General features: G+C 41.7%; 5 protein-coding genes, 1 non-coding gene and 2 pseudogenes across 10 annotated transcripts in view; 4 read left to right on the top strand and 4 right to left on the bottom strand.

Annotated features, from left to right (window-relative positions):
* The window catches only part of ZCCHC10 (zinc finger CCHC-type containing 10), a 20,075-nt gene extending 3,041 nt beyond the window's left edge, over window positions 1-17,034 (top strand). Inside the window, exons 2-4 of the mRNA XM_053567195.1 lie at window positions 12,890-13,051; window positions 15,354-15,395; window positions 16,298-17,034. Coding sequence (XP_053423170.1) covers window positions 12,890-13,051; window positions 15,354-15,395; window positions 16,298-16,565 — 472 coding nt within the window. The 3' untranslated portion in view covers window positions 16,566-17,034. The remainder of the gene's footprint in view (window positions 1-12,889; window positions 13,052-15,353; window positions 15,396-16,297) is intronic.
* Window positions 17,035-32,788: 15,754 nt separating this feature from the next.
* AFF4 (ALF transcription elongation factor 4) lies at window positions 32,789-120,907 on the top strand. Of its 4 annotated transcripts, XM_053567190.1 has the most exons (22): window positions 32,822-33,176; window positions 54,991-55,082; window positions 55,514-55,640; window positions 58,095-58,892; window positions 61,785-61,829; window positions 67,355-67,441; window positions 81,456-81,492; window positions 82,932-82,977; window positions 87,807-87,861; window positions 88,308-88,345; window positions 89,045-89,207; window positions 89,878-90,795; window positions 95,630-95,718; window positions 96,767-97,007; window positions 100,787-100,881; window positions 101,457-101,538; window positions 101,651-101,787; window positions 102,315-102,386; window positions 103,672-103,765; window positions 104,832-104,875; window positions 108,969-109,189; window positions 114,918-120,907. In XM_053567190.1, the coding sequence occupies exons 3-22, from the start codon at window positions 55,518-55,520 to the stop codon at window positions 115,043-115,045; spliced, it is 3,513 nt and encodes a 1,170-aa protein (XP_053423165.1). In that variant the 5' UTR covers window positions 32,822-33,176; window positions 54,991-55,082; window positions 55,514-55,517; the 3' UTR covers window positions 115,046-120,907. The 4 variants fall into 4 exon arrangements, with proteins under 4 accessions (XP_053423166.1, XP_053423164.1, XP_053423168.1 ...); XM_053567191.1 differs by lacking the exon at window positions 54,991-55,082 and having other exon boundaries at window positions 32,789-33,176; window positions 101,475-101,538; XM_053567189.1 differs by lacking the exon at window positions 54,991-55,082 and having other exon boundaries at window positions 32,789-33,176.
* Window positions 40,832-46,313, bottom strand: LOC128568508 (V-type proton ATPase subunit e 1-like; annotated as a pseudogene).
* On the top strand, window positions 101,828-101,931 carry LOC128569442 (small nucleolar RNA U13). The gene has a single exon (XR_008375387.1). It is a non-coding gene; the product is annotated as a small nucleolar RNA U13 (small nucleolar RNA).
* LOC128569202 (acyl-CoA-binding domain-containing protein 7-like) lies at window positions 105,726-108,439 on the bottom strand (annotated as a pseudogene).
* Window positions 120,908-121,110: 203 nt separating the features above from the next.
* LEAP2 (liver enriched antimicrobial peptide 2) lies at window positions 121,111-122,750 on the bottom strand. The gene is made up of 3 exons (XM_053567196.1): window positions 122,616-122,750; window positions 122,275-122,414; window positions 121,111-121,690 (listed from the first exon to the last, which is right to left on the bottom strand). The coding sequence occupies exons 1-3, from the start codon at window positions 122,670-122,672 to the stop codon at window positions 121,654-121,656; spliced, it is 234 nt and encodes a 77-aa protein (XP_053423171.1). The 5' UTR covers window positions 122,673-122,750; the 3' UTR covers window positions 121,111-121,653.
* Window positions 122,751-123,048: 298 nt separating this feature from the next.
* GDF9 (growth differentiation factor 9) lies at window positions 123,049-134,831 on the top strand. 2 transcript variants are annotated; one of them, XR_008375274.1, is made up of 2 exons: window positions 123,049-124,151; window positions 133,544-133,677. XR_008375274.1 is itself a non-coding variant. In XM_053567188.1 (2 exons), the coding sequence occupies exons 1-2, from the start codon at window positions 131,786-131,788 to the stop codon at window positions 134,503-134,505; spliced, it is 1,359 nt and encodes a 452-aa protein (XP_053423163.1). In that variant the 3' UTR covers window positions 134,506-134,831. The 2 variants fall into 2 exon arrangements, 1 of the variants encoding a protein (XP_053423163.1); XM_053567188.1 differs by lacking the exon at window positions 123,049-124,151 and adding an exon at window positions 131,786-132,182 and having other exon boundaries at window positions 133,544-134,831.
* On the bottom strand, window positions 128,214-129,377 carry LOC128569095 (cytochrome b-c1 complex subunit 8). Its single transcript, XM_053567186.1, has 3 exons — window positions 129,353-129,377; window positions 129,056-129,222; window positions 128,214-128,413 (listed from the first exon to the last, which is right to left on the bottom strand). The coding sequence occupies exons 2-3, from the start codon at window positions 129,207-129,209 to the stop codon at window positions 128,319-128,321; spliced, it is 249 nt and encodes an 82-aa protein (XP_053423161.1). The 5' UTR covers window positions 129,210-129,222; window positions 129,353-129,377; the 3' UTR covers window positions 128,214-128,318.
* Window positions 134,832-142,326: the final 7,495 nt, after the last annotated feature.

Raw genomic sequence — 142,326 nt, 5'->3', positions numbered from 1 at the left:
TCTTATTTTAGAAGTTTCAGAAAGCTAAATGTTTTGTCTCTAGTGTGTCTGTATTTTGGCATTCAAAGTATGCAGAAGTAAAAGACAAATCTTAAGGAGTTTCTGGTCTTACTAGGAAGAAAACATGTGGCATATAATTAAAAATGTTGTGTATACAGGGCGGCGCCTGTGGCTCAGTCGGTGGGGCGCCAGCCCCATATGCCGAGGGTGGAGGGTTCAAGCCCGGCCCCGGCCAAACTGCAACCGAAAAAATAGCTGGGCGTTGTGGCGGGTGCCTGTAGTCCCAGCTACTCAGGAGGCTGAGGCAAGAGAATCGCTTAAGCCCAGGAGTTGGAGGTTGCTGTGAGCTGTGTGACACCTCGGCACTCTACCGAGGGCCATAAAGTGAGACTCTGTCTCTACAAAAAAAAATAAATAAATATTGTGTATACAGACTAAAGTCCCCAAGAGATTCAAAGAAGCAAGAGCCTTTAGAAACTTGGGGATTCTAGGAGAGTTTTGAGGATGTATTTGGAAGGAAAGCAAGAGAAGAATGTTTACTTTTCATTTTATCTTCATCAAAAATGTTTAATTTTATTTATTAGGATCATATATATATATATATATTTTTTTGGCCGGGGCTAGGTTTGAACCCGCCACCTCTGGCATATGGGACCAGCGCCCTACTCCTTGAGCCACAGGCGCCGCCCAGGATCATATATTTTTTAAAAAAAAAATTTTGAGACAGAGTCTTACTTTGTCATCTTCCATAGAGTTATGTGGTATCATAGCTCACAGCAACCTCCAACTCTTGGGCTCAAGCGATTCTCTTGCCTCAGCCTCCCAAGTAGCTGGGCCTATACCTGCCACAACACCTGGCTTTTTTTTTTTTAGGTGCCGCCCTCTTTGTCACCCTTGGTAGAGTGCCGTAGCACTACAGCTCACAGCAACCTCCAGCTCTTGGGCTTAGGCGATTCTCTTGCCTCAGCCTCCTGAGTAGCTGGGACTACAGGTGACTGCCACAACACCCAGCTATTTTTGTTGCAGTTTGGCCGGGGCCAGGCTTGAACCCACCACCCTCAGTATATGGGGCCAGCGCCTCACCCACTGAGCACAGGAGCCGCTCAACACCTGCCTATTTTTAAAGATGAGGTCTCGCTCTTGCTCAGGCTGGTCTTGAACCTGTGAGCTCAGGGCAATCTACCTGGCTTGGCCTCCCAGAGTGATAGGATTACAAGCCTGAGCCACCATACCTGGCATCATATATTACTTTTTGAGAGGTGAGAAAATACTGTTGTCATTCTTTAAAAACAAAAAACTGGCCAGGCACAGTGGCAGTGGCTTACCACCTGTAGACTAGCACTCTGGGAGACTGAGACATGTGGATTGCTTGAGCTCAGGGTTTGAGACCAGCCTGAGCAAGAGTGAGACCCTGTCTCTCAAAAGTAGCCAGGTTTGTTTTTTTTTAGAGACAGAGTCAGAGTTTATCGCCCTCAGTAGAGTGCCGTGGCATCACACAGCTCACAGCATCCTCCAGCTCTTGGGCTTAGGCAATTTTCTTGCCTCAGTCTCCTGAGTAGCTGGGACTACAGGCACCCACCAAGTAGCCAGGTTTTGTGGAGGGCACCTGTCATCCCCGCTACTCGGGAGGCTGAGGCAAGAGGGTCACTTGAGCCCACGAGTTTGAGGTTGCTGCGAGCTTTGGCTGGCTTTCTTTCTCTTTCTTTTTTTTCACAGAGTCTCACTTTGTTGCCCTCAGTAGAGTGCTGTAGCATTATAGCTCACAGCAACCTCAAACTCTTGGGCTCAAGTGATTCTCTTGCCTCAGCCTCCTGAGTGACTGGGACTATAGGCCCCCAACACAACACCCAGCTAGTTTTTAGTGACAGGGTCTCTCTCTTGCTCCGTCTCAAACCCGTGAGCTCAGGGAAATCCACCCTGCCTAGCTGCCTGCCTGCTTTCCCTCCTGCCTTCCCTTTCTTTCTTTCCTTCCTTCCTTTCTGCCAGGAGTTTAAGACCCGCCTGAGGAACACAGAAAGACAACAGCAACAACAAAAAAAATTAGTTGAGCATGGTGATGCATACCTATAGTCCCAGCTACTTGGGAAGCAGAGACAGGAGGGTCACTTGAGCCTGGGAGTTACAGGTTGCAGTGAGTGCTGATGACACTTGCTGCTATACTCTAGCCATTAGCAATAGCGAGAGACCCCATCTCCATAAATAAATAAATAAAGTCTTTGAACTACTAGAGAAATGGGAGAAATAAAAAGAGAAAAGAAGAAGACCCTAAATATGAACTCCCCATTCAGTAGATCTTTGAAGAACTTAATTAATCATCTCCTTTAAATCAATTAGAATGAAATTATTTGTATCTTGTAAAAATAATTTTATCTACCCATATATAATTAGATTGGTACTATTCAGGGTGATTTTTTTTTTTTTTTTGAGACAAAGTCTCAAGCTGTTGCCCTGGGTAGAGTGCTGTGGCATCACTGCTTACAGCAACCTCAATGCCCAGCTACTTATTGGTTGTAATTGTCATTGTTTGGCAGGCTGGGGCTGGATTCGAACCCGCAATCTCCAGTATATGTGGCTGCTGAGCTACAGGTGCCGAGCCCAGGGTCATTTTTTCTACTAAATCCTATCCTGGAATCCAGTGATTCCCCAGCATCCAAGGTAATCATCTAACTGGGGTTGAATACCTCCAGTAATACTATGAATGGTATAAATATGATATATTCACCTGTTACATTTTTTCAAATTGATCAAAAAGTTCATTTTGGGGCTTGGCACCTGTAGCTCAGCAGCTAGGGTTGCAGCCACATACACCAGAGCTGGCGGGTTCGAACTCAGTCCGCCCTACAACCAAAAAATAGTGGGGCATTGTAGTGGGCACCTGTAGTCCCAGCTACTTGGGAAGCTGAGGCAAGAGAATCGCTTAAGCTCAAGAGTTTGAGGTTGCTGTGAGCTGTGACGCCACGGCACTCTACCAGGATGACATAGTGATACTCTGTCTCAAAAAAAAAGTTCATGGGCGGCGCCTGTGGCTCAGTGAGCAGGGCGCCGGCCCCATATGCCGAGGGTGGCGGGTTCAAACCCAGCCCCAGCCAAACTGCAACAAAAAAATGGCCGGGCGTTGTGGCGGGCGCCTGTAGTCCCAGCTGCTCGGGAGGCTGAGGCAAGAGAATCGCGTAAGCCCAGGAGTTAGAGGTTGCTGTGAGCCGTGTGACGCCAGGGCACTCTACCCGAGGGCGGTACAGTGAGACTCTGTCTCTACAAAAAAAAAAAAAAAGTTCATTTTGGGGCCAGGCAGCTCAGTGGCTCATGCCTGGAAACCTGGCATAGCTTTCTGGGAGGATTGCTTAAGGTCAGGAGTACAAGACCAGCCTGAGCAAGTGTGAGACTCCATTTCAACTAAAACTAGGAAAAATTAACCAAATGTGGTAGCATTTGCCTGTAGCTGCTCAGGAGGCTGAGGCAAGAGGATCACTGGAGCCCAGGAGTTGGAGGTTAGAGCTAGATTGCATCACTGCCCTCTAGCAGAGGCAACAGACCAATACTCTGTCTTTAAAAAAAAAAAAAGAAATTGGTTGGTGCCTATAGCACAATGGTTAGGAGGTTGGCCCAGGCCTGCTAAACAACAATGACAACCGCAACAAAAAAATATTCAGGCATTGTGGCAGGCACCAGTAGTCCCAGCTACTTGGGAGGCTGAGGCAGGAGAATCGCTTAAGCCCAAGAGTTTAAGGTTGCTGTGAGCTGTGATGCCACGGCACTCTACCAAGGGTGACATAGTGAAACTCTGTCTCAAAAAAGAAGAAACTGGGTGAGGTGGCTCAAGCCTATAATCCCAGCACTTGGGAGGCAGAGGCAGATGGATTGCCTGAGCTCACAAGTTCAAGACCAACCTAAGCAAGAACAAGACCCCATCTCTAAAAAAGAATAGCCAGGCACTGTAGCAAGCGCTTGTAGTCCCAGTTACCTGGGAGGCTGAGGCAAGAGAATCACTTGAACCCAAGAGTTTGAGGTTGCTGTGAGCTAAGATGCAACAGCACTCTACGGAGGGTGACAAAGGTGAGACTCTGTCTCCAAAAAAAAAAACCAAAAAAAAAAAGTTTATTTTGAGCTGAAAGGAAAATCATACCTATGCTATTAAACATTGCTTCCTTCCTGACTTCTCTGCTTTTGACCCAAGCTGTGATTTCAGCCAATTAAAAGCCCTGTTTTTTACTCAAATTACCATCAAGTCAGGCCTCCCCTGTCTTTTATTCATTTCTGAACGTAAGTGTCAGACTTACCATTATACTTGTTAAATTTCATCTTGTTAGATTCGGCACAGAATTCCAGCCTGTTGAGACCTTTTGGATCCTGATTCGGTCATCCATCGTATTAGCTATCCCTATCATCTTCGTATCAACTGCAGGTTTGATAAATACCTCATCCAAGTCATTTATAAAAATGTTGAACAAGACCAATCAAGGACTGAACCATGCAGGCCATCACTGAATCTCTCTTTGTATATACAGTAATGCACTAATGACTTTTTAGTAAATGACGGACTGTGTATTAATTAATACTGTTGTAGTCCGGTAAGATTATAGTGGGACTAAAAATTTCTATTGCCTAGTGATGTCTTGATCCTGACTGTGTGTAGGCCTTGGCTGATGTGTGTGTATCTTTCTTTTTAACAAAAAAATTTTAAAAGTTGAAAAAAATTTTTTTTTGGTCTAAAATAAATTATTTTAATTGCACATTTGTGTCTCTGGCTGTCTGTGGGATGAGAAACCCCCTCCTAACTCCCAATCCCAGCTACCCAGGTACAGTCTGGCATTGTGGTCCTGTTGTTGGTGAGGGGGTGAGGGAAGGGCGCAGGGCTGTCCCCTGAGTCTGCACAGCCTTCTGCAGGGCAGAGAGCTCAGACCATGGTTGTTACTTGCACTGCTTCAGGGCCTCACTGAAGCCCTCACTCAGGGACAGGTCACTCCGAGTGATTGAGCAGTCCAGGAACTGCCTGATCTCATAGGCACGAGGCCCCATCTGCAGGGGCCTGGGTGCAGGGGCCTACTGGACAGCATCCTGGGCAGGGGCGGGCTCCAAGCTTCCAGCGCTGAAGGCTTCAGTCAGGGTACTGCCCACGACGTGTCTCACAGCCGAGCCTACGGCTACCCCTGTGGCTGTGGAGGCCGTCTGAGCGGGCTGGTGAGTGGGCAGAGTGCACGGGGGAGGGGTGGTGGTGGGGTGGCTGGCTGGCGGGGGGCTGTGCTGCGGCTCCCCCAAGGCATGGTGGCAGTGGTAGGACATGGCTGAGTGTCATCAGAGACGCTTGGGTCGCGAAGACAAAAGCAGTTGCGGGCGCAGAAAAAGCTCGAAAAAAACTTTTTAAAAATAGAAAAAAGATTGGTCCAGTCTATAAAACCAGTGTATAGTGCTCCATGATCGCATTAATGTACACAGCTATGATTTAATAATAAAAAAAAAAGAAAGGAAAAAAAAAGATTGGTCCAAAGGTAGTGAGTTATTCCTATTGACTGTTCATAGTCACAGATCAAATTTCTTGTTCTATTCTTTTTCCCTTCTCTCTCTGTTTTTTTTTTTTGTTTGTTTGTTTGTTTGTTTTTGAGACAGTCTCACTCTATCGCTTTGGGTAGAGTGTTCTGACATTATAACTCACAGCAACCTCCAACTCCTGGGTTTGAGCAATCCTCTTGCCTCAGCCTCCCGAATAGCTGGGACCACAGGCATCCACCACAATGCTGGCTAGTTTTTCCATTTTTAATAGAGATGGGATTTCACTTTGCTCAGGCTGGTCTCAGCACTCCTGAGTTTAGGCAATCCACCCGCCTTGGCCTCCCAGAGTGCTAGGATTATAGGCGGGAGCCATTGCGCCTGGCTGACACTTGACTACTCTTAAAAAAGGTTATAGAAAAAGGATACAAAAAATTTTTTTGTCTAGCTGTATAATGTTTATGTTTTAAGCTATTGTAATAACAACTTCTTACAAGAGCAAAAAGTCAAAAAAAATTTTTAAACTTAGCTGGGACCACAGGTGCTGGCCACAATGCCTGACTATTTTCAGAGACAGGGTCTCGCTCTGGCTCAGGCTGGTCTCGAATTTGTGAGCTCAGGCAGTCCATCCGCCTCAGCCTCCCAAAGTGCTAGGATTACAGGCATGAGCCACTACTCCTGGGCATTTAGTTAAGTCTTACTAAATTTCTCTTAGCAATGCTTTCTAATTTTAGGGTTTTAGTCTTTTTTTTTTTTGAGACAGAGTCTTATTCATTCACCCTGTGGTTGAGTTGTGTGCTGTCCTAGCTCACAGCAACCTCAAACTCTTGGGCTTAAGCAATTCTCTTGCCTCAGCCTCCCAAGTAGCTAAAACTACAGGAGCCCAGCTATTTTTTTGTTACTGTTGTTATTGTTGTTTAGCAGGCTCTGGCTGGGTTTGAACCCATCAGCCCCAGTGCATGTGGCTGGTGCCCTAACCACTTAGCTACAGGCGGCAAGCCCAAAGATAGTTATTGTACATTTTAATTTTTGTATGATTTTTCAGGCAAATTTATAACATTTTATTTTTTTATTTTTATTTATTTATTTATTTATTTATTTTGAGACAGTCTCCAGCTGTGGCCCTGGGTAGAGTGCTGTGTCATCACAGCTCACAGCAACCTCAAACTCATGGGCTTAAGCAATTGTCTTGCCTTGCCTTACAGGCGCCTGCCACAATGCCCAGCTTTTTCTTTTTTTGGTGCAGTTGTCATTGTTGATTTAGCTAGCCCAGCCAGGGTTGAACCCGCCAGCCTCCGTGTATGTGGCCGGTGCCCTACCCACTGAGCTATGGGTGCTGCCCTGCATGTATCTATTATTATTTCTGGATCAAATTATATGAGCATTTTTTAAATGTTGTGTTATTGAGGTATAATTTACATATTACAAAATGCATCCTTTTTAATGTAAAGTTCTGACAAATTCTTTTTTTTTTTTTTTCGAGACAAGAGTTTCACTATGTCACTGTTGGTAGAGTGCTGTAACATCACAGCTCACAGCAACCTCCAACTCCTCACAGCCCCTCCTGGGCTTAAGCAATTCTCTTGCCTCAGCCTCCCAAGCAGCTGGGACTACAGGCACCTACTACAACGCCCGGCTATTTTTTGTTGCAGTTGTCATTGTTGTTTTAGCTGCCTCAGGCTGGGTTCGAACCTGCCAACTTCGGTATATGTGGCTGGCGTTGTAACCACTGTGCTACAGGAGGTGAGCTGACAGATTCATTTGGTCATGTGACTACTATTAAAATCAAGATAGTGGGACACTTCTGTCACCCTGAAAATTTACTGTGCCCCTCTATGGGTAAACTCTTACTCATCATTAGCCTCTGAAAACCACCATTTTTCTGTCCCTGAAATTTTAACTTTTCCAGAATGTCCTATAAATAGAATAAATTTGAAGCCAACTTCTTTCATTTAGATAATCCCTTTGAGGTTCGTTCAAGTTGTTTCATGTATCAATGGTGCATTTTTTAAAATTTGCTTATAGTATTCTCTTGTGTAGGTATACCAGTTTATCCATTCACCATTTGAAATACATTTGGATTATTTCCAGTTTGGGGTTGTTATGAATAAAACTGCTATAAGCATTCATGTATAGGCTCTTATGTGAACATAAATTTTCCTTTCTTTTGGTAAATACCTAAGAGCAGGATTGCCATATGGTAAGTGTATATTTAACTTTGTAAAAAAAAGCCAAACTGTTTTCCAAAGTTTATCTTTTTGCATATGGCTGTATAATTATTCCAGTATCAGTAGTTGAAAAGATTTTTTTCTTTGAATTTCTATTGTTCCCTTATCAAAAAACAGAATATATGTATGTGTTTAGGGGTTTGTTTCTATGTTCTCTTCTGTTTCATTGAACTTTTTGTCTTTCTGCTAATACCATACTATTGTGATAACTGTAGCTTTTTTAATGAATCTTGAAATTTTTCTTTTTTTTTGTTTTTGAGACAGAGTCTCAAGCTGTTGCCCTGGGTTGAGTGCTGTGGCGTCATAGCTTACAGCAACCTCCAACTCGTAGGCTTAAGCAATTCTCTTGCCTCAGCTTCCCAAGTAGCTGGGACCATAGGCGCCCACCACAACGCCCAGCTATTTGTTGTTGTTGTTGATTGGTGGGCCTGGGCTGAATTCCAACTTGCCAGCTCTGGTGTATGTGGCTGGCGCCCTAGCTGCTTGAGCTATAGGTGCTGAGCCAATGAGTCTTAAAATTAAGTAGTGTTAGCCCTCTAATTTTGTTTTTTGTTTTTTTTCAGAATTTTTTTATTATTTTTTCAGAATTATTTTGACTACTTTAGATTCTATTTCCAGATAAACTTTAGAATCAGCTTATCAGTTTCTACCAAAAAAGCCCTCTGAAATATCAACTGGGATTGTATTGAATCTACAAATCAACTTGTGGAGAATTAACATCTTAACAATATTGAGTTTTGGGTGGCGCCTGTGGCTCAAGGAGTAGGGCACCAGTCCCATATGCCGGAGGTGGCAGGTTCAAACCCAGCCCCGGCCAAAAACCACAAAAAAAAAAAAAAAAACAATATTGAGTTTTCTGACCTATCGATACGTGTATTTCTCCATTTATTTAGGTTTTTTCTTTTCTTTTCTTTTTTTTTTTTTTTTTTTTTTTTTGAGACAGTCTCACTTTGTTGCCCATGGTAGAGTCCTGTAACATCACAGTTCATAGCCACCTCAAACTCTTGGACTAAAGTGATTGTCTTGCCTCAGCCTCCCAAGTAGCTGGGACTACAGGTGCCCACCACAGCGCCCAGCTATTTTTTTATTATTTATTTATTTATTTATTTTTTTGAGACAGAGTTTCACTATGTCGCCTTCAGTAGAGTGCCGTGACATCACAGCTCACAGCAACCTCAAACTCTTGGGCTCAAGCGACTCTCTTGCCTCAGCCTCCCAAGTAGCTGGGACTACAGGCGCCCACCACAACACCAGCTATTTTTTGTTGTAGTTGTCATTATTGCTTAGTTTTCCCGGGCTGGGCTCAAACCGACCAGCCTTGGTGTATGTGGCTGGCACCGTAACCACTGTGCTACAGGTGCCGAGCCCCAGTTATTTTTTAGAGACAGGGTCTTGCTCTGGCTTAGGCTGGTCTCAAACCTGTGAGCTCAGGCATTTCACCCACCTTGACCTCCCAAGTGCTGGGATTACAGCCGTGAGCCAACACACCCTGCTCCCTACACGTTTTGAAATGAGCTTGTTAAGCTCCACACTAAAAAGAAATCTGCCGGACTTTTTTTTTGAGACAAGAGACTCACTTTGTCGCCCTCAGTAGAGTGCTATGGCATCACAGCTCACAGCAACCCCCAGCTCTTGGGCTTAGGCGATTCTCTTGCCTCAGCCTCCCAAGTAGCTGGGACTACAGGTGCCCACTACAACATCTGGCTATTTTTTGGTTGCAGTTTGGCTGAGGCCGGGTTTGAACCCGCCACCCTCAGTATATGGGGCTGGCGCCCTATTCACTCAGCCACCAGCGGTGCCTGAAATCTGTTGGGCTTTTAATTGGCATTACTATGAATCTGTACATCAATTTGGAGAGAAATGACAGTTTTACAACATTGAGTCTTCCCATCTATAAATATGGTATATTCCTGTATTCAGCTACTTATTTAGGTGTTTGATATCTTTCTAGGTATTTGGTATATTTTAGGATATTATAAATATCACCTTTTTTTTTTTTAAGGTTAGTTGTTGTTGTTTTTTAATTAAGTTTATTTCTTTTTTTATTTTTTTTGTTGTTGCAGTTTGGCCGGGGCTGGGTTTGTACTCGCCACCCTCGGTATATGGGGCCGGCACCCTACTCTCTGAGCCACAGGCACCACCCAAATATCACCTTTTTAAATGTTCTTTTTTGTGTGTGGAGACAGTCTTACTCTGTCACCCTGGGTAAAGTGCTGTGCCATCATCGTAGCTCACAGCAACCTTAAACTCTGGGGCTTGAACCTTGCCTCAGCCGTCTGAGTGGCTGAGATGACAGGCGCCTGCCATGACACCTGGCTGGTTTTTCTATATTTTTTAGTAGAGCTCTTATTTAGGCTGGTCTCAAACTCCTGAGCTCAAGCAATCCACCCACCTCGACTTCTCAGAGTGGTAGGATTACAAGCGTGAGCTACTGTGCCCAGCCTAAATGTTCATTTTTAATTGTTTTTGTTATAGAGAAACTCAGTTGATTTTTATATATTGATCTTATGTCTAATATAAGGTTCCACAAAGCAACGTTACTGAATCCTGCCTGCTACTATTTTTCAGAGGTTTGTAAGCTAAGAATGTTTATTTACAAATGTGATCTTTTTTTTTTTTTTTTTTAGTAGTTTTTGGCCAGGCTGGGTTTGAACCTGCTACCTCTGACATAACAACAATGACAACTACAACAGAAAATAGCAGAGTGTTGTGGTGAGCGCCTTTAGTCCCAGCTACTTGGGAGGTTGAGGCAAGAGAATCGCTTACAGCCCAAGAGTTTGAGGTTGCTGTGAGCTGTGATGCCATAGCTCTCGACCAAGGGTGACATAGTGAGACTCTGTCTCAAAAAAAGAAAGAAAGAAAGAAAAGAAACATTAGCCTTCAGAAAAGAATTTCATGACTCAGTGCCTGTGGCTCAAGTGGCTAAGGCGCCAGCCACATATACCTGTGCTGGCAGGTTCTAATCCAGCCCTGGCCCACCAAACAACAATGATGGCTGCAACCAAAAAATAGCTGGGCCTTGTGGTGGACTCCTGTAGTCCCAGCTGCTTGGGAGGCAGAGGCAAGAGAATCGCTTAAGCCCGAGAGTTTGAGGTTGCTGTGAGCTGTGACACCACAGCACTCTACCCAGGGTGACAGTTTGAGGCTCTGTCTCAAAAAAAAAAAAAAGAAAGAAAGAAAAGAATTTCATTATCTCATTAATATACCTATTGTAGTAAAATATTATATTTTAGACCGGGCGCAGCGGCTCATGCCTGTAATTCTAGCACTCTGGGAGGTTGAGGCGGGTGGATAGCTTGAGCTCATGGGTTTGAGACCAACCTGAGCAAAAAGCGAGACCCCATCTCTACTAAAAATAGAACGGAAGCAAGAGGATCACTTGAGCCCAAGAGTTGGAAGTTGCTGTGAGCTGTGACACCATGGCACTCTACCCAGGGTGACAGCTTGAGGCTCTATCAAAAAAATAAAATAAGGCTCAGCACCTGTAACTCAGGTGGCTAAGGCGCTCACCACATAACGCCAGAGCTGTCAGGTTCAAATCCAGCCTGGGCCTGCCAAACAACGACAACTACAACCGAAAAATAGCCGGGCATTGTGGCAGGTGCCTGTAGTCCCAGCTACTTGGGAGGCTGAGGCAAGAGAATCACTTAAGCCCAGGAGTTGGAGGTTACTGTGAGCTGTGATGCCACAGCACTCTACCCAGGGCGACAGCTTGAGGCTCTGTCTCAAAAAAAATAATAATAAACTAAATAAATAAAATAAAATATTACATTTTAATTTTCATCAATAATTTATGAAAATTTATTTTCTCTTATGCTATGTAAGTACTTATATGATATCTACAATTTTGCCTCTTATTGGGGTTGCTATGAGCTAGGCTGACACCATAGCACTCAAGCTTTTTTTTTTCCTCTGTCTCAAAAAAAAAAAAAAAATTAAGGCCAGGCTCCGTGGCTTATGGCTGTAATTCTAGCAGTCTGGCAGGACGAGGCAGGTAGATTGCTTGAGCTCAGAAGTTCAAGACCAGCCTGAGCAAGAGCGAGACCCCATCTCTACTAGAAATAGAAAAACTATCTAGGTGTTGTGATGAGCTCCTATAGTCCCAGCTATTCAGGAAGCTGAGGAAAGAGGATTGCTCAAGCCCAAGAGTTGAAGGTTGTTGTGAGCTATGACACTACAGCACTCCACTCAAGGTGATGAGACTCTGTCTTAAAAAATAAATAAATAGCAAGAGGGACTTTACCTAACAATTGCAATCAGTGTAACCTGGCTTATTGTACCCTCAATGAATCCCCAACAATAAAAAATAAATAAATAAATAAATAAAAATAAAATTAAAAATATTTTGACTGTCTTTTTTGTTTTTGAGACAGAGTCTCAAGCTGTTGCTTTGGATAGAGTGCCATGGCGTCATAGCTCACAGCAACCTCCAACTCTTAGGTTTAAGCAATCCTCTTTGCTTACTTTTTTTCTATTTTTTATGTAGATGCGGGTCTCGTTATTTTTGCTCAGGCTGGTCTTGAACTCGTGAGCTTAAGCAATCCACCTGCCTCAGCCTCCCAGAGTACTAGGATTATAGTCGTGAGCCACCATGCCCGGCCTGTCTCTTCTATTTCTGAGCTAGAGATTTATCTGAGTCAGTCTGTCATTACTGGCATGGAATTGAGGAGCCAAGATTTGAATGCAATTCTATCTTAACTCCAAGATCCATGATTTTAACCACTTATAATACTTCATTTTATTAAATCTTTTTTTTTTTTTTTTTTGTAGAGACAGAGTCTCACTTTATGGCCCTTGGTAGAGTGCCGTGGCATCACACAGCTCACAGCAACCTCCAACTCCTGGGCTTAAGCGATTCTCTTGCCTCAGCCTCCCGAGTAGCTGGGACTACGGTGCCCACCACAACGCCCGGTTATTTTTTTTTTTTGGTTGCAGTTCAGCCGGGGCCGGGTTTGAACCCACAACCCTCGGTATATGGGGCCGGCACCTTACCGACTGAGCCACAGGCGCTGCCCCATTTTATTAAATCTTAACATAAGTATTGTGAAGTATAAAATGATATTTATTTTTATGAATTGGACCATAACATTATTTTACACTTTATATTGTTTATGCTTTTCAGGACAAAAAATATAAAGCAGAATTTTAAGGCTTGTATTCTATTTTTTACTCTTTAGTGAAGCAAATAAGCAACATGTAAGATGTCAAAAATGCTTGGAATTTGGACATTGGACTTATGAATGCACAGGAAAAAGAAAATATCTACATAGGCCTTCAAGAACAGCAGAACTAAAGAAAGCTTTGAAAGAGAAAGAAAACAGGTTGCTGTTACAGCAAAGGTAGGTTTACATGTGGTCCCAAATGATATTTTTAACAATATGTTTATAGAATTTATTAAAGAACTGAATGTTTCATGGTGGTTCTCCAGATCTTCCTTGTAATATTGCCTAATGTTTAAAGAATGCCAACTACGAGCCAGGCACTACAATAAGCTCTTTTTAAGTATTTAAGCCTTACTTAAGGATTATTTAATCCTCACATCTCCACTACGCGGTGTCCCAAAAGTCACTCTGAAAGTCGCCATACATAGGGAAAATGGTAAATTGTAGCTAAACGTACCTTTATGTACAAAATACTTACTACAAAATTTTACAAAGAGGTAGCCAACAGTAGAGAATATTCTGTAAAATTTTGAAAAGGGGTGGCCAATTTTGCACAGGGCTGGGCACTGTGGCTCAAACTCTTGGGCCCAAATGATTCTCTTGTTTTATCCTTCCAAGTAGGGACTACAGGCACTTGCCACAACGCCCAGCTATTTTTAGAGACGAGTTCTCCCTCTGGCTCAGGCTGGTCTCGAACCTGTGAGCTTAGGCGGTCCACCTACCTTGGCCTCCCAGAATGCTAGGATTACAGGTGTGAGCCACGTTGCCAAACCTACTTTTGTTTTTGTAGTTGTATCACACAAGTATCTTCTTCTTAAAAATACATAGGTCGACATGAATATTAGATCTGGCTCTATTATGTCAAGACTACTGATTTTTGATTCAATTAAAAATAAGCAGAAGTGTATGAATTTCAGTGATCATGAATTCTTACAGTGTGATTTAATAGATGTACTTCCCTCATTTATTTTATTCCCCAAAGGACAGATCAGTAAGTAATTCCATTGTGGGGCGGCGCCTGTGGCTCAAAGGGGTAGGGCGCCGGTCCCATATACCAGAGGTGGTGGGTTCAAACCCAGCCCTGGCCAAAAAAAAAAAAAAAAACACACACACAAAAAAAAGTAATTCCATTGTATAAGAAATGTGACATAAAAACATTTTTTGTTTGAAGACTCAGGAATAAAGATAGAGACATTAGATAGGAAATATAGAGAAGTCCAGAACATAGAAGTGTTAAATTTACAGGACAGCATTATAGTGATAGAAGTAATCCTATATCCTGTAATTTGAAAACCTGACTTAATTTACATGTTTTTCAGCAGAAATCAGCAGCAAAGCCATTCGTGCATTTCCGTCAAATTCAACAGACTTTGTTCTTTATAAATAATATGCAGGAACAGTTTTGAGGTTTGAAGTTGCTGGTCTATTTATTTATTTATTCTTAGGAACATGTGGAAAAATTGTTATTTTACTCACGCCTGTAATTCTAGTACTCTGGGAGGCCAAGGCAGGTAGATTGCTTAAGCTCACAGGTTCTAGACCAATCTGAGCAAGAGCAAGACCCCCGCCTCTACAAATAGCCAGGTGTTGTGGTGGGCACCTATAATCCCAGCTACTTATATGACGCTGAGGCAAGAGAATAACCTGAGCCCAAGAGTTTGAGGTTGCTGTGAGCTATGACACCATGGTACTCTACTGAGGGTGACAAAGTAAGACTCCGTCTCAAAAAGAAAGTTATTTTAAATTAAAAGATTGCTTTTTTAAACAATATGGAGTGACAATAATATTCTAGGAACTCAAATTAAAAATAACAGCTAGTGGCTTGGTGCCTGTGGCTCAAGCGGCTAAGGTGCCAGCCACATACACCTGAGCTGGTTGGTGGGTTCAAATCCAGCCCGGGCCTGCCAAACAACAATGACGGCTGCAACTAAAAAATAGCTGGGTGTTGTGGCAGGCGCCTGTAGTCCCAGCTACTTGGGAGGCTGAGGCAAGAGAATCGCTTAAGCCCAGGAGTTGCATGTTGCTGTGAGTGTTGATGTCACGGCACCCTACCCAGGGTGACAGCTTAAGGCTCTGTCTCAAAAAAAAAAAAATAGTAACAGCTAGTATGCAATCATTTGCTTTGTTTTTTTGTTCAGTAGGCAGTTAACATAGCTATGTCAACCTAATTTCCAAACTTAAAAAAGGTCAAATTTGTTTCTTTAATCTTCTGTACTAATTTACCTGGCTTTTAAGGTCCGGGTGATAAAACATGTCTTGTTTAAGTGCTAATTAAGTTGACTTCATATATCATTCTCCCTATACAGCCTACAATAGGAGACTTTCCACTAGTTATAAGAAGAAATACTGTACTCTGACGACATTATAAAAAAGGCAAAGTGTTTCTCCATTGTAAAACAGTTTGGGGGCAGCAGAAGGGTTTGAGCTGTGTATAATCACTCTATTAACAGGAGCTTTTTTTCCCCCTCGTGTTTATCAGCATTGGAGAAACTAATGTAGAAAGAAAGACCAAAAAAAAAAGGTATGTATGGCTTTAGGAGTATTATATAGATAATATGTAATGGTAGTTGGAGGGATCAGAAGGGTGATTTTAAAATAAAAGCAATAAGATTTAGCTCTGAAGTTTCTTGTTTGTAATTCAAAATTAAATATCATCCTATTTACTAATAAGTTCCTCTTCTTACCTGTTTGGAATTTATTGTCTCCGTTTCTTCTTTTTCTTCAACTTTCTAGAGTCCTTAAACTTTTAAATAGTTAACAATTGTCTTATCTTGGCTTAAAATAGAAAATGTTATTAAACTGGTAAGAAATTGTTGGGCAGCCATATCTGGTCTGAAGTAGTTAAATAAAGATTATGAAACATTTACCAGTCTGTGGAGGTTTAGATAGACCCAATTATTGCACTGCAACTTATTCTAACATTATTTACTCTGAAGTATAATATAGTAGAAATCTTGAAGTCCATCCAAGATAGTTAAATTGCTGAAATAACAAGAATAACTTGGGCAGCGCCTGTGGCTTAGTGAGTAGGGCACTGGCCCCATATACTGAGGGTGGCAGGTTCGAACCCGGCCCCAGTCAAACTGCAAAAAAATAGCCGGGCGTTGTGGCAGGCACCTGTAGTCCCAGCTACTCATGGGGCTGAGGCAAAAGAATCAGCTAAGCCCCAGAGCTGGAGGTTTCTGTGAGTTGTGACACCACGGCACTCTACCAAGGGCGATAAAGTGAGACTCTGTCTCTAAAAAAAAAGAAAAGAATAACTTGTAAAGGGAGGGTGCCTCAAACCTAGGGATAGCATGCTGGCACAGTTTCAGTATGTACATAGGTGTATATATATATATAGTACTGTATCATATGAAGTTGCCTTTGAGTATTCTATTAAATGTCAGCTTCTCATGTATATAACTGCTTATTGTCTAATAGGTCTAAAAGCATAACCAGTTCCAGTAGCAGTAGCAGTGGCAGTTCAGCCAGTGATTCTTCATCGGACAGTGAAGAAACGTCTACCTCATCCTCCTCAGAAGACAGTGACACAGAAGAAAGCTCCTCTAGTTCATCATCTTCAGCCTCCTCCACAAGCTATTCCTCCTCCTCTGATTCAGACTCAGATTCCAGCTCTTCTAGTAGCAGCAGCACCAGCACAGATAGCAGCTCTGATGATGAACCACCAAAGAAGAAGAAAAAGAAATAGAATTGCTCCATCCATATTGGACTGACGGACTGAAAACATTAATGTGATTCTCAAAAGGGAATTTAGAATATGTTAAGGCCAAATAGGTTAACTGGTCAAAATTTCTAGAATTCAAGAGTTTCTAAATGTTTTTCATTGTAAGAGCATAAAAAGTATTAATAATAATGAATATATATACTTTTATTTTAAGGGTGAATTTTGTTCTTTGTTTATCTTTAAAATGTATCTCTAGAATTTAATCAAAGTGAAATCTGTAAATCTGTTTTTGTGATGAAACTTTTCTCCCTGTGAAATAAATGCCATACTTTGTTATAGGCTAATAGTATGTATCAGATATGTTTTCAGGATAGTGCATCAGAATGTATGGCAGTGAATTTCTAATGCTTTTGGCTGTGTGTGATTATGTAAGATTAAATATGTTTACTATAAGCTTGAGAGTATTCTTACTGTTAGTTAATGTGCTCTAATTGTATGTTTATGTTCAGAAAATTATTCTGATTTTTTGTCCTAAATGATAAGTTCAAGGAACCTATTACATTTTGAATGCTACAAGTTTCAAATTGCTGTGTTGTATCATTCATTTTCTTCTGGTTCCTTATGGTCTTAAGAGTTATCCTTTTCTCAGGAAAATCATTCTAGAGGAATCTGAAAAAGGACAAAAAATATGAAACTACTTAGGAGTCTAATCTCAGTGCCTTCTGATAAATTCAGTATATCAGAAAATAAAGCAGCCAGGTAAAAGGCTAACTCTAAGTAAAAATGCTATATAAATATGCTATAAAAGGTACCCATTCAAGGCAGCGGAGAGGAGGAAGAGAGGTAATTTTTACAGAAATTGAGGGCAATGTTCAGTCATCTTTTATTTATTTATTTATTTTGAGACAGAGCCTCAAGCTGTTGACCCTAGGTAGAGTGCTATGGCATCACAGCTCACAGCAACCTCCAACTCCTGGGCTCAAGTGATTCTCCTGCCTCCACCTCCCAAGTAGCTGGGACTACAGGCACCCACCACAATGCCTGGCTATTTTTTGGTTGCAGCCATCATTGTTGTTTGGCGGACCTGGGCTGGATTCAAACCCGCCAGCTCAGGTGTATGTGGCTGGCGCCTTAGCACCTTGAGCCACAGGCACCGAGCCTGGTCACCTTTTATTAAAAGCTTGTTTTTTGTTTTTTGTTTTTTTTTTGTAGAGACAGAGTCTCACTTTACTGCCCTTGGTAGTGGCGTCACACGGCTCACAGCAACCTCCAGCTCTTGGGCTTACGCGATTCTCTTGCCTCAGCCTCCCAAGCAGCTGGGAGTACAGGCACCCGCCACAAAGCCTGGCTATTTTTTTTGTTGCAGTTTGGCTGGGGCTGGGTTTGAACCTGCCACCCTCAGTATATGGGGCCGGCGCCCTACTCACTGAGCCACAGGAGCCGCCCAAAAAAGCTTGTTTTAAGCTTTCATAGAGATTGCCTTTTGCCATTTTTGCAATTATGATATCATGATACCATAGTTTATATAGTAACTGGTCATATTTGATAATCTATATAAATATGAATGGATTAATCTGATGTGTTTACGTAGCATGCACAGTTGATATGTAGAATGAAAAGTTAAAATACTGTACATTTTTTTTTTTTTTTTTTTTGAGACAGAGCCTCAAGCTGTCAACCTGGGTAGAGTGCTGTGGCATCACAGCTCACAGCAACCTCCAACTCCTGGGCTTAAGCGATTCTCTTGCCTCTGCCTCTCAAGTAGTTGGGACTACAGGCGCCCGCCACAACACCTGGCTATTTTTTGGTTGTAGTTGTCATTCTTGTTTGGCAGGCCCAAGCTAGATTGGAACCCGCCAGCTCTGGTGTATGTGGCCTTAGCCGCTTGAGCTACAGGTACTAAGCCTGCACAATATTTCTTAAAAGTTACATACTCTTATTGTGGTGAGATTGTTTGGTTTAACATCACATTATCCGATAATGTCTTAAACTTTTTGGAAAGAAGTATCATTTGTAGAAAATTTTTGATTTGGGTTAAATATAAGTTTTTAAAACTATAAATGTTGTCTTTTTATATTTTTATGAGAAAGCTGTAGAAAATTATTTTTTTGAAGAAAATAAGCTTCTATTTAAGTGTTAAGATATATGTATATTGTGAGTTTAAGGAGCCTGTAATTACTTGCAGGTTTTATAGAACCATCTGCTTTCAATGATTAGAAATAAACTGAAAACATCATTTCAAGGCTCCATACAAAATGGATCACTTGACAGGTAGATTTAATAAATTACTAATTAAACACATTTTACAATGTTTGTCATCTCTGTAAGGGTAATTTAAGCAACTAAAGAACTTGGAAGAGAAAAAAAGTGTTACATAAGTTGCAATTAAATAAAACTCACAATTTGTGTTCACTACACAAAAACTTCTGTTATCTTTTTGCTATTTTATTTAATACCAATTCTTTTTTTTAAAGACAGAGCCTCAAGCTGTCACCCTGGGTAGAGTTTTGTGGCATCACAGCTCATAGCAACCTCCAACTCCCGGGCTCAAGCGATTCTCCTGCCTCTGCCTCCCAAGTAGCTGGGCCTATACCTGCCACAACACCTGGCTTTTTTTTTGGTTGCAGCCATCTTTGTTTGGCGGGCCCAGGCTGGATTCAAACCTGCCAGCTCAGGTGTATGTAGCTGGCGCCAAGCCCCAATTCTTATTTATTTGAGGGAAAAGCCATTTGAACAAATTGTAATTTAAAATTTTTACTGTTAACAATTGTTAAAAGTGGGTGTGGTGCAGTACAGAGCAGGGTAGGAGTTCAATTCTTTCTTTCTTTTTTTTTTTTTTAGAGACAGTCTCACTTTATTGCCCTCAGTAGAGTGCCGTGGCCTCACACAGCTCACAGCAACCTCCAACTCCTGGGCTTAGGCGATTCTCTTGCCTCAGCCTCCCGAGTAGCTGGGATCACAGGCGCCCGCCACAATGCCCAGCTATTTTTTTGGTTGCAGTTTGGCCGGGGCCAGGCTGAAACCCGCCACCCTCGGTATATGGGGCTGGCGCCTTACCGACTGAGCCACAGGCGCCACCCTCAATTCTTTTCTAGTCACATATTTCCCTCAAAACAGAATCAGGCAGGCGGCACCTGTGGCTCAAAGGGGTAGGGTGCCAGCCCCATATGCTGGAGGTGGTGGGTTCAAACCCAGCCCCAGCCAAAAACTGCAAAATAAAAAAAAAAAAACAGAATCAGGCTGGGTATAGTGGCTCATACCTGTAATCCTGGAGCTCTGGGAGCCCGAGGCAGAAGGATCCCTTGAGCTCAGGAGTTCAAGACCAGCCTGAGCAAGAGTGAGACACCCCCATCTATACTAAAAATAGAAAAATTAGCTGTGGCGGTGCCTGTAGTCCCAACTACTACTACTACTGGGGAGATTGAGGAAGGAGGATCACTTTGAACCCAGGAGTTTGAGTTTGTTACAAGCTGGGCTGATGCCACAGCACTCCAAACTGGGCAATGGAGTGAGACTCTCCCTCAAAGAAAAAGAATCAATGGTGGGTGGCGCCTGTAGCTCAAAGGAGTAGGGCGCTGGCCCCATATGCCGGAGGTGGCGGGCTTCAAACCTAGCCCTGGCCAAAAACTGCAAAAAAAATTAATGGCAGAGACTAACTTCCGAAGAGTTTCTCTCCATCCTGCCTAACAGCAGGATTCTGAAAGTTGAGTCTCTGGCAAATATAGTGAATCTATTATTTCCCAACCACAACTATATCCAAAAGATTCATTAAATCATAGGTTTCCATTCCACAAACATTTTGCTAGTATAACTATAATACCATTGTTTTGTCCTAGAATCAAAATATAGCATTAGCTATAAATTAGCACTGGAGGTGGGAAAAAGTAGAGCATATGCTTTTCTTTTCCTTTTTTTTTTTTTAGACAGTCTCAAGCTGTCACCCTGGGTAGAGAGCTGTGGCATCATAGCTCACAGCAACCTCCAATTCTTGGGCTCAAGCAATCCTCTTGCCTCAGTTTTTCTATTTTTAGTAGAGACAGGAGTCTCACTTTTGCTTAGGCTGGTCTCGAACTCATAAGCTCAAGCAATCCACCCACCTCAGTCTCCCAGAGTGCTAGTATCATAGGCCTCAGCCAAGGTGCCCAGCCTAGAGAGTGTATGCTTCATATTCATGGTAGTATTCATTCTTTTTTATTATTTTATTTTATTTATTATTTTATTTTATTTTATTTTATTTTTTGAGACAGAGTCTCACTATGTCACCCTCAGCAGAGTGTCATGGTGTCACAGCTCATAGCAACCTCAAACTCTTGGGCTTCCGTGATTCTCTTGCCTCAGCTTCCCGAGTAGCTGGGACTACAGGTGCCTGTCACCTCTTTTTTTTCTTTTGAACTTATTGTAGGTTTACAGAAAAGTTGCAGAAGTAGCACAATTTCCTTATATACCTCATCTAGCATCCCCTAATGTTAACATCTTATATAACCTTGGGCCAGGCACAGTGGCACATGCCTGTAATCTTAGCACTCTGGGAGGCTGAAGCAGGTGGGTTGCTTAAGCTTGGAGTTGGAGACCAGCCTAAGCAACGGCCAGACCTTGTCTCTACTAAAAATAGAAAAACTAGCTGGCACCTGTAGTCCCAGCTACTCAGGAGGCAAAGACAAGAGGATCACTCCAGTCCAGGAGTTTGACGTTGCTGTGAGCTATGACACTATATCACTCTACCCAGGTTGACAGAATGAGACTGTCTCAAAACAAACAAAAAACAGGCTCAGCGCCCATAGTACAGTGGTTAGGGCACCAGTCACATGCACTGTCAGGTTCAAGCCTGGCCCAGGCCAACTAAACAACAATGACAGCTGCAACAAAAAAATAGCCAAGCATTGAGGTTGGGGGCCTGTGGTCCCAGCTACTTGGGAGGTTGAGGCAAGAGAATTGCTTAAGCCCAAGAATTTGAGGTTGAAGTGAGCTGTGACACCACATTGCTCTACCGAGGGTGTTATAGTAAGACTCTGTCTCAAAAAGACAAAAAAAGCAAACAAAAGGCTCGGCACCTGTAGCTCAGCAGGTAGGGCACCAGCCACATACACTGGAGCTGGCGGATTCAAACCCAGCCCAGGCCTGCCAAAAACACAAAAAAATCTTACATAAATCTTAGTACAATGATCAGAACCAAGAAATTGACACTTAGTGAAATACTATTAAACTAAAAACTGTATTCATACTTTACCAGTTTTTCCACTGTCCTTTTGTTTTTTTGTTTTTTGGCTGGGGCTGGGTGTGAACCCACCACCCTCGGCATATGGGGCTGGCGCCCTACTCCTTGAGCCACAAGCGTGGCCCCTCCACTGTCCTTTTGTGTTCTAGAATATTATCCAGGAAATGCACTTACTTATCTTACATCTCCTACAGTCTTAATAGGTTTCAGTCTTACCTTGTTTTTCATGCCCTTGTCACTTTTGAAAGTAGTGACCAGTTATTTTGTTTAATGTCCCTCAATTTGTGTTTATCTGGTGTTTTGTAGTTGAACTGATGTCATGCCTTTTTTTTTTTTTTTTTTCTGGAGACAGAGTTTTACTTGCTCTTAGTAGAGTCCTGTGGCATCACAGCTCACAGAAACCTCAAACTCTCGGGCTCAAGCAATTCTCTCATCTCAGCCTCCGGAGTAGCTGGTACTACAGGCGCCCACCACAGTGCCAGGTTATTTTTAGAGACAGGGTCTCGCTCTTGGTCAGGCTGGTCTTGAACCTGCCTCCCAGAGAGCTAGGATTACAGGTGAAGCCACCATGCCCAACCCTGGTGTTATGACTTTTGGAAGATTATCACAGAAATTTATTGTCCTCAGTCCATCATATCCCAGACGCATAACATTGATTTATTGTTGGTGATGTTGACCTTGATCACTTGTTTAAGGCAGTTTCTGTCATATTTTTCCATTGTAAATTATTGTCTTTTCCCTTTTTGGTTAATAAAAATCTTGGGGAGATTTATATATATATATATATATAGATATATATATATATTTTTTTTTTTTTAGATAGATAGATATCTCCCCACCCCACCCCCTATAGAGACAGTCTCACTATGTTACCCAGGCTGGTCTTGAAACTCCTGGCCTCTTCTACATTTTTTTTTTTTTTTAAACAGAGACTTACTCTGTTGTCCAGGTTAGAGCACCATGGCGTCAGTCTAGCTCACGGCAACATCAAACTCCTAAACTCAAGCAATCCTCAGCTAATTTTTCTATTTTTAGCAGAGACTTGGCCTTGCTCTTGCTCAGGCTGGTTTCCTATTGCTCAGGCTGGTTTCCAATTCCTGAACTCCAGGGGTCCTCCTGTCTTGGCCTCCCAGGGTACTAGGATCACAAACAAGAACCACTACACCTGGTTTCTTCTACATTTATTAACTGGAACTCTACTGTTAGAAAGAGCTATCTCTTCTCTATTTCTTAAATTATTTATTGTATGGATTCATGTTTCTTTTGTTATGACATAAAATCCAATACTATTATTTCTGTTGTTCTAATCATTTCACCCTTGGCTCCAATGCTCTTTTGACAGGTCTCATCTCTCTTTTTTTTTTTGAGCATTTCCCTACTTCCTGGGACCACAAAATGTTCCAGGCTGATATTGTGGTCTCCCCATCCCAACTTGGCAGTCAATCAATCACTTCTCCAAGAGGCCTGCTCTAGTTTCTTTTACTGGAAAATGGTGTTTAGAATCCAAGATCTGGGTGTTTAGTTATATTTTTTACACATTCTAATTTTTTTTTTAATTTTATAGAAGTGCTCCAGGTAACACAAAAAACTTTATTAATAGTGTTCTTAGGTAGGTTGATCAGGTATGGAGCCTGGCTGCCTCAGTACGTGTTGTGCTGGTATCACAGAATACCTGAGACTGGGTAGTTCATAATAAAGAGAAATTTATTGAGTTACAGTTTTGCAGGCTGGAAAGTCTAAGATTGAGAAACCAACATCTGGTGAGAGCCTTTTTGCTTCCTCTCATGGCAGGAAGTGGAAGAGCCAAGAGAGGCAAAAGGGACCAAACTTACCCTTTTATGGCTAACATCCTCACACGCATGGGGATGGAGCCTGTAACACCTAATGATCTCTCAAAATTCCCACTTTTTTTTGGTTTTGTTTTGTTTTGTTTTAGCAAATATGCCACATTTGAAAAAGCCCCACCTCTTTTTTTTTTTTTTTGAGACAGAGTCTCACCATGTTGTCCTCAGTAGAGTACCGTGGTGTCACAGCTCACAGCAACCTCCAACTCTTGGGCTTAAGTGATTCTCTTGCCTCAGCTTCCCAAGTAGCTTGGACTACAGGCACCTGCCACACGCCTGGCTATTTTTTGGTTGTGGTTGTGGTTGTTTAGCAGGCCCAGGCCGGGCTCAAACCCAACAGCCCTGGTGTATGTGGCTAGCGCCTTACTCACTGAGCTGCAGGTGCCAAGCCTAAGCCCTGCTTCTTTATACTGAGTTCCTAACCCACAGAAATCGAGAGATAATAAATGGTTATTGTTTTCAGTCACTGAGTTTTGAGTAATTTCTTATGCAATATGAAAGAACTAACACTTGTATGTGTTTTTGTTTATGTTTTTTGAGATAGTGTCTCACTATGTTGCCCTTGGTAGAGTGCTATGGCATCACAGCTCACAGCAACCTCAAACTCTTGGGCTTAAGCTATTCTTTTGCTTCAGCCTCCCAAGTAGCTGGGACTACAGGAACCCACCACAACGCATAGCTATTTTTTGTTGCAGTTGTTATTCTTGTTTAGCTGGCCCGGGCCGGGTTCAAATCCGCCACTCTCAGCATATGTGGCTGGTGCTGTAAACCACTGTGCTACAGGTACCAAGCCTAACACTTGTATGTTTTTTTTTTTATTTTTGGCCGGGGCTGGGCTTGAACCCGCCACCTCCGGCATATGGGACTGGCGCCCTACCCGTTGAGCCACAGGCGCCGCCCAACACTTGTATGTTTTAAAGTTAACATTTATTAAAAGATTACACAGGTTTCTGCTCAAAATTTGTTGCATTTTGCATTCAACAGGAATAAGATAAAAGAAATTCAGCTGGTATGGTGGCTCACATCTATAATCCTAGCACCTTGGGAGGCTGAGGTGGGTGGATTGCCCTGAGCTCAGGAGATTAAGACCACTCTGAGCCAGAGCAAGACCCCATCTCTAAAAGTAGCCAGGCATTGTGGTGGGCGCCTGTAGTCCCAGCTACTCTGGAGTCTGAGGCAAGAGGATTTCTTAAGCCCAAGAGTTTGAGGAGGTTGTGAGCTATGACACCATCGTACTCTACCAACGGTGACAAAGTGAGAATATCTCAAAAATAAAAAAAAAAGAAAGAAAGAAATTCCCTCTGAGAGGGTTTTCCTGTGCACCTATCTAACATAGCACCTGAAAACTCATTCTATCCTTCTGCTCTGATTTTTCTGCTTTGCATTTATACCTGGAAGTGTATTATATAGTGTGCAGTGTTTTTTCACTAAAATGAAAGTCTCATTTCATGAACACAAGGGCTTAATTATATTCACTCCTGCCTCTAACGCCTACAAGTGCTTGAAACACTGCCTTTTAATAGGAACTCAATAGGTAATTGTTGAAAGAATGAATAAATGAATATAACAAGTAAAATCATTAATATTTGGAGCATTTGACTTAATGGTATATATATATTCTTTTACTTTTTCTGTTTTTATTTTTCACATGGACCAGAATTTCCAGTCCAGGATATGTGTGTGTGTGTGTATGGGTGTGTGTGTGTATTTTTTTTTTTTTTTTTTTTTTTGTAGAGACAGAGTCCCACTTTATGGCCCTCGGTAGAGTGCCGTGGCCTCACACAGCTCACAGCAACCTCCAACTCCTGGGCTTAAGCGATTCTCTTGCCTCAGCCTCCCGAGTAGCTGGGACTACAGGCGCCCGCCACAACGCCCGGCTATTTTTGGTTGCAGTTTGGCCGGGGCCGGGTTTGAACCCGCCACCCTCGGTATATGGGGCCGGCGCCTTACCGACTGAGCCACAGGCGCCGCCCTTTTTTTTTTTTTTTTGAGAGAGAGTCTCACTCTGTCACACTGTGTAGAGTGCCTTAGCATCTTCACTCACACCAACTTCAAACTCCTGGGCTCAAATGATCCTCTAGTCTCACCCTTCCCAGTAGCGGGGTCTACAGGTGCCTGCTGCAATGCTTGGCTAGCTTTTCTATTTTTAGTAGAAACAGGGTCTCACCCTTGCTCAGGCTGGTCTTGAACTCCTAAGCTCAGGCAATCCCCCTGCTTTAGCCTCCCAGAGTGCTACGATTATAGGTGTAAGCCACCATACCTGGCCTTTAAAAATATATATATATATTTTTAAAACCCAACATAATGGGTCTCACTATGTTGCGCAGGCTGGAGTGCAGTGTCTATTCATAGGTGTGATCCCACTACTGATCAGTGTGGGAATTTGACCTATTCTGACCTGGGCAGGTTCACCCGTCCGTAGACAACCTGGTACTCCCCAGTTCCTGAGAAGTCACTATATTGATGCCAAACAGTGCAAATACCACATAGCACACTACACTCTCAAACTCCTAAACCCAAGGGATTTTCTTACCTCAGCCTCCCAAATAACTGAGGCTACATACATGAGACACCCCGCCCAGCCTTAACAGTGTATTTGGATTTTTATTTATTTATTTATTTTTTTGTAGAGAGAGAGTCTCACTGTACTGCCCTCGGGTAGAGTGCCGTGGCGTCACACGGCTCACAGCAACCTCTAACTCTCGGGCTTACGCGATTCTCTTGCCTCAGCCTCCCGAGTAGCTGGGACTACAGGCGCTTACGCGATTCTCTTGCCTCAGCCTCCCGAGCAGCTGGGACTACAGGCGCCCGCCACAACGCCCGGCTATTTTTCTGTTGCAGTTTGACCGGGGCTGGGTTCAAACCCGCCACCCTCGGCATATGGGGCCGGCGCCCTACTCACTGAGCTACAGGTGCCGCCCTGTATTTGGATTTTTAGTATATGTGTGGGAGGGATAATCTATAGAGACTATGAGGTATGTGTCAATTTGTACTACTCTAATTATTGTTTGCATTAGGATTATTGCGACAAAAAGTTGTTTCTAAGTAAAGTCTCATTCTTGCCCAGGCTAGTGCACTGGCATCAGCCTACCCCACAGCAACCTCAAACTCCTAGGTTCAAGTGATCCTCTTGCCTCAGTCTTCCAAGTAGCTGGGACTACAGGTCTCCCCCTCCATATCAGCTAATTTTTTCATTTTTACTAGAGATAGCTCTAGCTCTTTCCCAGGCTGGTCTTGAACTCCTAAGCTCAAGGTATCCTCCCTTCTTACCCTCCCAGAGTGCTAGGATTATAGACATGTGCCACCAGGCCATGCCAATGAATTTTTTTTAGTAAGAAATGAAAAATAAACTGGGTGCAATGGCTCATGCCTAAGCAAGAGTGAAACCCTGTCTCTACTAAAAATAAAAAACTATCCCAGCATTTTGGGAGGCTGAGGTGAGCAGATCGCCTAAGCTCACAAGTTTGAGACCAGCCTGAGCTAGAGCGAGACCCCACCTCTAAAAATAGCTGAGTGTTGTGGCTGGCGCCTGTAGTCCCAGCTACTTGGGAGTCTGAGGCAAGAGGATGGCTTGTGCCCAAGACTTTGAGGTTGCTGTGACCTATTATACCATGGCACTCTACCCAGGGTGATAGAGTCTCAAAAAAAAAAAAAAAAATGTTGGGCACAGTGGCTCACACCAAAATCCTAGTGCTCTGGGAGGCCGAGGTTGGAAGATCTCCTAAGTTCAGGAGTTCTGAGACCTGCCTGAGTAAGACCAAGACCCTAAAAAATAAAAAAATAGAAAAACTAGCAGAGTGTTGTGGTAGGTGCCTGCAATTCCAGCTACTGGTGAGTCTGAGGCAAGAGGAGCCCCTGAGCCTCAGAGTTTGAGTTTGCTATGAGCTAGGACCCTATGGCAACCTAGGTGGGAGCTGTCTCAAAATAATAAAAAACGAAGAAAGTCTTTTGAAAAAGAAAATAGTCAATAGTGCATAATACCACTAACATCAAGATAAAGATTCAGCTTTTGGATTTGCCAGTGTGGGGCGGCGCCTGTGGCTCAGTTGGTAAGGCGCCGGCCCCATATAGCAAGGGTGGCGGGTTCAAACCCGGCCCTGGCTGAACTGCAACCAAAAAATAGCCGGGCGTTGTGGCGGGCGCCTGTAGTCCCAGCTACTCGGGAGGCTGAGGCAAGAGAATCGCTTAAGCCCAGGAGTTGGAGGTTGCTGTGAGCTGGGTGAGGCTACAGCACTCTACCGAGGGCCATAAAGTGAGACTCTGTCTCTACAAAAAAAAAAAAATATATATATGGATTTGCCAGTGTGGAGATTGTTGGTGATATTGGTGAGTGGTTTCAGTGGAAAAGACAGAGTGGAAAGAGTTAAGAAGATTAAATAATGGTTGTAAAGCGTCTGGCTCTGACTGGCACGTAGTATATATATTAATTATCATGGAAGCAGAAATTGTGCTCCACTCACATCTTTCTCCTACTATTTCAGGAATATCAGTCTCCCTTTTAGCTGTGTAGGTGTTCCTGCTTTTATTTGAGAACTTTCTTTGGTTAGGGGAGTCTGCTCTGTTCACATGCAACAAACTGGTGTGCAGGGGAATTAAAGCCTCCAGGAGTAGTCTTCAATCATGACCAACAGAATTTGTATAAATAGGCTCAGTGCCTGTGGCTCAAGCAGCTAAGGTGCCAGCCACATACACCTGAGCTGGTGGGTTCGAATCCAGCCTGGGCCCGCCACACAACAATGATGGCTGCAACCAAAAAATAGCTGGGCGTCGTGGCAGGCGCCTGTAATCCCAGTTACTTGGGAGGCGGAGGCAGGAGAATCGCTTGAGTCCAGGAGTTGGAGGTTGCTGTGAACTATGATGCCATGGCACTCTACCCAGGGTGACAGCTTGAGGCTCTGTCTCAAAAAAAAAAAAAAGAATTTGTATAAATACTCCAGCTCACTTGCCCCTCAGATGGGATAACTCTGAGGTATGTGTGCTCCACTTTTCTTCCAGTATTCCTCAGCAGGATTATGAACAAGAAAACCTCTCACCTATGTAACTTGAAATAACTATCTACAGAAAAACTTAATTTGTAATTATGATACCTGAAGTAAGAGTAAAGATTCAGATGGCTTGTGATCACAGATGTTAATGGTCCTGAGCTCAAGCTGAAGAAAGACTAGAAGATGGGACATTGAGAATTGAAACCATCTACACAGTGGTTCTCAACTTTCCTAATGCCCCAATGTATTTTCAATGTTAAAAAGAGGTAGTGACCCACAGGTTGAGAACCGCTGATCTACAGTTATACAACCTACTATTGTCATTCACATAGTTTATTAAATCTATCATCACCCTCAATATAATTTTACTATTCTGCTAACCTTTTGACCAGGGAGAGAAAAAATGCAAATAGACGTATTTTTCATCCCAGAAACTTACCAAAATCTCACTTAAAAGAACATTAAACTAGTCAGCTTTTCAAAAGGTGGCTTCAAGTGACTATTTACTCTTTTGGTGGGCAGAATAATGCTTCCCTAAAGATGTTCACACACTAATTGCTGGTGTGTGATAATGAGCTGGTGAATATGATAAAAGGGAATTAAGGTGGCAGATGAAATTAAGGTTGTTGTTGGCAGTGCCTGTAGCTCAGTGAGTGGGGCAGGGGCCACATACACCTAGGCTAGTGAGTTTGAACCCAGCCCTGGCCTGCTAAACAACGACAACAACAACAAAAAGTAGCTAGGCATCCTGGTAGGTGCCTGTAGTCCTGGCTATTTGGGAGGCTGAGGCAAGAGAATCGCTTAAGCCCAAGAGTTTGAGGTTGCTGTGAGCTGTGACATCACAGCACTCCACTGAGGGCAACATAATGAGTCTCTATCTCAAAAAAATAAAAAAAAAAAGGACCCAACTAGCCATTGGTGGCTTTGAAAATGGAGGAAGGAGGTCACAAGTTATGAAAGCAGCTTCTATAATGGCAAGGAAACAAGATTTTCCCATAGAGGCTTTAGAAAGCCTTGCCAATACCTTGATTTTAGTATCAGTGAGATCCCTGTAAGACGTCTGACTTATGGAACTTTAAGATATTAAATTTGTGTTGATTTAAGCCCCTAAGATTGTGGTATTTTGTTATATCAGCAATGGAAAACTAATATACTCTCCCAGACTTTTTTTTTTTTGAGACAGAGTCTCACTATGTCACCCTTGGTAGAGTACCATGGCATTACAGCTTAAGACACTTGGCTCTAAAAATAGCTGGGCTTTGTAGCCAGTGCCTGTAGTCTCAGCTACACCAGAGGTTGAGGCAAAGGGATCTCTTGAAGTCAGGAGTTTGAAGTTGCTGTGAGTTATGATGCCACGGCACTCAACCCCACCACGACTGAGACTCTGTCTCAAAAATAAATATCCCTAAATTTTATTATTTATATTTAGAGAAGAACACATTAGAAAATGGTGATTCCATTCATGACTGAGTAGTTTAAGGGCAGAAACAAGAGTTTTATTTTTATTGTTTTTGAGAGAGACCCTCAAGCTGTCGCTGTGGGTACAGTGCCATGGCATCTTGGCTCACAGCAACCTCAAACTCCCGGACTCAAGCTATTCTCCTGCCTCTGCCTCCCAAGTGGTTGGGACTACAGGTGCCACAATGCCCGGCTATTTTTTTGTTTGCAGCCCTCATTGTTGTTTGGCTGGCCTGGGCTAGATTCGAACCCGCCAACTCAGGTGTATGTAGCTGGCATCTTAGCCACTTGAGCCACAAGCGCCGGGCCAGTAAGAGTTCTTTTTCACTCCATTCTGTCTCATTTTGAGTTTTGCATTAGTACATTCCCTAATTTCTATAGCTATATAGAGAATATTTATTTATTTTTTGAGACAAAGTCTCCAGCTGTTACCGTGGGTAGAGTGCCATGGTGTTATAGCTCACAGCAACCTCCAATTCCTGGGCTCAAGCAATTCTATTGCCTCAGTTTTTCTATTTTTTAGTAGAGACGGGGTATTGCTTTTGCTCAGTCTGGTCTTGAACTTGTGAGCTCAAGCAATCACTCACCTCAGGCCCCCTGATTGCTAGGATTACAGGGGTGAGCCCTGTGCCTGGGGTTTATAGATGAAAAGAGTAATATAGACTTAAAAAGAGAAAATTTATAGATGAAAAGAGTAATATAGACTTAAAAAGCATAAAAGAAATAGTAGGTAATCGGTGGTGCCTGTGGCTCAAAGGAGTAGGGTGCTAGCCCCATATCCCGGAGGTGGTAGGTTCAAAGCCAGCCCCCGCCAAAAACTGCAAAAAAAAAAAAAAAAGTAGGTAGTCAGGTATTTTATTTATTTTGCAGTTTTTTATCAGGGCTGGGTTTGAACCCACCACATCTGGGATATGGGGCCAGCGCTCTACTCCTTTGAGCCACAGGAGCTGCCCTTGTTTTTTATTTTTTAAGACAGAATCTCACTCTGTCCCCAGGGGTAGAGTGCTGTAGTGTCATAGCTCACAACAACCTCAAACTCTTGGGCTTAATTGATCCCCTTGCCTCAGCCTCTCGAGCAGCTGGGAATACAGGCCCCTGCCACTATGCCCGTCTATTTTTAGAGACGGGGGTCTAGCTCTTGCTCAGGCTGGTCTCCAACTCCTGATCTCAATCAATCCGCCTGCCTCGGCCTCCCAGAGTGTTAGGATTTTTTTTTTTTTTTTTTTTTGGTTTTTGGCCGGGGCTGGGTTTGAACCCACCACCTCCGGCATATGGGACGGGCGCCCTACCCCTTGAGCCACAGGCACCGCCCAGAGTGTTAGGATTATAGGCGGGAGCCACCGTGGCTGGCTATATAATTTCTTTTAACAGTTTATTACAAAGTTCCTCAAAACATCTGTATCTTATTTAGAAGTCTTTAAAACAATAGCTTCAGGGCTTGGCGCCTATAGCTCAAGCGGCGAAGGCGCCAGCCACATACACCAGAGCAGGCAGGTTCGAATCCAGCCCGGGCCTACCAAACAACAAGTCCCAGATACTCGGGAGGCGGAGACAGAAGAACAGCTTGAGGCCCAAGAGTTGTAGGTTGCTGTGAGCTATGACGCCAAGCACTCGACCCAGGGCGACAGGTTGAGGCTCTGTCTCAAAATAAATAAATAAAATAAGGGCGGCGCCTGTGGCTCAGTGAGTAGGGCGCCGGCCCCATATGCCGAGGGTGGCGGGTTCAAACCCAGCCCCGGCCAAACTGCAACCAAAAAATAGCCGGGCGTTGTGGCGGGCGCCTGTAGTCCCAGCTGCTCGGGAGGCTGAGGCAAGAGAATCGCGTAAGCCCAAGAGTTAGAGGTTGCTGTGAGCCATGTGACGCCACCGCACTCTACCAGAGGGCGGTACAGTGAGACTGTCTCTACAAAAAAAAAATAATAATAAATAAATAAATAAAATAAAACAATAGCTTCAAAATTATAAAGTAAAAAACAAAAACAAACACCACCACTACCTTTGTGAGATTCCTTCACTCAAAGAAAGGTAAGGGACATGAGATTACAGGTAGTCTCTGGACAATCAACCGTACTGGGTTCTCTGAGACCCTCTGAAAATTCTGCATAATCTACAACTATTATTTCACACCCAGTTAAATTATGGCTTGTCTTGACTGGCAAGATGTTAAGAGGTGAATGAAATGTTCAGAATGATATGCTGAGGAAAAGTATTAGCGACAGAATATGTTTAGATGACAAAGAAAGGACAGCTTGGCTCTTTAGGATAAATTCATGCGCAATACTAAGTAGCCGCCTGCAGAAACTCCTCCTTTCCGTTGGACCTGTTGAGAACAGCGGACTGGAAGCTTCGACAACCGGAGTAAGTCTAAGGGGATCGGGGTTGGGCCGGGTCCTTAAGAGGGCAGAGGGCCTGCGCCCTCCACCTGAGCCCCAAAACCAGTAGACCCGGCTGGGCCCGGCGCCGCCCTCCGGAACTCACTAGCGGGTTAGGCGCAGAGTGTGCGCGTCGGCGAGCGCAGGCCGGGTCCTGTCTGAGAAGTCCTGCCGGAGGTGGCCGCTGCGCCCGGGGACTCGGGACTAGACCACTCGGGTCGGTCCCGGTCCAGCCCCCAGCCGTCAGACCCAACAGCCCAGCACCTCACCGCCCCCCGGGAGCCGCCTCCCGGCCTCGCAGACCCACTGCCCACCACTTTCCTGGCGGGGAGGGGCGCGGCGGCGTCACGTGACCCCCTGCACCGCCCAGCCCTGGTCACATGGGCTGTCGGGCCGCTGCGTCAGTCACAGTCCTGGCTGCGGGAGTCGAGTCGCAGTCGCCGCCAGCGGACGGGGCGGGGATCTTGGTGCCAGGTCCTCGTCAACCCGCCCCCGCAGCCTCAGACAGCCTTCCCAGGCTGGGCCCGACCGTCATGGAGCGGGGCGGGACCTCCGCCTGTTCCGTGTGAGGCGCTTCGCTGCCACCGGCGCCTTCGCCTCTCCAGGCCTCCGAAACCCCCGCCGCGGCCCGGAGCCCCTTGCCTTGGCCGCTCTCGCCGCCCCCAGTCAGGCTCGAATGCGCGTCCTTTGAAGGTGCAGGCCCGGCGCCGCCACTGCCGCAGCCAGGAGATGGTTCGGGCCTAGCGGAGCCGGGACTGGAGGTGAGAAGGGCCGACAGACCAACTGAGGGCTGGGCCGCTGGGACTGCGGGGGGCCGAGGCCTGCCGGAAGGGTGGGGGAGACCCTCGGGGCTGGGACTGCTCATTTCGGCTTCTCTTCTCTCATCTGCGCGTCCGCCTCCCAACCTCCCTCAAATACAAGAAAAGCTAACCCAATCCTAACAAAAATGCTCAGAAATTAATCTTTTTACCATTTTCCTATTCCTCTTTCGTTCCTTAATCCATTTCTTTCCTCAGACGTTCCATCGGCTGATTTGTTACTTGTTAATAATATTTTAAGTTATTTCTAATTAAAGAGAAAATAGGCCCAGATTCTGGCTAACATTACCCAACTAGTTCTCGCTTTCCTTCTCGCGATCCTGCGCACTTCCCCCACCTCCTCTGCAGAAAAAAAAAAGGGAAAAATATCTGCCTTCGATTAGCAAAAAGGGGGTGTGTGACCAAAAAGGAGAACACGGGGGTGTAATAATCGGATGCCCCCCACAACTTCTCGGTGGGCCTGTTAACCTCGTTATCCCAGTGGCTTGTATTTGAGTGTTGATGTCTAGGCCTTTCCTCCAGCTGCCTGTGTTCGAGGTTAATCTCGTAATTGACGTCAGTGGCTTTGTTCCTTCCACTTTGCTGTTCCTTCCACTCTTTGAGGATAGATCTGGGGAGTGGGAGTTAGAGGAGTTTCCTTATAGCCTTTTCCTTCACAAATGACATTTATAGGCAGCTGGAAGTACAAATCAGAAATGCTTGTGTGTGGAGTTCAAGACGAAGAGTTCGATCTAGCGTTGTCGTAGTTTGCCAGTTGCAATTCAGAATTGTGCTGTTTTTTCCTTGCTGACCATATGGAGGTTATAAACTCAGGCTAGTCCCTTTTCCAGTGACCAGTGTGTTTTTCCTGATGAATTCTCAGCTATTGGCGCCTGTGAATAGGCTGTTTGTAATTGTGACATAGAAAATGTATGCTGTCTTTAGGCCTTAGATATGAAAAGCTCAAAGCTTTGTTTCCATATTGATTCTTCAACGCTTTATAAAGTGCTTTTTTTATTTAGCTGTCCTTTAACTTGCCAAAATTCAAATATTTATGAGATCTTTCTTGATTTGGGATTTGATAAAAGAGCCTTTGTAGACTGTGAGTCTGCTTAGAATCATCTTTGGTCATATGTGCATAAAGAAGTATTGGCAAGTGGCCACTTGGTTTTCAACAAAGCTGCCTTCTTTAAATTTCTTAGGTTCATTTTCCTTATTAATTACTACATTCTTCAGCCTCTAAACATAAAAACAAATCCCAAGAAGTTATTTTTAATTATATTTCAGAGTTAACTTACTAAAAACCTGGAAGCAGTTTGTTTTTTTTTAATACCAGCAGTTTTCATTTGGTTTGTAGTGGTTTGCAGGCTGATGACTTTGATTTTTATTAGCTCTGTAGGAACAGTAGGCAAATTTTACTTCAAATAAAATTTTGCTTCAAGTGGGGACCAGATAGGGTATCTGAATGACCAAGCCTTTACTGTTTGGTTGAAAAGCATGAAACAAAAAACTTAGCTGTGTTAATTGAAAGGTGGCCTACAATTTGGGGGTGTAATTAAGAATTCTTAAAGATTATTTTCATTCTGATTCACTTTCTGCTTGTCAAGAGATTCTCACATTCAGGTTCATATATTCTTTCTATACTCTTGAATTATTGTACCCCCTTTGCAACAGTTAATATATTCTGCTTTCTTATAGGTCTGTTAAAGTGTCTTTAAAGCAAGTACCATTTTATTCCTTTTTAAATCATTTCCATGTTTTATTCAGTTATTAGATTGAATTTGAAAATATTTTGAACTTGAAATTATTGTTCTGTCAAATTATCCAATTTAAATTTCACAAAACTGTAATCTAAAGAAAACTGTGGGAAAGTGATCAGTATTTGAAAGGTAAAGCAGTGCGTATCAGATTCAGAAGATGAGACAGAAAATGAAGCCTTCTAAAAGTTACACCTTTTTTGAGGAGTAAGGTATATGTCATGATTTTACGTGTACCTGATAGGAACAAAGAAAACAGGTATTTCTTCTTTTGTGGCCATCTACTGGTTTAGAGTGGAGTCTAAAATCTAGAAGGCTTTCTTTTTTCTTTGTAGTATTTTTCATAAAATCAGAGAGATGTTCTTAAATATTGAGGGCATATCTGGACAATGACCCGGAAATTGATGTTAGATTTTATTTTTTACTTTGGCTTTATTCTACTGATAACTCACTGTAAAAACTTTCCTATATAATATAAAGATCCCCTGGCTTTTCCTCTGTCCTCATTTTATTTTACCCATTCTTTTTTTCATTTCCTCTGTTAAGTTGGAACAATTGTATTTGATGTCTGGGAGGGTGTTTGCTAGTCTGAGTTGTGAAATAGGTGTAGTTAGTGATTAAAGACTGCTTAAAGCTAACCTAACCTGTTACCTTGCTGCCTTTTTCTTTGGTTTAAGAAAAGCAGCCCCACTTGGTATAACTCCCTATCCCCACTCATCTTGGTTATTTGAAGTGATATGCTAATAGATGGAAGAGGACAGTAATATACATTCTACTTATTAAGTTTTGGCTAATCAGCTGCATTCCTATTTGTCTTGATGTTCATTTAACCCTGGCATTATATCCTGAGAATTTTAATGGTATTGCTCTCAGAAAGTATTAGGACCGCTGATTCAGTTCCAAAGTATCTAATAGATTTTAATATTTGGACTACTTATTCTATTTTTTGAAGGAAAAGAATCTTATTTAATATCTACCTGTATCATCAGCTATACTTTATATATTTTTTGCAGTTTTTTGGCCGGGGCCTGGCTTGAACCCTTCACCCCTGGTATATGGGGCTGGCACCCTACTCCTTGAGCCACAGGCACCCCCCCCCCCATCAGCTATACTTTATTTAAAAATCCGTAACCTGAGGAATGTTCTGAGGGTAGGCATTTCATGTAACTTTGTCTCTCTTAGAGAGCCTAATGAACCGTGGTGGTGGCTTTTAGTCACGGAGGTACAGCTTATTAGTGGGTAGTGTTTTAAACTAATTATTTTGATAATCATTTCCTAGGACAGGTAAAAGAACCTCATGTATTCTTTTCCCAAGGTTGTGTGGGGAAAAAAATTAGGGACTGACATTGGTAGATGCCCTGGAAAACCAATATGCTCTGATTATCTAGAAAATGTAATCATCAGTATTGGGACTGGGCTTCCTGAGGTTGCTTTGGGTCTGATACTCTTCCAGGATTATGTCAGTTTGGAGTTGCCAAGAGAGTTTATGACTTTTCCTTTTCATGTTATTATTAGGGAAGGGACAACTTTATGGAGCAGTGAGGACAGGCCAATATTCTGCAGAGGCATGCCTTCTCACCTTTTTGCAGTTGCTTTCCATTTCTTCCATGTGGAATATCGTTTTTCCTTGTTTCCTACCTTTTAAAACTTCATCATTTTTGGCCAAGTGTGATGGCTCACACCTATAATCCTAGCATTCTGGGAGGCTGAGGTGGGAGAATCACTTGAGTTTAGAAGTTCAAGACCAGCCTGAGCAAGAACAAGACCCCTGTCTACTAAAAATAAAAAATTAGGCATTGTGCAGGTGTGTGAGTCCCAGCTACTTAGGGAGGCTAAGGCAGGAGGATCACTTGAACTCAGTAGTTTGAGGTTTTTGTGAGTGAGGCTGATGCCACAGCACTCTAGTTTGGGCAAAGAGTAAGACTGTCTCAAAAAAAAAAAAAAAAAAAAAAACCCCAAAATTTCACCCAGTTTTTGGAGGCCCCATTTAAAAACAAAAATAAAAAGTTTCACCTTTTTTTTTTTTTTTTTTTGTAGAGACAGAGTCTCACTTTATGGCCCTAGGTAGAGTGCCGTGGCATCACAGCAACCTCCAACTCCTGGGCTTAAGCGATTCTCTTGCCTCAGCCTTCGGAGTGGCTGGGACTACAGGCGTCCGCCACAACTCCCGGCTATGTTTTGGTTGCAGTTTGGCCGGGGCCGGGTTTGAACCCGTCACCCTCAATATATGGGGCCGGTGCCTTACTGACTGAGCCACAGGCGCCGCCCGACAGAGTCTCACTTTATGACCCATGGTAGAGTGCCGTGGCATCACACAGCTCACAGCAACCTCCAACTCCTGGGCTTAAGTGATTCTCTTGCCTCAGCCTCCCTAGTAGCTGGGACTACAGGTACCCGCCACAATACCAGGCTATTTTTTTTTGTTGCAGTTTGGCGGGGCAGGGTTTGAACGTACCACCCTTGGTATATGGGGCCGGCGCCTTACCAACCGAGCCACAGGTGCCACCCGGGTGCCCAGCTATTTTTTATTGCAGCTGTCATTGTTGTTTAGCTGGCCTGTGCAGGATTGGAACCCACCACCCTTGGTATATGTGGCTGGCACCGTAACTACTGTGCTATGGGCACCACGCCCCAAAATTTCACTATTTTTTAAGGCCCAGTGCAGGTATCATTGCCTTCCTAAAGTTCTGCTTGATTATTGCCCTGTTCAAATTGAGATCTACTTCCTTTGAATTGCTACATCACTTTGTATCTCTTTTCATTCATTCTTTCTTTTTTTTTTTTAATAAACTTTTTTTTTTTCTTTCTTTCTTTCTTTTTCTTTTTTTTGCAGTTTTTGGCTGGGGCTGGATTTGAACCTGCCACCTCTGGTACATGGGGCAGGTGCCCTACTCCTTTGAGCCACAGGTGCTGCCCTCTTTTCGTTATTTCTTATGCATCCTCTATGAGACTATAGCCAGCTGGGTGATATGGAGACTAATGTATCAGGGAAGACACATTAGTAAAAGAAATTTGTAATACTTCATTATGTATCTCTAAAAGATGAGGATTAAAATAATAATCAAAAATTACTGGGCACAGTGGTTCAGACCTGTAAGCCAGCTACTCAAGAGGCTGACGTGGGAGGATCACTGAAGCTGAGGGGTTTGTGGCTGTAGTGAGCTATGGTTGTGCCATTGTACTCCAGCTTGGGCGACACAGTGACACCCTGCCTCTAAAAATAAACATATATAGGGCGGCGCCTGTGGCTCAGTGAGTAGGGCGCCGGCCCCATATGCCGAGGGTGGCGGGTTCGGACCCAGCCCCGGCCAAACTGCAACAAAAAAAAAATAGCCGGGCGTTGTGGCGGGCGCCTGTAGTCCCAGTTGCTCGGGAGGCTGAGGCAAGAGAATCGTGTAAGCCCAAGAGTTAGAGGTTGCTGTGAGCCGTGTGACGCCACGGCACTCTACCAGAGGGCGGTACAGTGAGACTCTGTCTCTACAAAAAAAAAAAAAAAAAAAAAAAAAAAAAAAAAAAAATAAACATATATAAAATGCACAAAAAAGGTAGTATTAATTTCTTGGTATCATCAGTATCTACTCAGTGTTCACATTTCCTTGATTGTAGTTTTTGTTTTATTTTGTACAGTTTGTTTCAATCAGATCCAGATTAAGTCCATATGTTACATTGAATTTCTGTGTGTCTCAACCTGTTTTTTTTTTTTTTTTTTTTTTGAGACAGAGTCTCACTATGTCTGTCCCCCTTGGTAGAGTGCTATGGCATCACAGCTCACAGCAATCTCAAACTCTTGGGCTCAAGTGATTCTCTTGCCTCAGCCTCCTAAGTAGCTGGGACTACAGGGGCCTGCCAAAATGCCCAGCTATTTTGTTTTGTTTTGTTTTTTGGTGCAGTTGTCATTGTTGTTTTAGCTGGCCTGGGCAGGGTTTGAACCTGCCAGCCTCCGTGTGTGTGGCCAGCACCCTACCCACTGAGCTAAAGGTGCCACGCTTCTTTTTATTTATTTATTTTTTTGAGACAGAGCCTCAAGCTGTCCCCCTGGGTAGAGTGCTATGGCATCACAGCTCACAGCAACCTCCAACTCCTGGGCTCAAGCGATTCTCCTGCCTCCGCCTCCCACGTAGCTGGGACTACAGGCACCTGCCACGATGCCCGGCTGTTTTTTGGTTGCAGCCATCGTTGTTTTGGCGGGCCCGGGCTTGATTCGAACCTGCCAGCTCAGGTGTATGTGGCTGGCGCCTTATCCACTTGAGCCACAGGCGCCAAGCCTCTTTTTGTTTTGAATCTATTGGTTCTCCTTTATCTCCCTTTTTATTGTTACTCTCATACATTTCATTGGTTAAAGAAGCCGGGTCTTTGCCCTGTGAGGTTTCTCAGAGTCTGGTTTGGGATGATTGTATCCCAGTAGTTTCAGGTAATTTTTTTTTTTTTTTTTGTCTCCTGTTCTTTCTATAAATTAGCAGTTACATATAGAAGCTTAATCTAATTCAGCCTTAAAATTTTTTTAATGGCAGGAATATACTCCTATGTAGTGTTACGCACTTCTTATTCACTCTTAGACTTTAGCCAGTGGTGTTATTCCACCTGCCAGAAATATTTCTTTTACTGAAGCCAGCTGTAATCTATGTATTGCAAATGGTATGCTGATTGCTTAGTCTTTCAGGTCTTTCTATATTTAATATTATTTGTTATTATTATTTTTTGAGACAGAGTCCAACTATGTCGCCCTCAGTAGAGTGCTGTAGTGCCACAGCTCACAGCAACCTCAAACTCTTGGGCCCAAGCAATTCTCTTGCCTCAGCCTCCCAAGAAGCTGGAACTGCAGGTGCCCGCCAGAACGCCCGGCTATTTTTTGTTGTTGTTGCAGTGTCATTGTTGCTTATTTGGTCTGGGCCGGGTTTGAACCTGCCACCCTTGGTGTATGATGTTGGCACCGTAACCACTGTGCTATAGGTGTTGAGCCTATATTTGATATTGTTAACTATTTTCTCCTTGTTTTCTTCCTTGACTGTGTATCACTGCTACTTTTCTGACTTTCTTCCTATTGGCTGTTTTTCCTTTGTAGACTCTTAATTCTCTGCTAATCTCTTAATATTAGTAGTCTTGGATTTTTAGCCTTGGCTTTCTCTTTTTATTCTTCTGAGTAATTTCATCTATTTCTTTTCTTTTCTTTTTTTTTTTGGTGGAGACAGAGTCTCACTTTATCGCCCTGGGTAGAGTGCCATGGTGTCACACAGCTCACAGCAACCTCCAGCTGCTGGGCTTAGGCGATTCTCTTGCCTCAGTCTCTCAAGGAGCTGGGACTACATGCACCTGCCACAACACCCAGCTATTTTTTTGTTGCAGTTTGGCTGGGGCCAGGTTTGAACCCGCCACCCTCGGTATATGGGGCCGGCACCCTACTCACTGAGCCACAGGCGCCACCGGATTTCATCCATTTCTATTACTTCAGCTATGGTCGCTTAAGTTTTTGTGAGTGCCAGAACTCTCACTTAATTGCATACCCTCTTTAGATTATCCAGTAGGCACTTTTTTTTAATTAGCAGAGTGATACACTTAAGCCGAAGAGAAGTTTATTGAGAACATACTGGTATCCCATGATGATTGAGCCATAGGAAGACAACTAGAATGCAGAAGAGCTGGATAAGGAGCTCAAAATGTAGTTATGAGTATCTCTTTATCTGTCATCTGAGATGCAGAGTATTTGCTTAGTTCTTTCTTGCTGCAGACCAACTTTAACACTTGATGATGTCTTCTAAGTCTGTGGTCCCCCAACATGCAGGCTGTAGACCTGGTACTGATCTGTAGCCTGTTAGGAAATGGGCTCCACAGCATGAGGTGAGCCCTGGGTAAGCCAGCAAAGCTTCATCTGTATTTATAGCCACTGCCATTGCTGGCATCACTGCTGGTGTTCTGCCTTCTGTCAGATCCCCGCTTTTCCCTCTGTGGAAAAAGGGACATTAGATTATGTGTTCACCTTTGGACTATCAACTTTGGTTAAGGGGCTACATTGTAATAATATACTTCAGCTGCAACATCCTAGGGAAAAGTGGAGTAAAGGGTATTCTAAAATATAGTTGGCCACCTCATTTATCTTTTGGACACACACGTCTCATTTTATCCCAAATATATTTAATATTTTTTGTTTAACATAATTTAACATATACAACAGCAAACATTCTCATTTCTTCTATGGAAGATAACCTAAATTCATATCTAGTCACTGTTCTTTAAGTCCAGTTTCTTTTTTTTTTTTTTTTTTTTGTAGAGACAGAGTCTCACTTTATGGCCCTCGGTAGAGTGCCGTGGCCTCACACAGCTCACAGCAACCTCCAACTCCTGGGCTCTAGCGATTCTCTTGCCTCAGCCTCCAGAGTAGCTGGGACTACAGGCGCCCGCCACAACACCCGGCTATAAGTCCAGTTTCTAATGGTGATTTCCTCTGTTATCAGGGCTAGATAAACTTTGTCACAAGTCTGAAAACTATTTTTTTTTTTTTTTTGAGGAATGGTCTCGGTTGGTCAGGCTAGAGTGGAGTGGTGTCATTATATCTCAGTGTAACCGCAGACTCCTGGGCTCAAATAATCCTCCTGCCTCGGCCTCTTGAGTAGCTGGGATTATAGACATGCACCAACACACATGGCTGATTTTTTTTTAAAAGCATTTTTTGTAGAGATGGGTTCTCACTGTGTTCCTCAGCCTGATCTTAAACTCTGGGCTCAAGTGATCTTCCTTCTTGCGGCTCCCAGAGTAGTGCTAGGATTATAGGCATGAGCTATCACTCCTGGCAAGTTTACTTATCTATATGATTGCCCACTATGTTCTATATGCAATGCTGCATAAAATAAATACATTCTTTGCTTATTATCTAGTGGAAGGGAAAATAGCAATAGATATCAAAATAAGTGTATACTTAATTGTGATGAAATACTCTGAAGGGAAAGGAAATTGTCTACATGAATTTCCTGAAGGTGAAAGGAGCATTACAAGTTCAAGAAATCCCCCCAAAGGCCTGAGTGCAAAATGGCAGGGAATTGTAGAAAGATAGAAAATGAGTCTGTCAGATCAAGTAGAACTTTGCAGGCCATATTAAGGACATTAAAGTTTATCTTAAGGTAAGTGGAAAGCTTATTTAAAAATTTTAAGCATGGGGCGGCGCCTGTGGCTCAGTGAGTAGGGTGCCCAGGGTGGCGGGTTCAAACCCAGCCCCAGCCAAACTGCAACAACAACAACAAAAAATAGCTGGGCGTTGTGGTGGGCGCCTGTAGTCCCAGCTGCTCGGGAGGCTGAGGCAAGAGAATCGCGTAAGCCCAAGAGTTAGAGGTTGCTGTGAGCCGTGTGACGCCACGGCACTCTACCGAGGGTGGTACAGTGAGACTCGGTCTCTACAAAAAAAAAAAAAAATTTTTAAGCATGAGTTTGGCAGCATGATCTTGTTTGTATTTTAAAAAAGATTACTTTGGCTGTTGTGTGGAATATGGATAAAAGAAAGACTAAGGGAAGCAGAATTCCAATTAGAGGGCTATAGTATTCTTTCTTTTTTTCGTTCTTTCTTTCAGCAGAGTCTCATTCTGTCACCCTGGCATCATCATAGCTTATAGCAACCTTAAACTCTTGGGTTCAAATGATCTTCTTGCCTCAGCTTTCCCAATAGCTGGGAACTACAGGCATGCACCACCATGCCCAGCTAGTGTTTTTTTCTATTTTTAGTAGAGGCAGGGTCTTTTCTCTCGCTCAGGCTGGTCTAGAATGCCTGAGCTCAAGCAACACACACCTTCCTTGACCTCTCAAGAGTGCTAGGATTATAAGTGTGAGCCGCTGCACTGCTTGACTAAAACATTTCTTCAAGGTAAAGATAAAATGTGGTTTTAAACAGTGCAGTGGAAAAAAGAAATAAGCAGGATTTGGATTGGGCATGGAGGGAGGTTGAAGGGAAGATTCAGAAAGAGCAGTTAGTTGGGTAAATACACTACTGTTAGGATGAGGATCACCAGAGGAGTAGTTGTGAGAAGTAAGGGAAAGCAGATCAAGAAATAAATTTAGGCTCGGCGCCTATAGCACAGTGGTTACGTGCCGGCCACATACATTAAGGCTGGCGGGTTCGAACCTGGCCCGGGCCAACTAAACCAACAATGACAACTGCAATAAAAAATAGCTAGGCATTGTGGCAGACGCCTGTAGTCCCAGCTACTTGGAGGGTAAGGCAAGAGAATTGATTACGCTCAAGAGTTTGAGGTTGCTGCAACACCAAGGCATTCTACTGAGGGCAACATAGTGAGACTCTTGTCTAAAAAAAAAAATAAAAGAAAAATTAATCAATTAATTTGGGGGGCGGGTGAGACAAGTTCTCACTCAATTGCCCTGAGGTTGAGTGCCATGGCATTATAGTTCACAGCAACCTCAAACTCTTGGGCTCAAGCCATCCTTTTGTCTCCCAAGTAGCTGAGACTACAGGCTCCCACCACAATGCCTTCTAGTTTCTCTATTTTTAGTAGAGATGGGGTCTCACTTTGCTCAAGCTGTTCTCAGCACACCTGAGCTCTGGTAATCTTCCTGCCTCAGCCTTCCAGATTGCTAGGATTATAGGTGTGAACCACTGTGCCCAGCCAATAAATTAATTTTGGATGTATTAAGATTGAGATTCCTGGGGCGGCGCCTGTGGCTCAGTCGGTAAGGCACCGCCCCCATATACCGAGGGTGGCGGGTTCAAACCCGCCCTGGCTGAACTGCAACCAAAAAAAAAAAATAACCGGGCGTTGTGGCGGGCGCCTGTAGTCCCAGCTACTCGGGAGGCTGAGGCAAGAGAATCGCTTAAGCCCAGGAGTTGGAGGTTGCTGTGAGCAGTGTGAGGCCACGGCACTCTACCAAGGGCCATAAAGTGAGACTCTGTTTCTACAAAAAAAAAAAAAAAAAAGATTGAGATTCCTGGGCCCAGTCATGATGGCTCACACCTGTAATCCTACCACTCTGGGTGGCCAAGGTGGGTAGATTGAGCTCTGGGTGCAAGACCAGCTTGAGCAAGTGTGAGACCCCATGTCTAAAAATAGCTGGGCATTGTGGCAGGCTGTAGTCCCAGCTATTTGGGAGGTTAGAGACAAGAGGATTACTTGAGCCCACGTAGTTGAAGTTGCTGTGCTGTGAGGTATGATGCTACAGCACTTCACTGAAGGTGACAAAGTGAGACTCTGTCTCAAAAAAAAAAAAAAAAAGATTGAGATTCCTTAGATAGTCAAAAACCATTATCAAACGGGTTTCTGGATATTTATTTGTGTATTTCAGAAGAGAAAGCGTTATAGTGGATATCGGTGGGCATTTGGGTTGCAAGTATACAGATATTTTAGACCATGGATGAAAATTGCATGAGCACAGAAGAGTACTAACTTTTAAGAAGTCTAGTAGATAGAATGGGAAGAGCCAAAGGAAGTGGGAAAAATGGGAGGTTTGGGTGTCATAGAAGCCAAAGAGTGTGTCAAGGAGCTATAAGTAGCTGAGTGTATTGAATGGCAGGTCAAGTAAAATGATAAAGTGTCTGTTGGATTTAGCAACATGGAAATCACTGGTGATCTTGGCAGAGGAATGGAATGTGGAAAGTTGGAAACGTAATGTTGGGAAGTCAGAAATGACAGAACAGTGATTGGATACAACATTTTGGAAAAACAATATGGCTGTGTCTACTAATGTTGAAGATGCTAATACTGTGCAGCCCAGCAATTCCACTTTTAGGTGTCTAATCTAGAAAAACTCTCACTCATTGACACAAAGTGAAATGCATAAAAATGATCATTACGGTGTTGGTTGTAATGGCAGAAAAGGGAAACTAAGCATTCGTTAACTATGGAATGGATAAATAAACTGGATACAAAGCAGTGAAAATTAATGTACTGTAGCAATATGTATTAACAGGTTAACCTCATAATGCTGAGAATTAAATACGCAAAACAATATAGGGTCTTATTTAAGAATACATACACAAATAGTGAAAGTATAAAGAAATTCCTGGGAACGGTTAACACCACAATCAGAATAGTGTTTACTTACAGGAGGAGGGAGTGCTGGAGATGTGATCCATTTGGAGTAACAGTAGCTTTCAACTGTGTTGGTAGTGCTTTATTTCCTAAGGCGGTTAGGTGGGGGGTTTAACACAAGTGTTCACTATATTGCTCCTTACACATTTTGGGATTATGAAGTGAATGGTTGCTTAGGAAGTGGAGAATCACCGAGTCCTTTTTGAGAAGCTTAGCCATGAAGGAGAATACAGAGAGAGATAAGGTGGTAGCTGGAAAGAGATACAGGGACTTTTTTTTTTTAAGAATATGTTTGGGGTGGCGCCTGTGGCTCAGTCGGTAAGGCGCCGGCCCCATATACCTGAGGGTGGCGGGTTCAAACCCGGCCCCGGCCAAACTGCAACCAAAAAATAGCCGGGCGCTGTGGCGGGCACCTGTAGTCCCAGCTACTCGGGAGGCTGAGGCAGGAGAATCGCTTAAGCCCAGGAGCTGGAGGTTGCTGTGAGCTGTGTGAGGCCACGGCACTCTACTGAGGGCCATAAAGTGAGACTCTGTCTCTACAAAAAAAAAAAAAAAAATATGTTTGAATGCTTATGAAAAGATTCAAAGGATTTGTTAGAGAGAAGTTGGGTAGGGAACCTCTAGCCTCAAGGCCACATGTGGCCCTCTAGATCTTCACGTGGGGCTCCTTAACTGAATCCAAACTTAAAATAATAAATTCCTTTATTAAAGGGAGTTTTGTTTGTCTTGCAGCAGTTTTAAACGCTTTGCTGATTCCCATGTTGTGAGCAGACAGAAACCGTCTTAATATCCACAGATTCCACTGAGAGAGTAACATTTTTCAGAAGAAGAGCATCTTCTATCTCACAAGAGTGCATAAACATCTTGTAGAGTTGGCACAGTTTAGGTTAAGTAGGTGGCACATAATTCATCAAAGTGTAAGAAAGGCAATGGAGAAAATACTGCATTGTAGAATAAGATATTCAAATATGATACGAACATTTAAAGCAGCTAATGCCCAAAATAGACAAGTCAAGGAGGATGGTCTGGGTTTGGAGGTGCAATCTAGAAAGATTCTTTTCTTATAACCTCAGTGACTAACCACTGTTGAGCATATCTTTTTCCTTGAGGCCAGTGATGCTTCAGGTACCAGTGGTTTCATTTTTCAACTCTGGTCCAAAAAGAAAACTAAGTTGAGGTAGAATTACAATTCACCAAAAGAAATAGCACCAAACTGAATAGGTCAACAACATAGTAATGATAGCTCCTCTGTTAGGACCAACGAAATCCCAGAGGATGCTCCTCACGATGAGAGGGACCATGAAGCCATGATGTGACATGGTTGCCACTAGAGCTACTAATCCCTGATTTTTTTTTCTTTCTTTTTTTTTTTTTTTTTAAGACAGGACCTCAAGCTGTCGCCCTGGGTAGAGTGCTGTGACATCACAGCTCACAGCAACCTCAAACTCCTGGGCTCAAGTGATTCTCCTGCCTCTTCCTCCCAAGTAGCTGGGCGCCAGCCACAATGCCTGCCTGGCTATTTTTTTTGGTTGCAGCCGTCATTGTTGTTTGGCGGGCCCGGGCTGGATTCAAACCCACCAGCTCAGGTGTATGTGGCTGGCGCCTTAGCTGCTTGAGCCACAGGCGCCGAGCCCCAATCTGATTTTTAATGTTATATGTCTTAGTCATTGTCCAATAAGATGGGGTAGTTTGTGGATTAGGGGAAAGTCATAGGACTCCATGAAATACTTGTGAAGAATAAGAAAGAGCATTCTCTAGAGAAAGATAGTATAATTTCTGGGAAACTTTGGGAACCTAGTTGAGAGTGATTTATGAAACACAATAATGAGAGATTCAGATAATGTGTAAAGATGTGACGAAGAAAGCAAAAATGGTATGGAATTGTTGTTATCTTTGCTTTCATGTTTTTTACTACATTGTTTTAAACCTGAAGGCTATAGAAGTCTCCTGACTTTGTTCCTTCTGTGCTAAATATTGTCTTGGGACCTGATATTTTGTTAGTATTGGTTTTGATCCCCAAGTGTACATGTTTTGTTTCCCTGCCTTGTAGGAAGTGACCTCTTCAGACTCTCTCATATGTAGAGAAATACTACCAAATGAGGCCGAGAGGGATTTCTGTACTCATGAGGCTTTGTGCTTTATCATAGTGGATTGTGGTGAAATTATAGTTTAGTAGCAGTTGAAGTAGCAGCACTAAAGTATAGTTTAGTAGCAGCACTAAAAACTTAGTGTCTTAGCTCAAGTCTTATTTTAACTCTTGTTTTTTTTTTTTTTTTGTAGAGGCAGTCTCACTTTATGGCCCTTGGTAGAGTGCCGTGGCCTCACACAGCTCACAGCAACCTCCAACTCCTGGGCTTAAGGCGATTCTCTTGCCTCAGCCTCCCGAGTAGCTGGGACTACAGGCGCCCGCCACAACGCCTGGCTATTTTTTGGTTGCAGTTTGGCCAGGGCCGGGTTTGAACCCGCCACCCTCGGTATATGGGGCCGGCGCCTTACCGACTGAGCCATAGGCGCCGCCCTCTTGTTTTTTTTTTTTTTTGGCAGTTTTTGGCTGGGGCTGGTTTTGAACCCACCACCTCCGGTATATGGGGCCAGCGCCCTACTCCTTTGAGCCACAGATGCCACCCAAAAGTTATATTATTATTTCTTTTTTCCTTTCTTCTTATTATTTTTTAACTCTTGGGGTTTATATCACTCAATCTGGTAGTTAAATGGCCCCATTCTTCAGAAGGACAGTTGTTCTAAGATACTAACTAAAAAAAACATTGTAATGGATTTTGAGCTCCACTCCAAAGGGGCAAGTTAAAGTGCATGTTTTACTCTTGAATTTTTTTTTTGAGACAGAGTCTCATTATGTTGCCCTCGGTAGAGTGCATGGCATCACAGCTCACAGCAACCTCAAACTATTAGGCTCAAGCAGTTCTTTTGCCTCAGCCTTCCAAGTAGCTGGGACGACAGGCACCCACCACAACGCCTGGCTATTTTTTGTTGTAGTTGTCATTGTTTAGCTGGCCCGAGCTAGGTTCAACCTGCCAGCCTTGGTGTATGTGGCTGGCGCCATAAGCACTGTGCTAAGGGTGCCATGCCCATGTTTTACTCTTTAAACTGTTTAAAAACAGTTCTTTAAAATTAAAAAATTTAGGCTTGGCGTCCATAGCTCAGTGGTTAGGGTGCCAGCCACATGCACCGGGGCTGGTGGGTTCAAACCTGGCTTGGGCCTGCTAAACAATGACAACTACAACAAAAAATAAATAGTCCATGCACCTGTAGTCCCAGCTACTTGGGAGGCTGAGGCAAGAAAATCACTTGAGCCTAAGAGTTTGAGGTTGCTGTGAGCCGTGATGCAATGGCACTGTACCGAGGACAACAAAGTGAGACTCTGTCTCAAAAAACAAAACAAAACAGTTTTTTTTGTAGAGGTCTTGCTATGTTGTGCAAACTAGTCTGGAACTCTTGGCCTAAAGCAATACTCCCACCTTGGCCTTTCAAAACATGGGGGTTATAGATACGAGCCACTGAACCTGGCTGTCTTATTTCTACTTTCTGTCTCTCTGAATTGGCTTATTCCAGGTGTCCCATGTTAAGTAGAATCATACAGTATTTATCTTTGTGTCTCACTTGTTTCATATATTATAGTGTTTTTGAGGTTCATTCATATTGTAGCATGTATCAGAATTTCATTCCTTCTTAATGGCTAAGTGATCCTTTCATTTGTCAATGGATACTTGCCTTGTTTCCTTTCCATCTTGTGGTTACTGTGAACAGTGATGCTGGCGGCAGGTATACAAAGATATGTTTGAGTCCCTGCTTTCAGTTCTTTTGGGTATATATATACCTTACCAGTTGAACATCCCTAATCTGAAAATCTGAAATTCAAAATATTCCAATGAGGTGTCATGTCAGTGCTCAAAAAGTTATGGATTTTGGAGTATTTCAGATTTCCAGATTAAGGATGCTCAACCTGTTTTGTAAGTGGTATTCTTTCTCTTTCCTTTCCTTTTCCTTTTTCTCTTTCTCACTTTTTCCTTTCCCCTTTCCTTTTTCCTTTCCCCTTCCCTCCCCTCCCTTTTCCCTCCCTCCCCTTCTTTCTTTTCTTTCTTTTTTTTTTTTTTTTTTTGTAGAGACAGAGTCTCACTGTACCACCCTCGGTAGAGTGCAGTGGCGTCACATGGCCCACAGCAACCTCCAACTCCTGGGCTTACGCGATTCTCTTGCCTCAGCCTCCCGAGTAGCTGGGACCACAGGCGCCTGCCACAACGCCCGGCTATTTTTTTGCTGCAGTTTGGCCGGGGCTGAGGTTTGAACCCGCCACCCTCGGCATATGGGGCCGGCGCCCTACTCACTGAGCCACAGGCGCCGCCCTTTCTTTTCTTTCTTTTGAGATAGAGTCTCATTTTTTTTTCTTTCCTCTTTTTTTTTTTTTTTTTTGGTAGAGACAGTCTCACTTCATCTCCCTCTGTAGAGTGCCTGGCATCACACAGCTCATAGCAACCTCCAACTCCTGGGCTTAGGCAATTCTCTTGCCTCAGCCTCCCGAGTAGTTGGGACTACAGGCGCCCACTACAACACCTGGCTATTTTTTTGTTTGCAGTTTGGCTGGGGCCGGGTTTGAACCTGCCACCCTCAGTATATGGGGCCGGTGCCCTATCCACTGAGCCACAGGCGCCTCCCTAGAGTCTCATTCTTGCCCAGGGCTAGAGTGCTGTGTCATCAGCTTAAATTGCAGCAACCTCAAATTCCTGGGTTCAAGCAGGCCTCCCAAGTAGCTGAGACTACAGGAGCCAGCCACAATGCTCAGCTAATTCTTCTACTTTTAGTACAGATGGGGTCTCGATTTTGCTCAGATTGGTCTTGAACTCATGAGCTCATGGAATCCTGCCTGGGGCTTCCCAGTGTGCTAGGATTACAGGCATGTGCCTCCTCACCTGTCTTCTTTTTCTTTTCTTTTCTTTTTTTTTTTTTTTTTTTGTGGCAGAGCCTCAAGCTGTCGCCCTGGGCAGAGTGCTATGGCATCACAAGTCACAGCAACCTCCAACTCCTGGACTTAAATGATTCTCTTGCCTCAGCCTCCCAAGTAGCTGGGACTACAGGCACCTGCCACAATGCCCAACTGTTTTCTGTTGGAGTTGTCATTGTTGTTTAGCAGGCCCGGGCTGGGTTCAAACCCGCCAGCTTCCATGTATGTGGCTGGCAACGTAACCACTGTGCTACGGGCACCAAGCCAAAGCCTTTTATTTCTTATTCATGACTAAATACCCTGGCTAGAATAAACGTCCAGTGTTGAATAGAAGCGGTGAAAGCAGACATCCTTATCCTGGTCTTAGGGCAGTGTTTCTCAACCTTCTTAATGCCATGACCCTTTAATATAGTTCCTCATGTTGTGGTGACCCCGAACCATAAAATTATTTTCGTTGCTACTTCATAACTGTAATTTTGCTACTGTTATGAATCATAATGCAAATATCTGATAAGCAGGATGGTCTTAGGCGACCCCTGTGAAAGGGTCATTTAACCCTCAAAGTGGTTACAACGCACAGGTTGAGAACTGCTGTTAGGGGGAAAGCGTTCAGTCTCTCACCATAAGTATGATGTTAGCTGTGAGTTTTTTATAGATTTCTTTTATTAGGTTGTGGAAGTTCCTTTCTATCCCTAGTTTTTTATGAGACAGTCTCACTATGTTGCCATTGGTAGTGTGCCCTGGCATCACAGCTCACAGCAACCTCAAACTCTTAGGCTTAAGTGATTCTCTTGCCTCAGCCTCCCAAGTAGCTGGGAATACAGGCGCCTGCCACATGCCCAGCTATTTTTAGAGATAAGGTCAACATAACCACTTTAGAAATAAAAGTAAGTCTAGAAGTCAAAAAAAGTTTAAGGAGATGAGTGGAACCTGTTTAAAGGGGTATACTGGTCTGAAAGCCATCAGTAAGGTCAGGATGACAGTGGAAGTGTGGACAAACAGTAATAATCAAGGATTATTTTCAAGCCAATAATATTTCTTTCTTTCTTTTTTTTTTTTTTTTGAGAGAGAGAGAGCCCGGCTTTTCTTTATTCTTTTAAATTTTATTTATATGTTTTTTTTTTTTTTTTGTAGAGACAGAGTGTCACTTTATGCCCCTCGGGTAGAGTGCCATGGCATCACACAGCTCACAGCAACCTCCAACTCCTGGGCTTAAGCGATTCTCTTGCCTCAGCCTCCCGAGTAGCTGGGACTACAGGCGCCCGTCACAACGCCAGGCTATTTTTTGGTTGCAGTTCAGCCCGGGCCGGGTTGAACCCGCCACCCTCGGTATATGGGGCCGGCACCTTACCGAGTGAGCCACAGGTGCCGCCCTATTTTTTTGAGACAGAGTTTTCTTTGTCACCCTCTGTAGAGTGCCATGTTGGGCTCAAGTGATCCTCTTGTCTCAGCCTTTCAAATAGTTGGGACTTACAGGTACCTGCCACAACACTCAGCTGTTTTTTTAGAGATAGATGTTGCTCTTGCTTAGGCTGTTCTCAAACTCCTGAGTGCAGGCAATCTACCCGCCTTGGCCTCTCAGAGTGCTAGGATTACAGGTGTGAGCCACTGCACCTGCTCTCTTTATTCTTTTTTTAAAAAAGCTTTATTGAGGTATAATTTACAGTCCATATATAATTCTCTTGTTTGTAAGTATACAGTTCAGTTTTTTGTTACTTATAATAAACCCCTTTCAACCACACCTGAGCTTATGTTAATGAGGTGATTTTTTTTTTTTTTTTTTAAATTCCTGAGATAATCCCATGGTGGGGCTGGGATTGTTGCTGAGGAAACCAGTATAGTGCTCTGAGGATTGGAATTCGTTGCCCCACCCCCCACCTTTAGCGGGAGGGGCTAAAGGTTGTGTTGGCCACCCACTCCCCTGATGGCCATTGATTTAATCCATCATTTCCTATGTAGTGAGGCCTCCTTAAACTCAGGACTGAGTTTGAGGGGTTCTTGGAAGGTGAGCACCTCTGTGCACTGGGAGGGTGGTGCATTTATAAGTCCATGCAGAAAGAAGCTCCTGCACCCAGGACCCTTCCACACCCTATACTGTGTAATTCTCACTGTTTATTTGTATCCTTTAAAATATTCTTTATAATAACCCAGTATATGTGTTTCCTGTGTTTCCTGTGATTCCTGTGAGCTGCTCTGGCAAACTGATCAGACAGAAACAGGGTGGCATGGGAATCCCAATTTTTAGCCATGCGTCAGAAGCATAGGTAAAAACAACCTGTGGCCTTGGATGTTAGGGGTAGTCTTTGGGACTGAGCCCTCAACCTGTGGGATCTGATTGTAGCCAAGTAAAGTCGGAATTGATTTCAGTTAGAGGACACCCAGGTAGTGTTCATTGAAAAATTAATTGTTCCGGCGGCACCTTTGGCTCAGTGGGTAGGGCACTGGCCCCATATACCGAGGGTGGTACGTTCGAACCCAGCCTTGGCCAGCTAAAACAACAGTGGCAACTGCAACAAAAAATAGCCAGGTCTTGTGGTGGGTGCCTGTCATCCCAGCTACTCAGGAGGCTGAGGCAAGAGAATTGCTTAAGCCCAAGAGTTGGAGGTTGCTGTGAGCTGTAACACCATGGCACTCTACCCAGGGCAATAAAGTGAGACTCTGTCTCAAAAAAAAAAAAAAAAAAAAGACAAACTGAGTTTGTTCATTCTTGTATTTTTCACAGCTATAAAATAGTATTTTGCCTGTTTGACAAAAATACCCTTCAAATTAACTCCTTTAAATTTTATGTTAAGTTTAGGGGATCTCAGATTATTGGAATTAATTGCTTTTGGGAAAAACTTTATTTTAGGCAGAGATAATGATGTCAAACACAGAAGAGGCTGGGTTTGGTGGCTCTTACCTGTAATCCTAGCACTCTGGGAGGCCGACGTGGGAGGACCCCTCAAACTCAGAAGTTGAAGTTTGGCCTGGGCAAGCCAAGTCTCTACTAAAAATAGAAAAAAAATTGAGTCAGGCATTGTGTAGGTGCCTATAGCTATGGGGAGGCTGATGCAGGGGCATTGCTTGAGCCCAGGAGTTTGAAATTTCTGTAAGCTAGGCTGATGCCATGACACTCTAAACCTGGGCAACGGAGTGGCACTCTGTCTCAAAAAAAAAAAAAAGAGTTTGGCATTCATAAAGGAAGCAATAAATGAGATTTTTTAAAAAAGTCAGGTCAGTAAAAAAGAGAATAAGGGCTGAAACTGGGATATTAATTCTTGTAAGCATTGAGTTAATTTGGTACTGAGCTTCCTGGAAGCCAAAAGACATAATCAGTTGGATCACTCTCATTGCTTAAGAAAGTTTCTTTGACATTGAGTTATAGAAAGAATTTTATTGTGGGAATTGTATCTGTTTTTTTTTTTTTTTTTTTTTTTTTGTAGAGACAGAGTCTCACTTTTATGGCCCTCGTAGGGTGCCGTGGCCTCACACAGCTCACAGCAACCTCCAACTCCTGGGCCCAAGCAATTCTCTTGCCTCAGCCTCCCGAGTAGCTGGGACTACAGGCGCCCGCCACAACGCCCGGCTAGTTTTTGGTTGCAGTTTGGCCGGGGCCGGGTTTGATCCCGCCACCCTCAGTATATGGGGCCAGTGCCCTACCGACTGAGCCACAGGCGCCGCCCAGAATTGTATCTGTTTTTATAACAAATGTTTCTTTCTTTCTTTTTTTTTTTTCTATTTTTTTGAGACAGAGTCTCACTTGGTCACCCTTGGTAGAGTACCTTGGCATTAAAACTCAAATAGGAACCTCGAATTCTTGGGTTCAAGTGGCTCTCTTGTCGCAGCCTCCCAGGTAGCACAGATGTTTCTTTTTGTGCTAGTGAGATATAAAATTAAATCATGTTTTAAAGAAGTTTGTGGTGGTTTTCTGATCTTCCAGGATTTGAATTTAGGAAATTTAAGGAAATTAATAGTTAATATGCCCTTAAGACAGATATAAATGGTTTTGTTTGTTGGCAGCATCATTAGGTCAGGAGGCCTATTTGAAACTTGTTAGTGATGTAAATTTATTGCTTCAAATGTACTGGAGGACTATATGTTCTTTGATTTTATTCTCTAAATATTTAAATATAGATGTTTTGTGGTACGAGAGAAAGATTAAAATACTTTTTGTGGTTCTGTAGGGTGCTAAGTGCTAGGAAACCAAAGAAATCACATTATTTCTGTACTTTGCAATAGCTTGTATTATTAAAGCTATTAGGAAATTGTACAAGTAGGTGGCGCCTGTGGCTCAAGGAGTAAGGGCGCCAGCCTCATATACCGGAGGTAGTGGGTTCAAACCTGGACCTGGCCAAAAATAAATTAATTAATTAAAAATATTTAAAAAGAAAATTGTACAAGTAAAAAAGAATTTGAATACACATTTTAAACCCTTAGAACATTCTTTTTCCCCCCTAACATTAAATTGCTTTATTTGTGTAAAACTAGATTGTGGACACAGAAAGCTTTATTTTTGGATGTTTGCTTTCACTCTTCTAACAACTGATGAAAGATCCTCAAGTGGATAGTACTGGGTTTTCTACTCATTGTAATTTTATTAATTATAGTTTCCCCCAATCTTGATTAACTTTAATTTCCTGCCTTGATTGATGACTAATAGGCAAGAAATACTCCACGCACGTAACCTGTTGGGCTCCAACAGAACTCTGTTTGTTTCCTTCTTCAAACATAACCAGGGAAGGTTGTTGCAGAGTCCCTAGTGTAATCCCTCGTCTCAGGGTTTGTCAACCTGTATCATCATTGTTCATTTAACCAAAATTCCTGCTGCTATAAATAAGCTATTTCCTTTTGTTTATTCTAGTGAAAATATGACATACTGTTGTGATCATAGAGATGTTACTTCCATTTTTCCTCCCAAAGGCTTTTTCTTTTTCAATAAAATTTTAATTACCGTTACTAATCCAAGTTAGTTTTAGATTCTAGTACCGAAAGTCTCAGTTTTGCCATTTATTGAGGTTTTTAATTGAAATATTAATATTTAGAGCAGAAATGTCGTTTTTTAGGGAATCTAGAGCAACAGCAAAGCTGAGGTCAAACTGCCATAAGGATGGACCCCAAGGAAGCTGTGTTTGGGACAAAAAGAAATCAAGATAAGGTAGATGCAAAGTAGAGAAGAACTGGATCCTGGGGGGGAATGGGTGGTAGATGGGAGTGGGTTATATGCTTTTGAGGGCAATGGATAGTTAGATTTCTGAGGAGAAAGCCATGGAAGGCTTATAGGAAATGTACAAGTTTTTAGCTTTTAGCTAGCAGAATATTTAAGAAGGTTAAGGTTAAGTGTTTTGATGGGGTGGGTTCTAGTATTTTGGGCTAGTGTTTTCTCTCTGGACAGTTGTGGAAGACAAGGTTGATACAAGTTGATAAAACTATTGCCAAAATCCAACATTAGCTCTAAAGCCTGTTATTATTTGAAAGTCAAAAGGGAATCTCCAGTTGAAGTATTAAACTGACAGAAACAGTACAGAAAACTTTAATTTTTCCTTTTATTTTTGTGATGTAAAAAAAGTTGTTTGTTTGTTTTCGTAGCAACATGAACCGTGAAGACCGGAATGTGCTGCGTATGAAAGAACGGGAAAGGCGGAATCAGGAAATTCAGCAGGGTGAAGACGCCTTCCCACCTAGCTCTCCTCTCTTTGCTGAGCCATACAAAGTTGTAAGTTGTCCTTCTTTGAACTTTTCTCCCCATTAGCATGACATTTTTACTTTTAAAATGTTTTAAACTTGAATTTTTATATTAGAAAAGAATCATAATGAATACCAATTAGTATGGTTTCCTGTCTTCTAAGTAGAACATACTTTTGGGGGGTAAACTTTCTATGGAGTATAATATGTACACAGAAAAGTACATAAAATAAGTGTTAAGGCTTGAAGACGTTTTTCAACATGAACAGCCTCATGTAATCAGTGCTTAGATCAAGAAATAGAGCATTATTAGCACCCTAAAGGTCTTTTCAGCCTCCTTCTCATTGCTGTCCTATACTCTGAAATGGGATCTGAATTAACCCAAACATTCATTACTTTATTCTAGCTATACAGCTGGCCATGGACAGGCATTTCACTTTTCTGAGCCTTGAATTAAGTTAAAACCTGTGACTCAATTTGCATTGTCTGTTTCCTACTTCTTTTAGTGTAATATCAATAAAAGATGAATGTTTTATAGATCTTTTGTTTCTCCTTTTTTCTTGCCATATGCTTAGTTTTAGAGACTATTGAGATTATGTAGTAGTAATATATTTGAATAAATGTGTCTTCAGTATCAGTTTCTTTTTCTTTTATCCTAGTCGGTCAGTTTGGTTATAATTTATTTCACTAAGTGTTTATTGCTACTTCTAACTATAACATTGAATTATAAGGAATATAATGTTTTCATAAACTGGCAGAATATTTGGCTGGCTATTCTGCTGGTCGGAAATTTAATTATATAAAAGCAGATTACCTGGGCGGCGCCTGTGGCTCAGTTGGTAAGGCGCCGGCCCCATATACCGAGGGTGGCGGGTTCGAACCCGGCCCGGCCAGACTGCAACCAAAAAAAAAAAATAGCTGGGCGTTGTGACGGGCGCCTGTAGTCCCAGCTACTCGGGAGGCTGAGGCAAGAGAATTGCTTGGGCCCAGCAGTTGGAGGTTGCTGTGAGCTGTGTGAGGCCACGGCACTCTACCGAGGGCCATAAAGTGAGACTCTGTCTCTACAAAAAAAAAAAAAAAAAGAAAGTGCTCTAACCTGAAAAGAGGCAGCACCTTCCTAAAGAAAAAAAGAAAAAGCAGATTACCTTTTTTAAAATTTTGATTATTTTCTTTTTTTCTGTTCTTCCTTTGGCGAGTCTCTTTCCCTTTGCCTCTCCAATAGCTGGAATTACAGACGCCCGCCACAACATTTGGCTTTTTTTTTTTCAATGTTAGTAGAGATGGGGTTTCACTCTGGCTCACTCCTGCTCATACTGGTCTTGAACCTCCGAGCTCAGGCAATCCACCCTCCTTAACCTCCTATAGTGCTGGGACTACAGGTGTGAGCCACCACGCCCGGCCTTTTTTAAAATTTTAAAACAGTTTCACTCTGTTGCCCTGGGTAGGGTGCTCTGGCGTCATCATAGCTCACAGCAACATCAAACTCCTGGGCTCAAGAATTCTATCTCCTAAAGTGCTAGAGTTACAGGCATGAGCCATTGTGCCTGGCCCAGATTACTTTTTTATTCCTGGAAAGACTTACTACTATGCCAATATGTTTATTGGTACAATTTGGATTTTTTTCCTCCTCCTGGAACCTATTGTATATATTTCTCAATGTCCTATGGAACGTTTATATTTTAGCATGGCTATTTTTAGGTCTTTATTTTTATTTTTCTTTATATATATATATATATATATATATTTTTTTTTTTTTTTTTTAGAGACAGAGTCTACTTTCTCGTCCTCAGTAGACTACCGTGGTGTCACAGCTTACAGCAACCTCCAGCTCTTGGGCCTAGGCAATTCTCTTGTCTCAGCCTCCCAGGCAGCTGGGACCATAGGTGCCTGCCACACTGCCTGGCCATTTTTTTTGTTGTTGTTGCAGTTTGGCCAGGGCCGGGCTTGAACCCGTCACCCTCGGTATATGGGGCCGGCGCCCTACTCCCTGAGCCACAGGTGCCGTACTTTTACCTCTTTTTTTTTTTTTAAGAGATAGAGTCTCACTTTATTGCCCTCAGTAGAGTGCTGTGGTGTCACAGCTCACAGCAACCTCCAACTGCTAGGCTTAAGCGATTCTCTTGCCTCAGCCTCCTGAGTAGCTGGGACTACGGGCATCTGCCACAACGCCCTGCTATTTTTTTTGTTGTTGCAGTTTGGCCGGGGCTGGGTTCGAACCCGCCACCCTTGGTGTATGGGGCTGGTGCCCTGCCCACAGAGCCCTACTCACAGACACTGCCCTTCTTTTATGTCTTTTTAAATGAATTTTTTTTTTCACTATAGAAATTATGTATTTGGAGTTTGCTTCTAAGCGTTAACTTTAAAATATGAGATGAAGTCTCCCTTTGAAAAGTCCCTTTCCATTTAACATTTGAAAAATTCATGTAGAAGCATATTTTACTTCTGATTATGCTAATTATATAATTTTATTTTACTTTTTTTGTAGACTAGCAAAGAAGATAAGTTATCAAGTCGTATTCAGAGTATGCTTGGAAACTACGATGAAATGAAGGATTTCATAGGAGACAGAGCTATACCAAAGCTTGTCGCAATTCCCAAGCCTGCAGTGCCACCACCACCGGCAGATGAAAAATCTAACCCAAATTTCTTTGAACAGAGACATGGAGGCACTCATCAGAGTAGCAAATGGACTCCAGTAGGACCTGCACCCAGTACTTCTCAGTCTCAGAAACGGTCCTCAGGCTTACAGAGTGGACATAGTAGCCAGCGGACCAGTGCAAGTGGAAGTAGCAGCAGTAACAGTAGTAGCCAGAGACATGACCGTGACTCATATAGCAGTAGTGGGAGTAGTAGTCGGAAAAAAGGCCAGCATGGATCAGAATACTCCAAAGCACGTTCTTCTAGCCCTGGAAAGCCCCAGGCTATTTCTTCGTTAAGTTCCAGTCATTCCAGGTCTCATGGGAATGATCACCATAGCAAGGAACATCAGCGTTCCAAATCACCTCGGGACCCTGATGCAAACTGGGATTCTCCTTCCCGTGTACCTTTTTCAAGTGGGCAGCATTCAAATCAGTCTTTCCCACCTTCATTGATGTCAAAGTCTAGTTCAATGTTACAGAAGCCCACTGCCTATGTGCGGCCCATGGACGGACAGGAGTCCATGGAACCAAAGCTATCCTCTGAACACTACAGCAGCCAGTCCCATGGCAACAGCATGACAGAGCTGAAGCCCAGCAGCAAGGCACATCTTACCAAGTTGAAAATACCTTCCCAACCACTGGATGTAAGTCACACATTTAGAGCTTTTAATATTGTGAGTATGTGAAGCAATTGACCACGAAATTATGATTGACCTTGAGCTGCCCTTTTGCCTTACTAGTAAAGAGTGTGAATGTTTAAAGGTGAATTAAAAAGTTTAAACAGGGTGGCGCCTATAGCTCAGTGGGTAGGGCACTGGCCACATACACCCAGGCTGGCAGTTTCAAACCCAGCCTGGGCCAGCCAAACAACAACGACATCTGTAACAACAACAACAACAGAATAGCTGGGCATTGTGGCAGGCAGCTGTAGTCCCAGCTACTTGGGAGGCTGAGGCAAGAGAATCACTTAAGCCCAAGAGTTTAAGGTTGCTGTGAGCTGAGACACTACGGCACTCTACTGAGGGTGACATAGTAAGACTCTGTCTCCCAAAAAAAAAAAAAAGTTTAAACAAAGACTTACGAGTAACTCCCAGATTGATCATTGAGCTGTTACCCTCCCCTCTTGGGAAATAGAGAAAATGGCATTCATGGGGTTTTTTTGTGTTTGTTTGTGTGTTTTAAAAGATAGAGTGTCATTCTGTTGTCCAGGCTAGAGTGCCATGGCATCAGCCTAGCCCATAGCAACCTCAAACTGGAGGGCTCAAGCAGTTCTCCTGCCTCAGCCTCCCAGGTAGCTGGGATTACAGGCACCCACCACAATACCCAGCTAATTTTTCTGTTTTTAGTAGAGATGGGTCTCACTTTTGCTCAGGATTACAGGCATGAGCTGTAATGCCTGGCCTGGCATTCATGGTTTTCAATACAGTAGAAGTTCTGTAAGTTCACCACCCAAGGAACTGTAACATATTGGTCAACATATGGAGGTGGTCAGCCTAAGAAAATAGGCCTGATGTCTTGATATGGACATGTCTAATTTGTTAATATTAGATCAATTTAAGGAGATTAGTGAAGGAAGGTGATAAGATCTGGAGAAAATGACAAGTCAGTTATAGAATAAAAGCAGGATCCATTAGTACCTTAGATTTTCTTCTATTGATTTTTCTGGAATAATACACCTTTTCTTTTTTTTTTTTTTTTTTTGTAGAGACAGAGTCTCACTTTATGGCCCTCGGTAGAGTGCCGTGGCCTCACACAGCTCACAGCAACCTCCAACTCCTGGGCTTAAGTGATTCTCTTGCCTCAGCCTCCCGAGCAGCTGGGACTACAGGCACCCGCCACAACGCCCAGCTATTTTTTGGTTGCAGTTTGGCCGGGGCCGGGTTTGAACCCGCCACCCTCGGTATATGGGGCCGACGCCTTACCGACTGAGCCACAGGCGCCGCCCATAATACACCTTTTCTTTCATTGAAAAACTAAATTAGCTCCTCTACTTCCCTAGAGATTCTCATGAAAGAGATGTAGGCCATAGTTGATGGTGATAAATATTGGGACTTTCAGGTCCATTGGTAGTAGTGTTTGTCATCTAAATACTCCTCCCAGGAGAATTTTGTTTAAACAACATGATCTCTAGAGTTAAACTTAAGTTCATCTTTAATTTCTTTTCTTTTCTGTTTTTTCTTTTTTGAGGCAGAGTCTCACTTTGTTGCCCTCTGTAGAATGCCAGGGCATCACAGCTCACAGCAACTTCAAACTCTTGGGCTCAAGTGATTTCTCTTGCCTCAGCCTACCAAGTACCTGAGAATACAGGCACCCACCCCAATGCCTGGCTATGTTTAGAGACAAGGTCTCGCTCTTGCTCAGGTTGGTCTCAAACCTGTGAGCTCAGGCAATCTACACGCCTCAGCCTTCCAGAGTGCCAAGATTATAGGCATGAGCCACCACACCCAGCCTCATCTCTGATTTCCTTTTTTTCCTTTTTTTTTTTGAGACAGAGCCTCAAGCTGTTGCCCTGGGTAGAGTGCTGTGGCATCACAGCTCACAGCAACCTCCAACTCCTGGGCTCAAGTCATTTTCTTGCCTCTGCCTCCCAAGTAGCTGGGACTACAGGTGCCTGCCACACGCCCAGCTATTTTTTGGTTGCAGCCATGATTGTGGTTTGGCGGGCTTAGGCTGGATTCGAACCCGCCAGCTCAGGTGTATGTGGCTAGCGCCTTAGCCACTTGAGCCACAGGTACCGAGCCCTCATCTGTGATTTCTATTTGTGCTTGGAATAAGTAACTCAACCTTCTGTGATTTAAGAAAGACTATGAAAAATGTCCCATGTTCCAGACTAATAATCATTCAGTAATACTTCTTTTAGTCTGTTAGTGTATGTGAAGTGATTATTTCAGTATTATGGTATATTGTGTATATAAATAAACTTTAAGATTTTGGGGCAGCTGCTTACCTGTAAAATTACATTTTAAAAATTATTCCTAATCAAAAGTATAGGAAAGAAAAAAATTTTAAAACCTTTGAAAAATGTAAAGTTCTTCAAGCTATGATAGAGTTTGTTGATTAAAGCTTTCCGGTGCTGGCAGCACCCTAGCTCAGTGGGTAGGGCGCTGGCCACATACACCGAGGCTGGCAGGTTCGACCCCACCCCAGGCCAGCTAAAACAACAATGACAACTGCAACAACAACAACAAAATAGTTGGGTATTGTGGCAGATGCCTGTGGTCCCAGGTAGTTGGGAGGCTGAGGCAAGAGAATCTCAATCCCAAGAGTTTGAGGTTGCGTGAGCTGTGACCCCATAGCACTCTACCCAGGGGGACAGCTTGAGACTCTGTCTCAAAAAGAAAGGAAAAAAAAAAAACCTGATGCTTGAAAAGTTTGTATTTAAGCAAATTACTCCAAAAGATTCTGACTACTGTTCTGATTTAGGGTAGTGGGATCATAAATACTTCTAATAATACTTTTACCCATCTGTGAAGCAAATACTAAAAATCTAGTAATAAATTACTCCAAATCTAATGTGTGCTTCTTCTTGTCTTAAGGCATCAGCTTCTGGTGATGTGAGCTGTGTAGATGAAATTCTAAAAGTAAGTGTTTGGCTTTTTTTTTTTTTTTTTTCATCTTTTTAATCTTTCATCTAATTATGATATTCTGCCATTTTCTTACCTTTCTTCTACCTTGTATTTCAGAAAGGATCTGAAGCAACATATTACTTCCATGTGTAACTTGATTGTTTCCATCATAAGTAATTGACTCTGTTCAACTTACACTTAGGTTCTGAATTACATGATTTATTTACTTTACTATTTGCCTTCAAAGAGCTGTTTTACTTTTTTGTTTTTGAGTGAAACAAACTGTAGTCTTAAAAGTTTGCCTTCAAAAGAGAAAGAAACCAAATATAGGTGCACTTTCTCAAGTTTATCAGTTAATACTTTCATGTGCTAAACTCAGAATGAAAATACCTTGCTTTGTAATACATGTGTACATACTGGCTATGGTAATAGACCTCCTTTCATACTGTACAGTTGGATGTTTAATGGAATATGTTTAAAATTAACACGTGAGGGTGCCTGTGGCTCAGTGGGTAGGGCGCTGGCCCCATATACCGAGGGTCGCGCGTTCAAACCCGGCCCCACCCAAACTGCAACAAAAAATGGCCGAGCGTTGTGGTGGGCGCCTGTAGTCCCAGCTACTCAGGAGGCTGAGGCAAGAGAATCGCCTAAGCCCAGGAGTTGGAGGTTGCTGTGAGCTGTGGCACCATGGCACTTTACCAGGGCGATAAAGTAAGACTCTGTCTCCAAAAATGAAAGAAAAAAAATATTAACACATGAGGCTCAGCGTCTGTAGCTCAGCGGGTAGGTCACTGGCCACATGCATACACTGGGGCTGGCAGGTTCGAACCCGGCTGGGCCTGCCAAACAACGACAACTACAACAATAAAGTAGCCAGGCGTTGTGGTGGGTGCCTGTAGATCCAGCTACTTGGGAGGCTGAGGCAAGAGAATTGCTTAAACCCAAGAGTTTGAGGTTGCTGTGAGCGGTGACATTATGGCACTCTACTGAGGGTGACATAGCAAGACTCTGTCTCAAAGAAAAAAAAAAATAACACATGAGCAAAAAATATATTCCTCTGTTGGAGAAAGAGAAAGTCAAGTGAATTAGTACCGTGACTGCTTTTTGTTTAGTAGAGAAAACTATTAGTCACATATTCCTTGTGCTTTTTGATTTTTTTGTGAGCTCCTACATTTGTGTCTATACTTGGATTTCACTGTGTTTACTTTTGAAAGACTACCTGCCTTGGCTGCTTTAACTTTGTTTTCTTCCATTCCTTCCTTTAGCCCACCCTAATCTCCCTTTTACCGCTAACATTTTGCTGAACCTGTTTCTCTAAGGTCATTGTCTTCCTTCTCATTCAGGGACTTCATTTGAGTTCTTATTTTCTCAACTCTGCTGTTTTAGAGTTTGTATTTTTTTCTTCTAGAACTGCTCTTCTTTCCTCGGCTGTTATGCTTCATTGTTTTTATTTCCCATCCACCTTTCTTGCCTCTCTGTCTCTGCCTTTTTGAAACCTTTTTGTCTTCTCTTAAATATGGGCACATTCTTCTGGCCGCCTCTTTTCTTTATACTCTGATTTGCCTTTCACCCTTCTTGGCTTAATTCAGTCTTTCTGTCCTGCCTTGGCTTGCTTTGCATTTTAGTTTAAGTCTCTTCATTGTTTTTTAGCTGAGTTTCCATTTAGATTTCTCTTTGCTTCTTCAGGCTCGACATGTCTAAAGCCATACTTATCAGACTTCCTTCCATCAGTAGTACCACCATTCTCGCATGCTTGTAAGTGTAGAATCCTAATCATCTCTAACTTCTGCCTCCCATGTCCTTTTTAATCATAAAGCTAGATATAGACTTTGAAATATTTTTAGAAAATATCCTTATCTTTCTTACCATTTCTGCCACCTTGAGCTTCGATAATTGGAACACAATCGTAGCTCACTGTAACATTCAATTTCTGTTCTGCTTCAGCCTCCTAAGCAGCTAGGACTGACTACAGGTGATGCCACCATGCCCAGCTGATATTTTGATGTTTTTGTAGAAACAAGAGTTCTACTATTTTGCCCAGGTTGGTCTCCAACGCCTAGCTTTCAGAAATTCCTCCTGCCTTGTCTTCAAAAGTGTTGGGATTACAGGAATAAGTCACTGTACCCTACTTCTGTTTGTTTGTTTTTTTAAATACCAATTAAATCCTTCTTTTCCTTATATCAGAGTATCAGACCATAGTGATAACTTGTTCCTTTGAATCTCACATACCATTTACTTTTTTAGTTATTATATGTATAAAAAATCTAAGGGAACTTATGTCTTTTCCCATGAATCTTAAACAATATGTGAAATTTTGGTACCTGGAAGATTTTCTTTTTTAATTATCTCTTTGATATTACTGATATCTACATTCTCTTCCTATACAGGGGCTTGGCACATGGCCTTGAGTAAGTAGGTGCTCAGTCATTTAGTGGTAATTGAAGAATTAAATAGATTTTCAATTGAGAATATTTTGATATTTGAGATACAAAATGACACTGCTAAAAACCTGAGGAATAAGAATTTTAGTTTCTTTTTATCTTCCCTATCGTCAGTCTACAGGAAACTCCACGTCTGCATTCCCTTCATGCCCTTCATGTTTTTTTCATATTTGTTAGTCATACTGTTTCTAGGAACCCCATCATGAACTTAAAGAAAATTTTATTCTAAAAGTTATGTATATTTATTGAAAAAATCATTTAACTCAAGGCATGCTAATTGAGCACCACTATATATGTCAAGCAGTGGGGATAATAGTTGTACCTTTGAGCTGACATTCTAGAGCAGAACGTAGGAAATAATCAACTATATAATATATCAGGAAGTGAAATACTATTAAAAATTAAACACTGTAAGAGGATAAAGAGCAATTATGGGCAGATAGATGTTTTAAGAGGTTCAACTAATAGAGACCGTGTCAGGTACCCTTGCTCTCTCCCCTTCTGTCATTCTGTTGACCAAAGGTTCTCATAAACCTTTATTTGGACACATTTGTATTTCTCACTTAAAATACTGTGAACAGCACTTCATATCAATAAATTTCTCATTTTAATGTCTGCTTGGTGTTGCATTGTATGGATATTGGATACTTTATTTAATCACTACTGTATGTTGGTGTCAACCTAAATAACCTCTATAATTCTTTCTAGAAGCATTATTCTTTCCTTGACTGTTATGCTTCATTGTTTTTATTTCCCATCCATCCTTTCTTGCCTCTCTTACTCTGCCCTTTGGAACCTTTGTGTCTTCTCTTACTACTTAAGTATAGTTAAGTTCTTCAAGATATGTATCGGAAATTAACTCAAGCTACACATAGTTTGAGGAACTTAGCTACACTTACGAATAAAAAGAAAAGATATTTATTTGGGAATAGAGCACTGCAATGGAAATACCTATGCCATAGTAAACTATGTGCATATTCCAGAAGATAAAGGCTTCTAAAAGGAAAAACTGAGGAGGATTACATAATTGTTTTTGAAATAATTATTCTTGGGTGCAAAGATCAGTAATAAGGGTGATGTCATTCTGAGGCTGGATAGACAGTTGCTGGGCAAATGTCCTTGCAGAAGTTTTTTTTTTTTTTTTTTTTTTTCTTAAGGCGAGCATGAAACAAAGTTTATTGAAGAAGAAAAAGATAAGTTCACAGAGTAAGAAAGCTTTATAAAGAAGGATACATTCACCCTAGACAGCAAATGGGCCACTGTTGCCAGGACATATAGGCAAAGAGGCCAGAGAAATACTTTTTTGTGTAATGTTTCGATGGCCTTTGTGCAGGGTGATGGTTGTTGTTGTATGGTCTTTTTTGCTTATCAGGCATACAAGCATGAGAACCTTATTCTGCATGGCCTTCCTCAGCTCTATTTGTCAGGGCTTTTTTTTTTTTTTTTTTTAGCCTTAACAGTGTACAATGGTTTTAATTTTAAAAACAATAAAACCCAGTTTTGCATATTTAAATATCTCATGGAGTAGTAAGAACTTTCACATAGTGTTTCTTTCATCCCTCCAATAGCAATATGAACTGGAAAGCAACATGTTAAAATGTTTACGTTTTAGAAATAAACAGAGATATAGGCAGAGCTCAGTGCCTCAAGCCTGTAATCCTAGCACTCTGGGAAGCGGGGCGGGTGGAATGCCTGAGCTCCGAAGACCATCCTGAGCAAGAGAACACCCCACCTCTACTTTAAAAAAAAAAAAAAAAAAGGCTGGTGTTCAGGTGCCTGTAGTCCCAGCTACTTTGGAGGCTGAGGCAAAAGGATGGCTTGAGCCCAAGGGTAAGGAAGTGTCATCAGAGGAAAAAATGGCCCAAAGCAGCCCATACTCTCTACATTAGTAGTTAGAATACTTTTCTAGAGTGAAGTTGGTTTTTTTTTTTTTTTCAAAATTGTTCACAGCTTCATGCAAATCAAATGAATATGGAGTAGGGTAGTCAAGATTTGCAGATTTTCATATTAATAAGTGGAAGATAGAGAAGCTGAGACAAAATTTTATACAAATTAGTATTTTTTTTTTCTTTTCTTTTTTTATTGTTGGGGAGGGCATTTTTTTTTAAACATTAGTGACTCCATTTTGATTCTAATAACTTTCACATTGAATACTTAGGTTGTTATCATTTTTAAATTGTGAGCCCCTTGAATGTGTATCTTTTCCAGAATTGTGTGGATATAGCTATAGGATAAACTCTTAAGTAATAGGCCACCTTTAATTTATGTGTTTTCTCAGTTCTACCTGATGGCTTACTTGTACAAAATGCCAGAAATAAAATTCTCCTTCCTTATTCTGATAATCTGGCTCCTCTACCATACACATTGTAATCTTATCTAAACTTCACTTGGCCATATTTGGCATATGATCAGACAAAAGGCATTGAATGAAATCAGACTTAGGGGCTTGCTTGTCTTTTTTTCTCCCCTGTGCTTTTGAAATCTGTCTTCTGATTTCTTCACCTGACAAAATTTTCCTATCAATACATGGCCAGATTTGCTAGGATAAAATTCTTATTTGTCCATTATTTACTAAGTATGTAACCTTGAATAAATAACCTTTGCTTAATTTTTATTCTAAATAGAGTTAGGATAATAGCGGTATTTACCTCATAATGTCATTGTGAGTACTAAGTGAGTAACAAACATGTAAAATGCTTAGCAGTGTCTGGCTCATTAAAGGTATACAGCACATGTTGTTTTCCTTATTATTTCCTTACTTTTACTCCTACAGCAAGTTCTTCCTTGGTAGTGTTTTATTATGTGCCTTGTATTTGATTATAGGCTGATTTCTATGATTATTCACAGTTCTCATCATCCTAACTATAAGAATAATAACTACACACTCCTTAAAGCCAGGAGTGTTTATTATTTATTTCCTGTTACCTACCCCAGAGTGCCTTGCACAGAGTTGTGCGTAATTAATATTTATTAATTAAATATGTGGAATTTTGGAGGAGCAATCATGAAACCAGTATTTATAAATATACATCTGGTTTTTAGCTGTATAATTTTTATCCTTGACCTGGTTGAAAACAAACTGTAATAATTACATTTCAGGAGATGACGCATTCATGGCCTCCCCCTCTAACGGCTATTCATACACCATGCAAAACAGAACCTTCCAAATTTCCTTTTCCTACCAAGGTAAGTAAATAAAATGTGTCTTTGATACTATAAGGAAATTCTAATAAAATCCTAAATGGCTTGACTAAAATCATAGGAATTTAAAATTGTCTTGCCATTTTTATTGTAGTGGGACAGAGACAGTAAATTAATAAATAGGTAAGTTCAGATAGTAACAATTCCTATGAAGATAAATAGGGTAAAGGAACTGAGAGCATCTTGGATGGAGCAGTACTTTAGAAACTTTTGAAGGTATCTTGGGAGATAGACTTAAAAGACTTTGATGTTTATTGCAAATCATTAAAGTATTCTAGGCCATAGGTGGTAAGAGCTTCTCTAACCATTCTTTGAAGAACCCCTTTCCATAGAAATTAGAAATCATTCTGTCCTATGGAAAGAATGACCCCAGTCAGTAGTTGTAAGCTCATCTAAAATCAGTAGTGATTTTTTAAAAACATTAATTTATACTTTAATAATATAAAGTATATTCTACTTACGAAAGTTTGAATAGGACCCATAAGCCTTTCTCAAATTCTGCCCCTTTCATCTTATCAGAGCTCCTTTCATTTGTACTTTTACAAGTCTTTTTGTATGCATTTATTATATACTTATATATGTAATCATTACATATAAGCATTTTCTCATTTATTTCTACACAGTTTATCTGTTCTGTGTCTTTGATCAGTCAGCAGTAGATCTTAGAGACATTTACATGTTATCTCATAGAAGTATTTCATTTTTTTTAAACTTCATCCATAACATACACATATTTATTTAGCCATTTCTCTCTTTTTTTTTAAGAGACAGAGTCTCATTTTGTCACCCTTGGTAGAGTGCTGTGGCGTCACAGCTTGCAGCAACCTTCAACTCTTGGGCTTAGGCAATTCTCTTGCCTCAGCCTCCCGAGTAGCTGGGACTACAGGCACCTGCCACAATGCCCGGCTATTTTTGGTTGCAGTTTGGCTGGGGCCGGGTTTGAACCCGCCACCGTCAGTACATGGGGATGGCACCCTACTCACTTAGCCACAGGCGCTACCCTTGCCATTTCTCTTTGATAAGTAAATTGTTACCAAGTATTTTTTTTGTTTGTTTTTTTGTTTTTTGGCCGGGGCTGGGCTTGAACCCGCCACCTCTTGCATATGGGGCCAGCGCCCTACTCCTTTGAGCCACAGGCGCTGCCCCAAGTTTTCATTTCTATAAACATTTTCTTAGGTGTCGTTATTCATTCCTTTTGTATGTATATGATTTTCTTTATATAAAAAGCAAAAAACAATTGCTGGGTATTAAGAATATATATTTAATATATTTTTTAGGAGTATATATTTAATATATATTCTGACTTAGTTACATTATAGGATTTGTACCAGCTAATACTACTACTTGCATTACATATTATTCCTCATATGTACAACACCATTGTTATTATTAAATAGTAAAGTTTTTTTTTTTTTTTTTGAGACAATGTCTCACTTTGTTACCCTTGGTAGAGTGCCGGGGTGTCATAGCTCATAGTAACCTCAAACTTTTGGGCTCAAGCGATCCTCTTGCCTCACCTGTCACAATGCCCAGTTAGTATTTCTATTTTTAGTAGAGATGGGGTCTCATTCTTGCTCAGGCTGGTCTTGAACTCCTGAGCTCAAGAAGTCCACTTGCCTGGGCCTCCCAGAGTGCTTAGGATTATAGGCGGAAGCCACTGTGCCCAGCAAACAATGATCTTTTAAGGGAAAAATGGCACTTAGATTACTAGTGAGATTCATCATCATTACACATTTGTCATGTATGTGATTTCTTTGTGGATGAATTTTCCTGTTCCTGCTGCCTTTCAAGTTTGCATCTAATGATTTTCATGAGGGCTTTGTTTTGTGTTATTCTGTTTGCATTCTACATTCTAATAATTTCTTATACATTCTGCAAATGTATCTCCCAGTTAGATTCTTGTTTTATAAGTTTTATGGTTTAGAATATTTTAATTTTAAAGAATAAAATATACCCTGTCTTTGTAGCTTTTGCTTTTTAATGTCTTATTAAAGAAGACTTTTCTAGCTGGGCATTGTGGCGGGCACCTGTAGTCCCAGCTACTGGGAGGCTGAGACAAGAGAATCGCCTAAGCCCAAGAGCTGGAGGTTGCTGTGAGCTGTGATGCCAGAGACTCTACGGAGGGCAATGGAGTGAAACTCTGTCTCTTAAAAAAAAAAAAGAAGACAACTTTTCTGGCTCAGTGCCCGTAGCTCAGTGGTTAGGGTGCCGGCCACGTAACACCACTGCTAGCGAGTTTGAACCGGCCCAGGCCTGCCAAACAACAACAGTGACAACTACAACAAAAAAATAGCCGGCTGTTGTGGCGGGCGCCTGTACTCCTAGCTACTTGGTAGGCTGAGACCCAAGAGTTTGAGGTTGCTGTGAGCTGTGATGCCATGGCAGTCTACCGAGGGCAACATAGTGAGATTTTGTCTCAAAAAAATAAAAGAGACTTTTCTTTCCCAGGATCATACACATACCCTCTTACCTTTTTGTTTTCTTTTTTTCTTTTTTTTTTTTTTTTGAGACAGTCTCACTTTGTTGCTCTGGTTAGAGTATAATAGCATCATCTTAGCTCACTGCAACCTCAGACTCCTGGGCACATCTGGTCCTCCTGCCTTCCAAGCAGGTTGGACTGCAGGCATATGCCACCTGGCTTAACTAATGTTTTCTGTTTTTGGTAGAGACTGGGTCTTTCTGTTGTGTCCAGAATGGTCTTAAAATCCTGGCCTCAAGCAATCCTGCTGCCTCTGCCTCCCAGAGTGCTAGGATTACAGGTAGCAGAACCTGTGAACTACTTGATGTGAGCTACCACACTTGTCCTTATTTTTCTTTAGATGTGGTGTTAGTTTAGTATTTTTAATGTTTATCTTTATTTTATTTTTTTGAAAGACTACCTGTAGAGTTCTGTAGTGTCATAGCTCATAGCAACCTCAGACTTTTGGACTAAAGCAATCCTGCTGCCTGCTTCAGCCTCCTGAGTAGCTGGGACTATAGGCACCTGCCACAACATTCAGCTATTTTGTTGTTGTTGTTGCAGTTGTCATTGTTTTAGCAGGCCCAGGCTGGGTTCAAAACCCACCAGCCTCAGGATATGTGGCTGGCACCCTACCCACTGAGCTATGGGACCACCAATGCCCTGCTGAATGCCCTGCTATTTTTTAGAGACAGGGTCTTGCTCTCAGGCTGGTCTTGAACCTGTGAACTCAGGCAAACCACCTGCCTCAGCCTCCCAGAATGCTAGGATCACAGGCGTAAGCCACCCTCTCTCTTTTTATTTTTGTGAATGATATGAGGTAGAGATTTAACTTTCTGTCTTTATGCATGCTATATCACTCTTACCATTTAAATCAGCTTTATTTACATATCCAAAATGAACCTGTATTTAATGTATAGTTTGGGTTTTGATAGATTTATGTACCTGTGTAACGACCACCCTAATCGAGAATTAGAACACTTTTATCACCCCCCAATTTATCATCTCACCTCCATTACTGTGCCCATGCAGTCACTGATCTGTTTTATGTTACTATAGATAAGTTTTACTTTTACTAGAATTTTATATAATGGAATATCCATTCATCATGTACTTTATTTTGTATGTTTGCTTCTTTTTCTCAGCATGTGCTTCTGGAATTCTTCCATATTGTTGAATGTATTAATTGTTTTTCTTTTTTATTCCCAATTAGTATTGTACTATATAGAAATATCAAAATTTGTTTATCAACGCAACACTTTGTTGAACCTTTGGATTGTTTCTAGATTTGGCTGTTAAGAGAAAGCATCTGGGCGGCGCCTGTGGCTCAGTGAGTAGGGCGCCGGCCCCATATGCCGAGGGTGGCGGGTTCAAACCCAGCCCCGGCCAAACTGCAACAACAACAACAAAAAAAAATAGCTGGGCGTTGTGGCGGGCGCCTGTAGTCCCGGCTGCTTGGGAGGCTGAGGCAAGAGAATCGCATAAGCCCAAGAGTTAGAGGTTGCTGTGAGCCGTGCGATGCCACGGCACTCTACCTGAGGGCGGTACAGTGAGACTCTGTCTCTACAAAAAAAAAAGAGAAAAGCATCTATAAACATTTATGTCAAGGTGTGGATTTTTTTTTTTTTTTTGGAGACAAAAATCTCACTATCTCACCCTTAGTAGAATGCTGTGGCATCATAGCTCACAGCAACCTCAAACTCTTGGGCTTAAGCGATTCTCTTGCCTCAGCCTCCCAAGTAGCTGGGACTACAGGCACCACCACAACGCCTGGCTATTTTGTTGGTTGTAGTTGGCATTGTTGTTTGGCAGGCCCCGGGCTAGATTCGAACCTGCCACCTCTGGTATATGTGGCACTGAGCTACAGGCACTGAGCCAGTTATTTTATTTATTTTTTTGAGACAGCTTGTCAAGCTATCACCCTGGGTAGAGTGCCATGGCATCCCAGCTCACCACAACCTCAAACTCTTCGGCTTTAAGCTGTTCTCTTACCTCAGTCTCCCAGGTAGCTGGGACTACAGGGGCCTGCCACAATGCCTGGGTATTTTTGTTGTTGTTGTTGTTGTGTTGCAGTTGTCGTTGTTGTTTTAGCTGGCCCAGGTTGGGTTTGAAGCCGCCAGTCTCAGTGTATGTGGCAGGTGCCTTACCCACTGAGCTATGTTTGCCACCATTTTTTTGTTTTTTTGAGACAGAGTGTCACGATGTCACCCTCAGTAGAGTGCCCTGGCGTCACAGCTCACAGAAACCTCAAACTCTTGGGCCAGCTCCACCCAGGAGTACAGGTGCCCACCACAACACCTGGTTTTTGTTGTTGTTGTTGTTGTTGTAGTTGTCATCGTTGTTTAGCAGGCCCAGGCCAGGTTCAAACCCACCAGCCCCAGTGTATTTGGCTGGTGCCCTAACCACTGAGCTACAGACACTGACCTGTTTTTCTTTTATCTTGGGTAAATATTCGGTCATATAGTAAAAAGTGGAATTAGTGGATCATATGATAAGTGCATATTAAAGTTGTAATAAACTGGGGCGGCGCCTGTGGCTTAGTCGGTAAGGCGCCAGCCCCATATACCGAGGGTGGCGGGTTCAAACCCGGCCCCGGCCAAACTGCAACCAAAAAATAGCCGGGCGTTGTGGCGGGCGCCTGTAGTCCCAGCTGCTCGGGAGGCTGAGGCAGGAGAATCGCGTAATTAGAGGTTGCTGTGAGCCGTGTGACGCCACGGCACTCTACCCAAGGGCGGTACAGTGAGACTCTGTCTCTACAAAAAAAAATAAAATAAAATAAAGTTGTAATAAACTGAAACCTATTTTCCAAAGTGGTTATACCACACATCCCCCAGCAATGTGTAGTAGTTCTAGTTGTTCTGCATTCTTAACTACACTTGATTTTTCAGTCTGCTTAGTTTTTGGTATTTTACTGGTTATGTAAAGTTACAGGTTGAGCATCCTTAATTCAAAAATTTGAAACTTGAATTACTCTAAAATCTGAAATGCTAACTTGATGCCATAAATGGAAAATTCCTGACCCCTCATGTGATGGGTTGTAGTGGAAATGCAGTTAAAACTTTGTTTCATAAATAAAATTATTAAAAATATTATATAAAATTACCTTTAGGCTGTGTGTTTAGACTTGACTTAGGTACCTTCCCTGTGATACCCATGTGTGCGTATGCAAATATTCCAGAATTTTTTTTAAAAATCAAAAATTTGAAATGCTTCTGATCCCAAGCTTTTCGGATAAGGGATATCCAACCTGTATATTGTTTTGGTTTTAACTTGTATTTCTCTGATGTACTTCTTATGTGTTTATTGGCCATTCTTGTATCTTCTGTTTGAAGTGTCCATTCACAGTTTGCCTTTTTTTTTTTTTGAATGATGGGGGTGGGAAGAGCTTATTTGAGGTTTTCTTTTCTTAGGATGTCTTTATTTGGTTTTGATATCAGGCAGTGAAGTCTCTTAAAAGGAACAGGGAAGTATTCCCTTCATCTCTAGTTTTCTTTTTTTTTTTTTTTTTTTTTTTTGTGGTTTTTGGCCAGGGCTGGGTTTGAACCCGCCACCTCCGGGATATGGGGCCGGCGCCCTACCCCTTTTAGCCATAGGTGCTGCCCTTCATCTCTGTTTTCTGAAATAGTTTGTGGAATATTAGTATTAATTCTTCCTTGAATGTCTGTTAGAACTCAGCAGTGAAGTTGTCTGGGCCTATAGTGTACTTTATTAGAAGAGATTCTTCCTCCCAAAATAATAAAGGGGTATAAAAATTTTTGGGTACATGGATCTCTTTCATAATGCTTGAGTCATGGTTGCAAGTGTGCCCATCATCCAAATAGTGTTCACTGTACCTGTTAGGTAGGTTTTTGTCCCTCTTTTCCATTCTCCCTTCTCCCTGTAGAAAGTTTTTCATTACAAAATCAAATTTAATTTCTTTCTTTTTTAATTTTTATTTCATTTATTTATTTATATATTTTTTGAGACAGAATCTCACTTTGTCACCCTCGGTAGAGTGCTGTGGCGACATAGCTCACAGAACCTCAAACTCTTAGGCTTAAGCCATTCTCTTGCCTCAGCCTCCTAAGTAGCTGGTACTACAGGCGCTTGCCACAACACCTGGCTGTTTTTTAGAGACAAGGTCTCGCTCTTGCTCAGGCTGGTCTCCAACCTGTGAGATCAGGCTTCCACCTGCCTTGGCCTCCCAGAGTGCTGGGATTATAGGCATGAGTCTTTGCGCCCAGCCTTTATTTTTATTTTTCTGAGACAGTTTCACTGTTTCCAGGCTAGAGTGCCATGGCATTAGCCTAGCTTACAGCAACCTCAGACTCCTAGGTTCAGCCAATCCACCTGCCTCCATCTTCTGAGTAGCTGGGATTATAGGCATCTACCACAATGCCTGGCTAATTTTTTTTTTTGTAGAGACAGAGTCTCACTTTATGGCCCTCGGTAGAGTGCCGTGGCCTCACACAGCTCACAGCAACCTCCAACTCCTGGGCTCAAGCGATTCTCTTGCCTCAGCCTCCCGAGTAGCTGGGACTACAGGCGCCTGCCACAACGCCCGGCTATTTTTTGGTTGCAGTTTGGCCGGGGCCGGGTTTGAACCTGCCACCCTCGGTATATGGGGCCGGCGCCTTACCGACTGAGCCATAGGCGCCGCCCCGCCTGGCTAATTTTTCTATTTTTAGTATATATATGGGGTCTCTCACTCTTGCCAGGCTGGTCTTGAACGCCTGAGCTCAAAGGATCCTCCTGCCTTAGCCTCCCAGTGTGCTGGGATTACAGGGGTGAGCCATCAGCTGCAACTCAAATGCAATTTCTAAATAGAGAGCTATTCAGGTTTTCTATTCCTTGTGGTAATTTGTTCATTTTGTTTAAGTCATCAAATTCATGAGCATAGAGTTATTTATAATATAATTAATATTTTAATGTCCATAGGATCTGTAGTAATGTCCTTCCCCCGCCCCCAATATTGGTGATTTGTGTTTTCTCTTTTTTTTCCTTCCATGTTCAGTGTAACTAGAGGTTTTTTAGATACGTTAATCATTTCCAAGAACGATCTTTTTTTTCCTGTTTTCTATTTCTTTGCCTTTTGCTTTTAGTGTGGTTATTTTCTTCTTCCTACTTATTTTGAGTTCTATTTGCTATTTTTTTTTTTTTTTTTTTTTTTTGCAGTTTTTTGGCTGGGGCTGGGTTTGAACCCACCACCTCTGGCATATGGGGCCGGCGCCCTACTCCTTTGAGCCACAGGTACCGCCCCATATGCCAGAGCTATTCTAACTACTTTTTTCTTTTTTCCTTGCTCAGACACCCAGGCTGGAATATAGTGGTGTGAACATGGTTCATTATAACCTCAAACTCTTGAGCTTAAGCAAGCTTCTGCCTCAGCCTCTCAAGTAGCTAGGATTATAGGGCCATGTTTCCCACCCAGCTAATTTGTAAATTTTTTACAGAGATAGGGTCTCCCTCCCTAAGTTGCTCAGACTGGTCTTGAACTCCAGGCCCTGAAGAAAACATTCTTTTTTCTAGAGTGGCACTCAGTGTTTTAAGGCTATCATTTTTACTCTAAGCCCTGCTTTAGATATATCTCACGGAGGTTTTTTTTTTTTTTTACAGTTTTTGTCCAGGGCCAGGTCTGAACCTGCCACCTCTGGTATATGGGGCTGTCACCCTACTCCTTTGAGCCACAGGTGCCGCCCATTCCCACAGAGTTTTATATGTTCAGTTTTTATTGTATTCAGTAGAAAAGATTTTCTAATATCCTATGTGACTTCTTTGATCCATGGGTTATTGAGACATAGGTGGTTTCATTTTCAAATATTTGAGAATTTTCCAGATAGCATTTTGTTATTGAAATATGAGTTGTTTATACTCTTGCCAGAGAACATATGGTATATAATTTCAGTCTTTTTAAATTGATTGATATTTGTTTTATATCTTTGTATATGATCTCTCTTAACTGTTTCGTGTTTGCTAGACACAATATGTTCTGTATATCTCAGGTCAACTAGATTGAAAGGAGTTAAGTCATTTATTTTGTTATGTTATTTTATTTATTAATTTGAGGGAGTCTCACTCTTGTTGCCAAGGCTAGAGTGCCAAGGCATCAGTCTAGCTCACAACAACCTCGAACTCTTGGGTTCAAGCAATCCTTCTGCTTTAGCCTCCTAAGTACCTGGGACTGCAGGTGCCCACCAGGACACCCAGCTAATTTTTCTATTTTTAGTAGGGATAGGGTATTGTTCTTGCTCAGGCTGGTCTCAGACTCCTAAGTTCAAGCATTCCTCCCACTGTGCTAGGATTACAGGCAAGAGCCATTGTGCCTGGTTCATAGCACATTAAAAGAAACAGTAAATTAAGCCCCCTGTTTCCTTTAAATAATGATGATGATTTATCATTGAATAAAAAAGTAACTGCTTTTCATCCAGGTGCAGTGGCTCATGCCTGTAGTCCTAGCACTCTGGGAGGTTGAGGTAGGTGGATTGCCTGAGCTCAGAGTGAGACCCTAGTCTCTAAAAATAGCTGGGCATTGTAGTAGGTACCTGTAGTCCCAGCTACTCGGGAGGCTGAGGCAAGAGAATCACTTGAGCCCAAGAGTTGGAGGTTTTTAGCTTGATGCCATTGCATTCTACCAAGAGCGTCAAAGTGAGACTCTGTTTAAAAAAAAAAAAGAAAAAAGTGACTGCTTTTCTAAAAAGTAAAGTCATACTAGGAAACAACATTTACAAAATAATCCGTGTAGGGCTCCTGTAGTCCTAGCTACTTGGGAGGCCATGGCAAGAGAATTGCTTAAGCCCAAGAGTTTGAAAGGTTGCTGTGAGCTGTGACGCCAGGGCACTCTACCAAGGGCAACATAGTGAGACTCTGTCTCAAAAAATAAAAGACTCTGTTCTCCAGGTTAGAGTGCCATGGCATCAGCCTAGCTTACAGCAACCTCAGACTTTTAGGTTCAGCCAATCCTCTTGCCTCCATCTTTTGAGTAGCTAGGGCTATAGGCACCCACCACAATGCCTTCATCATTGTCATGTGTAAAAAATGTTGGAAACGATTTTCTATTCATCTCATTTGCTGAATTGCTTGCTAAAAATTGGTTGTTTACTTGCTAAAAATACTAAATGCAATTTTTTAATATCTACTAGTTCAACCTCAGTAGAAGTTTTTGCATAAAACTAAAGTGTATGATTGAAAATTTGGTATCATGGTTTAGTAAGCATAGGACTTCTATTTTGTAAAACCATCTTTGTGACATCCAGTAAAAACCAAGTATAAAAATAAGCCAATCTTATTGTCAGATATTTGAAGCACTGTATTTTTGTATGTGTAAGAAAGATTTTGTTGTCATTAATAAGTAGAATTTAAAAATTACTCTAAAATATTATTTTTTTATCTTATACAACACAGATGTTACTTCAGTAGTAACATACACAATATAAGGTTTTGGAGATACAAATAGAAAAATTTCTTAGTAATGGAATGTGTATCAAAAACTTGGAGACCAAATAATTTCTCCTACTTTTATCACTGTAATACCTCCTGATAAGTACTTATATTTCCTTTCTCAAAGCTGTTCTCCACTTAATAGCCAAAGTGGTCTTCACAACATGTATATGTGGTTGTGTAACTCTTACACAAACACAGCCCTTTAATAGGATCTATAGGGTGCATAACTATACAATTATCTGTCTTCTTTGGTCTTCCGTCTCGAACGTTTTCCTCCCTGTGCTTTTTCCTTTACATGGGCTTCCTTAAAGTCTCTTCAAGAGCTATGCTCTTCCTCTTTGGCCTTCATTTGTGCCTTTCTCCTTTGAACTCTTAACTATCCTTCTTTCTCAGTTTACTTTCTACATATCTTCAAATCTTCATGTGAATGATACTTCCTCAGGGAAGTCTTTGCCTATTTATCTGGCTAGCTCACACACATACACAATTATAAATTCTTGTATAAATCTGTGTGTAGATTTGCTCTTCATTGTCCGTATCACAATTACCATTTACCTTTATTTGGATGAGTAGTTTCAAAGGTAGTCATTAATAATATTCAAATTGTTGTACAGGTTCTCAAGGGCAGGGCCTTGTCTTCATGAGGGAGTGTGAAACCTAAGAGTTTGGGTTTCGTGTGTGGGAAAAACAAAAGAGCCATTGGAGGCTCTATGAAAAATAGAAGAGTGATAATTATACTAAGACTTGGCTTTAGAAGGGTAATCCGGAGACTGTAGTTGAGAGAAGGAAAAAGGCTAGAGCTAGGGTATTATGGACGAGAAAAGATGAGAACCTGAAGTCTTTATTTACAGTGTAGATGGGGAAGGGATGGTGAAGAGATAAGTGTTTGCTTTAGTGGGTGTTTCAGAGACAGAATCCAGTAGTGAGTGATGACCAGCTGACTACTGTCAGAGGTGAGAAAGTCAATGATTATTTGGAAGCTTGAACTATTAATATTTTAGGCTATTTACTAAGTAAATGAGTATAAGACAATAAGCATTTCACAGGGGTGAAGGAATCTTCATTTTTAAACATGGTTAACAAGAGTGACCTCTTGGCCTCTGCCCTGTTTTTTTTTTTGAGACAGGGCCTTAAGCTGTCATCCTGGGTAGAGTGCCATCGTGTCACAGCTCACAGCAGCCTCCAACTCCTGGGCTTAAGCAATTTTCTTGCCTCAGCCTCGCAAGTAGCTGGGACTACAGGCACCCGCCACAATGCCTGGCTATTTTTTGGTTGTGGTTGTCATTGTTGGGCTGGATTTGAACTGACCAGCTCTGGTATATGTGGCTGGCACCTTAGCTACTTGAGCTACATAGGCGCTAAGCCTGTTTATAATTTTTTAACAGTGTTATTGAGATATGATTCACTTCCCATATAATTCTCCCATGTAAAGTGTTATAATTCAGTAGTTCGTAGTGCATTAATGGATAAGTGCAACTGTCATCACAATTTTAGAACATTATCATCATATCAAAAAGAAGCTGTCTCCTTTAACTGTTACCCTCCTTCCATACCAACCCTGAGCAACACTAATTTACTCTTATCTCTATAGATTTCCCTGTTTTAGACATTTCCTATAAATGGAATCATAGAATATGTGATCTTTTGTGACTGGGTTTTTTTACTTAAGATAATATTTTCAAGGTTCATCTAACTTGTAGCATTGACAGTACTTAATTCATTTTTATGGCCAAATAATATTCCAGTGCATGGCTATATATTACATTTTGTTTATACACTCGTCAGCTGAACATTTGAGTTGTTTCTGCTTTTTGGCTACTATGAATAATGCTGCTATAAACATTTACATAGAAGCATTTATGTAGACATATGTATTTTTATTTAACTGAGAATAGAATTGCCATGTCATGTGGTAACTTTGTTCAATCATTTGAGAAACTGCCAAAGCAGCTGCATCATATGATTTTCCTACCAAGATTCTGATTTCTCCATGTATTTATCAACGCTTTTTATTATCTCTAGTTCTACAACTTTTTTGTTTGTTTGTTCATTTTCTTTGTTTTTTTTGTTTGTTTTGTTTTTTTCTCATTTGTTTTTTTGAGACGGAGTCTCAAGCTGTCGCCCTGGGTAGGGTGCTGTGGTGTCACCACTCATAGCAACCTCAAACTCTTGAGGTTAAGAGATTCTCTTGCCTCAGCCTCCCATGTAGCTGGACTATAGGTGCCTGCTACAACACTTGGTTATTTTTTTGTTGCAGTTGTCATTGTTGTTTTTAGCTGGCCCGGGCCCGGTTCAAACCCACCAACCCCAGTGTATGTGGCTGGCATCCCCATCTGCGATGTTTTTTAACACCAAAACCACATTTTAGCTTTCTCACTATTTCAATTACTCTTTCACAGATGATTGTGTGATTAAAGGAAGTTTATGCTTATTTTGAAATAGGATTTTAGGGATATTTGTATGATTTTAGTACTACATCTTAGTCACAGAATTAGTGTACAAAAACACAGTTTGCACACTTAAGTTCTAGTCATGAGACTTTGGAAAGACATATTTCTTTCACTAAGAGTGACACTTTAGCTTTTTTTTCTGTTCATGCTTCCTGAGTCCTAATCACTGTGCTGTTACAGGACTTACAGAGTAAGAATGTGACCGTCTTTTCCTCAAGCTGCTAATTACTTATAAAATATTGGGAGCAGGAAGAGGGTAAGAGTAAGATGACATGAGAATACCCCTGTGGTGGATTTGTTAGTCCATAAAAGTGGTATATTTATAATGTATGTAAGTTGTAGAGCTATCATTACCTACTATACTTTTTTTTTTTTTGGTAGAGACAGAGTTTCACTTATTGCCCTTAGAAGACTGCCATGGCGTCACATAGCTCACAGCAACCTCCAACTCCTGGGCCCAGGCGATTCTCCTGCCTCAGCCTCCCGAGCAGCTGGGACCACAGGCGCCAGCCACAACACTCAGCTATTTTTGTTGTTGTTTTTGCAGTTTGGCCGGGGCTGGGCCCAAACCCGCCTCCCTCGGTATATGGGGCTGGCACCCTACGCACAGAGCCACAGGTGCAGCCCTATTATGCTGTTTTTAGTATTATGTTTTTTGAAAAATATTTTTTTTTTTTTTTTTTTAATTTGGCCGGGGCTGAGTTTGAACCCACCACCTCCGGCATATGGGACCGGCGCCCTACCCGCTGAGCCACAGGCGCCGCCCTTGAAAAATATTTTATTCAGACCAAGAATTTTAGATTGAAATTGTTTACTTTTTTTTCCTTTTTTTTTTTTGGTGGGGGAGGAACAGAGTCTCATTTTGTTGCCCTTGGTAGAGTGTCGTGGTGTCATAGCTCACAGCAACCTCAAACTCTTGGGCTCAAGTGATGCACTTGCCTCAGCCTCCCTAATAGCTGGAACTATAGGCATCCCCCATAACGCCTGGCTATTTTTATTATTGCTCTGGCTCAGGCTGGTCGCGAATTCCTGCGCTCAAACATTTCGACCAGCCTCAGCCTCTCAAGAGTGCTAGGATTGGCTCGTTGCCTATAGCTCAGCGGCTAGGGTGCCAGCCACTGGGGCTGGCAGATTTGAACTGGGCCCGGGCCTGCCAAACAACAATGACGACAACAACAAAAATAGCCTGGCATTGTGGTGGGTGCCTGTAGTCCAAGCTACTTGGGAGGCTGAGGCAAGAGAATCGTTTAAGCCCAAGAGTTTGGTGTTGCTGTGAGATGACACCACAATACTCTACCAAGGGCAACATAATGAAACTCTGTCTCAAAAAAATAAAAAGTGCTAGGATTACAGGCATTAAGCCACTGTATCTGAGATGAAATTATTTACTTTCTAGAAAAGGCTCTATATTAGGATATGAGTACCATGGGTGCTGTTGAAAAGAAATGAATGATAAGGAAAAGAAGACTTTTAGGTAGCTTAATGGTTTTTGTATTAAGTTCTGAGAAAATCCTCTATTGACCATAACATTACTGAAGGTGATCAGATGGGATTGTTACATTTTTTGGGATACTTTTTCTTTTAAGTACTTGAAACAGTTTGAAATCTTTTCCACTAATGAACTTTTCTCTTTTAGTGTCACTTTGTATAACTTTATTTTTCTTTTTCTTAGGAATCTCAGCAGTCCAATTTTGGCCCTGGAGAACAAAGTGAGTATTTCTTTTCCTCTTGATTTTCAAGTTAAGCTATTTATTGAGTATTCATTTCTCATGGTCACCTCATATACATTGCTTCAATAATTTTTTTCTGTGTCTTATTCTAATTTTTAAGATCTGAAGAGTATAAATGAGTTGAGCTGAATTTTGATATGCTTAAAAAATTAAGGGGTCAATGTACATTATGTGGGTGATAGGAACTCTTACAACTTTGGCTCATACTGTACAAAAGCAGTTTATGTAGCCAAAACATTTGTACCACCGTAATATTCTATAATTAAAGAATCAAGAACTGTAAGCCATTGGAGATCAAAAAACACAATTTTTATTGAATATCTAAATTAATAGTTGAAAGTTCATGAAGTCAGTTTATAGGTACTTTATAAACTCTTTGGCCATTCTTTTGTCTTTTCACTTTCTTCATGAAGATACTTGGTTTTATGATGGTAAAACTTTAAAGAAAACATTTTAGCTGACCATTCCTCCTTGTCTGTACATTATTTATTCTTCCTTGGTCTTCTGGTCTGGATAGAAAATCTGCTTCACCCTCTCTCCCCTTTATTTCTCAGAAGAATTTCAAGGGAAGATAGTCTTAGGGAATTCATATATGGTCCTAGGAGATGGTGACTATGTAGACTGATAGTGGTTAGGAGCCTTGGCAGTCTTAAGGTTCACCATATAGCACTATAACAAAACAGATAGATACTTTTTTTGCCAAGAGTAGTAACTTCTTAGGTAAGGCAGATTTATATTGTTTGCAAGATATTTTGAGAGATGGAAATGTAGAACTTTTTGATCCTTAGCTTGTTATCTTTAGTGATCTTAACGCAAAGAGATGAAACTAGAATAATATCTCTTTTAAAATGCAATCAGTGTAACCTGGCTTATTGTACCCTCAATGAATCCCCAACAATAAAAAAAAAAAAAGAATAATATCTCTTTTAATGTTAAGCTTTCTTTTTGTGTATATCCATTCCTTAGTTCTTAGAAGCTGTTACAGGAAAAAGGGACCTGACATTGTTGGTATGTAGAAAATAGCTAGATACAGCCTATAAACATATGGATGTGGGTGTGTCTTCCTCAAGATACATTTTTAAGTTAAATTCCTTCTATTGTTATCGCTAGGTCAATAGCAGTATACTTACAGTATTGATAAGATATTACCAGATTGTTCTCCAAAAGGATTATGTGAGTTTATAGTGCTACCAAAAACATATGAACATGGCTGTTTACTTTCCCTATACTCAACCAGTATCTCTTTATTATTGCACTTGAAAGTGTTGCTAATTTGCTAATTTGATGGATGAAGAATCATATCTCATTGTTTTTATTTATATTACTTTGACAATAGATATTCTACATAGATATTTTATAATCTAAATAGCAGTATGTTAAATACTCATTCCTACATTTTTTTGTTGTTGTTGTTCTAGAAAGATACAATCCTTCTAAAACTTCAAATGGGCACCAGTCTAAATCGTAAGTTTATTGCTCAATAAGTTTAATTCTTGTCCTTTTTTGCCAAAAGTTATCTATAACATCCGGATATTTTGGACAATTTTTAGAGATGTTAATCTTTTAAGGCCGAGGTAAGCAAACTTTCATGTAAAACATTAGTTAAGTATTTTGGCCTTTCAGAGCCTCATGGTATATGTCCCAACTATTCAGCTCTGCCACTATAGGATGAAAGCAGCCATAGACCATAAGTATGGTTGTGTTCCAACAGAAGTTGCTTTGTAAAACGAGTAGTGCTGGCTTGGAACCTGTAGTTCAGTGTTTAAGGTGCCCGCCATATACACCAAGAGCTGACAGGTTCAAACCAGGCCTGGGCTTACTAAACAACAATGACCACTGCCCCACCACACCCGCCCCAAAAAAAGAGCCAGGCATTGTGACGGTTACCTATAGTTCCAGCTACTCAGGAGGTTAAGGCAAGAGAATTGCTTAAGCCAAAGAGTTTGAGGTTGCTGTGAGCTCTTAACATTACGGCACTCTACTGAGGGCGACATAATGAGACTGTCGCAAAAAGAAAAGAAAAAAAAAAAAACAAGTAGTGGGCTAGATTTGGTTTGTGGGCCATGTAGTTTTGTTTGCCTGTCTGTCCTCTGAGATCTTGGTTTTTTCCTATCTCAGAGGTGTATGTGTGTATGTATATATTTATGTGTGCATTCATAATTTGTATTTAATAAAGAAGTCATTTAAAAGATATTCCCTTGGATAACATGGGTTCAAAGGAAAGATAAAGGCTGGACACAGTGGCTCATGCCTGTAATCCCAGTATTCTGGGAGGCCAAGGTGGGCAGATTCTTTGAACTCAGGAGTTTGAGACCAGCTTGAGCAAGAGGGAGACCCTGTCTTTACTAAAAATAAAAAATATTAGCTTGGAGTTGTGGCTGGCATCTGTAGTCCAAGCTACATGGGAAGCTAAAATAGGAGGATTGCCTGAACCCAAGAGTTTGAGGTTACTGTGACACTCTAGCCTGGGCAAGAGAGTGAGATTCTGTCTCAGAAAAAAAAAAAAAAAGCAAATTAAAATAAAAAAAAGATACAAGAGAAATTTTTTTTTTTGAGACAGTCTGATTTTCTTGCCCTTGGTAGAGTGCTGTGATATCACAGCTCACAGCAACCTCAAACTTTTTTTTCTTTTGAGACAGAGCCTCCAGCTATCACCCTGGATAGAGTGCCATGGCATCATAGCCCACAGCAACCTCAAACTCTGGGGCTCAAGTGATCCTCTTGCCTCAGATTTTCCATTTTTAGTAAAGACAGGGTCTCGCTTTTGCTCAGGCTGGGCTCAAACTCATAAGCTCAAGCAATCCACCCATCTCTGCCTCCCAGACTGCTAGGATTATAGGCGTGAGCCACGGCGCCCAGCCAGCAACCTCAAACTCTTGGGCTTAAGTGATTCTCTTGCCTCATCCCCATCTGAGACTATTTTTTATTTTTTTTGAGACAGAGTCTCACTATGTTGTCCTTGGTAGAGCACTGTGGCATCACACCTCATAGCAACCTCAAACTCTTGGGCCTAAGCAATTCTCTTGCCTCAGCCTCCCAAGTAGCTGGGACTTGCTATTTTTTTTATTGCAGTTGTCATTGTTTAGCTGGCCCAGACTGGCTCGAACCCGCCAGCCAGGGTGTATGTGGCCAGTGCTGTAACCACTGTGCTGCGAGCCCTGGCTATTTTTTTTTTTTTTTGTAGAGACAGAGTCTCACTTTATGGCCCTCGGTAGAGTGCCGTGGCCTCACACAGCTCACAGCAACCTCCAACTCCTGGGCTTAAGCGATTCTCTTGCCTCAGCCTCCCGAGTAGCTGGAACCACAAGCGCCTGCCACAACGCCCGGCTATTTTTTGGTTGCAGTTTGGCCGGGGCCGGGTTTGAACCCGCCACCCTCGGTATATGGGGCCAGTGTCTTACTGACTGAGCCACAGGCGCCGCCCAAGCCCTGGCTATTTTTTTTAGAGACAAAGTCTGGCTCTGGCTTAGGCTGGTCTCGAACTCATGAGCTCAGGCAATCCACCTGCCTCGGCCTCCCAGAGTGGAGAAATTTTTAAAAAACAGGACTCTTAGCCCTTCATTTAATGGCCAGATGTAGTGTATTAAAGTAACATAGTTTGTACTCTCCTTTTGTTTTCTTATTTTTGTTTTACAGGTAGAACTCGGAATAAATATTGATAATAGGGTGGTGTATTGCATAATAAATCTCACCTAAAAGAATGATCTTCTGGGCCGAGCGAGGTGGCTCACGCCTATAATCCTAGCACTTGGGAGGCCGAGGTGGGTGGATTGCCTGAGCTCACGGGTTCGAGACCAGACTGAGCCAGAGTGAGACCCCAGCTCTAAAAATAGCCAGGCGTTGTAGCAGGTGCCTGTAGTCCCAGCTACTTGGGAGGCTGAGGCCGGAGAATAGTTGAGCTCAAGAGTTTGAGGTTGCTGTGAGCTATGACACTATGGTGCTCTACCAAAGGTGATAAAGTGAGACTCTGTCTCAAAAAAAAAAAAAAAAAAACTAAAACCAAAAAGAATGATCTCCTGAATTCCTAAGACTGTAAGTTAATTCAATGGTTAAACCAAAATTCTAAAGAAACTGGCCACAGTGCCAGCCCTCTGCCATAGCCACAAACTATATTGTGATAACTTCAGCCTGGTAGCCATTTCTGCTGAATACAGAAAGAACAAAGTGAGATTGTGAGATTGAAAATATTTGAATTTGAGATACCCCCCTCACTGCTGAAGAATTCAAATTATAGTCCTATTTATCATATGTATTCATATGCAAAGAACTGATGTATACCTGCCATATATGTGCATGTCACGGTTGGTTGGTGAAGGCACAAAAGCATGCAGGGCCCTGAGCAGTCTGGGAAAAGCTTTAGCATACTTACATGTGTAAACAGGTTTATTGAACTGCCATTAATAAATCATGAGGGCTGAGAGAATTTAGAGTTAAGTACATTTCCTTAGAGGAAATCAGTCATAGAGATTAAGCCCTTGTCCAAAAGAAAATTTGTTTCACATCTCATTTAATTGGACCAGTCTTAAAATACTTTCCATAATTCTGTAATCATGTGGTCATGTTATTTTGAGGTAACTTTATTTATTTATTTTTTTATTTTTTGAGACAGTCTCAAGCTGTCGTCCTGGGTAGAGTGCTGTGGCGTCACAGCTCACAGCAACCTCAAACTCTTGGGCTTAAGCAATTCTCTTGCCTTAGCCTCCCAAGTAACTGGGACTACAGGCCCGCACCACAATGCCAGGCTCTATTTTTTGATGCAGTTATCATTGTTGTTTTAGCTTGCCTGGGCTGGGTTCAAACCCCCAGCCTGGGTGTATGTGACCAGTGCCCTACCCACTTAGCTATGGGTGCCTCCCCAATTTTTTTTTTTTTAAGTAATTTTTCATGTAATATTTTGAATTTAGGATCAAATTTAGAAATGTATGTTAAGCTTTGAGGGAAAAGTAAAAGTAGTTATTAGAGTGAATGAAGATTTCCTTCCCACTGATTGGGAAATAAAGGAAGGTAATGGAATTATTGGTAATGAGAAATAAAATGTTTTCTAGTTACTTTTCTCCCTTACCTTTATATTAATTTTCCCTCTCCTGTGAAAAGACAAGGAATGTTTTATGGGTTGTTCAATAACTTTTAAATTTAATAGTTTTGGTTTTATGGTCCTAAGGAAAACTTAAATCCTTAATTTACTTTCTTTTTTTTTTTGCAGTTTTTAGCCAGGGCCAAGTTTCAACCCACCACCTCTGGCATAAGGGACCTGCGCCCTACTCCTTGAGCCACAGGCGCCGCCCCTTAATTTACTTTCAAAAACAAATTCTAGAAACTATCAGCTGTTAGTACTTTTGCATGTTACCTAATTGACTTGAATTTTTTTTTTGAACCCACCACTTCCGGCATATGGGGCTGGCGCCCTACTCCTTTAAGCCACAGGCGTTGCCCCAATTGACTTGAATTTTAATCAAAGAAAACTTGGAGGCTGGAGTTTAAAAAATACATGCATGGTCATTTCTGTATAGCCAAGCCAAGGCTCTTACCCCAGATTTCTACATCTGTAGAACACAGGTTATCTTTCTTAGGAAGACATTTATGCACTAGATCTTTGGCTTGGGAAATTGCGTTTTGGTTTTCACAGTTAGCCAGTCATCAACAGTTATATAGACCACTCTTTATGCAACTTTGGGAACAAAAAAAGAGAATTGTTTGGTATTATTTTATCTTCCTTCCCTTTAGGAGTTAATATTGCTCTAGTGGTATTTACTTTTTTTTTTTTTTCTCAAGTTTTTTTTTGAGACAGAGTCTTATTCTTGCCCTGGCTAAAGTGCAGTGGCATCACTTTAGCCAGGGTATGACTGTGTTAATTGTTTTGATAATGAATATGTGTGTGTGCAATTAGAGAAAAGTTAGAGATACACAGAATGTGGCTTTCATTTAATTTGAAAAGGTAAATGTTTTACTCATAGAAAGGTTAGAACTTATCTAATGATTAAATCCCTCCTTTCTCGGGCGGTGCCTGTAGCTCAGAGGGGTAGGACGCCGGCCCCATATGCCGGAGGTGGCAGGTTCAAACCCAACCTGGGCCAAAAACTGCAAAAAAAAAAAACAACAAATCCCTCCTTTCTCAATTTTTGCTCTGATTGTAAATCAAACCAATCAGTGTAAAACTTAAGTTGTTTTGTTTTTGAATTACATCTTTAGCTACCAAAGCGATTATTTCTAGAATTATTGGTTGATATTAATACTTTGATATACCGTGAAAAAATGTTCCAACAATAATAACCCTTTCTGCCTTTTCCCTCTAGTATGTTAAAAGATGACTTAAAACTAAGCAGCAGTGAAGACAGTGATGGGGAACAGGTGTGTGTATTACAATATGTTTTTAACAGTCTCAGAGTATTTATTTTCGTATATTGTATAAAAATTATAATTGAATAATACATTTATAATCCAGATATTTAAAATAAGTTTTTCTAACACTACAATGTTGTCATTTTCTCTTCGTCTGCCTTTAAATCTCCATTTTTTTCTTCTTACTTAAAAATTGGCTTTTCCTTAACATTTACCATGGATCAGAACACACTTATAAAGTAAGAGGTTATTGACAAAAAGAACTATTAACAAAACTTTTGATATTTTCCTGGCAATTCAGTTATTTTGTTAGGTAAAAACAGAGTATTAAGTAAACATTAATGCATATATTAGAGAAGCCAGTTTTTCTGTTAAAAGTTCAGATATTGTTCCGATCAGCCAAGTAGAGTACTATTTATTCATTCATAGATTTCCTTTTGATGCTTTAATTTTAGGATTGTGATAAGACAATGCCAAGGAGTACACCAGGAAGGTAAGGATCCTTTTATTTTTTTGTTTCATTTAAAGGGTTGGAGATAGCCTGATAACATTATAGGGATATAATAAATGGCCTTATAAAGTAAATATTGGTGGGACACAGTGTCTCATGCTTGTAATCCTATGATTCTGGGAGGCTGAGGCCCGATGATCGCTTGAGCTCAGGTGTATGAGACCAGCCTGAGCAAGAGTGAGACCTTGTCTCTACAAAAAATAGAAAAATTAGCCAGGCATGGTAGCACATAGCTGTAGTGCCCAGCTACTTGAGAGAATGAGGCAGGAGGATTACTTGAGTCCAGGAGTTTCAGGTTGCAGTGATACCACTGCACTTTAGCCAGGGCAAGAATGAGACTCTATCTAAAAAAAACTTGAGGAAAAAAAAAAGTAAATACTATCAATAGTGGTGGTGCTTGTATAACTCTATAGATTAAAAGAATTGAATTTCCTCTTAAAATGGGTGAATTTTATGGTATATACATTGTACTTCAAGCTGTTTTGAAAAGATGGGTATTAATAGCTGAACAGCACATCAGAAACTTTTTAAAGGAAGTGTTTATAATGAAGTTCTATATTCATAGAATTGTAACAGCTAAACCAACAGTAACATTTTAAATAAAGTTGGTTGTCATATTTCTTGAAGTTTTCCTGTTAAAAAATAAAAAAACTTTGGTCTCTTATGTTTTGTCTCTTTTAGTAACTCTGAACCTTCACACCATAATAGTGAAGGAGCAGATAACTCCAGGGATGATTCTAGTAGCCACAGTGGATCTGAAAGCAGCTCTGGATCTGATTCGGAGAGTGAAAGTAGTTCCAGTGACAGTGAGGCAAATGAGCCATCCCAGAGCGCATCTCCTGAGGTGAGAGGGAAGGAAGGGCTACCTTCCATAGGCCCTCTCAAGGCCCTTGGTGAAGTCCAGTTAAGATTTGATTCAAATATAAAAGGTGAAGATTACATATTATGACAAAAAGAAATAAACCATATCTTGGAAGAAACCTAGATAGTTTCTTGTCATTTGAACATTTAGTTTCCTTATCATTTGAACAAATTTGGTCTAGATTAGGAGGTCATATTGCAGGTCACTAAAATACTGTATTTCTTTAGTGTGGTTTCTTATTTTTTCCTGTCTTAACATGGTAATTGATGGTAGTTATTGTTAATAGAAAGATCTTATACAATTATAACTGACGAAATGCAGTTAAAAATCTCTCTTGGTAGCTACATCATTTGTTTACTTTCAGGAATTAAATGTACTATGTGTATATTTAGTAATAATGCCTTTGAAATTGGATTCCTAATAACATTTGCTATTTAAAGGCCATATGTAACATTAAGCTTATCTTCTCATTCAAGTGGTTAGAGCCAAATAGTTAATACTCAGCCCTTTGGTTTGGTTCAGACAGAACCATGTGTGAAAAGCAAATGCTTTTGGTACATTAGGCATTGTAATTTTTCTTGTTCTCGAGATTGTAAAGAAGGGAGAAAGCTTCAATATCAAAAAAGTCAGACATACTTTTCTGTTTTTCCAGCCTGAACCACCACCAACGAACAAATGGCAACTTGACAATTGGTTGAATAAAGTGAACCCACATAAAGTGTCACCAGCTTCTTCAGTGGATAGTAACATCCCATCATCTCAAGGCTACAAAAAGGAAGGCCGAGAGCAGGGTACTGGGAATAGCTACACTGATCCAGGTGGACCTAAAGAAACAAGTTCCACTACTCCTGGACGAGACTCCAAAACCATTCAAAAGGGATCAGAAAGTGGGCGTGGAAGGCAGAAATCTCCTGCACAGAGTGACAGCACAACACAGAGGAGAACTGTAGGCAAAAAGCAACCCAAAAAGGCTGAGAAGACAGCTGTGGATGAGCCTCGTGGAGGCCTGAAGATAGAAAGTGAAACCCCTGTCGATATAGCTACCAGCATGCCCTCCAGCCGACACAAAGCCGCCACCAAAGGCTCAAGGAAACCCAATATAAAGAAGGAGTCTAAGTCTTCCCCTCGACCTACAGCAGAGAAAAAGAAATACAAATCCACGAGTAAATCTTCCCAGAAATCAAGGGAAATCATAGAAACCGATACCTCTTCTTCTGATTCAGATGAAAGTGAGAGCCTTCCTCCTTCTTCACAAACTCCTAAGTACCCAGAGAGCAATAGGACTCCTGTTAAACCCTCCTCAGTGGAGGAAGAAGATAGCTTTTTCCGGCAACGAATGTTCTCTCCTATGGAAGAGAAGGAACTTCTTTCCCCCCTCAGTGAGCCTGATGAAAGGTATCCACTTATTGTGAAGATTGACCTGAATCTCTTGACTAGAATACCAGGAAAGCCTTACAAAGAAACAGAGCCACCCAAGGGGGAAAAGAAAAATGTGCCGGAAAAGCACACAAGAGAAGCTCAGAAACAAGCCTCAGAAAAAGTTTCCAACAAAGGCAAGAGGAAGCATAAGGTTTGTAAAGGGTTTTTATTGTTATTTTTGTTTTGAAACACCTGAATCTGAAATGCTATGGAATCTGAGTAATCTATAAAATAACAACATGTGTTACACACTGTGAGAGAAAATGGAGGGTAAATGTGAAGCTTCTTAGGACCTGTGTGCTTCTGCTAAACCTTCAGCAAAGCAAGAGAGTTTCTAATGAAATTAGAAATGAACCAGTGCTTCTCTATAGAGCATGTGCTGACCAGTGTAGAGGTGAGACTGGAGCAGAGGCTGCAAACTGGCCTTTGCAACATCTTTCACATTTTGTTTGTAGGTGTTTTAGTTAGATTATGTACTCCCTAGGTTTTCCTATCATTCTCTTCTGTCTTAAATCCTTACCAAGACATACTCAATATTTCTGACTAGTTTCCAACTAAAAAAATTAACTCACCATTTTTAACACATCCTTAAGAATTTCACCAATCTGCTGTATCCTCTATGCCCCAGCTTCTTCACCTTAACAAAGGTCAGAACTAAAAACAACATTGCTGGTACATAGCTATCTCTCATCCCCTAAATACTTACAAGATAATTCAGATTTGGAGACAAAGCTTTGTGTACATTTAAGGTTAGCGTTTTTTTTTTAGACCCAGGAAATATGAAAACTCAGGATGTCTGTAATAAGAGGATAATAGTCATATAATAAAAAAGAGCTAAATAACTTACATGTTTGGATAGGGAAAAACAGCTTAATCTTTTCAGTTCTGGTGAGTAAATTTTAGGGGAAAGTAATCTTTATTGAGTAATACTGTAATTTCTCCTAATATGTATGTGTGAATATGATTGTAAAAGATTGAAAGTCAAGCTTCAGCAGGTGAACACATAGGTATGAGAATGGCCTTCCTAGGTAAATGTAGAATGCAAATCCCAATCTCAGTTGACCTGAGAAGCATGCATAGGATATAGAGAGTAGAGCATTCACTTAAAATTAAGTGAGCCAGAAACATTTTCCTTAAAATCACAGCACTATGTGCAAATACAGCTCACTTTTTCTTTTTTGGATCATCATAAATTGAAATGGTTCACATTATTTTGTTTCTAGAAAACTGAATCTTACTATTTTTCACACTGTATAGTAATGAATTTCCATTATTATAGTAGAAGGACACTTAACTAGAAGATTGTTCAGGGCTGCTATACCAATAGGCTGATTGTGGACTTGTTTATGGGATTTAAGTCATAGATTTATGTGGATTAAGAATTTATATATGGGGAGGCGCCTGTAGCTCAAAGGAGTAGGGCGCCGGCCCCATATGCCAAAGGTGGCGAGTTCAAACCCAACCCAGGCTGAAAACTGCAAAAAAAGAATTTATATATGGGGTGGCACCTGTGGCCCAGTGAGTAGGGTGCTGGCCCCATATACCAAGGGTGGCGGGTTCAAACCCAGCCCTGGCCAAACTGCAACAAAAAATAGCTGGGCATTGTGGCAGGCACCTATAGTCCCAGCTACTTGGGAGGCTGAGGCAAGAGAATCGCCTAAGCCCAAGTGCCGGAGGTTGCTGTGAGCTGCAATGCTACGGCACTCTATCAAGGGTGACAAAACAATACTCTATCTCTTTAAAAAAAAAAAAAAATTTATATATGGTAGAGTCCTCTTTAGAAACTTGGATTGTTTCTTATAAAATTAAAAAAAAAAAAAAGGTCCTTAAAAGGTATTAAATGTTAAAAGTAAGATATTTAAACATTTAGGGCAGCACCTGTGGCTCAGTGGATAGGGTCCAACCCCATATACTGAGGGTGGCAGGTGCCTGTAGTCCCATCTAACTCAGGAGGCTCAGGCAAGAGAATCACCTAAGGCCAGGAGTTGGAGGCTGCTGTAAGCTGTGATGCCGTGGCAGTCTACTGAGGGCAATGAAGTGAGACTCTTGTCTCTTTAAAAAAAAAAAAAAAAAACTTAAAATATTGAAAATATTATATAGAAAGTGAAAATCCTTTTTACCCTTTGTTTAAAATTTTTGCTGTATCTATAATATGTAATAATAATTTTTAAACCCCCCCTTTCTCCAAAAGAAGTATCTCCTATCTCATTGGCATATATTTCTCTAGAGTTCTTAACATTAATACCTATAAGCTAAATTTTGATTTTATAAATTATAGAACACCAGGAAACTTGATTGTGATTTTTAAGTTTCATGGCTTTGGTAAAATAAAGTGTCACAGGCAGTATCTGGAGGTTAAGCAGGTGATACTAAGAGGAGACCTGGTCAAGGGTAATGAAGGATATACTCTTTTTCATGTTTTCCTTTGTCCATCTTTAGTCACTTGTAGAACGGAATGGACTCTTGTTATGGCAGATTATTTACATTCTTGTGCCCTAATATTTGAAGCAAAAGGAAAACTTAGATTCACCTAGAAAAGTACCCTGTTTCCCCGAAAATAAGACGGTGTCTTACTTTAAGGTGTGTTCCCAAAGATGCGCTAGGTCTTATTTTCAGGGGACGTCTTATCTGTCCTGTAAGTAGGTCTTATTTTCGGAGGATATCTTATTTTCGGGGAAACAGGGTAGTGTTGGCAGTAGATGGGCCTACCGCTTAACATTTCAGTCAAAAAGCTTTTCAGAAGTTAATAGGTTTGGCTATAATCAAAAGGTGGACTGTAGTAAGTGTTGACAAAGATATAGAAGAATAGAACTTTGATACAGTGCTAGTGGGGATTTAAAATGATGCAGCTGCTTTGGAACATCATTTGGTAGTTCCTAAAAAAGTTAAATATGGACCTTATGACCCAGCATTTGTACTCCCAGGTGTATATATATACCCAAGAGAAATGAAAACGTATGTTCACACAAGAAGTCGTACTTGAACGTTCCTAGTGGCATTATTTGTATTAGCCAAAAAAGTGGAGACAACCCAAATGAGCATCAAATGATGAATGGTTAAATTAAATATAGAATAAATGAAATGTGGTATCTCCATACAGTAGAATAGTATTCAGCTATAAATGGTACTGAAGTGCTGATCCATGGTGCAACATGGATGAACCTTTAAAATATTACTCTAGCCGGGGTTGGATTATGCCTGTAATCCTAGTACCCTTGGAGGCCAAGGTGGTGGATTGCTTGAGCTCAGGAGTTCAAGACCAGCCTGAGCAAGACTGAGACCTGTTCTCTAAAAATAACCAGGTGTTTTGGTGGGTGCCTGTAGTCCCAGCTATTTGGGAGGCTGAGGCAAGAGAATCACGTGAGCCCAAGAGTTGGAGGTTGCTGTGAGCTAGGAGCCATAGCATTCTGCTAAGGTGACAAATTAAAACTATCTCTAGAATAAATAAATAATATTACACTAAGTGAAAGGAGCTAGTCACAAAAGGCCAGACATATTTTATGATTGCATTTATATGGAATATCTAGAACAGGCAAATTCATAAAGACAAAATGTTATTGCCAGGGTCTGGAGGGAGGAGGGAATGGAGAGAGACTGCTAATGGATATGTATGGGTTGTCTTTTGGAGACAATAAAAATATTTTAAAACTGGCTCAGCACCCATAGCTCAGTGGTTAGGGCACCAGCCACATAACACTGGGGTTGGTGGGTTCAAACCCAGCCCAGGGCCTGCTAAACAACAATGACAACGACAACAAAAAAAAAATAGCCAGGTGTTGTGGCAGGCCCTGTAGGTCCACCTACTTGGAAGGCGGAGGCAGGAGACTTGCTTGAGCCTAGGAGTTTGAGGTTGCTGTGAGCTGTGATGCCATGCACTCTACATAGGGTGACAGCCTGAGGCTCTGTCTCAAAAAAAAAAAAAAAAAAGGTATTTTAAAACTAATTGTGGGGATGGTCGTACAACTTGGTGAATGCTTCAAATGCCATGGAATTGTGTTTTTTGATTTTTTTTTTTTTTTTTTTGAGACAGTTTTAGTTTGTCGCCTTTGGTAGAGTGCTGTGGCATCACAGCTCACAGCAACCTCCAACTCTTGGGCTTAGGTGAGCCTCTTGCCTCAGCCTCCCAAGTAGCTGGGACTACAGGCACCCACCACAAAGCCTGACTATTTTTTGTTGCAGTTTGGCCAGGGGCGAGTTCAAATCAGCCACCCTCGGTATGTGAGGCCGGCACCCTACTACTGAGCCACAGGCGCCACCCTGAATTGTGTGTTTTTGACGAGTGGATTTTGGTGTGTGAATTATATCTTTTTTTTTTTTTTGTAGAGACAGAGTCTCACTTTTTCGCCCTCAGTAGAGTGTCATGGAATCACACAGCTCACAGCAACCTCCAACTCCTGGGCTTAGGCGATTCTCTTGCCTCAGCCTCCCGAGTAGCTGGGACTATAGGCGCCCAGCTATTTTTTTTGTTGTTGCAGTTTGGCTGGGACTGGGTTCGAACCCGCCACCCTCGGTATATGGGGCCGGTGCCCTATTTACTGAGCCACAGGCACTACCCAAAATTATATCTTGCTATGTTTTTTTTTTTTGGCCGGAGCTAGGTTTGAACCCGCCACCTCCAGCATATGGGACCGGCGCCCTACTCCTTGAGCCACATGCGCCGCCCTACCCAAAATTATATCTTAATTTCATAGATACTGCTCCACTCCTCCACACATAGCTAGATCATTATGTTGAAGAGATGTCATTTTAAAGACTATAGGAAATCTGTTTTGTTGTTTTGGTTCTGTATATCTAAAATAGGAGACTTCTCAGCTTTAAGACCTAGATTTTTGAACATTGTTTAAGTTAATTCCTGTACTTGTCATTTGTCTTCTGAAGTTTTATCAGGAATAAATTGTTTGTGGGTAACTAGAGCTAAAAGTTGAAGTTAGATGAATAAAAATCACCCCTAATAAAGTCACACCTGTTTTGTGTTTTTCATCCAGAATGAAGATGATAGCAGAGCCAGTGAGAGCAAGAAACCCAAAACAGAGGACAAGAATTCAGCAGGCCATAAGCCATCTAGCAACAGAGAGTATGTCCCCAAAACATGTTGCATGCCAGTGTTATTAATATATGTATATCATTTGATATTGGGTACTTTCTAATGTGCTATCACAGTGGTTCTCAACCTTCCTAATGCTGAGGTCCTTTAATACAGTTCCTGTGGGTTGTGACCCACAGGTTGAGAACCGCTGTGCTATCAGAATGTTTCTTTTAGTAAGTGTCATATACATGCACGTACATACATATAGCAAATGGTGGGAGCTTTTGCTTTTAGCTAAGAGCAGCGGTTCTCAACCTGTAGGTTGTGACCCCCAAAGGGGTCATATCAGATATGCATATCAGATATTTACATTATGTTTCTCCTGCATATCAGATATTTACATTATGTTTCATAACAGTAGCAAAATTACAGTTATGAAGTAGCAACGAAAGTAATTTTATGGTTGGGGGTCACCACAACATGAGGAACTGTATTAAAGGGTCGAGGCATTAGGAAGGTTGAGAACCACTGGCTAAGAGAGTTGGAAAACAATTAAGATTTAGTTACTTCTCAGGAGGTGCCTGTGACTCAAGGAATAGGGCACCAGCCCCATATACCAGAGGTGGTGGTTCAAACCCAGTCCCAGCCAAAAAAACTACAAAAAATAAAAATAAAAGATTTAGTTACTTCTCATCTTTTTTTTTGATAGGGTTGGGGTGAGTATAGGGTAAAACTTAAAGATTACCACTTTCTGGTTAGATGGTTAGAAAATTATCTTTAACTTTCAAGAGAGTTGTTACTAACTTACTTTCATTAGTCTCTTTCACCATTCTTCTATTTGTTCATTCATTCATCCAATTATTTATTGAGTGTTGTATGATAGGCTATGTTTGGGGCACTGGATGTTTAACCATAGGGAAAGAAACAGACAAGATGCCTACCCCATGGAATTTACAGTTTTGTTTTACTTTACTTGTGTTCTAGTAATCATTGGGTAGAAATAAATTTGTCTTGAAAGCAGGCAAAGAGAAATGGAAAAATTCAATCACACTCTATTACTCTGTGGAGAAATGAGAGCATTTCTTTGGTTTGGCAGGTCATCTAAGCAGAGTACTACAAAAGAAAAGGATTTGTTACCTTCTCCTGCTGGGCCTGTTCCTTCAAAAGATCCCAAAACAGAACACAGCTCTCGGAAGAGAACTATTAGTCAGTCTTCTTCCTTAAAGTCAAGCAATAACAGCAGCAAGGAGAATAGTGGCAGCAGCAAAAACAGTTCCTCCACATCCAAGCAGAAGAAGACTGAAGGGAAGACTTCCAGTAGTTCTAAGGAGGTTAAGGTAAGGTTTGGGAGCCTCAGGCTTTTGCAAATCACTCATTGCTGTGTAGTTTCACCAAGCTGGCACTGTACTTTGAAATGTTTTTGACATCTCATTAAATTTGTAGGCCTGTGTACTTTACTCTCTGTATGTTGTAATCGTGATAATTTATATGCTGATATGAGACTGTGAAAGCAGTAAGTCAGCTGCTTCATGCATATTGAGATAGAAACCACTGGGCATCGTGGAACACATTTGTAGTTCTTGTAACTTGAGGAAGGCTGAGGGGGGAGGGTTTTTTCAGCTCAGCAGTTTAAGTCTAGCACAGGCAATATAGTGAGACTCCATCATTATAAAAATAAGAAAAAAAGATAGAAACTGATAATTGAAAAAGGTGTTTATGGAAGTATTTTTTTTGAAACAGAATCTCACTTTGATGGCCTGGGTAGAGTGCCATGGGGTCATAGCTCACAGCAACTTCAAACTCTTAGGCTCAAGCTATTCTTTTGCCTCAGCCTCTCAAGTAGCTAGTACCACAGGAGCTTGCCACAAGGCCCAGCTATTTTTAGAGAGGGGGTCTTGCTCTTGCTCAGTCTACTCTTGAACTCATGAGCTCAGGCAATCTGTCCTCCTCAGCCTCCCAGAATGTATGATTACAGGTGAGAGCCACAGCTCCCAGCCCATATAGAACTTTTTATAATAAGAATCGAAAGTATCTAGATTTAGCTCTTATATATTGTTTGAAAGAGGCTTAGGGTTTCTTAGAACTAGACTTTACAGGAAAGCTATTTTGCATAAAGTGAAAAAGCAGCCATTTGACTTTGATTCATGAAATAGAAAAAATCTTTAGCTGAGCTAGCACTGAAATTATTCCTAATTATTGTTACTCCTAGCATGCTTATGATGTAGGGAAATGGATGGGGATCAAAGAGGCTTTTTCTTTTTCTTTTCTTGTTTTTATTTTTTTTGAGATAGTTTTACTATGTTGCCCTCAGTAGAGTGCCATGGTGTCACTGCTGACAGCAACCTCAAACTTTTGGGCTTAAGCAATTCTCTTGCCTCAGCCTCCCAAGTAGCTGGTACTACACGCTTCTGCCTCAATGCCTAGCTATTTTTTGTTGTTGTTGTTAACAGTTGTTTAGTTGGCTGGAGCCAGGTTCGAACCCACCACCCTCGGTGTATGTGGCTGGCACTGTAACCACTGTTCTACAGGTGCCGAGCCCAAAGAGGCTTTTTCAAGGCTATACTTTAATAGACCCTCAGTTTGTTCATCAGGTTATCTACTATGCTTTTTGAAATGTTCTGGTTAGGAGCAAGCTCCCTGAAATAAAAAAATACCTATTATTTGTGACTTAAATAAGCAAATGAGAGCTGAAAAATTAGACTGCTAAAGGTTATTAGTTGTATTTTTTAAATGTAGCAAGTAATTTTTTTTTTTTTTTTTTTTTTGAGACAGAGTCTCACTATGTTGCCCTCGGTAGAGTGCCGTGATGTCACACCCCACAGCAACCTCAAACTCTTGGGCTTAAGTGATTCTCTTGCCTCAGCCTCCCAAGTAGGTGGACCTATAGGCACCTGACACAACGCCTGGCTATTTTGTCGTTGCAATTATCATTGTTGTGTAGCTGGCCTGGGCCGGGTTCAAACCCACCAGCCTCTGTGCATGTGGCCAGCGCCTTAACAACTGTGCTACAGGTACTGAGCCAGCAAATAATTTTTTAAATTGAGGTTATTTTCAGTATGAACAACTTCTCAAATTGAGGTAATATAGACAGCTTTTGTCCCACTCCCCTTTAGACAGTGACTTGCAATATTACTTAGGCTAGGCTGGAACTCCAGCGCTCAAGAGATCCTCCTGCCTAAGCCTTCTGAGTAGCTGGGACTACAAGTGTGTACCACTATGCTTGGCTAGTTTTTTTAATCTTTTTTTAGAGACAGGGTCTTGCTCTGTTGCCTAAGCTGGCCATCACCTCCTAACCTCAAGTGATTCTCCCTGCCTCTGCATCCCAGCATGAAACACAACATCTAGCCCCAACACCTTTCTTCTATAGTAGTTTGCTGTTGGTGCTAATGTACTTAGGACCCTGACAGTTCTGTTGGTCTCTTTCACTACTCCAGTTCTCTGTTTGGCTACTTGCTGAGTGTCTCTTTCTCTTAGGATTGAAGCCTTTCTGCTTGTTTCTTCAAACCTCCTATTGCTTGTTTACCCTTTTTGTTAATGCTACAACTTATTTACTGTTCAGGAGGTTATGGAAACTTTATAATAAGAAAATTGGCTTTTTTTCAAATCTCAGGACTTTTTTTTTTTTTTTTTTTTTTGAGACAAGAGTCTCATTAAATTGCCCTCGGTAGAGTGCCATGCCAAGACAGCTCATAGTAACCTCAAACTCTTGGACTTACATGATTCTCTTGCCTCAGCCTCCCAAGTAGCTGGGACTACAGGCACCCACCATAACACCTGGCTATTTCTTTGTTGCAGTTGTTTATCTGGCCCAGGCTGGGTTCAAACTGCCACCCTCAGTGTACATGGCTGGCACCGTAACCACTCTGCTACCAGCGCCGAGCCAGGACTTTTATTTTTATTCTTAGAAGTAAGCTGTAATGGGGCGGCGCCTGTGGCTCAGTGAGTAGGGCGCCGGCTCCATATGCCGAGGGTGGCGGGTTCAAACCCAGCCCCGGCCAAACTGCAACAAAAAAATAGCTGGGTGTTGTGGCGGGCGCCTGTAGTCCCAGCTGCTCGGGAGGCTGAGGCAAGAAAATCACGTAAGCCCAAGAGTTAGAGGTTGCCATGAGCCGTGTGACGGCACGGCAGTCTACTGAGGGCTATAAAATGAGACTCTTGTCTCTACAAAAAAAAAAAAAAAAAGAAGTAAGCTGTAATGGATATAACTGAAAAGCTCATATCATACAAGAAAAGAAAAAAATTATTACATGGCTCCTTTAAAATAGATTTTTAGTACAATTACATATTGTTGGCTTTTCTAATGTTGAAACATCTATGCATTCTTGGGATAAATTCTACCTGTTTATTATGTTTTTATTATGGAAAAATTTGTATTATTAAAGTTACGGCTGACTGGGAGGAAGTTATAAAGAGACAGGGTCAGAGCTGTTGCATGGAGGCATAATAAAATTTAGGGAAGTGTTAAAATTCAAATCACAGGAATACCAGTTAAAAATTGTCTAAACTTGGGCAAGTTACTCAACCTTCTTGAAATTGCTTTTTTTATATTATTTAATAACAGTATGTATTTCATAGGGTTGTTCAGGGATTAATGACATGCTAGGTACTTAGTTGAATTATTAGTTAATAGATAGTTCCTGGTAAATAGTAAGTACATGGTAAACATTACATATTATTATTGCTGTTTTCATTTATCTACTAGGTTTTTGTCTTCCTTGTGTTTTAACAAGTGCCTAGGCCAGTGCCTGTCACTTAGTAGATTCTTAGTAAGTATTAGAATGAATATTTCTCTTACATAAAGTTTTTTTAATTTTTTTTCTAACCACTGGACACCTAGGGATAAAATGGACTGATTCTGTAGAAAGAAAGTCTACATTATAAAATTTTATAATCAGTTTCTCTTGTACCTATTCTCCATGAGAAGGACCCAATTCCAAATCTAAACTTCCTCTTTGTTCTTCTTAAATAAAATCTCTGTGACCCTGAAGAAAAAAACAAGTATAAATAATTACTGAAGGCAGTGAAATTTTTTCTTTTCAGAGACTGAGGGAATACTATTATTTTAATATTTAATCTCCTTACAGTTTTCACTGAAGCTATGTATTTTTTTGGTCAGGAAAAGGCTCCAAATAGCTCCTCTAACTGTCCTCCATCTGCACCAACTCTTGATTCTTCTAAGCCTCGGCGAACAAAGCTTACCTTTGATGACAGGTGAGTAAGATCCTAGGATTATTGTATACTTAATCTTTCAGATAACTTAGTAAGTTACTATTTAATGCTGGGGAGCTTAGTTTCTGTTTTCCTAAGTAGATTTGTCATGACTTGGCCCCAAATGACTTATGCTATTAAATTAACATAAAAATTTGTCAGAAGGCCAGGTGTGGTGGCTCACTCCTGTAATCCCAGCACCTGGGAGGCCAAGGCACGTGGATTGCCTGAGTTCACAGGTTCAAGACCAGCCTGAGCAAGAGCAAGACCCCATCTCTAAAAAATAGCTGGGCGTTGTGGCGAGTGTCTGTAGTCCCAGCTACTTGGGAGACTGAGGTAAAGGAATCCGTTGAGCCCAAGAGTTTGAGGTTGCTGTAAGCCACAATGGCCACGGCACTCTACCAAGGGTGACCAAGTGAGACTCTGTCTGGAAAAAAACATTTTTTTTTTTTGTCAGAAAAAAATCTGAAATGAATGTTTAATAGTTTTCTTTATTTGATAACATGAAAACTGAAGGATATTAGAGATTGAAGTGAATAAGTATTATCTTATGAAAATACTTGTCATTTTATTTATAGTGAAAGTTTGCATTGCAGGAATTATTCAGCAGACCATTATTTACAAGAAGCAAAGAAGCTAAAGCACAATGCAGATGCATTGGTATGTGTATATTCTGTTACATTTATGCATTTAATCAAATTAACTTATATTGTCATGCATTATTTGTAGCAGTGATAGATCGCTCCTCATTACTTTTATTTCCTTTCCTCAGTCTGATAGGTTTGAGAAAGCTGTATACTATCTTGATGCTGTGGTATCTTTCATTGAATGTGGGAATGCATTAGAGAAAAGTGCTCAGGAATCCAAATCCCCATTCCTTATGTATTCAGAAACGGTGGACCTCATCAAGTAAGTTAGAAGACTTCATTGGCAGTAACATTATTTCTTGACCTTTTTGTAATTTGTAAGTGTAATGATTGGGTTGTCTTGCTCATTTGCGATATGTGTCTCCCTCAAACCTTGTTATGATGCCAGCACATTACCCATCTGAAAACATTTTTGTGGGAGAAACACTATTATTTCTCTGGTTATCTAGGAAGGAGCTAATAAAATTATATACAGTAAGCTAAGAGGATGCTTAATACTTAATTTCCTTAGATAAAGTAACAAGATACTTCAATAGGCATTTTTGCTTTTATTTAGGTTTGAAATTCTAATGTTTTGAGGAAGAAAGAATTTGTAAGTTCAAGGTGAAGTCATTTGTCTATTTGTCATTCGTTTGTTAATTTAACTTAGATAAAGTAACAAGATACTTCAATAGGCATTTATGCTTTTATTTAGGTTTGAAATTCTAATGTTTTGAGGAAGAAAGAATTTGTAAGTTCAAGGTGAAGTCATTTGTCTATTTGTCATTCGTTTGTTAATTTAACTTATAGATACACAATGAAGCTAAAGAATTACTTGGCACCAGATGCTACAGCTGCAGATAAAAGACTCACAGTACTTTGGTAAGTTTCCTGTGTTCTTTGATAGATGGGACTTCTGTAACAAACTATGCTGAGGCTACTCTTCTTAGTATTCTCCTGAATCACCTTCTTATAACCCTCTCATAAATCTGTTCTTGATGAGTCAAGCAGGAAATAACTGAGAATTCCTTCTGAAATACTTTTGTTGTCAGTCTCAGATTCAGACTCATTGCCTTGCCTTGTTGACAGAAGCCTTGGTATATTGGGACTAATATTAGAACCCTCCATTGTCTTTTTTTTCCTTCCCTGTTTTCCTTTTTGGACATAGAATCTCACTCTGTCACCCTGGCTGGAATACAGTGGTGCAATCATAGCTCTCTGTAAGCTTGAACTTCTGGGCTCAAGCAGTCCTCCTGCCTCTGCCTCCTAAGGGCACCACCTTAGGCTAAATTTTGGGGAGAGAGGCGATAGAGAAGGGGTCTCATCATGTCCCCCAGTCTGGTCTCAAACTCCTAGCCTCAAATGATCCTCCCACCTTGGCCTCCCAGAGTGCTAGGATTATATCCATGGGCCACCATCCCTAGCCACTCCATTATCTTATGTGGTCACTTTTCTAGACCAGGAGTTTGAGACCAGCTTTGGCACTAGCTAGACCCTTCTTTTCAGGCTGGGCACGTTGGCTCATGCCTGTAATCCTAGCACTGGGAGGCTAAAGCGGATGGACTGCGTGAGTTCACAGGTTCAAGACCAGCCTTGAGCCAGAACGAGACCTCGTCTCTAAAACAGTTAGCCAAGTGTTGTGGTGTGTGCCTGTAATCCAAGCTACTCAGGAGGCTAAGGCAAGAGAATCTCTTGAGCCCAGGAATCTCAGATTGCTGTGAACTATGTTGCCATAGGTGATGGCAGGTGATACTCTGCCTCAAAAAAAAAAAAAAAGTGAGTGTGACTAAACAGGTAGGCAGGGCTAATTTGGCAGGGCTTTTGTAAGACATGTTTGGTTTCTTTGTTTTATTTTTTAATTTTAGATTATTTATAATTCGGTCTGGAGATTCTGCCCTTTAGTGTTTGTTTTTTAATGCATATATGCAATGACATGGGAGAACTAGTCCTAGGTTTTTTAGTCATTTTCCCCTCTCTCAGATATATATCACAGTAAGAAGACATCTTTTTGTTTTGCCTAAGGGTTTAGTGTTGTGATCTTATGCCTTGGTCTGCTTACATGAGCCAGTCCTGTACTTCTGCATGACACAAGGGTTGGCTATGCAGAATATGGGTTGTGACCAGAATATGCTCTCTTGGTAAATAAACTGCCCTTTCCCTTGGCTAGCCTGCGATGCCAGTCTTTGCTATACCTGAGGCTGTTCAAACTAAAGAAGGAAAATGCTTTGAAGTATTCAAAGACACTGACGGAGCACCTGAAGGTAAGTGTTAAAGAAGAGAGTCTGCTTCCAGAGAGATAAAATTTGTAAAGTCTCCTATCCCTACCCCACAAGTGCCCTCATGATTAGGTAAAACACAGCAATGGTAGAACTGCTTGGGACCTTTCAAATAAGTGTGAGATTTCTTGAAAATTTTTACTACACATATATCTGATTATTGAATTTATTACATAGCTATATGCTATAGTTGTATGTGTACTTTTTTGTGATTCTTAGTTTTTACTACTATTGTTCAAAATTTTTAGACTGTTGGCTTTCATTTGCTAAAAAGCATTATTCTGTTTTTTTCAGGCTAGCACCACATAAATCCTCCTAAAATGCTTTTCTGATATGACTTGGAACCATTCAGTAACTTTCTGTTTGTTACCTACAGGGTCAAATCCAGACTCCTTACCCTGGCCCATAGATCTCTCCCTCTCTTAGTCTTTGTCTAAACCTCTGCTTTAGGCTCTGCGCCAGTGGCTCAAACAGCTAAGGCGCCAGCCACATACACCTGAGCTGGCGGGTTCGAATCCAGCCTGGGTCTGCCAAACAACAATGACAGCTGCAACCAAAAAATAGTCAGGCGTTGTGGTGGGTACCTGTAGTCCCAGCTACTTGGGAGGCGGAGGCAGGAGAATCGCTTGAGCCCAGGAGTTGGAGGTTGCTGTGAGCTATGATGCCATGGCACTCTACCAGGGCGACAGCTTGAGGCTCTGTCTCAAAAAATAAATAAATAAACCTCTGCTTTAGGCAAGCTGTGTGGGCCACATACATTCTCTTTTCTGCAGTCTGTGCACTTAATGTGACCTCTCTATGCCCTCTCTCCTTTCCTTTTTCCATGTGAGTATTACTCATTCTTTCCTTGCCTCTTCTGTGAAGTCTTCCAGAACACCCCAGCTCTCACTGAATAGCATCTTTTTGCTGTACATTTACACATACACGCGCACGTGTGTGTGTATTTTATAAAGGTGTTTAATATCAGTTCTGGCCCAATGCTTTTGAATATATTCAGTACTTTAGTGTTATATTTTTGTTTTATTTGCTAAGTGCACTTTTTTCCCCACAGAATTCTTACAATAATTCTCAAGCACCATCACCTGGCTTGGGAAGGTAGGTAAAATTTTATTCTATTAAATATTATTTGTGTGTGGTGCCTATGGCTCAGTGGGTAGGGCACCAGCCTCATATACCGAGGGTGGTAGGTCCAAACCCGGCCCCAGCCTAACTGCAACAAAAAAATAGCCAGGCGTGGTGGTGGGTACCTATAGTCCCAGCTACTCGGGAGTCTGAGGCAAGAGAATCACCTAAGCCCAGGAGTTGGAGGTTGCTGTGAGCTGTGTGATGCCACGGCACTACCGAGGGCGATTAAGTGAGACTCTGCCTCTACAAAAAAAAAAAAAAAATATATATATATATATGTATATTTTATATATTATTTGTGACAAATATATGAAAGTGGAATAGGTGTCCAATTTCTAAAAATGAGAAGACCACTTTAAAAAAACTAAAACTATCTCTAATAAAATGTTTTTAAAAGTTATATATATTTTTTTAATGAATCAGATATATAAATGAATATAGTCATAAGGATTAGAGATGGGGCATTTCACCTATAGAAATCTGAGGGTTTTTTTTTTTTTATCTTTAATAACCCGATTTTATTAAGCCAATAACACTACCTGACTGTGTAGATGTATGTAGATGATCAGATAAGCCATGAGAACAAATAATTGCTAAATCTTTGTATACACACTACCAAGGAATACCTTCCTTACAGAATGTTTATAGTCACCTACTGAAAGTAGAATTTAGTGAACTAAGTAGCTCCAGCATACTCCTAATTAAGTATTCCAATTCATGATAATAGCAAAAATATCCACACTGCATAGAGTTAACAGGGCATTTTCCCCATGAACGTGAGGACACAATACCATCATGAAAGCTTCGAAAAGAAACATTTCTCATGCTGAATTTTAAATTCCATATTTTTCTATCAGTTCTTTTGCTTTAGAAATATATGCACTCATCACATCTTCCTTTGACAACCCTTTTTGGAGGTTCCATGCTTCCCACGCCTTGCCTTTTAAATCTAACATGGCTGGACACTCAATATTAATGTCTCCAAGTATAGCTTGTTTGTAAAGCCCATATAGTTCCTTTCAGTTCTTCATCTTCTGGCCTGGATTTCAGTTTCCTGACATCTTCCGCAGCTCTGTCAAAATCAGCTTAGTGGCCTGGGAGTTTCTGAGGGCAGTCAGTATTCCTGATGTAGTTGAATTGCTTCTCCACACTCCTTTCAATGCTGCAAGGACATGCCGACCGGTCGGCGAGCCTGCCCTCCGTGCGCCAGCTTGAAATCTGAGTTTTTAATAGCACTCAACCTACCTCACAGTTTGATTTCCATAATTACTAGTACTTGGGTTTTTATCACAGTGGGCTTACCTTTACTGAAACCTTGGCACTGCCAGAATTTAGTAACAGTGGTATGATTGTGATTTCTGTTCCATCCCAAGTCACTCTCATTCCACCCACCCCCAAAAGAAGGAAAATCCCGGCCCAGCTTAGTGGCTCATGCCTGTAATCCTAGCACTCCAGAAGGCTGAGGCCGGGTGGATTGCCTGAGCTCAGGAGTTCGAGACCAGCCTGAGCAAAAGTGAGACCCTGTCTCTAAAAATAGCCAGCTGTTATGGTGGGTGCCTACCAGAGGCTGAGGCAAGAGGATTACTTGAGCCCAAAGAGTATGAGGTTGCCATGAGCTATGATGCCATGGCACGCTATCAAGGGCAACAAAAGAAGAAAAACCCCATGAGACCTTTTTTTTTTTTTGTAGAGACAGAGTTTCATTTTATCACCCTCGGTAGAGTGCCGTGGCATCACACAGCTTACAGCAACCTCCAACTCCTGGGTCTAGGCGATTCTCCTGCCTCGGCCTCCCGAGTAGCTGGGACTACAGGCGCCCGCCACAACGCCCAGCTATTTTTTTTTTGTTGCAGTTTGGCCGGGGCCGGGTTTAAACCCGCCACCCTTGGTATAGGGGGCCAGTGCCCTGCTCACTGAGCCACAGGCGCCGCCCTTTTAAAATTATTTTTATTTATTTATTTATTTATTTTTTGCAGTTTTTTTGACCAGGGTTGGGTTTGAACCTACCACCCTTGGTATATGGGACCAGTGCCCTACTCCCTGAGCCACAGGCACTACCCGCATGAGACTTTTTTTTTTTTTTTGAGTTTATCTGTTCCGTTATTTTTTTTATTTTATTTATTTTGCAATAGACTCTCACTTTGTCACCATTGGCAGAGTGCCATGGCGTCATAGCTCACAGCAACCTCAGACTCTTGTGCTCAAGCAATTCTCGTGCCTCAGCCTCTCAAGTAGCTGGGACAACAGGCGTCCACCACAATACCTGGCTGTTTTTAGAGACAAGGTCTCACTCTTGCTCAGGCTGGTCTCAAACCTGTGAGCTCAGGCGATCCACCTCTCGGCCTCCCAGAGTATTAGGATTACAGGCGTGAGCCACAGTACCTGGCCTGATTTTTTTTTTCATTGAATGATCATTATCTTGGGCATTTCTACAAATATAAATATGTCTGAAATAAACTTGCCAGATTTTAACATAGATGTTTTCTAAAAAATATTTAATTGGCAGGAAGCTTGAGATAATTGTAGTTGATTGAGAGGGTTATGCCTCTGTTAGCTGTGGATATAAGAAATTATGGGGCTTGGCGCCTGTAGCTCAGGTGGCTAAGGCGCCAGCCACATATACCAGAGCTAGTGGGTTCGAACCCAGCCCAGCCTGCCAAACAACAATGACAACTATAACCAAAAAAAAAAAAAATGGGTGGTGCCTGTGGCTCAAGGAGTGGGGCGCCGGCCCCATATGCCAAGGGTGGTGGGTTCAAACCCAGCCCCGGCCAAACAAAAAAAAGAGTAGCTGGGCATTGTGGCGCATGCCTATGGTCCCAGCTACTTGGGAGGCTGAGGCAAGAGAATCACTTAAGCCCAGGAGTTAGAGGTTGCTGTGAGCTGTGATGTCACAGCACTCTATCCAGGGCGACAGGTTGAGGCTCTGTCTCAAAAAAAAAGAAAGAAAGAAAGAAAGAAATTATAGAACTGAAGAGAATATGTTCCTGGCTGGGTGTGGTAGCTCACACCTGTATCTTAGCACTTGAAGAGCCTGGAGTGGGAGAATTGGTTGAGACCAAGAGTTTAACACCAGCCTGGGTAATAGCAAGACCTAATCTATATTTTAAGTTAAAATTAAAAAAAAAAGAAAAAGATGTTTCTATCTACTATCCTGTTTTTTGTTTGTTTGTTTGTTTTTTTGAGTTAAATACGAATTCCATCCAACCTTCTACAAAACAATTTGAAAAATCTGAATTGATAGAAAATGTGTTGAGCTGAGGGTGAGGGGATCTGGCCTCTCAAGTCTTTGAACTGCTACTCTCATCTCTTGTTCTGTTGCCATTCATTAAATAGATAAGATCGGGGGTAGCCTGCGCCTGTGGCTCAAGGAGTAGGCACCGGCCCTATATGCCAGAGGTGGTGGGTTCAAACCTAGGCCCTAGGCCAAAAACTGCAATAAATAAATAAATAAATAAATAAATAGATAAGATCATAATTCGGTTTGGCCTGTAGTACTCATTTACAAGAAATTGTATTTTTTTAGAAACCCATCTCGTTTAAAAGAATCTTTAAATTTCAAGCATCTTCATAAAGGGGGTCTGGGTGCAGTAGCTCACGCCTATAATACCAGCACTCTGGGAGGCCGAGGCAGGTGGGTCATTTGAGCTCATGAGTTCAAGACCAGCCTGAGCAAGAGTGAGACCCTGTCTCTAAAACAAGCCAGGCATTGTGGCGGGCACCTATGGTCCCAGCTACTTGGGAAGCTAAAGCAAGAGGATCACTTAAGCTCAAAGAGTTTGAGGTTGCTGTGAGCTATGATGCCACGACACTCTTCTTGGGGCAAGAAAGTTAGATTTTGTCTCCAAAAAGCAAATAAAGTCTTCATATGGGGGCGGCACCTGTGGCTCAAAGGAGTAGGGCACCAGCCCCATATGCCGGAGGTGGCAGGTTCAAACCCAGCCCCGACTAGAAACTGCCAAAAAAAAAAAAAAAGTCTTCATATGGGAAGGGTCAATAGTATATTGATTTCATAATGTTCACTGTGTCCTTATGAACATACTTTCTGTTTCTCTGTTTGTAGCAAAGCTGTTGGGATGCCTTCTCCTGTTTCTCCAAAGCTTTCACCAGGCAATTCAGGAAATCATTCTTCTGGAGCCACTAGTGCTTCAGCAAGTGGTTCTTCAGTAACCATTCCGCAGAGGATCCACCACATGGCAGCCAGCTATGTTCAGGTTACATCCAACTTCCTCTATGCCACCGAAATTTGGGACCAAGCTGAACAGCTTTCCAAAGAGCAAAAAGGTAGGCAGGCCTCTGCATATACTTGAGAGATGGAATTATTCAAAGGAATTTAAAAACAAAATTTTTTTTTTTTTTTTTTTGACATAAAAGTCTTACTCTGTTGCCTTGGGTAGAGTGTCACAGCATCGTTGTAGCTCACAGCAACCTCAAACTCTTGGGCTTGAGTAACCCTCTTGCCTCAGCCTTCCAAGTAGCTATGACTATAGACATATGCCATAGCGCCTGGCTAGTTGTTCTATTTTTAATAAAGACAGGGTCTTGCTCTTCCTCCAGCTGTCTCATACTGCTGAGCTCAGGCATTCGACCCACCTCAGCCTCCCAGAGTGCTAGGATTACAGATGTGAGTCACCACGCCTGACCAGAATTTTTATAATTTAGTTAACTAAATGTTTGGTCTGTATTTAATTTTATTATATAATTTAGATTTAATGATAATCAGTTTGCTCTAAATGTAATTGAATTTGGTATAAAAATACTTATCATGCTGGTGACACAAACTAAACTGAAAATAGTTCTTGGTCTTAGACAAATATACCTCAATTCTGGCACATTAAATGCAGCTTATTCTATAAAACTAAAAAAAATATGTGTCCTATTCTAGGATAGTTAATGGTAAATTTGGCTATGGGCGTAGGATTATGTCTACACTTCTTATACATCTGTTAATGTATAAGAAAGCACATTTATACAGGATTTTTTTTTGTTTGTTTTGTTTTTTTGTAGAGACAGAGTCTCACTTTATGGCCCTCAATAGAGTGCCGTGGCTTCACACAGCTCACAGCAACCTCCAACTTCTGGGCCTAAGCGATTCTCTTGCCTCAGCCTCCTGAGTAGCTGGGACTACAGGCGCCCGCCACAACGCCCGGCTATTTTTTGGTTGCAGTTTGGCCGGGGCCAGGTTTGAACCCGCCACCCCCCGCATATGGGGCTGGCGCCCTACCGACTGAGCCACAGGCGCTGCCCATTTATACAGGATTTTTAGGTATATTGAAACTTAACGCAATAGAGGAGGTAAGGAAAATTTTTATTTATTTTTTTTTTTTGAGACAGGGTTTCATTATGTTGCCCTTGGTAGAATGCTGTGGTGTCAACAGCTCACAGCAACCTCTAACTCAGGCGTCCTCAAACTTTTTAAACAGGGGGCCAATTCACTGTCCTTCAGACCGTTGGAGGGCTGGACTATGGTTTAAAAAAAAAACTATGAACAAATTCCTATGCAGACTGGCGGCGCCTGTGGTTCAGTGAGTAGGGCGCCGGCCCCATGTGCCGAGGGTGGCGGGTTCAAGCCCAGCCCCAGCCAAACTGCAACAAAAAAATAGCCGGGCGTTGTGGCGGGCGCCTGTAGTCCCAGCTGCTCGGGAGGCTGAGGCAGGAGAATCGCGTAAGCCCAAGAGTTAGAGGTTGCTGTGAGCTGTGTGACGCCACAGCACTCTACCCGAGGGCGGTAAAGTGAGACTCTGTCTCTACAAAAAAAAAAACAAACAAACAAACAAAAAAATTCCTATGCAGACTGCACATATCTTATTTTGAAGTAAAAAACAAAACAGGAACCAATATAATTCATACTGCTTCTTGTGGCCTGCAGGCCACAGTTTGAGGATGCCTGCTCTAACTCTTGGGCTTAAGCGAGTCTCTTGCCTCAGCCTCCCAAGTAGCTGGGACTATACGTACTCACCACAATACCCACCTATTTTTTGTTGTAGTTATCGTTGTTTAGCAGGCCTGGTGTGTGTGGCCAGCGCCCTAACCAGTGAGCTACAGGCACCAAGCCAATTAATGGATTTCTTAGCATTCTTTAAAATTCAGTTGTTTGGGGCTTTGCACCTTATAAGTTTATTATGTTCCCAACTAAGGATATTGAGAATTATAAAGTATTTAAAGATCTTAGGAAAGGCCAGGAGAGGTGGTTCATTCATTCTTGTAATCTCCCAGCATTCTGGGAGATCAAGGTGGGTGGATCCCTTGAGCTCAGGAGTTCGAGAACAGCCTGAGCAAAAGCAAGACGCTATCTCTACTAAAAATAGAAAATTAGCCGGGCATGGTGGTAGATTCCTGTAGTCCCAGCCAGTCGGGAGGCTGGGACAGGAGGGTTGCTTAAGCTCAAGAGTTTGAGGTTGCTATGAGCTATGATGGCACTCTAGCCTGGGTGACGGAGTAAGACTCTGTCTCTAACAAAAAAAAAAGGCGGCACCTGTGGCTCAACAGAGTAGGGCACTGGCCCCATATGCCGGAGGTGGCAGGTTCAAACCCAGCCCCAGCTGAAAATAAAAAAAGATCCTAGGGAAAAATACTGTAGGTATTATTAGCAAATATGTGTATGTAGCATCTGTTCAAATAGATTCTTTGCAGAAATACAACAAAGTAGCCAATCAGTCAAGTGCCCTTTTGTCACAGAGTACATTTAAATTCTTGTAGTATGAACAATTACCTGATTTCATCTGATTACCAGATGAAAATGAAAGATTTATATTTAGCTCGGCACCCATAGCTCAGTGAGTAGGGCGCCAGCCACATACACCAAGGCTGGCAGGGTCAAGCCTGGCCCAGGCCTGCTAAACAACAATGGCAACTGCAACCAAAAAATAGCCAGGTGTTGTGGCAGGCGCCTATAGTCCCAGCTACTTGGGAGGCTGAGGCAAGAGAATCTCTAACCCCAAGAGTTTGAGGTTGCTGTGAGCTGTGATGCTACAGCACTCTACCAAGGGTGACATAGTGAGACTCTGTCTCAAAAAAAAAAAAGAAAGAAAGAAAGATTCATAACCCTAAGAAGGGTATGTGAAAGGTAGAAGAGGGACCCCAACATTTAACATAAAGTTGTGTTTATGAAAACATTATTTGTTCCCCAAATTTTAAACATTGTCAGTATTCCCCAGGAAAAGTTATAGAGCTAGAATTTCTTTTAAGTCACCCCTACTTTTCATTCTTCTCCCTGATGCCAGTTTTCTAGCCTCTCTCCCCCACTTTTTTGGGAAATTTTCAAACATTGACTAAAGGAGAGAGAATTAATACAGTAAACCCCATTTAACTTTCATTCATCTTTAGCTTCAGCAATACAACATTTTGCCAGTCTTGTTTCACCTCCCTCCCTGCTTTCCTTCCTTCACCCCTTCCTTCCCTCCCTCCCTCCCTCTCTCATACTTTTCTTAACCTTGGGAGTATTATAAAGCAAATACCAGATAGCATGGACATTTCACCTGAAAATGCTTTGCTGGGCATCCTTAAGTGATAAGAACTTTTCACAAACAAGACGTAGCTAAGTTAATAACTCTTTTACATCATCTAATACCTACTCTACCATACATAATATTTCTCCTGCTGTGTCAAATGTGTCTTTTTTTTAATAGTTGCATTTATTTCAAGCAGAATCCAACCAAGGTCTGCACATTGAATTTCATTATAAGTTTAAGTGTCTTTCTCTGCTCCCCACCTTTTTTTTTTTTTTTTGCCATGCCATTGACTTTGGAGGTTAATCCAGGCCATAGAGTGTGTCATATTCCGGATTTGACAAATTACTTCATCATGCTGTCAGTTATCGTTCCATCCCTCTTCTTTTCTTATATTGGTAATTACCTCTTGAGACTTGATTACATTCAGGAGTTCAGCGTTTCAGTTAAGAATGTTTCAGTATTGCATCATATCAGGAGGCAAGTTATCACTATTTGGTGATATTAAATTTGGTTAGTAGATTGAATTTCTTTTTTTCTTATTTTTTGTTTTTTGTGGTTTTGGCCGGGGCTGGGTTTGAACCCGCCACCTCCGGCATATGGGGCCAGCGCCCTACTCCTTTGAGCCACAGGCGCCACCCCAGTAGATTGAATTTCAATCAGGTAGTATCAGCCTGGTCAATTTGATGTAAGAATCCCTATTATACTTTTTTTTTGAGACAGAGTCTCTGTTGCCCTGGGGTAGATTGCCATGGTGTCACCATAGCTCATGGCAACCTCAAACTCTAGGTCTCAAGATATCCTCTTGCCTCAGCTTCCCAAGTAGGTGGTGCCTGCCATGACACTCTGCTAGTTTTTCTATATTTTAGTACAGATGGGGTCTCAGCTCTTGCTCAGACTAGTTTTGAACTCCTAAGCTCAAGCAATCCACCCACATCAGCCTCCCAAAGTACTAGGATTATAATCGTGAGCCACTGTGCCAGGCCAGAATCTCTATTTACTTTAACATAAGCATCCACTAACTATCATTGCCTGGTTCCATTATTATATTAGGGAATAGAAAAGTCACTGGGCATTTTGCCTCTTTTTTTCCCTGCACATCTGAAGACCCTCTTATTAGTCCTTTTTTCCCTTATCTGCCCCCCAAATCACTTTGGGATCAAATCTTAGGATATTGTTGTTCCCTCCTCCACTCAGTGGTGTAGCCTTTCACAGGTTCACCAGCCTGTATTTGTTCACAGAGGAGGAATCCTTTTCTATTTCTTTTTTTTTTTTTTTGTGGTTTTTGGCTGGGGCTGAGCTTGAACCCGCCACCTCCGGCGTATGGGACCAGCACCCTACCCCTTTGAGCCACAAGCGCTGCCCCCTTTTCTATTTCTTAAATTACTGTCGTGGGATTTAGTTTATCAGTGGTACATGGCATGTGATTATAGCTGAAAGGTTGATACAGGCTGGCTATCATAAGTATCTAACCTTACAGGGGCTAGATGTTATGGGAAACATGCAAAGAACATATTTTCTTTTGTTATCACTTGCTTCTTATACAAAAACAGTACACAAAATGTTTTAAGGGCGGCACCTGTGGCTCAGTGAGTAGGGCGCCGGTCCCATATGCCGGAGGTGGCGGGTTCAAACCCAGCCCCGGCCAAAAACCACAAAAAAAAAAAAATGTTTTAAGAATCAAATAATAGGCTCGATGTCTGTAGCTCAGTGGTTAGGGTGCCGGCCACATACACTGGGGCTGGCAAGTTCGAACCCTGCCCAGGCCTGCTAAATAGTGACAATGACAACAACAACAAAATAGCCAGGTGTAGTGATGGGCGCCTGTAGTCCCAGCTACTCAGGAGGCTGAGGCAGGAGAATTGCTTAAGCCCAAGAGTTTGAGGTTGCTCTGAGCTGTGAAGCTACGGCACTCTACTGAGGGCGACATAGTGAAATTCTGTCTCAAAAAAGAAAATCAATATATTGTGGCACTAAGTCTTCATTTTAATTGTGTTTATGGCTTAGTAGCAATATATATCAGTGGATTGTCTGGCCATACATTCTATTTATGTGTTACATGACTAAGGGCAGCAGTCCCCAACCTTTTTGGCACCAGGGACCAGTTTCGTGGAAGACGGTTTTTCAATGGATGGGGAATGGTGTGGATTTTCATAAGGCGCACACAGCCTAGATCCCTCACATGCTCAGTAGGGTTCATGCTCCTATGAGAATCTAATGCTGCCCCTGATCTGATTGGAAGTGGAACTCATTTGGTGGTGCGAATGATGGGGAATAGCTATAAATACAGGTGAAGCTTTGCAGGCTGGCCTGCTGCTCACCTGCTGTGCCGCTGGTTCCTAACAGCTATAAACCTTGGCCTGGGTGTTGGAGATCACAGACTTAGAGAACAGTATAACTTGAGAGACTGGAATGATTTGTTCTGAGACATGGATAGTAATCATTTTAGTGGGATAGGCAGTATTATTTGACTTCATATGAATGCTATTCTATAGTCTATCCTCAGATTTTAGAGCAATAATTCAAAGACCATGCATCATTTAACAAATGTTTTGGTTTTCTAGAATTCTTTGCTGAACTGGATAAAGTAATGGGCCCTCTCATCTTTAACGCAAGCATCATGACAGATCTAGTTCGTTACACCCGGCAGGGACTGCACTGGCTTCGCCAGGATGCCAAGTTGATATCTTGAACTGAACACATTCTCGTTGCCTCTGATTTTCTCCACAACACTGTGTCACATCACGAAGGAAAACTGCCATACCACGCCACCTAGTCGACACTAAGAATAAGGAATGGTTTTCTCCTCCTTGGTTCATGTGTTGTTTTTATAACCCAATGCCATCATGTCGATTGGCCCCTTTAATATTCCCAATGTGAAAAATTATTTAAATGCTTTTAAATCTGCAGCACATTGGTAAGATGGTTTCAGTGATCTGTAATAAGATCGAAATTCCAGTTGCAATTCATAACTAATCAGTTGAAATTATATTTATTTTAATTTTTTTAAGTTCCCAGATTGGGGCTAGTTTAAAACTTAGTTATTTCTGTCTGTAAATTTACTTTGTTGAATATTTAGCATAAATTTAAGGTAGACATTTTTATTTATATACTTTGGGAGATTTGTTACCTAATGTCTTTGTGGTAGCTCTTCTAAGAGTAAGAATTGGTTCACCTAAAATAGGACATCTTCTTTTTACACCTACTACCTGATGTTATTATTTGAAATCTTAACTACAATTTTCTTATTGTAGACTTTATGGTATTAAGGATATTCTTCTACACATGAAAAATCACTTATATATGTGAGAAGATTGGCATTCAACGTGGATGTAAGATGAAATGTGTCTGATTTGATATGCATTATTTCATAAACTGTGAATGTGTGTTAATAACACTACAGCAATCACAAGGTGACTATTCCTTGCATTTAATGCATTACAAAAGAGGGCAGGCAAACTTTGTAGAAGATGCATATCATGTTGAAGTTTCATAAAAGGACAATCTTGAACTTCATGGATTTTATTAAAACAATGTTTTGTTTTTTTAAGAGATGGGATCTTACTGTGTTGCCCAGGCTGATCTTGAACTCCTGGGCTCAAGCAAACTTCCCAAGTAGCTGGGATTACAGGTGTGAGTAAGCCAGCATAACAGGTGCACACAGTATGCCCAGCTCGTGTGTTCCTTTTTGTTGCTAATCATTTGATACCTAATGGAAACAATACGTGACTGTGGGGAAAAAAGGATGATCCAACTCCTGAGGATTGCTGCCTGTGTCTCTTTAATTGATAATGTTTGAAGGTTAAAATCTTATTTAGATTTTTGTTTTCCTCCTACTAGATTGTGATGCTCTGATACGTGCATACAGTGACTGATGTACAAATGGGCTGGAGCTTTGGTGTATGTGCTTTTGGTATACAACTTACAGTTCTAATGCCTGATGTAGAGATGATGAATTTTTCCTTTTAAAGTCTGTGTTGTATTTATTCCCTTTGTATTATGAAGGCCCTCATCAATGATGTATGTTTCTGATGGGATCAGAAAATTCACACTAGGAAAGTACCTAACTTGGTTTAATGTGAGCTGTCTTGGGAAAGGGAGGGGAACGGGGATAGAGCTTAAGAAGCCAGCTCTGTAAGAGTTGTATATCTGAGTACCTTTCCCTACAAGGTGCATATAGGAGTCAAAGGTAAGACGTTTACCCTCTATATATACTTTGTTTTTAATGCCCCTATCATATATGGTGTGCCTTAAATCTTACCTTTAAATGAAGACTCTATGGATTGTTTACAGATAAAGTTTTACACTAGGACCAGATTGTTCATAACTGGTTGGTCTTCTACAGTAATAATGTTAAATTCTCTTCCTCTTAAATCTTCCTTTAGGGTCACATAAAGATTAAGTCTTTTAGAAAAGCTAATGCTTTAATACATGACTTAGTCTAACCAATTGGGTGATGCTGCTTAAAAAAACAATTTGTCCTTCTTCCCATTCCAAAAATAAACCCATCCATTGAGAGAAGAAAATAAAAAACATTGCCCCACTATTTGTAGTTGATTGCTAAGGCTTGAAATGGGAAAGGGGGAAGAAGGGATAGAAAAGCTCCCAGTCCAATGGTGCAGTGAATCTTTTGTGTGTGAGTCTTTTTTTTTACTCTTATTTCTGAAGCTAGTGTACTTCATTGTCCTGTGGCCTCATATTTATAGAGCTTCTTAATTGTTTTGTACCTCAAGTTGTTTTTACATCACTGAAGATGGAAATATACAAATTATGTTGAATTTAATCTTTTTCCTTTGGATAAATTGCCTCTGATACCTTTTTAATTTAATCTTAGTGTGTTCTAGGAACAGTTTTCCTTAAGAGAACAACTCAGCGATCATGATAGCTGTTTAGTAAGAAATAACTTTTGTTAAGCAGGTACATGTATGTCCTGTCCTGATTTCTCTGATTCCTTAATTTGCAGTGATGTCTTAGAAGTGGAAAAAGTATCCTATGGGGTTTTAGACTTTCAACAACAGCCAGTGGGGCACCTCTCAGTTCTAGTGTATTCTAGTCTCTTGTGTGTCCTGAAAGGCAGCAGGAGCACTTCTTGGGTCACACTGATAACTTTGTTAAAGCCGAATTTCCTGCATGTTTTATGGTGCTGCTCTATAAGATATTTTCTCTTTAAAATGATGTTAATTCTTAGAGAATGAATTTTTTAAGCTTTTCATTGTGGAGGGTTTTTCCCACAAGATAGTAATGGGTGGTGGATCAAAATCTTATTCTAAATAATTGAACTTTCATTGTCAAAGCTGTGGAAATACTACTCTGTATCCTCCGTGTCTGTCTTCTCAAGTGTCCTGTCTGTGTCATCAATCTGCTCTAGCACATTCTTTGGACTCCTTTACAGGTGACCATTCCTCCCTCCTCAGTAGGTGTCCTCAGTGTTTTCTAACCATTTAAAACTGAATTTGACAAGTGGCTAAAAACTTAGTCTAAGACTTGTACTTAATATATAGTTAATTATAGAAATACTATATAGCAACTATTTTAACAATTACTCTGTTGACTGCTCTTTACAACCACACTTGTGTGCCAGAAGGCAGCATCCTACACATTGGACTCTTTACAATGGATGAAGTTGTCAAAGTAGTCTTGCCTGGGCCAGGCTGTGGGGAGCAATCCCTTTCAGGTGATTCAGACTTTCACAGCTCGGTCCAGGCTCTAGTCTGGCTGGAGAGCATCCAGTCCATTCCTTGCCTCAGTGCCACCTTTTTCTGGGCAAGTAGCCAAGAACCAACTACATAAGCATGAGTACTTTCAGATAAATTTACAGCTATAGCTGCCGAAGACTGGAGAAGTTTGACCACCACTGATTTAATTCTCCAGTGTAAAAGCAATTTAGCGTAATGTGTGCACGTGCCCACACGCGCCTGTGTTTCTGGAAAGCTTTTGCACAGATAGATCCCTAGGCATCTGGGCTGCACCTTGAGTGTCACACTTGTGGCTTTATTAGATTCACAGTTTTTTTTTAAATTGTTGTTCATTTCTTTTCATTCAAGGTTTAATCAGCGTGGTCAGACAGCATCATTTTGTATTTAATGACTGAAACTTTGGTACATTAACTTAATGAACGAGCTTGCATCATGAAGCACGAGCCTATGGAAGGCAACTGTTATAAATGAAAATGCTAGCTCTGGAGGCCAGTGCTCTGTGGAGTTTCAGAGCCGCCGGTGATTGTTCCACTCAGTGATGCCTAGTTATGTAGAGGAGGGGTACACTGTGCACTCTTCTAGGTGTGAGGGTATGCAACTTTGGATCTTAAAATTATGTACACATACACACTTTATATATATGTACGTATGTATGAAAACATGAGATTAGTTCGTCAAAAATGTGTGTGTTTAGTATTTTAGCTTAGTGCAACTATTTCCACATTATTTATTAAATTGATCTAAGACACTTTCTTGTCGACACCTTGAACATTAATGTTCAAGGGTGCAATGTGTATTCCCTTAGAGTGTTAGAGCTTAATTACTATGATTTGTAGTAAAATGACTATTAAAATACATTTGAGTCCTTCTGTAGTGTAATAGGGCTCTTACAGGGTGGGAAGGATTTTAATTTTCCAGTTGCTAATTGAACAAAATGGCCTCATTGTGTATTTTGATTCATAGGAGTTTGTGTCTGGGTCCCAGGATCATCTGCTGGAGATGACTGTTCTGGCACTGTGGTGATGTTTTTTAAAAAAACTTAAGTAACTTGGGGAGCCAGAGCATTTCAAATCCATATAGACTCCTATAACTCATATTTCCTACATGGAACACAGATTTCATTTTGACTTTATGCATCAGTGTGTTGGAGAGGCAGACTTTTTTCTAGTAATATTGTACATCCAAGGTTGCTATTCAGTAAAATTGATTAAAGAGCTAATTATTGAACAGCTTTGAATATGTAGTGACAAGAGAGCAAGTTGTTCATGTTTGTTGAGCACATCTTTCACATATTCACTAACGGAGAAATTCATTTTAGACCTCTAGACCATCTACTAAGGTGCTGGTCTTATTGAGCTCCTATTCATATGAAACTCTAGGGTTAATTCAAAAGAACTTGCTATCTCCAGTAAAGAGAGGAAGAATAGCAATCTCTTTTAATGGAATTTGGTCACAGAATGAGGTATTGCAGTTTTAAGTCTAAAGCAAGTCTTAGAGATCTTTAAGCATTGTAAAATAGCAACCTTAGTAGTCACAACATAAACAGTTGACTTTGGGAATGTCAGCATAGACCTCTCCCTGTCACCATTGTTCAGCTAAGCATAACTTGCCATTCTTAAAACAAAAACAAAAAAAGCTTTCTAAACGTGGAAAAGCTCCCACCCAGAAATTGTAGTTATATTCAGTTTTTTGACCTCTTACTGCTTCCATGTGGGGTTTCTTTTCAGCTTTTAACCATTGGAATTTTCTACCTGTTATGTTCCTCTCTGGAAAATATCTATTTGGAAATGCTGCCTTTCAAATCAATGCCATGGTTATCCATACTGTTGAGTTTGTTGTTGCTGTTCAAGAAGTGTTCCCATTTTACAACTTTATGCACACACCTGGCAGATCATTGACATTTGCATTCAACAGTACTAAGATGGGGTGGGGGGGGGGCTCACCAACAGAGTTGGCCTAATTGACAGTGCCTGAAAAGGCACCACCTTTGAGGGCCAGCTGTGTGGTTGGTAAGCACAGTTATGAAAATTTGTATCTAGCCTCCTTTTTGAATTGTTTTAGGAAATTTTGTATATGGAGGATAGAAATACTTATATATTTATTGAAAATCCTTTTATTTGAGATTAAAATTATTTGGTAAATAATGGTTTGATATTTGGGGAGTATTTTGGAGGGGAGGAAATACTGCCAGTAAATTAAAAGCCTATTGATTCTGCAGAAAGGTACTGTTAGTGACTGATAGGATGCCTTTGTTTTGTACATGATCCAAATCTGTATTTTACATTTCTTTTTTTTTGCAGTTTTTGGCCAGGGCTGGGTTTGAACCCACCACCTCTGGTATATGGCGCTGGCACCCTACTCCTTGTGCCATAGGCGTCGCCTGTTTTACATTTCTTTTACCCAAAATATTTAGGCATCTGACATTTTCAACCAAAATTTCAATTATATACTGTGATTTTTATTTGTTGCAATACATTAAAATTTCAGAGGTACTTTGGGGCTTAAAAGCTAGGATTTCTAAGTCAGTATGTGCATTTCACATAATAAAGCTGTTAATGGTGAGCAAAGTATTATATACTAACTAGATTTTTCCACATCTGTATAGTATATTATATGTATTTTGTGGTATTGAAATTATAGAAAGTTTAGAGTGTCAAACATGCGTTTAATGTGTATTTTTAAACAAATTTATGGCAATTAAAATATTTGGAGAACAAGGGTATCACATTTCAATTTGTAAAGATCTTTTTAACTCTACTGTGTCATTAAAATGCTTTGTATAATGCCAAACCATAGCTGGAGAAACTAAGTTTAATAAATATCAAATAGATTTTCTGTATTAAAGTTTATAAACACTGTGCTCTTTACACTTTTCCAACTCTAACCTTGCGCTTTTCATGCAACTCCGGTTTTGTGTTTTAGGGTGCAGTAGTACTCTTCTTTAAAAATCTGGTTCCCCTAGCCCAGGTGTCATTTTTTGATTACAGAAATTCTGAACTTGCTGGCCATGGGTCTTAATGTATATATCAGAATTTGTCCTGCTCCAACAAAATCTCAAATCCTTTTTGGTGGCTTGAACTTTTATTGTTTTATTGAACTTGGTTTTTCTTCCAGTTCTGCCTTACATTCAGACAGTCACAAACAAACTTAAACACATCATTAGGTGGCATGTGGGCGACCTAGCCCATCTTAGGAACTTGCCAAGGCTATAATTGCATAGCCGTAGCTAAACTAACTCTCACCACACTTTTCCAGATTGAGAATTTAACAACACAGCATTATTATGTAATGCTGGTTTTTTCTATAGTATACAGAGTGAATCCTTCCCCTCAAAAGCTTGAATTCCAGACTGCTAAAATTTCAATTTGAGATATTTAATAATATCCATAGAAAAACTCTAAATTGATAAGTTTAGTTATGCTTACCACATAACATTCTAAGACGAAATGGAGACTAATTTAAAGCATATATTTGTCTTTAAATATTAAAAACACAAGAATGCTTCACTTTTGGGTCTCCAACAAACATGCAGTTAGTCAATATTCCATAGAACGGAGCATTGTTGCAAGTGCCTTGCTGTCCTTTTCTTCCTCTGGTATGTACATCATTCCTGCACCACAGTTAGGGAACAGCGTCTTTTTCTAGAGGAAAAGAAAATGTGATTTTTAAGACTGGGTCTAGGAGTGACCAAAGCCCACCTCTGCTTTATCTTCTGGTCTCAGGGAAAACTAAAGAAAGAAATACCATTCTTTCATGGTACCCCTGTTGAACTGTTCTCGTTTTTTTTTGTTTGTTTGTTTTGTTTTGTTTGTTTTGTGACAGTCTTAACTTTGTTGCCCTTGGTAGAATGCCATGGTATCATAGCTCAAGCCATCTTCTTGCCTCAACCTCCCAAGTAGCTGGGACTACAGGTGCCCACCACAACACCCAGCTAATTTTTCTATTTTTAGTAAGACAGGGTCTTACATAATCATCTGCACCAGTTCATCACCCATCTCCATTTTGCTCAGGCTGATCTCAAACTCCAATCCACTGGCCTCCCAGAGTGCTAAGATTACAGGCTTTAGGCACTGCACCCTGCCTGTTCTTGGCTCTTAACTCCTAACGGCTTCTCCATGGAGCTCCTAGCCTTTGACTAGGCACTCCTCCATCCCAGATTTATCCTGAGGTCTGTGTGTCTCCTGATCACTCTTGGCCCACCCCTGCTCCTGGGTTTGTGGAATACCTGCATAGCCTTGTGATACACTCAGAATCGTCCCGGCAGGAGGCTCCAATGGGCCTGAGGGAAACCCCTCTCCAAAATGGGGTCATTCTTCGTAGCCTTCTCTTTGCTGAACTCAGTTCTGGTATTGGGGAACCTTCTACCTGTATGACAAAGACAAATTCACCTCATATGCAAGAGTTGACACCCTGCTCCACACCTTGGATAAATGATCATTCCCAGGATGCTGTAGATTTAATAGGAACCATCCGTCAGGACTGAATCTGGCTTTCAAGTTCTCCGTACAGTTCCATTACCACTATCAGCTCCATGCTCCCCGCATACCCATACATACACTTCCTTACCAGGCCCAAGAGCAGCAGGCAGATCATGAGCACTGCACAGAGTTTGAGGTGCCACATCTTGACAGAGGAAGTTGGAGTCTGAAAGCCAGGGACAGTTCCCACTTTTATAAACTGGCATCACCTCTTCCGTGGTTGCCAGGTGAGAAGGGGGCAAAGTTTATATTTGTCATCAGGATTGATTTAGTAAGTTAATATCTGCCAGAGGAATGTGCTCAAGGGCTTTCAGGCACGTTGTATTTACTTATCCCTCGTCTGGACTTTGAGTGATTGTGTTGCTGGCCTGGACCCTTTCACGCTTTTTACCATAAGTCAGCACTGCCCTCCTTCCCTTTGAAAGCCACGTGAAACTACAGAGGGAGGCCAGGCAATTGGCCACATTTCTATTCCAAAACAGCTCAGTGAGATCACTCTAATCAAAATAGAATTCTAATAAGGAAGTCTTCAGAAATAATGTTGACCTCTTTTAGACTTGTGTGGGAAAGAAGCATTGATACGTTGCATACCGGCAAGTGGATAAAGACCTTATCTTTCGTGTGTCAATAGTCTGCAGTCCCCCAGATCCTGCCCTTGGATAGACAGACTATTAGCATAATCATCTGCACCAGTTCATCACCCTAGTAAGATGAACACCGGCTGTGGAAAATTCAGAATCTGGCTTAACCAGCCTCACAGAACTGATCTGGAGACTTAACCCAAGTTACAGGTGAAATGAATGAATGATTATAGAGGTTGGCTTTTGCTTCTTGTTTTTAAAAAATATGAGTGAGGAGGTAGCAGGATCTCTTAAATTAGTGGGAGAGTAATTTATGGGCTGTCTTCCCAGTAGTTGAATGAGGACTTGTCAGAACCTTTCCTTCCAGCAACCTCAGGGGATCAGGCATAGGGCTGAGATGTCAAAGTTTCAAACACCCATCAGTGTAGGTGAGAATTCCTGCAGATTTCTAGACCAAGGGAGGACATGTAGCTAAACCATGAGTGGTATAGTCATTGAATGACATGGACATATTTTTAATAAGTTTTGGGGGAAAGGTAAGAGTTCTGAGTAAGGAGATTCATGGGACTTTGTGTCGTCTTATCCCCTGAAAGGATAAGCCAAGACAAATGCCTGTCTGCCTGATATCTCACTGAAGACTTGGCTGCTACCCTCCCTTCCCAAGGCCTCACAGGTTGGACATTTGAAGAGCCTGCTTTTTGCTTTACAACAAGGAAAAGTGGGTGAGAGGCTGCACAGCTGAAGGCAGAACAAGGTGGTCACCAATCCTGCTGCCAGGCAAATAGAGGGAGCTTCTTGCCGAGGGAGAGAAGCATGGTGTGATGGACTTCAGAGCTGGGATTCAGCAGGTTGTGACTCCACCAAACTGACTGTCCTGGTCCTAGTCCTCTCAGGACCATGGAGTCAGGCTTAGAGAGGGACACCACTGATCGTACTTTGGGAGCATTGAGAAGAGACCAAGCCTAACTAACCACTCCTACAAATTCCAGACTAGTTAGCAGCTCTGTCCCTTCACCCCAAGTTTGGATACTGGCTAATCCCAGGTAGGTGCCCAACTAGGAACTTTTGCAGGGTGGGGGAGAGACTATGTGGTGACCTAGTGAACATTGGGTAAGAACACAAATGTGATTAGATAAGCAAAAGACTGAATAACGTGATGTCCTAGAGGCAGGTGGGTCTGTGGACTCAGTGTCAGCCTTCCCATAACCAGTCTGGGATGACATGGCAAATGGGATTTGGAAGCTGTTCATAAGATGGGTACTTCTTGTCCTCCTCTTCTGCATCTAGTACTCCAAGCAAAATCAAACTAATCTTTTGTGTTAATTTGTAAAGCCAGTACCACAATTAAGGAACGAGCCTAAAGCCCTGGGCCCCACATGTATAGGGAAAAAAGAACCCTTCATCCTCATGGGTGCTACACCACTGCAGAAGGCTTTGTGGTTCAAGCCTCTATTCTGTATGCCACCCCTCTCCCCAAAGAAAAAAAAATTAGTTATTGTCTGTGAAAGGAACCCACTATTAGGGAAAACATTTCAGTGTAGGTCTACATGAACTTTGTAATTATTTCATTTAAATTAAGTATGGACAGCTTGGTGCCTGTAGCTCAGTGGTTTAGGGCACCAGCCACATGCACCCAGGCTGGTTCAAGCCCAACCTGGGCCTGCTAAACAATGACAACTGCCACAAAAAAACAGCTGGGCATTGTGGTGGTTGCCTGTAGTCCCAGCTACTGGGGAGGCTGAGCCAAGAGAATCACTTAACCCCAAGAGTTGGAGTTTGCTGTGAGCTGTGATGTCACAGCACTCTACCGAGGGCAACACAGACTCTGTCTCAAAAAAAATAATTAAACATGGAGGCTAGGCGCAGTGGCTCATGCCTGTAATCCTAGCTCTCAGAGGCCAAGGCTGGTGGATTGGCTGAGCTCACAGGTTTGAGACCAGCCTGAGCAAAAGCCAGACCCCATCTCTAAAACAGCCAAGCATTGTGGCAGGCACCTGTATGCCGAGGTAGTTGGGAGGCTGAGGCAAGAGAATCAGTTGAGCCCAGGAGTTGAGGTTGCTATGAGCTATGATGCTATGACACTCTTCCAAAGACAACAAAATAAGGCTCTTCTCTCAAAAAAAAAAAAAAAATTTTTTTTTTTTTTAATATGGAGCAAGAATCAAATGTATAGAGCAGGGGTCCTCAAATTTTTTAAACGGGGCCAGATCACTGTCCCTCAGACCATTGGAGGGCCGGACTATAGTTTAAAAAAAAAACTATGAACAAATTCCTATGCACACTGCACATCTTATTTTGAAGTAAAAAAAAACAAAACAGGAACAAATATAATCACACTGTCTCATGTGGCCCGCGGGCCGTAATTTGAGAACCCCTGGTATAGAGGCAAAGAATCATCCAGGCAGCATTTAGCTAAATTGACAGCTGTCCACAGCCATCCATACTTTTTTTTTTTTTTTGAGACAGAGTCTCATTATGTCACCCTCGGTAGAGTGCTATGCCATCATAGCTCACAGCAACCTCAAACTCTTGAGTTTAAGTGATTCTCTTGCCTCAGCCTCCCAAGTAGCTGGCTACAGGCACCCACCACAAGGCTCAGCTATTTTTTGGTTGTAGTTGTCGTTTGGCAGGCTGGGACCGAATTTGAACCCACCACCCCCAGTGTATGTGTCCGACGCCCTAGCCACTGAGCTACAGGCGGCCAAGCCCACCCCATACTTGTGAGACTATGAAGACCTATTCCTGAACTCTTAAAAAGAAAAAAAAGTGCTCTCTGAGGGCGGCGCCTGTGGCTCAAAGGAGTGGAGCGCTGGCCCCATGTGCCGGAGGTGGTGGATTCAAACCCAGCCCTGGCCAAAACTACAAAAAGAAAAAAAAAGTGCTCTCTGCAATCAAATATTTTGCTGAAGGAATAAACACATAACTACATTCCTTCTCCAGTAGAAAGGCCTAAGCACCTGATCACAGTCCAGCCATAAGACTGGACTGTGTGGCAGGGTTTATGCAGTGCAGCAGGCCAGCCCTTGTCTCTTGTTCTATCAGCAACATGGAGGTATATCTCAGGCCTCTCGGGTACTGATATTTAGGGATTCGAATTATTTTTTATTATTAAATCATAGCTGTGTGCATTAATGCGATCATGGGCCACCATACACTAGTTTTATAGACCATTTGACACATTTTCATCACACTGGTTAACATAGCCTTCCTGGCATTTTCTTAGTTATTGTGTTAAGAAATTTACATTCTACGTTTACTAAGTTTCACATATACCCTTGTAAGATGCACCTAGGGGTTCGAATTATTAATTTATAAGAAGAAAATGAGACTGGAGCAGGTTAGACAGCTGAGAGCTTGGCAACTCTGGATACAATTCCCAGGGATTTTCTGAGATAAGTGCCTGGGATGAAATGGGAAAAAGAGGGTGTAGATACACGAGCAGCTGTTTGAAACGCATTCCAGGTAGACAGTTCATTGGGACTTAGCAGTAATTGGAAACTTTTTTACTGTCCCTGAGCAGGAGGTAGCTAATAAAAGATGAAAGACTCTGAAATGGAAAAACTTTTCCAGGTAAAATTTCAACAAAGGGTCAAACTATATTTACTTTTTTGCTAGTTGAAACTGGTAGGCCTGCATTTTGGGGACTCTGTTGGCAAAAACTGAAGAGAGCTCCTTTCAGTAGACTCTGCAGCTCATAAAAGTCCTGTGTGTGGCAGGCGCTGTTGGCTAACGCCTGTAACCCTAGCACTGTGGGAGGCTGAAGCAGGTAGATTGTCTGAGCTCATGGGTTCAAGACCAGCCTGAGCCAAGAGGGAGACCTCATCTCTAAAAATAGCCAGGTGTAGTGGTAGGCGCCTGTAGTCCCAGCTACTCAGGAGGCTGAGGCAAGAGAATCCCTTGAGCCCAAGACTTTGAGGTTGCTGTAAGCTATGATACCTTAGCACTCTACCAAGGGCTACAAAGTGAGACTTTGTCTAAAAAAAAAAGTCCTTGTTGGGCAGAAGCACTGGAGAGAAGGTTAAATGGAGCAAATGGTTGTGCCGTAGTAGAGGAAGGAGCCACACCCAGGGTGAGGCTGCAGGTGGATGGGTTTTAGGCATTGAGGCTCACAATAGCTGTCCTTCCTTCCTTAAAGGCTTCTCCTTTGTAGATTTCTACAAATACAGGGTAGAATAGCATGATCCCAGATCCCGTATCAGGTACAGGAGCTCTGAGCCAGGACAATTCACCATGTTCCATACACACACTGCCTCAGCACCCCTGCTGCACAGGTGAGATCCATGCACCCCAAGCTTGAAGAAGGAAGCCACTTGATGAGAAACAGGCTTAAAGCAGCTTTTAATTTTAGCCAAAGTAGAAGCTCAGCATGTCAAATGGCTTATAGCAGTCATGTCAGTAGAGCACTCCTAGTTAAAAAGGATTCAGACCAACAGGCTCAATGCCTGGTCCAGGCTAAGGGTGTTTGATTCTTTTGAGCTGGCATCTCCAAAGAAGCAGGGAGAAATAGTCTTTTTTTTTTTTTTTTTGTGGAGACAGAGTCTCACTTTATGGCCCTTGGTAGAGTGCCGTGGCATCACACAGCTCACAGCAACCTCCAGCTCCTGGGCTTAAGCGATTCTCTTGCCTCAGCCTCCCGAGTAGCTGGGACTACAGGCGCCCGCCACAGCACCCGGCTATTTTTTTGTTGCAGTTTGGCCGGGGCTGGGTTTGAACCCGCCACCCTCAGCATATGGGGCCGGCGCCTTACTCACTGAGCCACAGGTGCCGCTCAAGGGAGAAATAGTCTTAAGGGTAAACCCAGGCCAGGAAGGTGGGAGAGGGTGGCCACCTACATAGAGGTTGGGAACAAAAATCAGAAAGACTAGAGAAAGACCAGGGCCTGTCAAAGCAGTGCTCCTCCTCTGGCCTGTGAACCTTTTGAAGCTATGCAAGGTAATGAAGTGTCCAAAATTTTCATCAGATTCTCAAAGGAGCCTCTGACCCCAAATATGTTGCAAGACCTGGGAATAAATCTAGACAAAGAGGGGTGGCACCTGTGGCTCATAGGGGTAGGGCACAGTCACATGGAAGATTCTCCTCACAAAAATGTAAAATGACAACAATGCTGCACACAGAAAGTTTATTGTGTCTTCAAGACACTACAACGCAGATTCCTCTTCCAGAGAAGGAACTCATATCAGAGACAGGGAGACATCATCCAAATGAGTTGCTCATTTGTCATTTTCATAGACAGCTGGATTCTTCCTTTTGGATTTCTCGAACTCCTCAGTCCCCCATGTGTAGACAAGATAAAACACTACAAATGCTTTAAAAATCAAAAGTGAGAATAAGTATATTCATAAGACACATATGAACAAAAGTTCAGTCCTCTTTGTTCTACAACAGATTCTGCCCTCCTATTGCTCTCTTAGTTTTCAAGAATCCATTTTTGAACCAGAAGATCAAAAAAGGTTTCATTACACACCCATTTGACCAATAAGAAAGTGGTCTACCCAGGAAAATGGGTCACCGACCCTTCCTCACCTCTCCCTGGCTGCACATTAAAATAACTTAAAGTGAAATAACTGAGATAAAATTCACATAACAAACTTCACCATTTTAAAGTGAATACTTCCGCAGTTCTTAGCATATTCATTAGGCCGTGCAACTGTCATCATTATCACCTGCACACTTAAAACATTTCATCACTGACGCGTGGATAAAGATGACTTCAGGGAAGGACGGTGGAGTGACCCAAGCGACCTTAAACCAATCATTTCAGTTCTGTGACTGTGTTCCCCCTAAGATGGGGCGGATGTTATGACTAGCACAGGGGGTGTAGGAATATTCGATGAGAAAGGTGTGCAGTTACAGATGTTTGCCTGACAGCGAGCGCCCACCGAGGGGACCGCAGTCACTATACTGTAGAGTCCAGCTGCCCGCCCCTCGCCAGGCCCAAGGCACTCACGCGGCGCCACCCGAAGGAAAGATGCCTGAATGCGGCGAATCATGTTGGGGATTCCCTTAGTGAAGTAGTGAGGAAAAGCACGCTGCTCGAAGGGTGACAAGCTGTAAGTGATCACATGCCGCATCCGCGTCAGGTTCCCAAACTCGCGGCCCATCGTGGCTGCGGCCCTGCAGGACAGAGAGGCAGACAAGCGGTTGGCTCGGTTTCGGGACGCGTCCGCAACCACAGATGCCCACCCTGGCACTTCTCAGACTCCCCCAGCCAGGCTGCACCCCCACCCTCTCCATAGCCACCAACACTGAGCAGCGAGACCCCACTCCCGCACCGGGGTCACCTCTACCCCCACAGTAGCGCAGCACCGGCCTCCGTGCGCCACTTCCGGTGAGATCGGACGCTGCTCCGGGAGGGCATGAGATCATTTCCGGGGGATACCATTTTCCTGTTTTCTCCAGGGGAAGACGCCCTTGCCCCCCGAAATGGAGAGAAGTGAGCTGGTCCCACGGGACCAAAAGGTGCAGAGGCAAGGAGAAAGGGTGACTGGTCAGCTGTCGCCTAACTGGCACAATGTGAGGGTGTACAGCACACCCTCGGGGTGAAGGGCTACACTACAACTTGAACTTTACCTAAGAAAAGTACACAATGTAACCTAACCATTTGTACCCTCATATTAATCTGAAATTAAAAAAAAAAAAAGTTGAACAAAAAATGTGGAAAGGACCCAGGTGACCCCGGTCCTCCAACTCGGAGGGTGCCTGTGAGTCCGGAGGCTAAGCCTTCCCGCCTCTGCAGAACGCGAGGTTTTATTTGGTCTTGACCAACAGCTGAAAGGTGGCTGGGTTATTTTCAGGCTGTCAGCGACCCCAGTACCAAAATCAGGGTCACAGGTCTAAGGCTTCTCTCGGTAACCTCTGTTTTAGAATCCACTGGCAGGCTGTAAACGTTTTCCAAACGTTTCCTCACATTTGGCCACAGAAGTCATCAAATAATCGTCAAGTAATTGATTAACACTGTTAGTGGCGGTAGAAAGGGAGAAAAGGCCACCTGGACAGCAGCCAGCTTCCTGCCTACATGGTTTGAGGAGGGGCGGGGGCGCGGGGGGTCTCATGAGCCTCAAATTGTCCTTTCCACGCTCTGGGGAGAGAGGCAGGAACGCCCGGTGTGAGGCGTCATTGTGTTTTCCCTAGCATGCAACTCTGCACGGAGACGCTGTTGTCCTCCTAAGCCTGGCTCACTTTTCAGTGCTCCATGCATTGTCTGAAAATGTTTTAAACTAAATGTCACTAAACTCTAATTCAGCAGTTTGGGTGTGTTTTATCACCCTGCTTACTAGCTACCGACTAGGGAGACTTGGCAGGCGGTAACCGTGCATTTTGCAGACATACCTGTTTAATCCGTCTAGGTACTGCACAAATTGTTTTTGTGTCGTGTATTATGGGAAGGGGGAGTAGTCTGCTTGGGGGTGACACTCATTTCAGCTTTTCATGGTGCACCTTAGCCTCATTTTTATAAAATGCAATAGCCTGGGAGGCCGAGGATCAGGCTCAGGCCGTGGATTGCCTGAGCTCGCGAGTTCAGAGACCAGCCTGAGCCAGGCAGAGCGAGACCTCATCTCTAAAACTAGCCGGGCGTTGTGGCGGGCGCCTGTAGTCCCAGCTACTCGGGAGGCTGTGGCGAAAGAATCGCTTGAGCCCAAGAGTTTGAGGTTGCTGTGAGCTGTGATGTCACAGGACTCTACTGAGGGCGACAAAGTGAGCTTCTGTCTCAAAAAAATAAGTAAATAAAATAAAAAATAAAATGCAGTAGTCTGGCCTCAACTCAAAGGCAAGAGCAGAAATAACCACAGGGGGTTTTACCAACATTTGCATGGTCAATAAAAAAATTAAGCACTTATTTTATTGCACTTCGAAACATCTCAAAACCTTTCATCCAACATATGCATAGATGGGTGTGCAGACCAAACAAAGTAAGGAAATAAAGATATTATATTTTTAGTCAAGGTTCAAAGTGCTGTCCTTTACTTTCAATTAAAAAAGGATTTTAATTAAAATGCATTTTACGCTAAAAATGCAATTGCAATATTCCAAGTACATAGCCTATATTAAGCCACCTGGAAAGACCAACAACCTACCAATGTTCTGCTCTCTGTAATTTCTATGCCAGTTGTGACTTTCCCTCATCCAAGTCAATGTGGAATAAGTCAAGGCACCTGGAACTGGGAGTGGTCACGAGGATGAATCAAGAGGAAGGGTAAACCTAATACCATAAATTGCATACCAACATCTGACTATCATCATGAATAATTAGTCAGCTTTTCCACATCGCTTTTCAGCAAGTAGCTGTAAACATCTTAGGAATCCTAATTTCCCTCAAAAAATAAAAGGTTATATTTTAAGATCGTTCCTTACTTTCTCTTAGATTTTGAGGTACATAGTTGGTCCATTAGTATAATAACAGGTTTTAAGTAACTGGGGAAAAGGTAGCAGAAAGCTAAATAACCAAATAAATCTGTATCTAATGAGGGCAAATTGGCTAAATAGGGTGTTATCAGCTGTTTGATATAGAACCGATAAAAATTATCTTCAACTAGGCATCTTTGAGGCCTGATTACAGAAGTGATGCTAATCCACCCACACACCTAAAATTTATTTAAGAGACCAAGCTAGGGTCTTCCTGGCCTTTAGAAAGAAGACTGGCATGGGGCAATGTGTTCCTCCCTAGATTTTACAAGCCATGGCACTTCCCGGCGAGTTCCTCCTTTGGTTTTGCTGTTTTGCCTGGCTGTGTTTTCCTAGTAGCCTTGGTTCTCAGGCTTCTAGGAGAGAAGCTCAGATTGCAGCTAGTTCTGAATTGGAATCTGAGGCTGAGCCTTGGTCCTTGCTGCAGCCTGCAGACAGGAGGGATAAATCTGGCCTCCTTCCTCCTCTCTTCAAAGTCCTATCTGATGGGCAAGGTGGAGCACCTAGGCTACAGCCAGACTCCAGAGCCTTGCAATACATGAAGAAGCTCTATAAGGAATATGCTACTAAGGAAGGGATTCCTAAATCCAACAGAAGTCACCTCTACAATACTATTCGGCTCTTCACCCCCTGTGCCCAGCACAAGCAGGCTCTTGGAGACCAGGTGACAGGTGTGTAAGAGCAGATTGGTTCACTGAAAGGAGGGAAAATGATAGAAGGTAGTAGATTTCAGTTACAGAAAGGAGCTAGGTCTAGCTCCTTGAATTGCATTTTTTTTTGTTTTTTTTTTTTTTTGGCCGGGGCTGGGCTTGAACCCGCCACCTCCGGCATATGGGACCGGCGCCCTACCCGTTGAGCCACAGACGCCGCCCGTGCATTTTATTTTGCATGGTACTCAATCTTATTGTTTCTTCCTAATCCCCTCATTAGTTAAGGTGGGCCAATATGATAGCATTTTAAAGTCACATGAGACTTGCTGCTGGAGGTTAACTTCTCTTTCCATCCACCATGCTTTTGGCCCAGAAATGTGCCTACAATGTCTCGTATAGCTATTGGTGTGCGGTGTTAAAATGGATCTTTTCTCCTTGTTTGTTGTTTTCTGTGAGAGGAAAGCCTAAGTTCCCACTTGGAACAGTGGGTCCTTACAGGAACAAAGTGTTAGTCAACAGTTTGACTCAGCATATTGGTGTCTTACAGGTGTGAGAGAGGATCTGTGCTTTATAGAATAGTGTGCTCACAGGTTTATAACTTCAAAAAACATAACCCAACAGGGCAGTTGTGGCTATTTAAAACCCTAGCTCCTCCCTTATTTAGAGCATCTGTTTTTAATCTCAAGTGTTCTTGATTAACTTGGACAATGTTTTTAATTGACTTCATTCCATAGAGCTTAAAATGTCATCTTAACAAGACTGATATGGTTTCCCATCTAAAGCCTAGAGTCTAGAGACTCTTCAAGAGAAAAATACTTTATTAGTTCCCTATGCATTTGGAGCAAATTATTAAGAATAAAACTGCAGAATTTAATGATTCTCTGTTTTAATTTTATTTCCAGAAAGACCAAATCAGTCTTTCTGGAAATAAAACATCTGGTGTTGTAGCTGGAAATTATATTCTTTTTGTGATAGTCTCACTTGGTCACCCTTGGTAGAGTGCCGTGGCATCTTGGCTCACAGCAACCTCAAACTCTTGGGCTCAAGCAATCCTTTTGCCTCAGCGTCCCAAGTAGCTGGGACTATGGGCACCTGCCACAATGCCTGGCTATTTAGAGATGAGGTCTTACTCTTGCTCAGGCTGTCTGAAACTTGTGAGCTCAGGCAATCTACCCATGTTGGCCTCCCAAGTGTTAGGATTACAGGCATGGGCCTAGTTATGTTCTTTTTATATAAACCCCCTTCTTCCTTTTTTGAGGCCTGAGGAAGTGTGGTGGCGGTGGTTGGGGGGAAGGGAGAAAGCCTATTATGAAGTATTCCTTGACTTCCTGTTACATTTGATTCATGTTTAAGCATTACTGGTGGATTGTTTTTCTTCTTAGGAATCCTTCCATCAGGGAATCTGCTGTTTAACCTGGATCGTGTTACCACTGTTGAACACTTACTCAAGTCAGTCTTGCTATACACTATCAACAACTCAGTTTCCTTTTCCTCTCCTGTTAAATGTGTATGCAACCTGGTGATAAAAGAGCCAAAATCTTCTGGCAAGACTCTTTCTAGAGCTCCACATTCCTTTACTTTTAACTCCCAGTTTGAATTTGGAAAGAAACATAAATGGATTGAGATTGATGTAACCACCCTCCTTCAGCCTCTAGTAGCCTCCAACAAGAAGATTCACATGTCTGTAAATTTTACCTGCATGAGACACCACCTGCAGCCTCCTTTGGCACAGGATGGCCTCTTTAACATGACTCTTCTAGTGTTCCCCTCACTGATCTTATATTTGAATGACACAAGTGCTCAGGCTTATCATAGGTGGTATTCCCTTCACTACAAAAGGAGCCCTTCACAGGTTCCTGACCAGAAGAGCAATCTGTCTGCCTATCCTGTGGGAGAAGAGGCTGCTAGGGATGGGAGATTTTCCCGTCACCGGAGAGGTCAGGAAACTGCCGTCTCTGAATTGAAGAAGCCGCTGGTTCCAGCTTCCTTGAACATGAGTGACTACGTCAATCAATTTCTTTTTCCCCAAAATGAGTGTGAGCTCCATGACTTTAGACTTAGCTTTAGTCAGCTGAAGTGGGACAACTGGATCGTGGCCCCGCACAGATATAACCCTCGATATTGTAAAGGGGACTGTCCCAGGGCAGTTCGGCATCGGTATGGCTCTCCAGTTCACACCGTGGTCCAGAACATCATCTATGAGACACTCGACTCCTCAGTGCCGAGACCATCATGTGTACCTGCCAAATACAGCCCATTGAGTGTTTTGACCATTGAGCCTGATGGTTCAATTGCTTATAAAGAATATGAAGACATGATAGCTACTAAGTGCACCTGTCGTTAACAAATGGTCCTCCAGACTAAAACCTTGAGCCTATTTGACAAAGTGAATGTTGTCTGTGCCCTCAGGAGAAAGCTTCACGTGTCAAATCTCTAAATGCAGCGTATGTTGTATGAGGACGAGCCTGTGTAGATTAGTATGTTCTGTGTGTAGAGGGTAACATCGGTTGTTGCTACTGAACCTTTCTATTTTGGATAGCTTTGAATTTTTTCCCTTGGCCTTTTTTTAAACAAGAGTCTTATTCTTGATGGAAAAAAATTCTTAGCGTAAATCTTGGAATTGTAATTATAAACACAATTCACAGCACTATTGTCTTATTTAAGGGAAGAATAAATTCTTATCAATGGCATTAATTTTGTCTTTTCTTAAAGATTGCTTTAATGGCCGTGTGGGAGGGAGAAATCTATAAAAGCCGGCCTTAATTCAACTTTAGATCTTTTTTCAGAGTAAAAGAGAGGCTAACTTCTCTACCTAAATCCTGATGAAGTGAGTTATTTACTATGAGTAAAGTGTATGTACTATAACTCATTTCTATTGTTTGGTACATAATATACTAATTCTGCTCATTAAGTGGTGTGTAGTAAACAATTCACATAGAACAATGTAACACTTTTTCTCATTCATTTAGGAAATTGTCTTGCAGCTTTTTCCAAGAACAGCTATGTTCTATTCTTTAAAGATTTTTCTTTTCTTTTTCTTTTTTTTTTTTTTGAGACAGTCTCACTTTGTCGCCCTTGGTAGAGTGCTATGGTGTCACAGCTCACAGCAACCTCAAACTCTTGCTCTTTATATATTTAAAACCTCTGACCTTATGGAAGGAGGCCAGGGAGGTATGTTTGGTTTGGTTTGTATTTTGCTGATTACCCTCCCCTCCCTCTATTCCACCCCCATAGGTTTCCCAGGTGGATTTGGGAATCCTTCTAAGCTGGCAGCAATGATTGTTATGTTACTGAGCCACACACAGGGGCCTTATGTGGATTTTCAATATATAGATTGCTTATTATGAAAGAGCCCTGGGACACAAAGATAGGGCTTATGTGAGTTTGTTTTTGAACTTCCGAAACCCTAATCTACATACCCCAAAGTAACTTCTAGATGCAAGAAATACTTATTCTTGTAAATGATCTTTCCTTGGTACTATTTTTAACCTTATTAACTGATTCACATACTATACAATTTACTCAAAGTGTATAGTTTAATAGTTTGTAGTATATTCATAAACCTGAGACATAATCATTGTCAATTTTAGAATACTTTCATCACCTCTAACTGTGTACTCGTTAGCTATTATCCCTGTTCCCTGTCCTCCCCCACTCCCAGCTCATTAATTTCTCCAAAGATGTCAGCTGGACTGGGCACAATGGCTTACACCCATAATTCTAGCCCTTTGGGAGGCTGAGGCCAGCGGATCACCTGAGCTCAGGATTTCGAGACCAGCCTGAGCAACAGCAAGATCAGGTGTTGCAGCAGGCACCTGTAATCCTAGCTACTTGGGAGGCTGAGGCAAGAGGATCACTTGAGCCTAAGAGTTTGAGGTTGCTGTGAGCTATGATGGAAAGGCACTATAGAGGGTGACAAAGTGAGACTCAGTCTTAAAGTCAGCTGAGACTTTGGTAGGGATTGTATATTGAATTATAGAACAGTTTGGGGAGTATTGCCATCTTAACAATGTTAAGTATTGGCTTGGTGGCCGTAGCTCAGTGGTTAGGGCATTGGCTACATATACCAGGGCTGGTGGGTTTGAACCCAGCCCCTGACTGCTAAACAATGACAACTGTACCAAAAAGCCAGGCGTTGTGGCGGGCGCCTGTAGTCCCAACTACTTGGGAGGCTGAGGCAAGAGAATCGCTTACACCCAAGAGTTTGAGGTTGAGCTATGGCGTTGCATATCACTCTATTGAGGGCGACATAGTGAGACTCTGTCTCAACAACAACAAAAAACAAATGTTAAGTCTTCCAATACATGAACATGGATGTTTTCTATTTAGATCATCTTTGAGTTCAATGTTTTGTAGTTTTTAGAGTGTTTGACATTTTTGTTAAATTTTTTTTTTGGAGACAGAGTCTCACTCTGATGCCCTCACTAGAGTGCTGTGGCATTATAGCTCACAGCAAATTCAAGTTCTTGGGCTCAAGCGATCCTCTTGCCTCAGTTTTTTAATTTTTAGTAGAGACGGAGTCTCACTATTGCTCAGGCTGATCTTAAGCTCCTGAGCTCAGGCATTCCACCCACCTCGGCCTCATTGAGTTCTAGAATCACCGTCACCATACTTGGCCTGTTAAATTTATTAAGTATGGTTTTCTTGTTGCTATTGTGAATGAAATTGTCCTCTTAATTTCATTTTAGATTGTTTCCTGGTGCTATCTTGCATACACATTACAAACCTGCTTATACTGACAAATGATCTGGTATCTGCTCATTTTTTTTCTTTTTTTCAGATATGAAATAAAGAGAAGTTTTAGGGGGAGCCAGATTCCAAATAACTGTACAATCTTGTGTAAATGGAAGGGGATAAACCATTTTGTGAAGGTTGAAAGTCTAAGAGAAAAATGAGGTTTTAAAGGTTTCGTATGTGTTATTCTTAAGATTCGAAATATCTGGAATGAAAAGGGCATATGTAACGGTGGCAATATATAATTGGACTTCTTTGAAAGTAACCTCTTAAATATGGCTGCTTTCAAACCGACTATATGAAATATATTGACTTAAAGGATTCCTCATAGTTTCGCAACTACTCAAAACTGATATATATATTTTTTCTAGAATAGAATTTTTGTTGTATGTTTTTATTTTTTGCATGGCCTAGTTCTGTGGCCTGTGGAATATGGTCTGAAATCTGAAGGTTTCAGAAGGAAGACAATGAAGGGGTGATTTGAACAAAAGTTAAGTATTTAGGAACAGAAAAATGCTCATTCTTATAAGTAGTTTTAAAATTTACTTGAACTATTTTGTATAGTGTTTTGATGCTACAGTTAAATAATGATAGCTTGAACTATATACTTGGCATTTAAAATTCTTTTTAGGTTTTAGTTTCAGTTATAGGACAGTGTTAATATTGAGGGTCGATAAATTTGCTGAATTTATACTTCAAAGATTCTCTTACACACAATTGAGAAGGGCAAAGGTATACTAGCCTCCCAAACTTCCTCTCCCATGTGAAACCTATTTTTCTTCAGTTACTCTTGTAAAAGCTGTCACTTTAGAAAACAAATGAGAAAGGACAACAGTGATTTAAATCTGGAAATTCAAGGATGAAGCGACATCTGCCTTAAATAGATGCATTCAGCTCTGGTATTTAGTCCAGATGAGATACCAGGTCATTTAATGTGATGAGAGCCTCAGTCCTCTAAGGAACAATGGGGAACCATCAGGAGCTGCTTTTACCTTCAGCTCTGAATTTCCTGCTCATTATCAGTTTAAATTGACTGTGTTAAGTTGAAGACTTTGTGTTTTGCTAATCAGCTTCAAGGGTAGCAGCTATTCAATTTGGTTTAGAGTTCAGACCGTTTGTGGGAAAAAGCTGCTTTTTCATGGGGTATAAAGGAGGAAAATATTCATGATTATAAGAAAAATGTTCAGATAGGAGAACTTGGTTGGTAAAAAAATTTATGTAGTCAATTTTAATTTTTAACCTTGTAGAGATCATAACTTATAAAATGATAAATAGAATGAAATTAAAGTATTTTAAATATTCTTTGAGGATGTCGATCCTAAACACATTTTTTAGGTATATAGATTGGCTGAATGGATGGTGCAATAGAAAAGTATGCTGCTTTATCCATTAACTATTCTCTAAAAAGAAAGTTATAGGCACAACCAGGATATGCAGGCACTTCATCCTTTACCACTTGACGGTCAGATATGGTCTCTTCATGTGGTTTATTGCTTCCTAAAACACAGATTATTAGCCAATTTTTAGAAAGGGCCCTGATTTGTTAATAAGACCAGGACTATTTCAGTATCTATTTTAAAACTAGGATTTTATAGATGGCCTGACAGTATTTCTTTGTCCTAATATAATATGTAATGCCATTCTTATCAAATAATTGAGTCATGTAGTTGACATGGAGGCGAAGGTACGTGTCAACCCTACATTTTGGCTATCTTACTGCTTTAAGAATAAGCACTTTGTGAACAGTTTACAGAGACATTTATGGACCTGTGCTTGGTGCTTGTGTCTTTCCATGTTGAAATGCTATGACAAGCAGTGTTAGAAGAGTTTGGCCTGTAACTGGATGTCATTTTGGCTTTTTCAGAAATGATTAACTAATTGAATAAATATTTACTGAACATTGACTATGGGCCAGTCAGGGCCAGGAACTGTGTGTGGTTAAGAACAGGGTCTGATGTTCTAGCTCCCAGAAAAATGTCACCTACCAGAAATGGAGATTTCCTTTATTACCCTAAGTTCCAATGAGAATTTGCCACCACAGAACATTCTGTTGAGGAATACATTTGGGGGTGACACTATATAAGCAGGATGATGAATAATAAGTTATCTTACCTTTATGGTAGAATTTTTTTTTTTTTTTTTTTTTTTTGTAGAGACAGAGTCTCACCGTACCGCCCTCAGGTAGAGTGCCGTGGCATCACACGGCTCACAGCAACCTCTAACTCTTGGGCTTACGAGATTCTCTTGCCTCAGCCTCCCAAGCAGCTGGGACTACAGGCGGTTAGAATTTTTTTTAATCAAACTATTTATCTTGAGATGATTATAGATTTACAGGCAATTATAAGAAATAATACAGAAATCTTGTGTATCCTTTATCAACTTCCCTCAATATCTTATAAAACTATAGCATAGGGCCCAGAGCCTGGGGCTCAGTGGTTAGGGTGCCAGCCACATGTACTGGGGCTGGTGGGTCAAACTTGGCCCGGACCTGCTACACAACAATGATAACAATAACAAAAAAAAAAGCAGGCATTGTGCTGGGTGCCTGTAGTCCCAGCTACTTGGGAGACTGAGGAAAGAGAATCGCTTAAGCCCAAGAGTTTGAGGTTGCTGTGACTCCATGGCACTTGGCATAGTGAGACTCTGTCCAAAAAAAAAAAAAAAAAGACTATATCACAATTAGAACACTGACATTGTTAAAATAGAAAAAGAAATATTTGAGATAGCCTCACTCTATTGCCCTGGTGTAGAATGCTTGGGGATCATTGGCGTCATAGCTTACAGCAACCTCACATTCCTGGACTCAAGCCATCCTCTTGCTTCAGCCTCCTGGGACAACAGGTGCCTGCCACTATGTCCAGCTTACTTTTCTATTTTTAGTAGAGACTGGATCTTACTCTTGCTCAGGCTGGTCTTGAAATCCTGAACTCAAGCATTCCACCTGCCTCAGCCTCCCAGAGTGTAAGGATTACAGGCGTGCACCACCGCACCCTGCTGATAAAATAGAATTTTTGACATTGAAACCTACTCGGGCCAAGGGGAATGTTGATGCTAACATCAATAGAATTTTTATATTTCCTAATGAAATTTACTTAATGGTTCAATAGTTTTTCATCCTATAGCATTTCATCTCTAACCTTGAATCTTTGAGGCTTTTGTATTATTGTTTCACTTATTCAATGAATATTTATTGGGCACACACATATTTGTGTCAGGTACTCTTGTAGATGGTATAGTGGCAAATAAAATAGACGTGATACTTGCTCTCATGGAGTTTGTGTTACAGCACAGGGACACAGAAAACAAAATGAGCAGTCATAGGCTTGGTGCCTGTGGCACAGTGGTTACGGTGTCAGCCACATGCACCAAGGCTGGCAGGTTCAAACCTGTCGTGGGGACAGGTGCAATGACAACTGCAACAAAAAAAGTCGGGCATTGGTGGCGGGCACCTGTAGTCCCAGCTACATGGAGGCTGAGACAAGAGAATCGCTTAAGCCCAAGAGTGTGAGGTTGCTGTGAGCTGTGACGCCACAGCCTTACTACCGAGGGCGACATAGTGAGACTCTGTCTCAGAAAAAAAGAGTAGTCGTGTGTGTACAGGACCCTTTTGACAAAGGCCAGAGGTGAGAACGTGTGTCTCAGGGCCAGAAAGAGCTGGCTGTGACTGGCATGTGGGAGAGAAGGAGTGGGTGGGACGGCAAGTGGACCGGGACGGGAGTGGAAGAAGCAGACAGAACGAACTGATGGTGTAAGACCTTGTGGGCTAGCACAAGGGGATTGGATTTTCAAGCCAAATTCAGTAAGGAGCTGTTGAGAATGTTTAATCGGGGGCCTGAGATGGTTGGATTTTTGTAAAGATCATTCTAGGTGTTCTACATAGTATTGTTTGGCAGGCATCAGCCTGAAGCAGAGAGACCTTCTGTGGGGCTATTATCCCGGCCCAGGTGGGAGATGCTGGTTGGGGTTGGTAGTGGAGTGGCAGTGGAGAGCGGGATGCAGAGAAGTGAAAAATCTTGGAATTTATTTTTGTGGCTTCCCTCTTTTCTGTTTGGCCTATCTCTCTGACATTGTAGGGTAGCAACCTTCTAGTACAGTGGTTCTCAACCTTCCTAATGCCGTGGCCCTTTTATACGGTTCCTGTGGGTCGCGACCCACAAGTTGAGAACTGCTGTTCTAGTAGAAGAGAAGAAACACGTTACCGTGAAATGAAAGGATAAAACATATCCCATCCCCTGGCTTCATATTCCCATCCAAGGGAATATGGGGTGTCTCTTAATTATCAGTTTTTGAGATTTCATTCCTGCATTGATTTGTCTAAGTTTTGTTTTGGTCTTTGCCTTTCATATTGCAGTCATTTCTTTAGAAGTCTTTTGTTATCCATTTATAAATGTAAAGCCCTAGAAGAGCTGTTGGAAGCTCTGCAAGAGAGTTAGCGATCTTGTTGATTTGAAGCTGCTATTCAGGTTTCTCCACAGAATTATCCAATCTCCTGGTGGAAGGAAGATGGGGAGAAGATACGCTTTTAGCTGCTAGTGGCTTTAGAGTCGCAGTGCATGGGACTAAGAGCTCTTCGTTCACAGTGTGCTTTCTTTTAATCTCTTTTTCTCCAGTACAGTAACTCTTCTCACCTGGAGTTCACTTCTCTGGAGCCTCTTTGATTGAAACTGTCCTAGAGAATCAACCCCAGATCTCCTACTGGGTTAGGAGAGGGGTAGTCACCTAGCTGCTGGGGAAGGGAGTGTCCATAGGGGTCCAGTTGTTCCATCTGCCGACTTGGTCAATACCCACTGACGGTCATAGCTGGCCCCTTGCCTTCCATTGTACATGGCATCTTCATTTCTTGAGCCATCCCTAGTCTGAGGCTCGACTCAGCTAGCGTCTCGTTGACATCTTCATCTCTAGCAGTTTAAGTTCCATTTTTTTCCTGACTGTTTGCTCTTCCAGTCAATTTCTAGCATCTACAACTTTGTTCACACCAATCTGTTATGCCCTCCTTACCTGTTCTTCACCGTTATGGGGGTATTTGATATTCATGTAATGTTAGTGGGAGGAAGTAGAGATAAATGCATATGTTCAGTTCTCTAAGTCAAAAAGAAGTTCTTCTACTTTTTATTTTGAGACAAAATTGCTCTCTGTCACCCAGGCTGGAGTGCAGTGGTGTGGTCACCGCTCACTGTGATCTGCCCACCTTAGCTTCCCAAGTAACTAGGATTACAGGCATGGGCCACCACACTGGCTTAATTTTTGCTTTCTTCTTTTTTGTAGAGATGGGGTCTCACACCCAAGCTGGTCTTGAACTCCTGGCTTCAAGCCTCTCCAGCCTCAGCCTGTCTGTGTTGGGATTACAGGTGTGAGCTGCCACACCTAGCCCTCACATTACACTGTACTTCTATTGGACAGCACAACAGTCTCCATATTATTTCATCCTAAA

This window comes from Nycticebus coucang, chromosome 17 (genome assembly GCF_027406575.1).
Source record: "Nycticebus coucang isolate mNycCou1 chromosome 17, mNycCou1.pri, whole genome shotgun sequence".
Lineage (NCBI taxonomy): Eukaryota > Metazoa > Chordata > Mammalia > Primates > Lorisidae > Nycticebus > Nycticebus coucang.
Note: the sequence above shows the minus strand (reverse complement) of the source record. Positions and strands in the feature narration are given on the sequence as shown.

Coding starts and splice junctions, on each gene's coding strand:
- AFF4 (XM_053567189.1), top strand. CDS start 55,518: ATGAACCGTGAAGACCGGAATGTGCTGCGTATGAAAGAACGGGAAAGG. Junction 82,978..87,806: donor AATGGGCACCAGTCTAAATC/GTAAGTTTATTG, acceptor TTTTCCCTCTAG/TATGTTAAAAGATGACTTAA. Junction 103,766..104,831: donor CACTGACGGAGCACCTGAAG/GTAAGTGTTAAA, acceptor TTTTCCCCACAG/AATTCTTACAATAATTCTCA.
- LEAP2 (XM_053567196.1), bottom strand. CDS start 122,672: ATGTGGCACCTCAAACTCTGTGCAGTGCTCATGATCTGCCTGCTGCTC. Junction 122,415..122,615: donor GCCTGCTGCTCTTGGGCCTG/GTAAGGAAGTGT, acceptor TTTGTCATACAG/GTAGAAGGTTCCCCAATACC. Junction 121,691..122,274: donor TGTATCACAAGGCTATGCAG/GTATTCCACAAA, acceptor CTTTTCCTCTAG/AAAAAGACGCTGTTCCCTAA.
- LOC128569095 (XM_053567186.1), bottom strand. CDS start 129,209: ATGGGCCGCGAGTTTGGGAACCTGACGCGGATGCGGCATGTGATCACT. Junction 128,414..129,055: donor TTTCCTTCGGGTGGCGCCGC/GTGAGTGCCTTG, acceptor TGATTTTTAAAG/CATTTGTAGTGTTTTATCTT.
- GDF9 (XM_053567188.1), top strand. CDS start 131,786: ATGGCACTTCCCGGCGAGTTCCTCCTTTGGTTTTGCTGTTTTGCCTGG. Junction 132,183..133,543: donor TCTTGGAGACCAGGTGACAG/GTGTGTAAGAGC, acceptor TTTTCTTCTTAG/GAATCCTTCCATCAGGGAAT.